This window comes from Amblyomma mixtum, chromosome 5 (assembly GCF_055824585.1).
Source record: "Amblyomma mixtum isolate Tamu chromosome 5, ASM5582458v1, whole genome shotgun sequence".
Taxonomy (NCBI): Eukaryota; Metazoa; Arthropoda; class Arachnida; order Ixodida; family Ixodidae; genus Amblyomma; species Amblyomma mixtum.
In genome coordinates, this window is record NC_143016.1 from 53,862,744 (window position 1) to 53,997,227 (window position 134,484).

General features: G+C 46.8%; 2 protein-coding genes across 2 annotated transcripts; both read right to left on the minus strand.

Moving 5' to 3' along the window:
* Window positions 1-7,176: 7,176 nt before the first annotated feature.
* LOC149342195 (clavesin-2-like) lies at window positions 7,177-65,503 on the minus strand. Its single transcript, XM_089542124.1, has 8 exons — window positions 64,772-65,503; window positions 24,371-24,657; window positions 18,028-18,187; window positions 16,507-16,568; window positions 14,315-14,512; window positions 10,019-10,125; window positions 9,837-9,936; window positions 7,177-7,514 (listed from the first exon to the last, which is right to left on the minus strand). The coding sequence occupies exons 2-8, from the start codon at window positions 24,624-24,626 to the stop codon at window positions 7,360-7,362; spliced, it is 1,038 nt and encodes a 345-aa protein (XP_089398250.1). The 5' UTR covers window positions 24,627-24,657; window positions 64,772-65,503; the 3' UTR covers window positions 7,177-7,359.
* Window positions 65,504-113,915: 48,412 nt separating this feature from the next.
* LOC149342196 (adhesion G protein-coupled receptor E5-like) lies at window positions 113,916-132,497 on the minus strand. Its single transcript, XM_089546763.1, has 6 exons — window positions 132,397-132,497; window positions 122,377-122,443; window positions 120,109-120,197; window positions 115,686-115,818; window positions 115,059-115,160; window positions 113,916-114,205 (listed from the first exon to the last, which is right to left on the minus strand). The coding sequence occupies exons 1-6, from the start codon at window positions 132,495-132,497 to the stop codon at window positions 114,002-114,004; spliced, it is 696 nt and encodes a 231-aa protein (XP_089402889.1). The 3' UTR covers window positions 113,916-114,001.
* Between the last annotated feature and the right edge of the window lie 1,987 nt (window positions 132,498-134,484).

Genomic DNA, 134,484 nt, shown 5'->3' on the forward strand with positions numbered 1-134,484 from the left:
GCTAGATGTCTTGACATCTCGCCTCCCACCTCTGGGTCTAACCCTCTCGCCTACTAAGTCATGTTTCATTCGCATTGGAAACAAAGCCGGCTTACGGAAAGCAGTCCCTTTAAACTTTACAGTAGATAGTTCTCCGATTCCTCAGGTAGAAACTGTTCGTATTCTTGGCCTCCTCCTTCATACCTCTGGGACTGGCACCCCTTGGCTGACAGCCACACGTAAATCAGCTCACGCTACTATAGGTCTGATTCGTCGCATAGCTATGCGATCTGGTGGCGCACGTGCTCATATGGCCCGCCAGCTTGTGCGCTCTATCCTTCAGCCACACATAATATATCAGACACAATTTCAACGTCTCACCCGCAGACAGTGGGATTCCCTTGAAGCTATCAATCGTGAGGCTATGCGCGCAATAACATTTTTGCCTCGTTTGACACCCATACCCGTGCTTCAGGAGTTCGCCCAAATTAATACTCTCAGTGAACTCATCGACCAGCGGGTGGCAAACAGAGCTCGCAAACAGTCTCTACAACTTCATCGTTTAAAGACGCTCCCTCCGTGGTCGTATTGTCAGCTCACAGACAATCGCCCCACTGTTTCCCCGTCGGTATCAGCCGCGCATCTGCCTGAAGGGTGCATATTGTACACCGATGCGTCACATACTGCAGAGCGGGGAGTTACCGCTGTATATAGTCCCTCCCATCCGCATCTCAACTCTCGTGCGACGTACACCGCAGATACATGTACCCCCCTGGCAATGGAACTTCAAGCCATTTACAATGCCATTGCTTCCCTTCCGCTCGTTCCCACATTCAATGCAGTTCATATTTATACAGACTCCCTCACCGCCCTTAAACAGCTTAAGGCTGTTCGACGCACATTCCAGATTACACAATCAATTCACCTACTCTGCGCAAAATACCCATGTCCTGTACGCATACACTGGATTCGCGGTCATGCTCACGATCCACATAACATTCAAGCAGATGCTATGACTCACATTGACACATCAGACGACCCGCCACCTTCCCCTCTTTCCCCAGATCCGTTCCTGTCCCATGTCTCCGATTCACAAGCTCTGCGCCAGCGAACACGCGCTCTAATTCCTCCGTGTTCGCACCCTCTCCCCCGTAGTCTAACTCGGCAGGAGGAGGTATCAGTGCGCCGGATTCGGGCAGGGGCGGCCCTGACCCCATCTGTCCGTTATCGGTGGGGTGATAAATATCTGCCAGCAACTGACAGGTGCCCTCACTGCGGCGCTGCACCGGACATTTGTGATGTGCGGCACCTGTTGTGGACTTGCCCAGCGACGGCCCCTATTAGAAAACGGCTCCTCAGGGAGGTCGGCCTGTGGTGGAACCGCGACGGGGACTATGTGAAGTGGACTATGGACAATCACTTCACCAGCAGCCTATGCGAGTACCTCGCCGAAACTGGTCTACACTCCTTCTTTTAACTTTCTGTAACCTACATTCCACTCCCCCTTTTCTCAACTTATGCCTCAAGGCAGACTTCACGAATAAAAAAAAAAAAACTAGCCCAGATGTCTCTTCTTTTACACACCTCTACCTGAAAAAGTCCAGACTGCTTGGAAGCAGTGGCATCCACAGCTCAACCACTTGACTGGGGTAAATGTGCCCAGAAGTTAAGACGGAGATCCCAAAAAAAGGCAAGAGTATATGTATCAGCAGCGCGAACGCAAAACAGGAAGAAGGAGAAGATAGTACAGAGCGCTCCTTCTTCTTCCTGTTTTGTGTTCGTGCTGCTGATACATATGGATCGCAACCAACTAGCCCGGCAGATGGTGTTAATGGCAACAGTGACCTGGTTTACATTTTCCCGTATGCAAGCCTGAAGGCTAATGGTGCGCTTGCGCACTTTCGCACCTCAGGAGTCAGTGCACCTGCCTTGAGATCGGACTTATCAAAGTCACACTTGCCACCGGTTAAGAAGCTCACAGTTCCGAAGTTGGAGCTGATAGGAATGCAGGTAGGCACCAGATTGAAGGAATATTTGAGGCAATCGCTGAGCGTACCAACTGCCAAATGGTATCTCTGGATTGATTCCATAATTGTGCTACACCGGGTTCGCAGGTCAGCGCAACAGTGGAAATCCTAAGTGGCGCATCGGGGGCTGTAAATTCAAATAGCGGACGGATCTAAAACTCTGGATTCACGCACTGCCCTGGAGGAGAGAATCCTGCGTACTTTATGACTAGAAGAGTTGGTGAAAAAGCCATCAAGAAAAACGCGTTTGGTGGAATGGACCTTCTAGGCTGACTGAACCACCCATCGCCTGGCCAATACACGAAGATGGGGCTGAGGTGGCCGCGGCAGATCAAGAAAAACGAGCAGTACAAATACACAACGTGTCAATAGAGGAAACTTTTTTACCTCTGCAGCATCATAGCTCTCTCCCTATACTTGTTCAAGTTGTGGCATGGGTGCAGCGGTTCTTGCACAGTTCGGGAAACACAGATGGCAAAAAAGCTCTGAAGAAATGTCCCATATGCAACCGCTTCAACTGCTGTACTGCCACTGATCCTTTTGCTCCCTCAGATGCATATACCAAATGCCACAACGGAGTAGTGGGAGGCAGCGCTTTCCAGCGATCACTTGTAAGAACAACCTAGACTGATCGACCGGGCCTGTATCGCCACGGCAGCCGCAGGTGCCCTGAAATAGGGGCTCCACCCACCAAGCTTGCCAGGACCTCTGCTGAGCAACAAAAGTTTTTCATTCATTCCTTTACCTCGTGTAGAGTAACCCAGGCTCCGCCATTCAAAGTGACAGACATCGATTTCATCGGGCCTTCGAACACAAGGGATCAACGCAACAAGAGATAATACATCCTCATCTTGATGTGCAGTCCACTCAGAGCTGGTGACTGACATGTCTACTTCCAGTTTTCGTATCGTATACAAAATGTCCATTTCCAGAAGAGGAGTCTGTCGAATCATATTTTTGGACACCGCCAGGGCGTTTCAGAATGCTTCCAGAGATCTGAAAAGGCTGTGGACCGCGCTGCTTCGGAAAGAAATCCGGGGTTATTTCATGAACAACCAGATCACATGGAAGTTTACCATCGAGAGAGCCGCCTGGAGGAGCTGATTCTGGGACCGAATGGTTAGTTCAGTAAAAAGTTCTCCGAAGAAGGTTTTGGGCAACAGCTTCTTGAAATTGGAGGAGCTCACTATAATCTTAACATGAATCAATGTCGTCATCATATCAAGACCTCTAACCTTCGTTTCCACAGAAGCTGACAAAGCGGAGCCGCTCACTCCCCTGTTTCTTGTGGGTACCGCAGCGGTGGCCTAGTGGTCTGAGCATCCGCCTCCCATGCGGGATGTGTGGGGTTCGATCCCCAGTGCCGCCGGCTACCAGCCGGGGATAATGGGCACAAGCTTTATCCTGATCTGGTGTTCGGCTTATTTAGGGTGAATGCTTGGGAAATCCATCTCGAGTAGACGAAACAACCTTGTGCCATGGCGCTCTTTGGCCACAGATGCCCTTGCGCCATAAAGAAGATCTATCATCATCCATCATCATCCTGTTTCTCGTAGTAAAGCAATTAACGTCCCAGCCCCCTTGATGCAGCGTAGAGTCAGCGTCTAATCACCTGGTCAGCCAACTCATCCCTGGCGACATCGCCAAAGTTTGCCTAATCACTTCTGGCGTAGGCGGTAACGAAATCACCTCGCCAGTCTTCGGCCCGCGCATTTTGCTGTGCCAAGCTCGTCCAGTGCCCTGAAGAACGCAACTCTCGTGTTTGTTAGCCAGCATCATCAGCTAAGACAGTTGTGGAAAACAGGTGGAATGGTCGATGTGGTTGTCAGTCGAGGTGGACATATTAGTGCGTCTGCCTGGTGGAGCCTTCCTCAGAATACGGATCCAGTTGCTGTACCCCATGGAGAGTACCTACGGATGACCTGAAGCTCATTCCAGTGGGAGTATGAAGAAATTGTTCCTTCAGTAGGTTATTCTGATTTGTAATCTGGCAACCTCTGTAAGGCATACTTGCCTGACAACGAGCAACCTTAGGGCAACAACCAGTCGTTGTGTAACCCGAAAATCAGAAACGATGGTGTCGTTCGTGTATGCCAAGTTATCACACAGCCACCGCCATAGCTCAGTTGGCAGAGCACCGTGCGCGACATACGAAGGCCGTGGGTTCGGATCCTACTGGCGGCATGTGGCTGTTCTGTATTCTACGTTCTTGTGAATTATTTTTCAGTCATAAAGGGGTTACAATACTAATTTCCCAGTAATCAACAACTCAAATTTCAAAAAAGTTCTCCTGTGCTTTCCACGGTTTAGATGACTGTTGGCCTTCTTTATATGTGTGTCATAACGAGCCCCTCATTTTCCCAACCCTTGTCAGCTAACTTCCTGTGTACGTTTTTTACGGGAACTTTGAGTTGTCTTGTGTTTTTCATCGTAATATGCATTTATTTATGCATTCATATGCATTTTCCATATGAAGAGTTTTTTTTTTAATTAGCCAAATTGTCCTGAACGCAGACGGACAAAAACGCATAGGTTTGTTATCCGCGCAAAGAGTAGCGCTATCCTGTCTGTTATATTCTTTACATGTTATAGAGCAGCTCTACGCCACTATGTACTGAAAAATTAATGCAAATAATTTTGTCAGTACCAGCATGTGAATTTCGGATATGACTTTTTCGATGTGGAACTCCGAATTTGCCCTTCTCTTGTTCAGAAAACTTCTTTTCAGCAGTTGTTTTTGAGCCCTTTTATGAAAATTATGCTGAAATGATTATTCTGTAAAACACAGCAGAAAACCACTTAGAACATGCGTTGTATGCAATTAGGGGCCCTTCTCTGCTTCAACACAAGCAAGTGAATGGCAATAGCGCGCACCCTCGCGGGGTCACCCTCGGCGCTGTGGCCCAGTAAATTTTGACCATTTCGACGAGTTACGTGCACTGGAGAGGTTGCTTTGCCTGCAAACTACTCGAAAGAGCATGAATTTTGGTGCGCTGTAGCCAGAATTTGTTCCATGTTTCCGGAATTTTATAAACTGATATGGATAGTGCTTACGGTTGTCTACACGCCTCTCAGTAATTAAAAAGCTTGAAAGTTATAGTTAAAAAGTTAACCATTCAATATTAGTTAACCAACCAGCTAGTTAGCCCTTCTTAGCCGCATTTTGATGTACTGCACCGCTAACAATGCTATGCCCCAAAAAGCGCTCTTCTAACTAAAAAAGCCTGTTTTTAAAATTTGTGCAAAGTCTTAGGTGAGACACCGTGTTTATCTTTTTTGGTTTCTTATGAATCCAACATAAACAGTTATTAGGCCTTCTGAAAGTACTTTGTAGAGGGTCCACTGTGGTCTGAATGCACTTCGCAATGTAAGGCTGGGTTAGTCGTTGTAGCTTGAGTATTTAATTTCAGCGTATTAAAAATTAGACGCATGATATAGAATTAAGGAACACACACACACACCGGTACAAATGCTGGCTTGTATAAGATCCTCCATACTGATACAAGTCCGTATTTGTAGCAATGTTACAAATAAGATTTTTAGCTTTGTCAGTTCTAATAGCAGCAAATGCGGTCTTATGAATACATTCGTACCATAACCCTCCTTGTTGCTGAATGCCACATCTAATAGACATATGCGGTGGCTTATCTGTTTTGTTATTAGATAAACAATCAATCTGTATTTGACCTGTTATTCTCACATAAAATTCATTGGCCGTTGCGTAGGACGACATCCTGTATTACACGCGTATAAATGGAGATACTGGTCCTGCAGATGCAACCGATACAATCTTTTAATAAAGGTAATAGTCTACGAGGGGCAACGCGTGCAGCATATTATACAGGAACAGATGCAGGTTCTTTCAAACCAGCGATTATCGTAGTCTTAATTACCAGAGCATCAGTGGTAAACCTGTTCATTTGTAAAGGACGCCTAACGAATATGTAGTAAAGTTTATTTAGATCTAAGGGGTTATTGTTAGCTGATTGACAGGCGCCTTAGCCAGACGTATAGCTAAGATTGCGTGTAGTCGGAGGCGTCCGCCGCGCCCAAGATGCTGTTCTTCGGTGCCTTTTTTCATGCCAAGCTTCGCTACAAGAAATTTTCGCTGACCGGCAACTCACCACTAGCACATGCTGCTGCATCGTTCGTAAGCCCTATATGGACCTAATGAATGCTGCCGGTTTGAAGGCGGTAACGTAGAGGTTTTGTATGCTCTGCTTGAACTCGTGATGTCGGTGTTCGAAAAATACGTCAGTGAAAGCGCAGTCGAGAAGCAAAACTCTCTCAAGGTGTTGGTCCCGCAATGGCGCTCCCCTGTTAGAGGGTATGCAATAGCTAATAGTCGTCGATGACTAAGTAGGCTAATATATTTGAATTTTCTCAGGGCGAATGCCCAGGGGTTCCAGTGGGGCAAAGTCCTAGTGATCTCCAATTAGACAGGTGCGGCACCAGCCACGTCCGCCTTGTCCCTGAAGATATCCTAACCTCGTTTCCTCACGTGTCTGCCTGCCCCTGCCACCCACCAGCTACATAGTCCTTCCCTTACTGTCTACTCTGCTACCCCCTAAAAACCTTAGGGTATCTGTTATCCATAATTACATGTCCTACCGAAGTTCACTTCGTGACAATCTTTATTCTAGTCGAACACCATTACCAAGCGTTTGATTTTCAATCCACCCAACTCTCGTTTTGTCTATCTCAAACTCGCTGCATGTTCCTTAATCAGATTTCATGCTTCATTGCTCGCCTCCCAGTTTAGGCCCCTTAGGTGAGTAATGTACAATACAGCCTACTGTAAACGCTATTGTGTGGTGGGCATTCCCAGTGCAATTCAACTGCATAAATGCACATTCATGCTAAAAAAAAAGTAGAATGTGTGCGTCGAAAGGCTGCAGATGAGGCTTTTGTTCATGCCGGAGCTGTGTTACGAGCGGAACCGTGCAAGAGCACGTGCTTTTTTTTTTCTTCAGATTTCAGCAGTCGCATAATCCTACGCTAGTTTAATAGCTTGCATGCGGTACTTACCACTCTTCCTGTTCGTAGGGTTTGTTTGAAGCCGATGAAAGGCGTTGCCATCCAAGTCATACGGAGTGAAAAAAAGATATGTGCGTTTATTATTTGTAATTAACAAGGTGTATATATTTTTTCTTGCGTTGGTTGAGTGGCTGTCCCGCAGATGCGCGAGAGTATCGCTAAGACGTAACAAAAAAACAAAAAAATATAAAACAAAAAAGGGGGTGCGCATGAGAGTAACAAAAAAGCGTGGACGCGGGTCTCCACGTTTCTATAGCACAGGTGTGGCGTCGCAGCGAAGGTGTGGTCGGCGTCAAGTCAGTCCAGGGGGCGGCGATCAGTAGACCTCTAACCGCGTGATGCTGCGCCATAGCCTCATGAGGCCGTAGCCGTGGCGTTTCTCCTTCTTGGGCCGCTTGCTCTCGTCGACGCCCATCAGGTCGTGAGACATCAGCAGGTCCCGCTGCTCCTCGAGCGTCTTGATCCAGGCAGCTTGGGTGCAGAGCGGAGGGCAGCGTTAGCGTCACATTATACACCCTGTACAGGGCACTTATGGGGACGACTGTTGCGCTTACCTGGTAAAAGAACGGTCGTCAAAAACACGCAAAAATCACGCACCCTGTGTTCCGGAAATTAGGCTTCGTAACCGACCTATTTCGCTGTCACTGCCATCACCGGACATTTTTTGCGTGTCCATGGGTGTGTAGTTGAGTAATTGCATTAGAGTAGATGGAGCGCATTTTTGGAAAGCCTTATTTTGCTGTGTCGTCGAAATTTTCTTTGAAATAAGTTCGTCTCCTTTGGATACGAAGGCTGGGCGCAGTATATATGAAAAGAAAGTCAACAACCCATGCTTCTCATTTGTGAATTTATAACGACTGATGTGTGCCCATGCTCTCAATTTGTGAATTTATGACGACTGATATGTGTTGGGTATGGGAGTATGGCAATACTTAGCTTTTTGAAGAGGCCTTTTACTCTTGTCCAGACATTCATTCGTTTAAAAACGTTATGTTCCGATAATAAATTTCGGCATATGACTATGTTGGGCATACGTTAAAATATTCGTTCAACATCCTTGCGTTGGGTTTTAAAGACAGTGACAGCACTTGCGTACTGCCGTCAACCGTGTTGTTTTCGAAAAAAAAAAAATAATAAGCGAGAAACTAGCCTCTATCACGTCCTGGTAAAACAAAAACTCCCGTTTTCCTATGCTTTCTGCGTCGAGCAGTAAATATATGCCTCGGACATTTATGGTACGCTGCAATTCGCAGATTAAAATAAACTGCAAAACATGATCAATGAGCTAGACAGGCAGAGGAGAACGGTGGGTCTAAAAATTACTATGCAGAAAACTAAAGTAACTTTCAGCAGTCTCGGAAGTAAACAGCAGTTTACAGTTGGTAGCAAAGTCTTGGAAGTGGTAAGGGAATATGTCTACTTATGGCAGGCAGCGACCGCGGATCCGAATCACGAGCGCGAAATAAATAGAATAAGAATGGGGTAGAGCGCATTTGGGAGGTTCTCTCAGATCATGAATGGAAGTTTACTAATATCCCTCAAAAGAAAAGTATACAACAGCTGTATCTCAACGGTACTCACCTGTGGGGCAGAAACGTGGAGGACAACGAAGAGGGTTCAACTTAAGGACAACACAGAGAGCTATGCTAAGCAAAATGATAGGTGTAACGTTAAGAGATTTGAAGAGGGCTGAGTGGATCAGGGAACAAACGCGGGTTAATGATATTCTAGTTGAAATCAAGAGGAAGAAGTGGGATTGGGCAGGGCATGTAATGTGAAGGCAGGATAACCGCTGGTCATTAAGGGTAACTGACTGGATTCCAGGAGAAGGCAAGCGTAGCAGGGGGCGGCAGAAAGTTAGGTAAGCGGATGAGATTAAGAAATGTGTAGGGATACGGTGGCTGCAGCTGACAAAGGACAGGGTTGACTGGAGAGGCATCGGAGAGGCATTTTCCGTGCAGTGGTCGTAGTCAGGCTGATGATGATGATGGATATCCAGAGTAGTTCACATGTTTCTCAAGGGTGCGTTATAAGATATCAATTATAACCCAAACAATATTGCTGGTACGTTGTGCAGACATCTCAGTCAATATCTAAACGTCCAAAAGCCATCCTGGATGCAGACCTACATCACTAATCAGCATTACGTCATATCTCTGCTGTGGTTATTTTTTTTTCCTTTCTGTCCTCTGTGAGGGATTTCCGTGAGCAACTAGCTTATTAAGGCGAAAGCCTTCAATGGCTCATACTGTCGTACGTCCGTTAACAAAGCGTGTCCCACTCGTTTAACTCGGGAACTAAAAAAGATAGAAAGAAACCTATGGTTGCTTCTGATAAAAGAGGAAAGAATGAACCTAGAAGCCAAGATTGATGACTGTAGAGTAATTAGTTAATTAATTCTAGGCAAAAATGTTGGAATTGCGCCGAATTTGCGCGGAGGTCGATATAGCAAAGGGAACGGTGTGACGTCACATCCAAAGGAAGTCCTCAAGGCATAGTGAAAATGGTCACAGAATGGTCGGAAAAACGCCGGATTCGTGTCAAATTAGATGGAAAAATTTGTAATTAAGTGTAATTAACACTTAAGATTCCCGAAAGACGTATAATTTGGGTATCGATACAGCCACGGGAACAGTGTGACGTCACATCCCCCGGAAGTCGTCACGGCGTAGTGTTCTCAGCTTTCGTCTCTCCAACCTTTAGTTGCCAAAGTGTCCTCGCAATTTTTTTCTGCCATAGGTATCAGCGGTCGGCAGTTATGCCGGGTATACTAGTTTCGCACGAGTTTCGCACCTGCCATCTCCTTGATGGAGATGCTCCCGCCAAACTCCAGGGGCAGGATCTCCGGGTCTATGTGCTCGTGCAGGCTGGACACCTCGAAGTGGGCGAACATCTGGAAGAGAGCCGTGTGATGAGCTGGAACTGGGGGAGACTCCTCGGACACGAGTCGCAGCACACAGTTCTCTCTTCCTTACCCTGCTCTGCAGCTTCCGGCTGAACATGCTTAGCGCCAGCTCGTAGAGGGCCGAGATGTACCTCGGCACGTTCACCCAGTGGATGTTTTTGTGGCGCATGGGCCAGCCTTTCTGCGGGTGAGAAACGTTGGGAGGCAGCATAGCAGCTGTCGTCAGTCGTCACATACACTAAGTTCTTTGTTTGTTTCTAATTGCACCTGGTACAAATAGCGCTACCAGTTTCCGGTTGCTAGTATACCATTTTGGTTCGTGCGGTCCTAACATACTGCTCAGAGTGCGCACCATTGCATGACGAGGACTTAACTCGCGCGCTTTTTTGTTCGTCTTTCTATGATCGTTCTTTTAGCTTTAAACTCGTTCGAACGAACATTTCAATGCTTTCATTTATTTTTTCGCAATGTTAGCAGCCTCTACGACAGTAGACAGTAGACAGCGTTCCACATGATGGCTAGCCGTGAAGTGCGCTGGTTAACCACTACGCACCGTAGGGCTACCTGTAAATTCTGGGTATTTGTATTGTCATATCACATATGAGCGCGTGCAGTTGCAACCATCACTATAGTATGTCCAAATTTTTCCGCAGCCAGTACAACACCAGCTGGAGCACGAATTTCAGTTGAGCTCCGATTTAAGTAGTACATCGTGGCGACGATGTACAAATTAAGCCTCGACGCTAAGTTTGCTTCTTGATTGTTGAAATATATAGACTGCATCGGAACCACCTTGACAAGACAGTTTAAGTGGAATAGTATCCTTGCTGTATACATGTTTTTTCAAAAATGCTTACCATTGGGCTTGTTTTTTCCTTTTGTTGTCGAAATATACCCGGACGTCAGGCAGCACTACGGGATTTTATATTCATAAATTTAACACCCGAGTGACGTGATAGCCGAGTAGTTTAAAAAGCTGAGCTCATAGCCCGATGATTTGGGCTCCAACGGGTCTAGAACCGCACTCTCGTCACCAGCACTTACTGTAGCCGCTGTCATTCGAGGGCAAAATGATTACTTTTGCGGGTTCTGAGCTGCACGGATATCCTGGGTGTCGGTCCTTGAGCAGTGTGTAGTACTTACAACATTCTTTTCTTTTCATCCATCCTTCTTCAACTCCGTATCTAAAGAGATGTCGCTTCTGCAAAAAATCTGAAGGACGTGTTCCTTGTCGCAAACACTGCCATAAGGCCGAAACACATGCCGGTTCTTTCACCACTGGTGCGCAAAAAGATATTCTATGTTATCCACCACCGAAAGGGTTGTCTTATAGTCGTTAATTCAAGGTGTTAACGTAAGTGTACTAATCGCTTAAATGATAATATTAACCTGTCGTGATTCAGTCGTTTACCACTAACAGCAAGTTTCATGTTAAACAAAGGATGTGATGGCGAGTTGGAGGGTGATGCTAAAGGTTTAAAAAAGTAGTAGTTTTAGCGTTCGTCCGGAACGTCTTCAAAGCTTTTTACGGGCTGCTAAGACGCTTTGTGATAGAAAAAATGAAATTATGTAGGTGTAGTGCCCTTGCCTATTGACGTATTTTGTTAGTTGTCAGTTCTGTGTTTTTGTTGATATCTGTCGCTCGTATAGTGCAAACGCACTGAAGCAGTAAAACGAAACAGGAACTCTAAGGCTAACCCAAGTAGTTGACGGAACCCTCCCTTTGCTGTGTTGTTATCAACGCTTCACCACTCTTCCTGGCTTCTGTTGCACTTGTAAAAATGAAATGCCACTTTTAGTTGCTTTGTTCTTTGTGAAAGGCAAGAAAATTGCGTAATAATAGTGAAGAGAGAAAAACTTGTTCAGGGTGCAGTTGGTGCATTCTTCCTAGAACTTAAAATTGCGCGAACAAAGACGCGGACTTCACAACAAGGCACAAAGAACACAATATCCGCTGGCGCCAGTGTGTCTCTTTTTCTTTGTGCCTAATTCTTGTGTGGGTTACTTCAATCGCACCATTGAGAGCGTAGAAAATTAAAAAAAAAGGACAAAGCATGGCGGCTAATGGCTAGCCAAGCATAGGAAGCTTTCCACATGCTTCACCGGCCGTTCAATGCAGAGAAGAAAGCGTATGAAGGCAGGCAAATGAACGGCAGTGTCGACAGGAGGGTACCTGGGGTCGGTCTAATGTATATACAGTGCCTGAAATAGCCATGGTTGATCTTTCGGAACTACACCAGGTCGACAGATTTCATTGATTACTTTGTGTCGAACACGAGCACTTTTAGAAAGCATTGGACTGAATCTTGTTTCGTGAGAGGGCGAATATTTTATGAGAAAGAAAAAGTGATGAAGTATTTTTGACCGGAGATGCTCGTCCTCTTCTATTACTTAGCAGTGAAAAAGAACTTTGCCAGACGCTTGCTTTTTAGTGTACTGAAGGTATACGCTTAATAAGAAGTTGTTCAGCGTGTTTCAGACGATTTGTGAATTAATGAAATTGTTCACATTGTTCTCAAGACCTCAGTGTGTTTTGAACGCACGCAATGTTGATAAATTATGTGTAAAGTTCAGTTTTCTGTACTGTGGAGTTTCAAAAGTAGCGTTGGGTGTAAAACAAATGTGTTCTAACTTGTCGATATGTCAAGAATGAAAAGTACTTACGATTCCCTGAGGAGTATAATCCTAAAGAACGGCCAGTTTACTGAAAAGCCAAATGTAGAAATGTCCCGTCCACCATTTATTTTGTTGCCTCAAATAACTTAAGGCAGTTAGTTATAAAGGAGCTGTCCCCGAGTAGCTCCAAGAGAATATTAAATCCAGGAAACATGCAGCATATTTTTATTTCTAAGAACGGAACTAAACGTTCAGCTACGCAAGAATACCCTCATTCACAGAAAAGGGGCGTAATTAAAAACAAAAAAAAAACGGTACTTTCACGCTTCCCGCTCCTTCACATACGTGCGAAGAAGGAGCATTTTTAGTCACCAAACATCTAATATATAAATGAGTACTGCGTCAAGCGTTAATTTTAACTTCTTACGGATAAACAAACGCCCAAGTGAAGTTATTAGAAAGTCAAACTTCGCCTGTTTTGTTGTTGTGGTTAAATATAATCATCATTAGCTTGATACGGCCACTGCAGGATGAACGCCTCTCCTACACCTTTCCAATTAACCCTGTTTTGTGCCAGCCGCGGTCACTCTATCCCCGCAAACATCTTAATCTCATCCGCCCACTAAACGTTCTGCCGCTCCCTGCTAAACTTGCCTTCTCTTGTACAGTGGTGAGCAGCCTTGTCTAGAGCGCTCGGGCGGTGCACTTCCTTGCAAACAAATCCAGATTTTGTGGCAGCCTCTAGGGTCCAGCTGCAACGCTTGCACGGAAGTAGTGCCAGATAGCCTCGTAAACAAAGCAGGCACGAAAACTTTGCCCTGTAATGAGGGGCTGCTCTCTAATTTCGGTTTTTGTTACCAAGTGCGCACTGCTCAAGCGCTCTAGACAAGGCTGCTCACCACTGTAATTCAGTCTGTTACCTTTACGGCCGATTGTTACCTTAATCGTTACCTTAACAGCCTTCATATTATATGCCCTGCCTAAACCTGTTTATTCGCGATTGTTCGGTTGTTCTTCTTCTTACATTATGTGAGCACTACACTTTACGGACGCTTGGTAGCATCCACATTACTTTGTATCCTTCTGTGGTCTAACCGAATGAATTTAACACATGTGCGGATTTTTTTAATCGGCACGCGATACTAAAAATTTGCTTCGTACGCTCCAACTGGGCCCACCCGCGTGCGGAATGTGACGAACAGACTAGACATAGTAACCAATCGGATTTATAAAGGCTTCCTTATAGTTCGTGTAGTGGACGAAACATGGTTACAGTTGGTGGAATATTATGAACATAGCGAGATATCTTACAGAGGGGCATATGGAAGGAGTGGCGAAAAATCACTCATTGAGTGTTTCTTTTTCCCTGGTCACATTATTCGCGCCTCTCACAAATCCAAGTTCACTGTCCTGCTGTATGGTCCTTTTCATATGAAGTGCAGTATAATCAAATGAGTTAAATTCAGAATAAAACAGTTGCTTCGATGTGTTGTGTAATCGTCCCGCACCTAAGAATACTCCCCAGGCTATACGAAGCACCAGCACGTGAAGCTTTTCATGCCCAACCGTCAAGTTTGTGCAGCACATATTATAGGCCGCTGATACCTTAATTACTCGCATTACGTTTGATTCTCTCTGGGCGCCAACAAAATTATCCTAGGCCTCCTTGCACCAGAGGTTAATGCCTTCTTACACGATAACAGGCGCGAGTTCCCGAGCATGTGGTGAGGGCGACAAGCGAGGGCAGCACTTGCCTCTCCGTTGATCATGACTCGCTGGACGTCCCTAAGGTTGACGTGTGCCAAGTGACTTAGCCTGAATCCGCTCTCGTCAAGTATGTACGTGAGGCCGTTCTTCTGGTTCTCCTCGTCCTCGAGCAGGGCCTCGAAGCTCATGGAGAACGCTCGGTAGATGTCGATGGTCTTGTGGATGCGAGGCTCCAGGGCACCTGCGTCAGCCCCTCCCCTTCGTCAACGAGGGAGGCTTCGTCATTCCGTTTGCGCTGCCCAGCTACACGGTACAGGCAGCCGTAGTCAAGCTCTCTGCGCACGTTTAGCGAGAGTTTACAGTTCCCCAACCTCCGCCTTTCACAGGCGGAGGTATGCCTTTGCCTATTCGGGCACAGAGACCTAGAGCCTGCAAAATGGCTCTAGGTCTCTGTACCCGAACTCCAACAGAGTGTGTCCTCGCGTTGGGACTTTACAAGACGCTAGATGAATTAGTAGATGCGCATCTGGCGACACAGTACGATATGAATTCCTGCATACAACTCTACTGGTCATCCCATTTTTTCCACACCGCACATCACGTACGAATCGGATTTCACAGAAAAGGGTTCATTTTCCACACATATTCAAAGCAGGCTATCCATTCCTCCGATAACCAAGAACATGCATTCGGCTCATTGCATTGACCGGCGAGAAGCACGCGCCAAGGCTCTCCTAAAAAAAAAAAATACCAGGATCACGAACACACCCCACCCGTCGACGCCGCTGAATGCTCAGCAGTCAGCTGTTGCTAGGCCAGATGCGAATCCCACTGGGTCCCTTCTTGCATCCAAAACCGTTCGTATTAGCACCCCGGAAGAGGCAGAGGAATGTGCAATAGCCCCCCGATCACACTGCACACGTGCCGAGAAACAGGGACCGCACACAACGCTGCTCGAGGTCTCACGCACCCAGCGAGCAGGGCCGCTGGCCGAATATAACGCAGTATTTCCCTCGAAAGACCGGTTGGTTTCGTACCACGTCATCACAATGCGTTTATAACTCGAACGACTGCGGTTTCCACTGGATCACAAATCTCTCACGAAATCTAAAACAGTTCTTTGGCAGCAGCTTCAAACATTGTCTCTCCCTACGCCGTCCGTTATGCCTCCATGTTTCCCTGTAGCTATTAGCCTCGACTGCGCCCTCTGCGGTCAACGCGCCGATAAAGCCCATGTCATCCTATGGGCTCTTCCTAAACCAGAGCTGAAACTCAGCTGCAACTCAGCTCGAACCTGGCTGTACAACACCGATCCCCAGAGCGACGCACCCAGGTCATCACGAAGCAAGGTCTTTTGAGCACTTAGCGTCAACCTAAAGTTCAGTTTTTCTTCTTCTTCGGAACTAATAAAGGTTTTCCTCCTCTCTCTCCCTGCAAACCGCGCCACCGTGGTCATACAGACAAGTGTGCTGATAAATCATTATTTTCGCGCCTTGCAATTTTTCAGCTTATATTTTCTTTAGCGTTATGTACCACATAAGGACACTTTGTGTTGCGCTGAGGCAAGAACAAGGAATATCGGACGATTTGTTTTCTTCTCTGCGCTTGAAGAACTTGGGCATTGTACTTCGAGTAGCTATAAGTGAACCCTGAAATTTCTTTAACAATTCTTCTTTTGTTGTGGTGCATCGTGCATTGCATTAGACACTATTGTGTTACTGCTTCTTGGCACTTGTCGAGGGCAACAGTGATGCACACACAGTTCCCCTGGGTAGTCACTACAGCAACAGCGTTAATGGTTCCAGTTGAGTAAAATTTTCTAATATCCTTAAGCCATTTAACGATTGTGCAATTTTTTTTTTCCTCCACTGAGACGCCGTTTCGCTAAGTGCTGAAAATTTTCCGTATACATCGTGGCGTCATCACGTAAGACCCGACACGTATTCCCGCTGTGCGGCTTTCATATTAGATGAGCTGACAAATGCAACCCCTCATCTTTGAAAACTGCAACATGGAATTTAAACTGAACGTAAAAAGACGTTGTAATAGTTATGGGTGCTGAGCAGTTTGAGAAACGTGCTGTGCTGATGCTTGAGCGTGACGTTAAATGGCAGCATGGCGTTAAGCTTACTTTACGTAAACGTAATGTCATATGATACGTGTTTCTTGATCCTACGACCGCAACACTGAGAGAAAATGTTTTTTTTTTTTTCATTTGTGCAGAAGTAGACGTACCTGCTACGTTAAACACGACTGTGCGTCCCTGGCTGTCTTTCTTAAACAGTGGAAAGAAGTACCTGGAAAAAGAAAGAACCGAAAATTAATTCTGCGCTGTCAAAACATACATTGTCCCATTTTTTTTTCGCTGGATCCAGAACTACTCATTCAGTTCAGAATATTAAGAAATGACATGTTAGGAAAACCGCTTAACCAAGATGTATAGATGTTGACTTGTCGATTGGCCGGGCATATGGCTGACAACTTCGTGCACCCGACGAAACTCCTGTCGCTTTTAGAGAAGGCTGCGTTTTTTTGCCACCTGGCTACGCAGCACCGTGAGAGAATAAGAGTTTCTTATTTCAATGTCGGCTCGCAAAATTTAAGACCAAAAACTACGAATGCATTCAGCACCTCGCTAAGGTGCGCACTAAATACACCAAAGCCGCACAACGCTCACAGCTTGGCGCTTAAAAGAGCGACAGGAATTGCTACTGGATTGCGATCCCATCCCGTCGGCAGCGATAAGCTTATTCTGAAAGCAAGCATAATTTAGATCGCGTATGTCGACAACAGTGTACGTAATTCAATCTCCAATAATACTGTTATGCACCTAACAGCATTGCATGGTGGCAACCGTAAAAAAAAAATATGCGGTTCCTCACTTCTTGAAGGATCTTGAGATGCTCGTTTTGGCATTAGGAGACAGTGAAGAAAGCGGACTAGCACGTATCCGTCGGAATATTCTCCAACTCACAGGCGCTTCAAATCCTACAGGGGCAGACCACGCGCCTACATTATACTTACCAGGCGGCTGCTGCAATTCACTCGGAATCTTCAGCTCACTAAGAATAGGATGGATGAATACGTGGTAAGAGCGCGCGCATAAAACGAGGAGTCGCTGATTTTTATTATAAAAAAATAATTCATCTCAGCTCTTACAATTACTGCCTTGCAATTCACCCTGTTTTCAAAAGTTCATTTGTACTGCCCTTTGGTTATAGTGAATTTTCCTTCTACAGCTACTTCACATTCCTATCGTGCACTTCCGCCGCCAATCCACCATGCTTTTTTTCTATTGGATACTGCGGACACGTGAACGATAACTTCGTAAACTTTGAACGATGAAAGGTATCGGGCGATAATCTACACCTACTTACGATATCCGCATGCAACGCGGCTGTTGCGACCTTCTGCTGACAGCCCATACGCCCTCCGTCACAAGTTTACGGAAGGCTACTTTGGGGAAGAAATGTAATGTATTTGCATTCACGTCCATTCGTTGATATTTAATGGTGACCTGCGTAATTCGCACGCTCTGATTTTGGCGCCGGTGTACATTTATTCTGGCCTCCATGCAAAGAAGGCGATGAAGTTGTCTTTTTGTTTTTTTCGCTGATATTGCGTTCCACAAACTTTTGACTGCGGGTGTACGTTTCTGCGCCTATTGATGAAACACTGGATGCTTAGCGCTCACTAGTCCAAGGATTATGTGAGCTCTAGTAACTGCAGGCTAGTGCTAGCTTCTGAAGAACTCACCCCTTAGACAAGAGATCACGCAGCGACTCATCGTAGATGTCCGGGCACTTGAAGAAGATGGGATACTGTGTCCTGACGGTCAGGTACTTGTCAAGGGTCTCTTGGGCAGCGCTCATGCAGTACTTGCGAGCGCGCAAGAACCTGAGCAGGAATTTGTCATCTGCAATAGGCACCGAAAGAGAAAGAATCAAAATGAGCAGAATAGCCGAAGCAAGCCCAAAGAAGCAGCCAAAATGGCTTGGTTTCGTTTAAGGGGTTTGACGTCCCAAAGCTACCCAGGCTATGAGGGACGCTGTAGTGGAGGACTACGGGTAATTTCAACCACCTGGGGTCCTTTAATTAACGTGTGTTGACATCGCACAATACACGGGCCCCTAGTATTCGCCTCCATCGAAATGCGACCGCCACGGCCTGGATTGAGCCCGCGTTTTCTGATCAACAGCCGAGCACCATAGGCACCGAGCCACCTCGACGACTAGAAGCCAAATGGTACAGCGGAGCTAAAAAAAAATAATGATGTTTTACCAGAGTGAAGCCGTAAGTTTTAACACAATCGCTGTCTTTAGAAGAGTTCGCATGCGGCAAGAACAGACTTCATAAAACTATGCAACTCAAACACAGACGTCTCAAAACGTTCAAGAAATTCGGAACGGGCATGCAGTAACTAAATTTCAAAGTCTCTGAAAGCATGTTGTCCTTTAGTAGTGGTGTTACTGAAGGACACTATGGCATAGTCATCACAGCTCAACGCCCTGGGCAATACGGGCTGTTGTGTAGGGAAGCTTTGCTTTATTAGATTGCCTTGGGTTTCTAAGCTTTGTGCGCACAGAAATCCGTGCATTAGAACATACTCCAAAAGAAGAGACATCTTGGCTAATTGGTTCGGTGACATAATGAATAAAGAGCGCTAAAGACGAGGACGAAGAGCAAACAGGACGAGCGCTGACGCTATCTATGCGCCGCTACTGCGCATGCGCAACTGGCGAGCGCGGCGGCGGCACATCTGAGTCACCCGAGCAGCGGCGGCGGTGGCGCGCTAGCTGTGCGCCGTGTGACGTCACTGCTCCTCACGCATGCGAAGTATGGCCTTGCCTCAGCTCCTCTAAATGCGAAATGGCTCGGCGACTCGCGTAGTGTTGCTTTCGCAACAAAAAGACACCTTCGGCAAACCGCTCAAAACATTTTTACCTGATGCTGGCAGCGTAATACGCATTCACTTCAAACAGAAAAAAAGGATAGAGGCTCACTCGATTGCGTCAACCTAATGTGTTCAAGTAGTTCGTGATTGTGGACCTGCGTTCAAACGAACACAGGTTCACGATCCTGAACCTGTGTCCAAGTTATGCGTGATATACTCCCTATACCTGTGCCTGCAATACTAGATATTGTCAGTGCACTGCTATATCATTAAGGCATGGACCTCTCCAACGCTTTTAACCTACCATTACGTTTCAATAAGTTCTTTCTTGAACGGCACAAGGCCCACTGCTGGGAGCACTTGGAATCGCAGGGCAGTGGCGCATCGCTTAATCGTTGCACCACTGCGCCTGGAGGGGTATGACGACTCCCAGGGATGTATATGGCGGTAAATTAGAAAACGACCTTGTGTATATATGGGAATTAACCCATAACTCTATTGCGTCTTCCTCTAAGTATGAGCTTAAAGTGCGCCCTCTTTTTTTATTGTACCTTCTAAGTTTCTTTTCACTACTTGCAAAAAACTGTAGTTAGTTGCTTTCGGCCAAGACGTGGCACGTTATCATGCATTCGACGAATTCAGAAAAGCATCGAAAGGAAAAAGTTTTTCACGACCTACAGCCCACACCCTAGTTCCCGGGCAACATACCAGCATCTTTCATATGCCTCAAATTCGCGCTCTCTCGCGCGTCCGGGTGGTGAGAGGAACGGCCACTGCGTCATCGCAAATGTCCTACAGACTGAGGTAAACCAACAGTATTCACAGCATAGAAGTAACCAACATTACATGGCAGTCGTGGACAACAGAACGAACACGAACCCATGTTCGCCTTTATCTTTCAGTATGAAGAGGCGAATAAATGCTATTGGCTAAAATTGCCCCTCCAAATCCACGATAAGTAAGGCTTCCCTGCTGATTTGGAAGATTCTGTTGTTTCTTTACAGCGGCTTTTATAGGCCCAGAAAGAGTTCACCGAAAGCAGTCGATAGTTTCACTTTCCCACAGTGTCTACCACTGATCCCACTGTCCGAGCCCTATATGACATCTTGAAAGAAGTTATAGGGCTAGTCCCCAATCTTCCGTGTGACAAGGGTATTGAACTGAACTTCTGCGAGCTATGTGTCTGACGTGGTTCATGAGCGGTGGTCATTTTTACGCATCTAGTAGTACTGCACGGAACATTGTGTCGCCTTCTCTGTTTTTAGTGCGTAAAGAAGGAGCCGAATCCACCCACGCAATGAGGAAGCTTTGTATACGAGGTTGCCTCCAGGGCAATCCCGACGACGAGTACAACTAGTCGTGATTTCTATATTCGAGGCACGGGGTGGTGGCCAGTGAGCGGCCTTCGTCCGGTACAGAGGCTTCCTCCACCGTGACCCTCACATTTCACGCCGGCGCACACTTGACCCTGATGAGTACACAACTGACTGGCTGCCCTAGAAGCGAGTATGCGCGAGTGCAGCTTACGGTCCGCCACGGGCAGCACCAAAGAGCAGACTGGGGAAAAGGAAGGGTACGGCCGTTGTAAAAGGTCCGGTTATAGGCGGCACCTTGAAGCCGTGTAATTATGCGAGTCCATTGGGCGCCTTTCAGCTCGTTGCCGCTAAGATGAGGTGCGGCTTCAGGAGAGGCGAGGCCGTGAATCGCTGCAAAAAATAGCGACTCGATTTTGCTTTCTACGCACGCGACCGCGCACCTTGAACGCGAAGCTATACCGAAATAGGAATTACGATGTTTATTTATCAGCTCGGCTGTCTAGCGCAACCAGTGCTGTTGCGACCGAGAAGTCCATGTGGCCAAACATAGAAACATACGCTCTGTTCTTTCTTTTCGTGCGTGTGTGTGTATGTGTGTGTCGGTATCGTAGGACTGCGTACGCAATGGGAAGTTGGGAACTGAGAGGGGGCCGAAAAAATACAAACCTACAGCGCCAGGAGTATAATGAAACCAACATATGTAAAGAATCGTTACTTAGCTTTCTTGTTTATTATTGCTGGTGTAGCTAAGTGTTTGCTCTTTCTTTTCCCTTGATTGTGAGCAGCCTTGCAGTCATTTGTTCTCATTACTTGATGGTACTGCCGCAAGAGCATCAAGGACGGCAATTTCCAAGCTCAATACTCGTATGTGGCCCAAAAGGAAATTGTTGCTGCGTGTGACTGCGAATAAATTATAGTTAACCAGCTATGCGCAACCTAATCACATGCTTTAGATTGAAGGTGACAAAAAATATGAGGACAGAGGGGGGGGGGGGGGGGGGGGGGGGGGCTAAACGGATCATGTGGAGGAGAAACAAACAAGAACAAATGCTAAATGACGTATTTATAAGCTGTTATTATTAATTGCGGCCTACTGCCTTGTACTAACCTAGTTATGAATCGTTATAATGACTGTGACCATTGCCTAACTACAAGCGGGTTATGCTGTTGTCGCACACTGCATAACACTGCTGGCATCAAAATGCATTCACGTCTCAACGCGTGTTCATTTCCTCTGAGGAGCGCCGCGGCACAGTATGTGGGTCTTGGCGCACGTCTCGCCAACGCATGCAGTGAGCGTTTCACGCTTCGAGTTCGGAGATCTTCGTGCGGCGCAAACGAAAACAAAACCATTTCCCGTGCCACGTGACTGCCGGAAGTACGGCGGCAACTTCCGCGCCTGTGTAGCCTCTTTCCACAGAGGTTGAGAAAGTCCCCGACGGAAGAAAACCGGGTGGCGCCTTGGGCTTACCCCGCGAGCCGTAACGGAGTGACAGCTGCTCGAGCGGGGCTTGCTTGTGTTACAGCGGCACAGTTGTGCAACCAAAGATGCTGTGGCTGAAAGGTTAACGAGCGAGAGAAAAGGGACGAATGGGGTCAGAGTTGATGGCGCTTCATTTTAAACTGGAACGCAAGGATGCATATAGCCGGTGAAGACTACAGGAAATGACGTCATATAGCTGCACGCCGCGATTATCCTGTACACAAGAGCGTGTCGGAAAACGAGATACAAATAAAAGGAATGAAAAACGAAGGAAATATACTTAGACAAGAAGAAAAAGGTGGCATGGGCGAGAAAGAAATAACGAAGAAAGGAAAGGAAGAAAAAGACTGCAAATAAGGGAAGAAAAGCTATTACCGAACGTTTATACTGCTTATATAATGCAGCAATTCGAATTTGCAAGTTGAGAGGAAAGCATCATGTCAGGCTGCAACATTTAAATGTACGGAAGTGCGCGCGTTTTCTCTTCCGGCTAGCGCAGCAGCGGAAACGGATCAAAATTAGTTCCACTTGAAAGCAAGAGTGCAGCCTCCGAACGGCCTGCATAGCAGCCGGGGAAATCGGGGCAATGACCTCCGCTGGGAAGATGCTGCTGCTGCATTGCGAAACGCTTCGCGTGACGAACCGGCGGATGATCGTGAGGATGTGGACCATCTGAACCTGCAGACGCACGCAATGTTACTACTGGTACTATGCCCATCGCGTAACAAAATCGTTTCGCCTGAAGCGTGCTCTTTCGAAAGCCAACAACACTTCTAGCTTGAGCTACGCGGAAGTAGCCTTTCAGAATGGTGTAGACATCACCTATTTGAGAAAGAGTGCTGTCGTCTTGCTGCTACCGATTTCTCCTTCCACATGATCCCTGCCATGCTTCCTTGAACAAAAAAAAAACAAGAACACGATGAGGAAGCAAGCAGATTCTTTGACTGAATGTTGGCCGGCAATACGTGCGGCATATTATAGTGGAAGCTTTTGTGACTCTTCAGTGCAATGTCAAGTCTACTGGCTTCCTCTTGGAACATGACAGCAAGAAGCACAGCCTTCGTCAAAAGTGTCCGGCTCACAGGGTTCGTTGTTGAGCCGTATATTGGGATATACTTTCGGCGTCCCTTAAGATCCAGAGCTCCACGGAGGTGAAGAAAGGTGGTCTGCTCAACCTCAAGAGAGTTCGAGCTTCAGGGACGCCATAAGTGCCTTGCTACACGGCGTGATAGGGAATCCCTCTTTAGATCGTGCACAACTTTTCGGAAGAAAGGAATTCGACTTGTTCGATACCCTGACGTTCTCGTCATGGTGTTAGAATGCCATGGCTCTGGTTGCTCATAAAGAAGTAGGAACGCAGTAGGAATACCTGCCTTTACGTGAGACGCAGTGACAAGCTCGCATTGCTTAGGAGTTTTGTAGCGAAAGCTACATTGGCCACGAACTTGCGATTTCGCTGCGGCGGTGCTCCGAGGATGCACTGAGACCGACCTCGAGCCGTTGCCAGCAACCGCCGCAGCTGGCGCACGCCGCCGCTGGCCGCGCGCCTTGCCGCGGAGCCGCCACCGCCCTTTGGTATGACGTCACACCGCTTGCCTCGTCGTTGCGCACGCTTCGCCAGCTGTGTCGCATGCCTGATAACATGTCGGAGGATTGAAAAGGACACCTCGCGTGCGCCCCAACCACAGATGAGGCTGCTAAGCGGAAGTCTGCTAAGCGGAAGGAGGCCTGGAATCGACATCGGAATGAGTAAGAGGAAACGAATCGCCCAGAAAGCAGACGAACAGCGTGCCGAAAGACTGGCTAAACGCCGTGAATACGCCGCCGCGATACGGGCACGTTTAACGCCCGATGTCTCGACCGCTAGCAGCAGCGACAGCAGCCGGAGGAGAGGCCTGAGTCCTGCTGCATTGAAGACGGCCTGTGATGAACGATGGAATGCGACCAAGAGACTTCACATTAACCAAGGTTAACCAAGCTATGCCATAGCTTTCGCTACGTTTATCCTAGCATAGCCGAGCTAAGCGACTGCCAATTTTTTAAAGCAGAAATTCGGGCACTGTTTGACAACACTAATATCCCACGCTACCGCGTAGTAGTCCCATGCGTATGCTGGACTTGCCGTCCATGGGTCCGGGCAGATGTGTGTCCACGGCTGGACACACATCGTAACGGCGTTTTGACTCTGGCATTCGATCACTGTTGCTTCTCTTCACCATGATTAAGCATTTCTATTACACAGTCATCACTGTGGTGTTTATACTATCGGTGCCTTTCGGTATGCGAACAGCGTGAAAAATCTCCAACCGGAGGCGGTACACGTGTTGCATTCGTTCCGGGCTGGTCGTTGACGGTGTGTGTATGCTCGCGCACTCAGAGCTGGCACGCGTGTCGTTCACGTAGTACCTGTCCTGCAGTTGACGAAGTGCGGCTGCTGCAGTACCCACTCCCTCAGGGCCTCGATGGCCTTCATGCGGAGGTCGTCGTTCTCCTCCTCCTCTGGCTGCAGGAACTCCTTGATGGGGTCCGCGTACTCGTCCTCCAGGGCCAGCTGCTTGCGCATGCGCTCCTTCTCCTTCTCGAAGAACTTGAGCAGCTGCTTGTCCTTGGCCCGGCGGCGGGCCAAGTCCGCCGACTCGGCCGCGTTCACATTGTTGTGCATGCTGGCGGTGTTTCGGCGCTGGGCGCCGACCCTGCGTCAGGAAGAAATTGGCGAGCAAATGAATGCACAGGAGACAAGCAGAGTCACTGCGGAACCTTCCATTACATGTCTATTTATTTACCCACATGTCTATTTATTTACCATTACATGTCTATTTATTTACCCACAGCGCCAAGCGGCATTACAGTGGGGGAGGTTATACATAAGAAACAAACATAACATAAGCAGTGTCAGCCACGGAAACAAGTCTGAATTGCATCACAACAAAGAAAAACAAAAATAGATAAACATTTCACAGAACCACGAAACTGAAATGGTTATTATAAGGTAGAAAAGAAAACATCATTAGACATAATACAAGCAGTGTCTGAAGACAATTTGCTCCAATCGCGTATTGTTCTGAAAAAAAAAAAACAATTGAAATACATCAATTTTTGAGGCAATCTCCCGTACTTTGAAACTGTGGTCTACGCGGTCAGATATATAATGAGGTGCCAGCATATACTTCGCTCTTTCAATGCCAACAGAACAATGATAAATCGCGTGAAAAAACTTCAGTCGCAACTTAAGTCGACGGATTTCCAAATGCTCCCATTGCAGTCTTTCTTTCAAAGTCTCGGCAGAGATATCTTTTCTGTAAATCCCGAGTGTGGCGCTGGCTCGAGAAACCACATTGAGGAAAACACACTCATGCTATAGGCGGATACAATTCAACAACGAAGCGGCAGATTCTCTCAAAGAAGACCCTCCAGCCAATGGAGTCGACCGATTCTCCCCCTTGACCGATCCCTTTGAAGCTGCTAGCTTGAAACCGCAGGGCGTGGCAGATGAAAGGGAAACAGCAACGGCATAATCGGATTGACCGCGGCGTCATGAAGATCAGTCGACGCCATTCTCTGGAGTGCTTCCTTTGAGGGGCCCCTGCCGCTTCGTTCTTGAATGTATGCTGCGGTTGCCTACTGATATGTCAGGAAGATGCGTATGGTGAGGACCACCATAAGAAGCACTTGTAAGCATTTAATATGGCCTCATTAGCATACACTTCGGTTCTTGATCGACTACGCTGCTCACAGTTTGACCAGCCATCTGCGGAAGCAGAGTCGATGCTCACACTACGTTGTCCATGAATAGTCTGTCTTGCGTTTTGTTTAAGTACAGAAATCGCTATGAAAATCATCGCAGATTATTACAGCCAATATTAGCGTTCGTCACTCGGGAGTTCACAGCCAGTGCAGAAAGGAGGCGACACTACGATGGATGCGCACTGCGATGTGATCGGTGGGCCGGGAATAATGGAAGTGACTAGGCCAGTCGGATTCGTGTTGTGCTGTGTATTCTCGCAGCTGCCTGTATTGCGAAGCTTCTATTATATATTTCGTTATTTCGCTATTATATATTTTGCCTTCGCACCGTTTTTCGAGCCTTTCACGGTGGTTTATGACGCATTGCGTAAAGTGAACAAGACGAAAAAAGAAATGCTCCACAGTTGCGTGAACCTGTGCTGGAACGGAAAGAACAATGGTGAGAAAGCCAGTCTAATAAGGAAGAGGGCAGTGGCAGCGACGGCCATTAGTGTATTGTCAGCCGTTATCACCCCCTCTTTGATGCAGCCGCATAAAACGGCCCACCTTCCGCTTGCTCCGTTTTCCGTCGCTTTTCTCGGGGCCAGCAGACTCCTCGAACGCCCCCTAGCGTGCTGTGACCGACAGAAATAGTCGCTCGCCGAGATGTGGGGAACCTACGCGGAACCTGCTATCCGGGGCGTACACTACGCACGGCCACCGCGCCCCAGACCTTTCCTGCCTGAACCCTTGCCCGGTGAAAAGCCGGTGGTAATCACAAATGTTTTCCGAACCTGCTTGGCTCCTTTTCTTGCGAAATGGTCTTCACGCAGGTTCGGGGCACGCAAGTCGGCTTCTGTTGTGGACAATGCGTTATTTTCGTGTAGCGCAGTGCAAACTGCAGCGACTTAGGCTCTCTAGGTCAGTCCAGAGACCAAAGGGTTTCGTCTTTTGGCACTCAGTGGGTTAAAATAGCCTGTCCGCGATTAATCTCGAGAACAATGGCTGGTCAGGGCTGAGATTTTATGACTGCTCTTGAGGGCTTTTATAGGCTGCTCTTGAGAGCTAAATGCTTCCTCGAGATCTCCGCTAGTGTTTTGCGAGCGCGTAGAAGAACATGCAGAATTGCCGCGGCTCTGACGCTTTGTTAACGTATGCGGACACAACAGCCAAAGAAAAGGGATGTGGCCAAATACTTGTAATAAAAGTTATAAATAAATGTAGGCAGGCGGCCGCGTGCCGTAAAAGGTTTGTGTAAAGCGCCTCTAATAAAAACATGCATCCAAGGCATAGTGAAATTTGAACGCTCAGTATTTGGCTGCGCATATTATTGCACGCTGCGTGGAAAGGCGGCAATGAAATTAAACTTTTTTTTCGGCAATATTGCCTTTCACAAACTTTTCGTCTACTGGTTTACATAAGCACATTTCAACTGAGTAAAGACATTTTTTGCGTCGTAGCAGTGCGTTGTTGTTTTCCAGCGACAGCATTTGTAGCTTTAGATTAACCATACAGCCCCGCATTCTACCGTATAGAATCTACAGCGTCAGCCGTAAGACCTTAATTACTTAGTGAATTATTTTAATGTAACTCACTTAATGAACCTTAAATTAATGCCATCAAATTCAGTGGCCGCCATGTTCCGCGGTGGGCAGGTGGTAACTGGGGAGAGTGAAATCCCCCTTTTCACTTTTAGGAGAGGAGAGAGAGGGCAAGAACGAGGGGGAATTGAAAGGAGGGTGGCAAGCGACGTGTGGCCTATAGTAGGATACTACAAAAAAAATACAGCAGTTAACAGCGGGTTATAGTCCGCGGCGCCCTGCATTGCTTGGCTCATCCAGAACAGTAAACAAAAAAGTTTTTAATGTCTGACCTTATCAAACGAGACAGCGGCATAAAAATTCTTTAGTTTATAATTTCGCCTGGCGCTTAGTTTCTTTTTGTTTAATTAATGAAAAAAAAAATTTCAGCAACGGACTACTTTTTTTGTCCCGGAGGAATCGCGTGTGGCGGTCCTGAATGTGGGCGGAGCTTCCGTGCAGAGTTCGGTGTATCCGACATCAGTGGCTTGGGAAGTCAAGGCGAGAGCGGAGCAGTGCGCAACCGGAAGGTGGTTGCCACGGAAAGAGCCCAGGGGGTGGCTCCCGTGAAAAGAGGAGGTTATGACAAGGGTGGAAGAATGCTCAACCCGAGGGTTCAGCGGCAGAATGCAGGGCTGCGTGGCTAAACCAAACTATAATAGCTGTCTCTGATTCATGCGCTAAGTCGGCAAGCCTAGCTCTGCAATTTAAATGGTTTAAGTTGAAATCAAACTCAAATTAAACCAAAGGTTATTTCCCTCTAAGGAGTAAAGGGAGTGACCGGTAAAAACATGAAAACTATGCATTTTTTTTGCTTAACTACAATGGACTATTTTAATCTCGGTTATATGTGATATAATAAAGGTACCGTGAGGAGGTAACTCGCCGCGCTGTTTTTGTTGTGAAACTAAGTTTCTCGATATACTGAGAATGTGTGCACACTGCACAAGATTGCAGTGGAATCTTGGAGTGGAGCAAGATTGCTGTGGAGGGACGTGGCACGGCACTGACTGTGACCTGCGTAGAAGATCGTTAGTCAGACACACGTGTTGCCCTCTCTCTCTTTCCACCGCCCATTCACCGCGATCCTCTAGCGCGCGCAGTGCCTGCCACATCCGTGACGGCCACAGGGCCAGTGTTCCACTGGTCACGCGGTCGTGAATCGGGCCATCTGGCTGGCCTGGTCAGTTTTTCGCTTTGTTCGACCCTGATGACGCGGCCTGCCACGGTGCACTCACTACACGCACGCGCTCTTGCACCGACTCCAGGAAGCTAGCAAGTGATCCGCGCAGCGCCCGCTGGTGCAAGAAGAGGCAACGCGGGTCTCCCCCTTTCGTGCCGCCATTGCTCTCGGGCCGCTGGAGCTCCTCTTGCATGCGCTCAGCGACCTGCTTTCTCGGACGTCTATGCGTTGGCGCGTTTTTTTTTTTTAATCGGGTTCGTGCTCAGCATCCTTCCGCTCTCGACAGCCGGACAGCTTTTCACTTTTCATCGCGCGCACCGCGGAGCGCTGTCGTAGCATTTTTTTGTTTGTTTTTGCGCGGTTTGTCACACTGTGTCCCCCTGCGTGGCGTCGGTCGGTTCGCGGATGCGTGCACGGGGTCAATGCGCGGAGGAGATGGGGAGAGTAATATTGACGGCCGTGTTTTCTTGCCTATTGAAAATGACGTGTGCATGACGAACTGGACTCTGTAAACGCTGCTGACATCAGATACGTAATGCTGTTCATAAAGTGGGCCACAAAAACCTGCATTGACCTCTCTGCCTCTAGCGTGGCTAAGCGTACAGATAATCACGGGTGCGCACTTAGACACACACGCAAAATGAACGCGCATTAGGCAGGCCTTGCTTCTTCAGCGGTCGAAGCTGAAGTTTTTTCAGTGAGAGTGCCATGAATACTCCCCGTCGAAGGTTTATAGAGGGCAACTTCGAAAAAAAAAATGATTTTTTTTTTTTTTTGCGTTCAAGGCATGCTGCTTGAGGTTCGTTGGCGTACTGTTCATTCGCCCAGACACAATTAGACTGCATGTATCCTTTTCAGGATGCACATAAAGACGGCGGTAGGATTAATTTTTTTTCTTAATAATTGACTTCCATTAACTTCTGACCGCGGGTGTACGAGCCAACCGGATGTTCATCGCCTTCCCCATGTACTTGATGCCTGTCATCTATGAGCCTTGGGTGTTGCATACTCAGTGGCACCTAGAATCCCGTCACGTGCTTTTTACACTGTCTGCGGGCGCCTGAACATTGATAGTGCGGCTCATGAACGTGTTTTTAACATAGTCTTGCCAGACAGTTTCACTTAGCGAAGGGTCGCGAGGGGTCTTCGGTACTTTTCACCTTCAGCTTTATAGGATGACAATTTTTAAGACCGCTATCTGACAGTCTTTATCAACAGTGACGTTCCTTTCCACTCACGGCATTCGCAAACATGATATCACTGTCTAGGCGGCCACTGGCCGACGGTTGCGTGCAAGAGAAACTGAAGCGACCTTTCTCTCTGAATCGTTACTCGCCCTTCGGTTACTTCCTTTTACTTACAGCGACAGTTTCCATTGAGTGGACATGATGTCGACACAACGAGGCGCTGATCGCTCCAAGGGCCAACACAAAAGACCTCCTCTTCCCTGATCGTGACCTAACTCAGAATTTTCCCGTTTCCAACAACAGCGTGTTCTATTATCCACACGGCAGATACATTGACCTGCATGCCGCCCAGCTGCGAACACGTGGCAAGCTCGTGCTCTCCTCCAGGGGAGCGCGCATTCCCGTCGTCGCGGCCGTACACGTGAAAGCGACCGTGCATAATCGTTAGTTACGGAGGGAGGCGAGCGCGCAGCTTTTGTCTTTCCCGGTAGTGGAACTTCCAGCGAGGTCTCTCTACGATGCGGACGCTCCATGACGGCGTTTCCGCGTGCTGCCTTAATGCCCGTTGCATTTTGCCACGTATACTGCTTGCTGCTCCCCCTGGTGTGCCGATCGAGTACTTCACGAACGCCGTGTGTACACCGTGACAAACACATCGCGGGCCACGCACTGAACGGGTGCAGTACAGGCTCAGCACAGCGGCGTACCGCCTCCTCCTGCGCCCAATACACTCTCTCTTCCTGCTGGTATGTGGAGGGACACTCGGCGAGGAAACGTCCGGGTGAAGCGGATTGGTGAAAGCGCTCGCTTCCCGTGTTGTCGCGAGTACTACATACTATGACGATTTTGTCGTTTCATTTCGCGCTAAATCTTCTTATTTTCGGCGGACACGGTCCCGTGCACGCGGGCTGCGCGTTCTCGTGTTTGATCATATTCTCGCGGCTATTTGCAGAGATACTCATTAGGAAATCAGCTCTGCGTGCGTGCATCCTCATCCAGGAAGCGTCGCACACCGCGCGCGTTTCTTTTTATATTTTCCCCTCGCCCAACGGTTGCGTCGTGTTTGCATGAGTGCACGCACGTCGGTTTGATGCGCGTACAAGTGATGCGTAGACGTGGCGCTTTTGAGGAAACGGCGTTACGTATACATGCGCGCCGCATGCCGGCACACGCTGTATAATATCTGCGCGTGATTCGGGACGCGTGGTGCGGTGGTGGTTGAAACGGTGTCTGACAGCGGAGTGCGTTTCGCTGCAGTGATTTCGCGGGTGTCACCACATGGCCCCAGGTGCTCAGTTCGCGAGCACGCGGGATCGCAGTAAGTTTCACAACGCTGAGCATAGCAAGTGCTGGGTACTGAACGAACACAAAAATCGGGCTGATGTCACCTTCCCCTCTTCTTCAGCCGTGAAGCTTTTCTGAATTTATGCTGGGCGCTTACATAAAGGTTGTGTCGGTGCCCATGGACACGCGATTGCAGACAGACCTCACTTTGCATTTTTTGCTCTTTTTTTTTTTTGAAGGATAAATATCGTGAGCATTAGTTGAGTTGCAGCGCTCATGTGGCAGGCCATTTTAAATATCTAAGAATTTGATACACGTTTATACCGGTAATGAAATGTCGAATATTGCCCAATTCAGCGTTTTTCCTCCCTTTCCACTAATAATGCATGCGTTTCGTGCGCCCCTTACGGTGATCGATACCTTCCGATACAGCGGGCCTGAAGTCCATAGATGGATCCACAATACATGGGTTTCATCTCTACATTTTAGACAATACATTACTGGCAGTTACCAGCGCAACGCACCATGCCACCGGCAAAGCGAATTCAGGCGAACCTACACATCGTCCCTTCAAAGCGCACTGGTCACGGATAATGCTGCTAAAATACGTCTTATGGTCAAGCGGCCGAAAGCAAAACATGTTCTGTTCTCGGCGAAACTTGAAAGCATTTCGGCGCAGTGTAACCACGACTTTGTTCCTGCAAACATTAATAACATTTTCCCAAGCTTTTCGCACGCTGGCTTAATGTACGCCTAGCAAGCAGTTTACCTAAATGGTATACCGCTGGGTGGGACAAGCAGGGTTTAGCGGCTTGCTTGCCACATTCATGTAGACGTCTGGAAACAGCAGCTTCAAAAAGTGCTGAAGCGAGATGAATAGTGCTGGGCACACAATATTTTTTCTTAAAAACTTAAATATGGTACTGTTAATACCCCGGACCGAATTTTTTAAAGCAGTAGTCCTTTCTACAAAATTCCCCCAATCATGTAGTAATCTGAGCGGTGACCTTTAGCACAAAGCATTGTTCTCTTCTTTCATTGACCGGGTGGCTGGTAAAGAATAAGGAATCTTGAATTATATGTGCCAGAAATTTCAGCCAAATAACTGTAGGCCGGCTCAAGAAACCCCTAAAAAAATATTTGTGTGAAGGCAGCTTTGAATAGAGTTCAGTGATAGGGCTCAAAGTTAGACGTTGAAGTAATCGTCATCAGCCTGACTAAGCCCACTGCAGGACAAATGCCCCTCCGATGTCTCTCCAATTAACCCTGTACTTTGCCTGCAGCCACCGTATCCCCGCAAACTTCTTAATATCATCCGCCCACCTAACTTTCTGCCGCCCCCGGCCTGCTACGCTTGTCTTGTCTTACAATCCACTCCGTTATACCCGTAAGGACCAGCGGTTATCTTGCCTTCGCATTACATGCCCTGCCCAAGCCCATTTCTCTCTCTTGATTTCGACTAAGATCTCATTAACCCATGTTTGATCCCTGACCCACTCTGCTCTCTTTCTGTCTCTTAACGTTACACCTATCATGTTTTTTCCCATATCCTGCTCTGAGTATTACGCGCCCGGCGGATCAACGCGGCTGCCGTAACGGTATCGCGCTCAAAATAATGTCCAGCACCGAAAATTCAATATTTAACGCTTCACTTCACATTATGCAAGTTTCTATTTTAACCATTTATCTTTTATTTTTTTTTCGTATAAAATTTAACCAACTAGCGTTTACTAATACCTTGATATTCAACTAGCAATATTAATAATTATTATGTCAGCTATTAATATTTGGTATCATTAATCGCGAATACTAAAACCATTAAATTAGAGAATGAAAATAGATCTGGGTGTATTACGTTACGCATGTGCAAAAGTTAGCGCCCCGTAATCACGAATAATTAAAGAGTGTATGTCATTGTGCTTGCTTGTCCACTGTCTAGGTGGGGGGATGGCCGCGTGGTGTGTAGCTCTCGCAGAAACGCATGCCTCACGAAAAACGGTTGTAGTGCTCGGCCGTGGTTTCAGAAACTTCGGTTTACCAGCCGTACCCTGCGTGGCATTCACAGTTGTAAGATGGTACAATGCAGTTTCTGCCAGTTTTCTCGTCAAAAGGCAGAATTAATTGCCAAGGTCGTTAATTTTAGCAGTCGTACTGAATAAAAGGCTTCCTCCCATTTTAGAGCTCTCTTGATGTCCCCAAAGCCATAGATAAAACCTCCAGTTGGAGCTGACAATGAATCCAATTCTAATATTGCTGCGGATACTAAATGTGATGTGTAGTGGGCATGCTGAGAGATGCCAAGCTCGTGCCAGCCGCGTTTCAGCTCCTTCTCCCGGCCTATTACAGCACTTGTTTTCTACCCTGCTCTTCGTCTGGCTTCCAGACTGACCAATTTCTCTCTCTCCTACTCTCTTCTCTTCCTTTTAATTCTTTCTACAAGGTGAGGGGGAAAGTGAGGTGACTGGAGGAATGGAAGAAGGTGCTGGTGGTAACCGAATGGAGTGGGGGACCTTTTCAGTGTAACGATGACGGCCTTGTGAGCGTTCACTGGGTACTTATGTGTTCGATGTTATTTATTTATTTATTTATTTATTTATTTATTTATTTATTTATTTATTTATTTATTTATTTATTTATTACAGTACCCACAGCGCCGTGAGGCATTACAGTGGGGGGGGGGGGGGAGATGACTCAAACACAGTCGAAAAAGCAGGAAATGCAGATAAAAAGAAGACAGGCAAGCAACTGAATTTACAATCAAACAAGCAGACAGGTAACAATTTTACAATCATTGAAGAAACAAGGGCTTAATTAAAATGCATATTTCGCAGTGAGGAAAAAAAAAAACATCAGTGGAGGTAATGGTAGCAATATCATGTGGGAGTTTATTCCATTCTCGAATTGTTTGGGGGAAGAAGGACATTTTGAAGAAGTTCGTTTTACACCTGATCTCTTTAATTTTAAAGGCATGATCAAGACGCGGTGAGACATAATCGGGATGTCGCAAATAATGCTCCCTGTTAATACCAGTCTTATTGTGAAAGACACTGTGGAGAAATTTTAGTCTAAGAAGTTTCCTTCGCTGCTGGAGTGATTCCCATCCAAGGTCATTCTTTGCAGCGGAGACGCTAAAATTTCTAGAGTAGTTGGCATTAACAAATCGCACGGCCAAGTTCTGGATCCTTTCAATCTTGTGAATATCTACCAGCAGCCAAGGGTCCCAGACACAACAAGCATATTCAAGTACTGGTCTAATGTTAGTTTTATACAGGAGCTCTTTGGCATTAGGCGGTAAATTCTTCGCATTTCTGCGAAAAAAAACCCAGCGCTCTGGAAGCCTTACTAGTAATGTAATCTATATGGTCCCACCGGGATAAATTTGCAGTAAAGAAAATACCAAGATATTTATGTTTCAACACTTTTGACAATGTTTCCGCGTTAATACTGTATGAAAAGTCATGAGATTTATTTTCCTGTAAAACACATGTACACAGATTTTTTCACGTTAATATCCATGCGCCAAGTATTGCACCAGTTAGTAATCAAGGAAAAATCATTCTGTAGGGCACTGCAATCGTTGGAAGTATGGATGACCCTGTATAGAACGCAGTCGTCTGCAAACAGACGCATTTTTGAAGAAATACCACAACATATGTCATTCATATAGATTAAAAATAGGAGTGGCCCCAGAACCGACCCCTGAGGTACACCAGACGATACGTCTGCCTGATCAGACTGCGCTCCATTTAACACTACTATCTGACGTCTCAAATGTAAATATTCTTTAATCCAGGCAATAACTGAACAATTTATGTTGTACCACGATAGTTTTTCAAGCAGTAAAGAATGGGGGACTAAGTCGAAGGCTTTTCTGAAATCCAAATATAAACAGTCAATAGTGAATCCGTCGTCCAAGGCACCAGCCAGATCATATGTAAATTCGCTCAATTGCGTGACACAAGAAAATCCACTACGGAAACCATGTTGCTGAGGGGATAGTAACGAAAAAGCGTTCAAATGATTTATTATGTTAGTAAAGAAGATATGCTCAAGCACCTTACAGCTAATACTCGTTAGCGAGATTGGACGGTAATTTGAAACGATACTGCCGGGCCCCGACTTGTGCACGGGCACGACGTGAGCAAATTTCCAGTCATCTGGCAAAGCACTTTCTTGAAGCGATTTTGTGAAAATAACAAACAAGTATTTTGATACCGGGCCTGCGCACGAAGAAAGTAATGCAGCCGGTAAGCCGTCTGGCCCCGTGGCTTTTGAAGCATTCAATTTTTCTAACAATGTTTGAATTCCTCGCAAATAAAAATCAATGTCTTCCATGCGTTCTGCGCCCACATCGGTTGTCTGCGCGTTATATAGTCATGGCTGCTAAGGCGACCAGCAAACACAGAGCTAAAGTACTCGTCGAAAAGTTTTGCTTTTACATGGTCGATATGGATCAAATTGCCGTTATCTTCGAGCGGTGGAACTGATACTGCATCTTTGGCGTTCAATTTGATAAGTTGCCAAAGTTGCTTTGGGCGCCTCTGCATCTTTGAAGGAAAAGACTCAAAGAAGTTATCTTTTTCTATTTTCAAGACACGTTTCATGTCCTTAGTTATTAGCTTCAGTTTTTGGCTCAAGCTGAACGAAGGCGATTTCTTATACGCAGCATAAGTAGTCGCCCTTTTTCTGGCGATCCTGCGCACCTCCCGATTACACCAAGGCTTTGATCTGGTTAAGCCGTTAAGGTGCTGTGTACACAAGACTATGCACATAGCGGACTTCCAGCTTTTTCCGAGAGTGCCGCATTTAGTAGTGATTTCGTCGTTTCAGGCGAATTTATAGCACCCTTTATTTCGCGAATAAGTGCTCTTTAATGTCGAGCGCAGTAAATATTACCTGACAGAACAGTGAGCTTGGTAGAACGTCCTCCGCATTTTCGTTCACATAGGTGTCGCCACCAATAAAAATATTAGTTCTTTCTTATTTCTAGCGCCATGTACGTCTTTGAAACAGAAGGTTATTGAACGATTCCTCGAGCGCTGTGTACTAGAAGACGCAGTGTAGCGCGCGGTCAGGGTTACTCATTGGGCGCTTCTCCCCGCCATTGGCGAACGAAGCGGCGGCGATGCAGTCGCTCACTTTTGAACACGTGTCTATGGTGTTGCTGAGTTCGTCTGCAAATATAATTAGTAACTTGCGTAGCTCCGCGTGCCTGGTGCACAAGACGACAAAGTACTTCTTTTAGGTTACACTGCCAGTGGACCGACACTGATTCAGGCCACTAAATACGAGCACTCCAAAACGCGAAAACTGATCTACCCGTTTCTAGCGGCGCGGCGGTCGAGGACTCTTGAATGCGGGTCGCTACTGGTAATGCCGCTCGGCACACGCGGAGATCCCCGACCGTTACACTGTCTAATGATGTTCACTCCACGACTGGTGTTTATTTCCTTTAGCGTACCGATGTTACAGCTTCCATTCTGACATTTTACACGAATTTTTGCACACGCTTATAAATATCAGCCGTTGTTGTTTTGCGTTTGGAAAATGACTAACTACATTCTTGAGGACTGAATGGACAGATTAAGCAAACAAATAACTGTTTTGAACCGAAATGGCCACCGGCGCCTGAACGGGTTAACACTCTATTGTGGAAGACGCGATCGATACAGCTGCTTCCTTTAGGCTGCAGGTGGTTAATGGGGCATAACCGATCGTCTACCATATGATGGTTTTTTGAGTAGGTTTTGGGAGCCACATTTATGGGGATGAATTTGGAAGCTTCCTTATATCCTTACGAAAGACGACGTACGACGCCGCTGAAGCCAGGAATGGGAAGCGAAACGCAAAGGGCGCCCGTGTGCTGTGCGATGTCAGTGCACAGTCAAAGATCTCACATTCTGGGCAGGAGTCGAGCCCCCTCTACGGGCCTTGGAGCGCCTGCTCTCCTTCCGTGATATTATCTCGTACTACCGGGACAAACGAAGGGAATATGCACCGCCAGCTACATCCCTCACCATAGTGCAGGCTGCACATTGGCGACAACTGCAAACCCGGACTGCCCCATACCCAATACTGCTGCATACCCGATACCCAGACAATTCCCGTCATCATGCAAACTTTGCGGCAAACCAGGATACTTTTTACACACCCTCCTCACATGCCCCACCTTCCGTCATCCCCCGTCACCAACCGTGGCGAAGTCTTACTGGAGTCACTTCTGACCCGCTCGTCCGCTGAACACCAGCGCCGGATCATCTCCAGCGCTCACAGAAGGATCGCGCTCCAGGGGCTATCCTTCGCGTTGTCAGGGTGCCTCCTCACATTGAGGGGGCATCCAAGTGCCATGTAGGGGGCGTCGCCCCCCCCCCCCCCCCCCCCCGATTTACATAATTTGCAATAAACGTTTTCACCACCACCGCCTCCAGGTGGTAGAAATTATTCTCGAGCCCTCCACTGCGGCACCCCTTCCTTTATTCTCTCAGTTCCTCCTTTATCGCTTCCCTTACGGCGAGGTTCAGGTGTCCACTGATGTATGTGAGACAGATACTGCGCCATTTTCTTTACCAGCAAACCAATTTTCAACCAATTTCAACAACACTGTAAATAATAATAATAAAAAAGAAACTATGGGAGAAGGAACACATGCACAATTAGAAGACAGCATAAGGACGACTCTTCTTGTGCCGTCCTTGTGTTGTCCTTTTCTAATGCACAATTTGTTTTTCCCACAGTTTGTTTTTTGTCTAATAAATGGGCACCAAAACGCCCAGCCACGCTTCTTGAAAGCTAAATTCAGCCTAGAAAAACAGCGATATATGCCACCAACGCATGCAGGAGCGTGTCCTAAGATCACTCTAGACAGCTGTGCGTATGTCTATGTGCGTGAAGCAGGCCGCTTTCCTCAATTCATACGCCGGTCCCGCCCCGCTCGTCTACATGACCCCGCTGTTACCTACCGGGGGTGGCCAAATAATCGGCCCGCGCTAAACGTACACAAAACCGGTGATCGCTGCGAGCGCGCGCGAATATGGAAAGGCGCACTGTACTGTTCCCGCACCTCACGTATCCCCGATATAAGCGCATGCGCGGAAGCGGAACCCGCAATTATCGGCACTCATTGCTGCCGTGCATAGGCTGTCTGTGGTCAGTGCATGAAGAGCCGCATCAAAAGGAGGCACCATGCGAAAGTCGGCAACGACTTTCGCTGGCCGCGGAAGCACCCCTCCACCCCCTTCCTCTCGACCGCATGCAGCTAGCTGTCTCTATACAACAGCTATAGGAGCACGAACGAGCTACATACCCATTCATTTTCTCGCGATGCCTCGGCTACTATAAATAAATGCGTGAGCGTTTCCACGGCGTTTACGCCAAGACTTGTGTTCGTTCCCCAAATGGGCGCATTTCACGCACCCCTCGCTCGCCATCTATAGCCTCGCTGCCTTCCCCTCCCCCCTCTACCTCTTTTTGTTTCTCACTCTCTCTTTTGTTATTTTCTTCAGTTTTATTTTCTCTCTCTCTCTCTCGCAGAAGAGCAACGAAGTCTCGCGGATATAGCTGAAAAAAAAAAAGTGAACGAAAAGTCGGCAGGGAAAACGGAGCCTGCTTGGCTGCGCTGCTATTTCCATCCGCTGGGCTCACTCCTTTGCCCCGCTCCGCGTGCTGCCCAGCACGTACGTACCGCCACCGGACACACAATGCATAGTGCGCAAGTCGTGCCGAGAGCAGTCTAAGAGGAGGGAAGGAAGGTGAGAGGGGGCTGGTGTCGTTTGGCCGGCCGATCCGCTTGTCTTTGGCGGCCGCTGCTTTTTGTCTCTGCCTTACTTTCGACGGACCAGCGGTAGTCTCTCGGAAGAGGGGGGCCGCACGGCCTAGCGAGGCTCCTTCGGAAGGAAGTGATGAGGAAGGAAGGAAGGAAGGAAGCGGGGTGTACGGAGGCGGCAGCGAAAAGGGCGGCGCAGACGGCGGCGACGACCGGGAAGTGAGCGTCCCGCTAGGCTGCGGTGGCGGCAGCAGCACGCAAGCGCTTGACCGCGCACTGTTGCAACCTGCGCCCGTGCGCTCGCCCTAATGATAATAATGCGGAAGCGATGGAAAGGAGCCCCACCGAAATGTTTCGGATTCCTTGCCGCTGACGAGAAGGGACCATGCGGCACGGGATGGCTGGATGACGTGGGTGACGTGCTGGCACGGTCTGTTGCTATGCGTCGATGGTGGTCTATGAAAGAACCTGTTTTGTTTGAGGATGTCGTAAGAAGCGCCGGTTGTGCGGCACGGGAAGTTCGTCGCCTTACTGCCAAGAGAACAGTCATGTGTATCGATCGTTCTGTCAGCTGCACATGCATGTCATCACTAGCCTGCATGGAGACTTCACCGCATCAGCCCCTTCTGAATCAACGTTACGCGACCACACGGTGGTTCCAGCACCTCCTTATTTTCCTCACGGCGCAGCAGCCGCGCGACCAGCGAGAAAGCAAGTGAAACGGATGTTGCGTCACGTGATCAAGTGGTATAGCCGACACGATATAGAGTGAGGGCCAGCCGAGCGTCGCTTTGTATGGGAGGAAGGATTAGTTGAACTCGGACACCGCTGAGACTCGACAGGGGGATGAGGGAAGAGTGGAGACCCTACAGCCGCCGATATAAAAACGCAAATAGAAGAGCCACGAAGTAGTTGGACAGTTCGATTGAGTTCGACAGAGTTCCGGCAGCGAATTCACTGAGCGAGTTCAAGCAGGGAACTCCCGCAGAGGGTCCCCGACGAGAAACCGGTCAGGAGGCCACGAAACGCAAAGGAGACCACGGGTAGAGAAGGACCACGTAGTCGAAGCCCCACGGGACGGCCGGTCATCCGGTAGACCCCAGTCTTGATCCGGCGACGAACTCTTCACGCCGAGGTACAAGCCACAATGACGTTCTACAGATCCCAACAAACTATGGCAGGCTTCAAAAACATTACCACCACCCTGTGTTTGGAACCTTGCTGTCAGAACTGTCCTGGGGTATTTCCACAATTAACTGTTCTCGTTCACTGCTGGAGAAGTGGGCTCAGTGAAGACGTTGAGCATTTCATTTGCAGCTCCAGCACAGCACCCAAGACTGAGCAAAGGCTACATCAAAACACTATATCGTCAACCCGACAAATGTTTTTGCACCATGCGTCTACTCTAAGTCTGCTCTACTCCATGGAGTAGAGCAGCCTTAGCGAAGACACAAGATTTTTGATGGACACATAGACTTATAAGCACTCTGGTTTGTTCCTGTTCGTGTATGTGTGTGCACGTTACCTTTTTATGCGGGTGAGTATCACTCCATCTTCATCGTCCCGTTATGAAAAATCCTGCTAAGTACACTACGCCATTCTAACGTCGGCAGCGATCATTAAACAGCGTTTCCTCATCCTGTTCGTACAGACTACCTTTTCAGCCCAGAAAAGAATGCTGGGTAGTCCCTGCGTGCTTATCACAGTGAATAGGAGGAGGGCATAGGGCACTTTCCGCGCACCGAGCTACGTGCGTTGAGCCAATTGGCCTCTGTATTTGGTGTGATGACAATGCGAACCAAGTCTATTAATAAAGATTATTGTGCACAAAACCAAACTTAATGTTCAGCGGTCTCGGAAGCAAACAGGAGTTTACAACTGGTAGCGAGGTGTTAGAAGTGGTAAGGGAATGTGTCCACTTAGGGCAGATAGTGACCGCAGATCCGGATCACGAGACTGAAATAACTAGAAGAATAAGAATGGGATGGAGCGCATATGGCAGGTTCTTTCAGATCATGAATGGCAGTTTACCAATATCTCTCAAGAGAAGAGTATATAACAGCTCTATCTTATCGGCACTCATCTATAGGGCACAAACGTGGAGGCTAACGAAAATGTTTTAAGTTAAGGACCGCGCAGCGAGCTATGGAAAGAAAAATGATAGATGTAACGTTATTAGACAGGAAGAGGGCACGAGGGGTCAGGGATCAAGCACGGGTTACTGACATTCTAGTAGAAATCAAGTGGAAGAAATGGGCTTGGGCAGGACATTTAACGCGATGACAAGAAAACCGATGGGCCTTAAGGGTAACAGACTTGATAACAAGAGAAGGAATGCTTGGCGGGAGGTGGAAGAAATTTAGATGGGCGGATGAGGCTAAGAAATTTGCGGGAATAGGGTGGCCGCAACTGTCACAGAACAGGGTTAATTGGAGATATTTGGGTGATGTCTTTGCGCTGTAGTCAGGGTGACGATGAGAACGCGCAGTACAGGGGCCTCTAGCATTTCGCCTCCATCGAAATGCGACGCCGCGGTTGGAGCGGACCCGCGTCTTTCGGGTAAAAAGCCGAGCACCACAACCACTTAGCCACCGCGCCTCGTGTGTAATTATGCAAATTCTGCGGAGTGTTCTATGTCATAATTGTTACAGATGACCATGACAAGTTCAATACACATGTTAGAAATAAAGCGGAAATAGTCATTTATACCTTACGGCTGTAACTATTTGCTGTAATTGTATTTATTTTTATTTATATCTATGCATTTATTTTGCGGCCCTCGTCGACTTTAGAAATCTACAACCTGGCCCTCTGGCCGAAAAAGTTTGGAGATCCCTTTGCTAGACGGTCTGTCTGTGACGCTAGCAAACCACATTTCAGGACGCATTATGTTAATCGCGACGCCTTCTCCTAAGTTCCCCCGAAACTTTGTCACATCGTCTGGGTGTTTATCGCTCTCAGAAGTCCAAGCTTCCAAAGAACTATGCGAATATAATTGCTTCTTTTTCTAATGCAAGAACGTTAAGCATAATATCACTTTTCTTTAAATTGAATGTGACTTGTTAGTGACTGAGGCACCAGTCATTGATATAATTTGGATGTAGAGAATAGTTAGGGACCATTTATGTGGCCCTTTAATGATTCTGTGCCTATGAACACCCATACTCTCCCATTTTTCTTTCTCTTTCCATCCCATCATCTTTCCGGCCGCCTCCTGTGCAAGGTAGCGAACTTCGAGTAAGTTGTGCTAACTTTAAAGGTAATGTTCCAAAGCGCTAAAGAAGGACGAACACACCGAGAGATTAGATATAGGTGTACATATATACATAGACACAGATGGACAATATACACAGACAGACACAAGAGATAGATAGACAAGAATAAAAACCAACCAACTAGCCCAGCGACTGGTTTCAGTGAGCTAGCTTCCTTAACTTCGTTCGCCTCGTTAATATGAGAATGAGAAAAGTAGCGCTTTGGTGGATGACCGCAAGCATTCGCTCATTTTTCACGTCGTAACACTATCGCGAGGTTATAAGTGAGGTTACGGTGTGAGATTTGGGTGTCAGGGGTATCGCCAGAGAGACAGAGATGAGGAAAGGAGAGACGTTAACCACAAGAAAGCAGCGGCTTGCTGCCCTATAGTGTGGGTAAGGAAGGGGGACATGCGAAAGGGAAACGTTAAAGAGAGGAATTAAGTGCGGATGAAAGGCACAAATAAGCACGCCTGAAGTTCAGTGACTGAGCGTTTCAGCGTTTCGCCGCCCTGCGTTTCGCCGCTGCGGCCAGCTAGACACTGAACCTTCGGCACAGCATTAAGTAGAGGAACGCCATGGGCGGTGACAAATTTCGAAAAGTATTGCACAGAATTTTGATTACGTAGGTGTACAGAAGGTTGTCGACTGAAACCCAGATACAAGCTTCCCGCATGTAAGTACATATCGTTGCGGACTGCTACCCAGTCAGTGCACACGTAAGACAAAAACATTAAACTCTGTTTCGCGACGAGAAGTTCTTGACCGAACTTCAAGCCTGACTGCGTGCCAACGAGGAAAATTACTAAAAGAAGACAAAAACATTTGTCCTTGTTGGCACCTTTTAGGTTCCATGAAGCCACAAATAGCTAGCTAGCAGTGATCAACTTTAGAAGACAGGTCTACAACTTTTTTTTCTTCATTGTTATATATGCAATGAATTACAATTTGAGCTATACAGCGATGGAAGTGTTATGCAGCGTAAAGCAGCACTGATTGCTGTTATCATACCGGTCAAGGTGCCACGATGGGCACACGAGTGTCATCTCTCCGCAAGCACTACGGCCGAGGCAAAGCCATGCGCCGCCCTCGGCTTGCATTAGCATACGCAAATGCTGCGATCCATACGGCATCACAGATGAGAGAACCCTTTCCTAATTATCTGCACTGCATCGCTGGCGAGAAAGTCGATTGTTCAGTAATGACGGCATAAGTGCGAGCATTTCCTGTGCGTAAATAATAGAGAAACAGGCACAAGAGGAAGCGGCTACAAAGCATCCCAACTAGAGGAAAGCACTCGAGACGAGGAGGCTGCTCGAAAAAACGCTCACGCTCCCATTCGCATTGGTGTCAGGAAAAACAAGGGGCACCGACGCGCTGGCCACGGACGGCCGGAGTTACGGCACGTCTTACGTGCCGGGCCGATAACGCAGCCGCCACGGCGCGTCACCTTTTCACGGACACCTAGACACGAAGCTCACGTGTTTGCCTAAAGGCGAGGCGGCGAATTCGCCGCGGGGAACGGAAGGAAAAGTGCGGGAAGTGGTCAGTTTTGCCTCGGTGATTGTTTGTCTTTCCGTCAGGTCCACGCTATGCATAGCTCAGTCACGCCGTCCGCGGCACGGCCTTTACCTCGATTATTTTTAACTCGATCAAATTTTTGTTCTTAGTAAAAGTCGGTTCTACGGTTCTTCCTCACTATTCTGATATTTGTTGGGCAGCAGAAGTGCATTTATTGCAGAGAAAATCGGGTCTAAAAATGAAACATTTTTGTTTTACCCCGCCGCTCTATTCAAACTCGTGACGTCAAGACCGAAAAAAATTCCGTGATCCCCGATTGGAAGTGAATGGTGGTTCACCCTATAGTATCACCGATCCGTGGTCTAAACTGCCTTGACTTCACCATATTTCGCATTAAAAAACTATCGATGGTTATGATATTTGTGTTCCAAACTTTGACCTTATTTTCATTATAAAAGCTCCATTTCCAATAAAGGTAGCCTGTTTGTCTTCTGATACCATAGTCTACCTATGCATACTAGCTTTTTGTTCTGCAGTTAAATCGGGAAATTTGGATGTGAGGTGGGGGGCTATTGTTTAGATAGCTTAAGCTTGAGACTTGTCTACCATTTTCGTCCGACAGAGAGCTTGATGAAGGCCATCGCAGATATGATTTCCATGTATGTCGACGTGGAACTAAAAACCTGGGATGTCATACCCCTAACGTATCCTTCGCCTACTGCACCGCAGTTTGGGAGACCACACAGATGACGCCTTTTCGGCTCGTCCTTGGCAGGGAGGCAAAGACCGCGCTCGACGCCCTGTTCTTAAAAGTCACTGAAGAAGAGAACTTCGACGTTTGCGCCTACCTTCAGCGTGCAGAAGCCCGACGGCTTGCGCGACTACGGGTCGAAAACCACCAGCTCCCTGTCGCCCGACAACCTATCCGACGACGGGACGCCGAGTACAAGAAAAGTGACAGAGTCTGGAGATTGACACCAGTCCGCCGCCGAGGAATTATAGAGATGAAATGTCGGAACGTTCTTTTGGACCTTACAAAATACTTCGACGAATGCGTGAACTGAACTACGAAGTCTACACAGGCATATTTTAGCGCAAAAGACGGGACGGCAGGAAGAAAGGACGAACACCCTTCTCCTGTCGTCCCGTCTTTTGAGCTAAAATATGCCTATGAAGTATGAACACCAACTAGCCCAACATTTAACCCTTTTAAACTACGAAGTCGTTCCCGATGGAGCGACAGCATCGCAGCGGTGTCGCGCACGTCCATCAGTGATGCATGTCGTGCGCCTGAAACCCTCATACGCGACTACTGTTTGCATTTCCAGCTTGTATTTTGATTATTTTATTAGGCTCACTTATTTACTGTAATGTTTGCATTTTCGGCATTTTTTGTTATCTTTAGTTTTCTTTTTAAGCTTCGAATAGACTTGTATTTAAGAAGGGAGTAAAGGCGTGAAGCTTTGTAATGTTTGTTTATGCGCAAAGCCGCCAGCACGCAGCTTCATTGCTTTGTTTTTGGCGCGGGATGCGGCCAGGTTTATCAGAAATGACCGTGACCACAAGCAACTGCTTCTGTGGTATTCGAGGTTGTACTGTCCGATTGTACTCGCACGGACTGGAACCACCTTCCCGCCTCCGTCGTGTCCATCACTGCACCCGACGCCTTCAAGACTGCTGTATATAATCATCGTTAATCTGCCTATAGGTTTGGTTTGGTTTATGGGGTTTAACGTCCCATAGCGACTGAGGCTATGAGAGACGCCGTAGTGAAGGGCTCCGGATAATTTCGACCCCCTGGGGTTCTTTAACGTGCACTGACATCGCACAGTACACGGGCCTCTAGAATTTCTCCTCCAAAGAAATTCCAGCCGCCGCGGCCGGGATCGAACCCGCGTCTTTCGGGTCAGCAGCCGAGCACCATAGCCACTGAGCCGCCGCGGCGGCTTAATCTGCCTATAGACTGCACATGTATTTTTTTTTTGTAAATCACCCACTCCTTTTAGTAACGCCAATCGGTCCTGAGTCTAATTAAATGAAATGAAATATGAACGTGAGAAAACTTCGTAATAATGTAACCGAGCCCAAGGGGACATAAGTACCAGTCCCTACGGACGTCAGCTGATTAGTGGTTTTTAGTTTTACCGGTGCAAATAAAGGTCAAAATATGCAGAATCAACACTTAAGGCATGAGAAATATCGAGAACACAACCCAAGTAGGTGTTTTGAGGTTTTTCGCAGATTTAAATAAAACAGGAACAAAAACTTGGGGACGCTCAGACTGGGGGTTCAGATCCTGCTGGCGCTTTCTTCAGTTCATTCTCCGAATATGCTGGTACCGCCCATTCCTAAGCGTGCACTGAGGCAGCTACACGTTGTTTTGTATGCCTTCTTTGGTGCTGCCAGCTCGCTTATTTTGTGAGGGCTGATAACTGGTTTGTTTGCGCCCAAAATTTTATTGCATCGTCATCAAGGCCGAGGCTAAATTTTCCTGCCCTCAATATTAAGGTAGAATGGGAGACACGTACCGGCATATTAATGGATTGTCCCGTTGGACGGGCGGGCGATCGTTGCATGATCACGCAATATAGGGCGGGCAAACTGCACGGCGGTGGGCAGTTCAGATCTTTCGTAGCCAATTATTCCGTTGGCCCCGCCTGCTCCCATGCGAGCACTTAGCGCGGTCGTGGTGCTGCAGTACTTGGGCATACTTCCGGTGTGCTCTGTCATTCTTTTTTTGTATTTATTTAAGAGCGGTATGTTCGGAATGATATATATTACATGGCCCGCCGGTGGCCGTTTCGAGCACGAGGAGAAACCGGTCCTGTTTTCCGCATTTGTTGCGCAGCACGAAACACTATATGCGGTAAGCGTGGAGGTAAACAGGAATTGCGTGGTGTCGTGAGCGGCGCGCACGCGAACCACTGCAGGAATGTGTGCACTTAACTGGGTGCTTTGTGCGCGCAGTTGTGTGCGCTTTTGAACTGATAATTCATGTTTCGAGCTGCGCCCCGGCGTAAACTTAATACGTAGGAACACCGCAAGGTGGAGTTGGTCAAAGCGGACGGTGGTAGTGAACAGCAATAGCGGGGTACTGCAAAACAAAAGCAGTGAGAAAGGTCACAAGTCGGTCATGCGAGCGTATGATATACCAGAATAACACAGCATTGTTTTTAAATAACTCTTGCCTTATAGCAGGAAGGCGCTGTTTTGCTTATAGCGGTGGCGTACTGTAGGGGCGATGTGGGGGGGGGGGGGGGGGGGGGGTTCAGTAAACATGACTGCTTTTGAGACCCCGACGAATAAACGCGGCAGAATGTAATTAACGAGGAAAATTTAGGATACAAATGCACTAATTTATTTTTTTCTTGAATACGGATTTGTAGTTATGCCAGCTGTTATATGCAGGGCCGATTGTCGGTGTCAATACATTCTTGAAACAAAAGATTCGGATTCTCATTACTGGAAAAACTAAAGTGGTAATATTAAAGACAGCAGAGCAGCATTTACAGGCAATAAGAGGGGGATTTATCGGTAGTCAAAAAATTTTTTGTTCTGACTACTAGCTTTGGAGGAAGAAGCTCACATAACATGCCTCAAAAAGGGCGATATGGCTTAGTGTGAAATATATTAAGCGCGAAATATTACATCGTCTATGTCCCATATCTCTTAGTGCCGAGGAAAACGGTAGTCCTGCCCTACTACTAGGCTCAAAACGTCTAAGGAAGCTACGGATAATCTGTAATATACCTATTTATAAGGCGCAGAGTTGCCGAGCTCTAGCAACATAACAATTGTTTACTGACATTTCGACAGGGGACCAGTCTTCTTCAGAGACTGGTCCCCAGTGGAACCGTCATTAAACAATTTTTATATTTTTAAGCGCGTGTCAGTCTACTTTGTATGTATAGAACTTCTGGTTCATAGTGCCTTCCTCGCAAAAAATTTCGCTTGCAGTTTCGATTCGAATTCCTTGGCATTGTCCTGTGCAGACCATGATCTTATGACCACGATATTATTTTTTACTTAAGACGGCACACTCATCTGCGCAAAAGAAGCGGAGGCAGTACTGTGAGTAAAATAGGCAGGAAAAACTGGTTCACTAATGAAACCGGCTATAGACCTCTTCACATTTGCCTTTTTGGGCGCAGCCATATTTACACGGGGCTGTGCCAGCAGCGTTCTGATTGGCGGATTTCGTACAGCATGTGCTGGCGCATGCGCAGCACAGTCCAACGCGCTCACGCACTCAGTCAAGCTGCAAACAGTGAAAAGTTCTATAAACTGGGGGAAAAAGGTTTGATTTCGTTTATTGAGGTTTTACGTCTCAAAGCAACTCAAGCTCTGAGGGACGCCGCAGCGAAGGGCTCCGAAAATTTCGACCACCTGGGGTTCTCGAACGTACACTGACATCGCACAGTACACGGGCCTCTGGAATTTCGCCTCCATCAAAATTCGACCGCCGCGGCCGCGATCGAACGCGCGTCTTTCCGGTCACCATCCGAGCGCCATAACCACTGAGCCACCGGGGCGGCCCCGGTCGAAAAAGGACGAGGTCAAAGAAATACGTTCACGGCTCGCAGAGTTTTCTGCTGAAATGAACAGTGGTTCCAGCGACATGATTGTCGCTGTATAGAAAATGCGTTTTCCGCGAATGGTGGGCTGATGAAAGGAAAAAAAAAAAATAGCCGAAGGGATAAAACAAACTTGTCAGAAGCATCTGTGGACGGCGGTAAGAATGAACACTGCGAGCTACGAAGACGTGAGTGCGTGGTCTGCTCACATACGCCTTTGCCGCGCACAGGTCACCGACAGTGTTTGGCGAGCACCCCCGCACTGGCGCGATCGGGGTCGACAGGGAGAAGATCCTTCCGCGTGGGCGACTCAACGCGGATAGCTGCCTTCAGCGTTTCTCGGCCGTTGCATCCACGTGCTTGCGAAGAAAACGAGCGAGCTTTCATGTCTCGTTAAGCGGCAAGCGATGCCCTTTGTGTGATTGTGGGCAGGAATGACTTGCAACAAACAATGCAAAAAGAAAAGGACATGGCAGAGACAGGTGGGGGGTCTCTCTCTTATGTCAGTGTCTTCTTTGCGCAGTTTTTTTTTTTCTCTTAAATATATGCTCCCTGCTACACCATGTCTTCCTGCTACACAGCGCAATAAGCCGGTCGCGTGCTGTAGGCGGCATGCATTCCAAGTCACAAGACGGAGTGGCTGTAATAATGCCTGTATCATTTCGGCCATTCTGAAGCCTTGTCTTGAATTTTTTAACTCACCTCAAACTGCCTTTGATCGAGGAGGCTTAAATTAATTCCACACCTTGAAAATTATCGGGCCTTTCATACGTTGATATCCGAAGACAAATATCTGCGACTTCTGCTTGTTATTACGTTTTTATGTAGTTTATGATCGTCCCCTTGAACCCTTTGTTACCGTCCACGTATCCATCAACTGTAAGATTCCTGCCGCGTCTTTTGTTTTAACTGCTCATAACCTCTCATCCCGCTCACACGTACTCAGATGCGCACACAGCGACCTAGAGGGTTGTCCGAGAGGCGCTTCCTGCTCGATGGCAATGAAAGTTGCACGAGTCGTGAGGCAAATTATCACGGAAACGCGTGCCCAACGGGAGTCATATACTGCTGCAGTGTGGACGCAGAGTTCCTAAATTCTTACCTTACCTAAGACTTCCACGCACGGCACCAGAATACAGTATGGTACCCGGCTCGCATATCGAAAACTTCCGCCACCTGCAGCAATACCACAGCGCCAGGAAATTGCCTCTGAGTAGCGAAATCGCATCAACCTAGATGGCGCCAGCCACGCGAACATCGAAACACCCTATAGGAGCAACGAACCAATAGGCAAATTCAGACTCCGGACACAGGGACTAAAATGCAAGGTGTAAGACAAGAATGCATTTCTGCATTGCCATATCTCTCGTGTTCACTGCACTGCAGCTAGGGTTTTTGGTTATGATGACATACGAGACCGAAGGCGCTTACTGTACAGAAAGTGTCACATGCCGCTACCTGTGTAAACAGTACAAAGGAGAAGTTGCAATGACGCCCATTAATGACGTCGTTAGCGCAAGTGCAACGATCTCAGTCATTCAGTTGGAATAAATCAACACCGGAAATCATCAACCGCTGCATGTTATGCAATCTGCTTACATTACTTTCGAGCTTTCGACAGACACAACAACAACAAAGCAACCTTGAGCGACGCAACGGAGCATACAACGTGAAAGCAAAGGCCTTCGTTTGTTTCAAAATCCCTTAGCTACTTACGGAAGCTCGTCAGTGTGGGCGGAACAGCGTCATTAGAAAGAACTGCGTGCGCACGCGCCGCTTCATTACGCCCCGTACCCGCTTTACGCTCGCCTTGAACTGAATGCGCTTCGGACGCACCGACAGTTGCACTTGGCGCTGAATACGCTCAATACAAACAAACCGCGCTTCCACTCCCACTCCCGCCCAAACAAAAAAGCCTGAGTAATCGGCGGCGGCGGCGTCTTTAGACCTTGACACACAAGCGCTGCTAAGATGCGATTACCTCGACTATGCGGGTTATGTAACGCACGACGGACATTGACTTCTCCGCATTCGCCAACCTTGCCCTATTGCCGAGGATCGGAAGGAGTTGTCGCGACAATTTCTTATCTTGTCTCGCTACTTTCACCTTGCGTCATTAAGTGCAGGCGTACGTACACCTTGTCTCGCCGTCGGTGCGCGTAGAAGTTGTGCGGCCGTGACACGAACGAATGCTCGCTTGCGAGCTCATCGCTAATGGAAGGATTCATTCTTAATACGCCCTTTATGCGCGCCACGCCAGAGGGTATACCGCTTGTCTCGAGTTACAACGTGGGCGGTGTTGTTTGCGATCGTAATTTACGTTGCGGAGGCTCTTTCCTGGCGGCGGTCAGACATTAGGACTAGTGGGAAAGAAGTACTGAGCAGCGACAGAAAAATAATATTAAGAAGATCTTAAGGGCGGTGTTTTAGCCTAAGCAGAACGTAGAGTTGCGCCGGAGATTACAAGCATATTTATCCTTGATTGTTCTATAGCTAGCCAGGTGAAAAACGCACGTATAGCGGTCGGCATTAAGGACATTTGCATGGCTCCCCTACCATCACATTCAAAGTTCAAGCTTTCCGTTTGTTGTGTCATGGAGAGACGCTCTTACCCTCGTGAATCCAAGCAGGAGCTTAGTAGGAAGTGAGTGCTCGTTGTTTGAGAGCAACCCATTCTTGTCGTTTTGGGTCAGATGCGTTGAGGTACAGCCCTCCGGTGGGCAGCGAGAGACACTCAACCGAGAAACAGCGCACAGCTTACTCCTCTCGGGTGATAGCGTAGCAACGCAGAGGTACACAGAGCGGCACTCAGGTTCCCGCAGTAGAGACGCAACACATCACGCGTCTGAAACACAACCCAGACAACGCCGGCACGCGCTCACCGATGTGCACGTCTTCGTCCAGTTGGACACTCGCTCAGCACCTCAGCATCTTTGCAGCCCGTCTAACCACTGCTGCCCAGCTCGGCCGACGCATGCCGCAGGAATGCGCGCTCGTCTTCCTAGCCCGCAATATCCTCGCTCTGCCTACGGCCTGGCGCCTGTGCATCGTGATTCGCGAAGGCAGGGTGTCACGCCGCCGAGAAAATGACGCTTTTAGCGTGAGACGGATGTTACTTTCAGTGCTACGCATTCTGTCGCAGTCGTCGACACGTACGGCACCCTGGCCCACGTGCCATTGCAAGTGAACGAAGCAGTGTAGGAAACCTCACTTTTCGCTTTTCACCAGAGGGCACAGGATATGAGTAGCAGCTTTACAGCTTCCCGGCACCCTCCCCGGCTCCCCGCTTCCAAAAAAAGAAATTAAAATGAAGAGTAAAATAAGTGCAGTGGGGTGGCTGCCGTACACACTAACTACGGACGTCTCCTGAATGTGGACCTTATATCACATACACAAAGATGAGACTTTCCAATTGACCAGCAAAGGAACATAGCATTGCCACATACTCATTAGCCAGCATGTTGTCACGTGATCCCGACCCTGTCATGTAGGTCAGTTCCCTCTTTCGACATACCGTTCCCTCTTTCGACATACAGTACCACGACGGGGAATCTCCGCAACGCCTGTCTGATAGAACTGTTGGAAAATTGCAGCAGGCAATTTCGCAAATAAGAACCTGCACATTATTGAGTTACGTATACGCTCAAGAGGAGACCACGAATGCAGGGCTGGTTAGAGAGGTGGCTATGTGACAAAAAAAAAAAAAACAACGACGTAACAATACATTACGAAAGAAGGTGTTTGAAATGTCATTTTATTAGTCCTTATTAGTCTAAATGTCGTTTATTAGTCTAAATGTCGTTTATTTCCCTGTACCACGCTGTCTAATCCTCTTATCTGAGTTTTTCAGGTCCACCCAGCACCAACCCCCCGTCGGAGCCCCTTCAAAGCCTTTGTTCATTACGCACCCCCGGGATATAAGTTTTTCCACTATTGCAGCTTAACGAATCAAAATTCACCTCCCTCCCCTTCCTGACACGCATCCCCTCTCACACCACTTTTCTTCCCCACCCCCGGGGCCTTCCTCCTCGGAGCGAAGGCCCTATTTAATCCCTGCCAATGATGAACGCTTTGCCCAGACGAAGACAAGTCCCCTTGTCGAACCGTTGGCTCAAGCAACCTGAGGTTTTCCCCTCCCTTGTTCATTTTGTGATCGCCAAGGACCACCTACCACACCCTTTCTCTACCATGGACTCCCGTTTATTAGTTAAGTGAGCCGTTAGTTGCCAGAGAGGTGAAGGATTAGCCACCGCCAGGATCGTTTTCAACGCTGTCAGTGAGGGGAAATAACGCTTCAAAAGATTTGAAAGTAAATGATAGAACTTCGCTCACGGCATCTTGAAGTTTTTGAAACGGGATCTATTTATTAATTTCGCAATTTCTTGCAGTGGAGTAGAGGCTAAGAGAGGGGCAATTTCTTCGGCTTCCCAGGCTATGATGACAATGGCTCGGAACTGTGCAGAAATAACACGCTTCTGGAAGTTTCTGGAAGTTGTCGCCCCTCTCTGGTAACTTCCACTCCACCGCTGACAGTTGTAGAATGGAGCACGGACAGTCAGGCCGGAATGAAACGCGAACAGAGCACGTCAAGAAAACAAAATATTTTACCTGCCTACTTTCAACTGTAGTCTACAACTAGCCTGATTCATGTGTCTGGGTAAAGGGCCTACTGAAATGCATAATCGAAAATAGGTTGTAAAAGAATATCTCGCTGCAAAGCAGAAATGTATGACATATGCGTGTTCGCGTTTCATTCCGGCCTGACTGTACATTCGTTACCACGAAGGCTTGTGTGTTGTGGAGGCACATTTGCAGCAAGTGGCAGCGGAATGCCCTGGGCGGCTAAAAAATCCGCATTCATACGCAAAAAACTAAAGCTAAACGTTCCCAGCGGAACGTTTAGTACATAGCGGTGGTGCCGAACAGCTTTCTAAGGTATGCAAAGCCTCTCTAGTGCTTGTGCGACGAATTGAGCTCGCATGTTCTCACCTGACGCCCTTACTTTTTACTCTAATCCTCTCTTTTCCTCCTTCCCGTTGTCATCCCTCTTTCTCTTTCCCCACTCCAGAGTAGCCAACCATAACACTCTCCTGGTAAACCACCTTGATTTTCCTCTTTCTCTCTACCTCTCTACAGCCTCATAAAAATGGTCTGTAGACTGTTTATAGCCTTCTTATCGGCTCTGTTGCCTTCGTAGAGATATTTTATTTTGCCTATTCATAGTCTATAGACAAAAGTGTGCTAAAAGTGTATGGACATGAACTTATAAATTCTTCTTAAACTTTTTATAGAGTTTTAATAGACTAGTCTATATGACCTGTCTATAGAAAGTATGGACCTTATAGATAAAAATCTGTTGACAGTCTGTCCAAAGAAAGTTCAGCAAAGAGCAACGACAACCGCGAACGCAACAGCGTTCGACGTCTTTCCGTCTTGCCCTCTGTGCTCTCTCTTCGGCATCATGCGATCTTCGTACGGCGCAGTATCTTTTTCCCGTTCGGCTCGATTCACAGAATTTTTCCTCCGGCAAAGAGGGGAATGACTGTTGTCGCTGTTGATCTTAATGACACATCACGCGGCCCCGCTAGATCAGATGAGGTCCTCATGCTAACGACTTTTTTTTTTCTTCTTAGCGATCATTAGAGCTAACCTTCGCATTGCAGTGCCACAGGTGCCGCACACTGACTTCAGCCGGAGCCCTTTTTTCCGAAGTACAGCTGCCGTTTTTGCGCTAGTGCGATGCCTTGTACCACCCGTATTTCTTGACGCCTGTCTCAGTGTACGTTTCCCCAGAAGCGTAGCTTTTTCCAGAAGCGTACCTTCCTCCTGGTTCAGACTTTACTGCAGTCTTGAGACTGGACATCTTGTGCACATGTCGACCTGCCACGCTAGGTTTACTGTTGTCGTCCCTTCTCGGTAAGAATCTCGCGTAAGTGTCTTTGCAGTTGGAACACGGACGCGCAGTCGCGTGACATTGACAAAGGTATGTAACCTACTTGACCTAAAAGCAACCTCAAAGGGAGGGCATAGATGTAGCTCATCGCCTTTGCTGCTAATAAATACGCTTGTGTTTGCCTCACTGCCGCTTGTACAAGGCACAGGTAATGCGCCTTTAAGAGTATGCACCTAGAAGCTAACGAATAAGAGAAGCCTCCCTACCGAACTGCAGCAGGTAAGACAGCGCCATGTTCAGGGTACGGGTGTGTATATCCGCAGTCTGAACGAGGCGACGCTGCAGGTTCAATTACACAACAGGGGCGACCTTCCTGTTCGGCTTCTCCCTGGTTTCCCCCTTCATTGCGCAATATTTCGCAATACCGTCAGCCACGCTCGAGCGTTTCCACCACACACACCAAATAGATAATACGCTTTGTTTAGCAGGCAGGAAAGGAAAAAGTGCTGCTTGTACACGTGCCCCACGCATCGGATCTTATCGCCACCACCGCAACAGCCGTTGCCATGAATGTGTTCTTCGCCAGCTGTAGCGCTTTCTTTCCTCTCGATCCTGTAGCAGGAAGCGACCGTCTATAGGCGGCAGGAGCAGGCTCGGGGCTACCAGCCAAAAACGCCTTTATCGACCCCCTCCCCTCACGGAACGGGTCTATCCTGCCTACGTGCCGAGGCTATGCCGAGGCCCATAAGCGTGAACGCTTGCTTCGCCCGGCTTTCTTTCTGCGCGCAAGAGAAATCCCCCCGTGTCCGGAAATGGTGGGCTTCCGACTTCCGCGAGCGACATTGGATTCAAGCCCAACCGCTTTTATATAACAGTGGCGCCCGTTTCCTGTTTATACGCTCACCCTTTTCTCTTCTTTCGTGTACGCTCCTCAGGAGGGAATGACACTCTCTCTACATCTTTGTTTCCTTACCGTGTTCGTTCTCTCCGGATGCTTTCTTACCTTTTTTTACTGCTGGTCATTGTAGAAGTTTTACACGGGTGCTGGCGAAAAAACAAAATGATCGTCCTTCTGCGATTCTAGCCGTACCTATATAATGGCGCCTTGGGACCGCATTGTTCTGCTACAGAAGGCCGCCCTCGCGTTCCGACGTCTTATTGACACCTACTGTCTTACGGTCCGCCGCGCTGCCTTGCGGAAAGCGACGAGGCAGAAGATTCTTGTGATAACGGCACCTAGTGACGCAGGACTGAAGGCTTGGCGGCGTTTTCTGTAATATTACAGATATGATCGTTCAAATGGCCTCGAGCTGGAACAAAGCTGGGGGCTGTACGCTTGCGAGTGTGCCAATAGATGACGCCGCCGCTCACTCAAATGGTAAGGCGTTTGCGGCTGATGTCCTGTTCCTTAGCAGAGCGCCAATACTGTGTGTTGGCGCTACATCTCATCATCATACGGCCTTGGTAAAACACAGTACCTCAACAGAACGTAGCAAATGACGCAGCTGCACTTCTTTATTCGAGGTACATGTTTTGCCCTCTGCTACATGTGGCATTGCAGCCAAGGCGACGTGCTGGAGACCACAATGTCTCGGGTTCATCACCCATATATACGCCACCACTGCAGCTGGATTTTGATGACAACGGGATGCAAAAACGTCGTTGATTCGACAGTTTGGATATGGCTAGGTTTATGGGGGTTTAACGTCCCAAAGCGACTCAGGCTATGAGGGACGCCGTAGTGAAGGGTTCCGGAAATTTCGACCACCTGGGGTTATTTACCGTGCACTGCCATTGCACAGTACACGGGCCTCTAGAATTTCGCCTCCATCGAAATGCGACCGCCGCATATTTTTTGGTTTGGAGGAGTGTTTAATCCGTGAATCCAAATCTGTCCACGACGGCGTCCCTCTACTGCAGTTTTCTGATCACCATTTCAAAATGAAGTTATTGGCCCACATTGTACACAGTTGTGTGAACAGCGAGAATGTAGGAGAAGCCAACGTGTTTAAAAATTCTCGATGAACCCGGAAACATCGCAACTTGCGAACCCTAACCACAAAGGAACCAGCTTCGACGTGCTTATGTTTTCACTGCGTAATCCTGACAGCTGGAGTTAAAGCCGCAGGAAAAGCTGGAACACTTCGTCCACGTTCGCAGAGAAACGCCGCGGTGGCTTTCCACGCGTTCAGCGCACTTCTCACAAGGAAGAAGGAAAAGCAAGTGCCCGGAGCGCGCCAGAGCGTACGTACGGGCCACCACTCTGTCCGCTTCCTGGGGAAAGCGGCGGCGGGAGTGGAAATTATCGCTGACCGCTTCCTATTACGCCGTCGCTCTCGGCAACCGCTGTCTCTCTGCCTCTCTCACTGCTCCCCCTCCCTCTTTGTTGCCTTCTCCGCGGTACGTGTTACTTCATCTCTCCGCTCGTTTCGTGAGCGTGCGCCTTTAGTTATTGTCCTTTCCCGATTTCTGCGCCCTCTGCTCCCGTTATCGGCGCGTTTTTCATTGATAGATTACGCAACACCGTGGGCAGGAACACTTTCCTCACGAAAGAAAGGTGAAGAAGAAAAAAGATACGAAAAGAGTATTCGAAAAAAAAGGAATCTATCGACTTCAGCGCTTTGTGAATGGCGTCAAGATTTTTTTTTTTTTTTTTTTGGGGGGGGGGGGGGGGGGGGCAGATTCACGAGCCATCATCGTAGTCTTTACACTGGGTGTTTCATTTAATTAACTCCAGATTTGCTCTGAAGGGAGTAAATAATTAAACGTTCTGTAGAGCATGTTAAGTTGCTGCACGAATAATAACTACTAAAATGTACATGAACAAGATACCCGCCTGGCCAAAAAACCCGCCAAAAGCAGTGATCTGCAGTAAGGTGGAAAGCTGGGCTAGCTCAATTGGATTCGTGACCTTAGTAACCCGAAGGACGAGCATGACAGGAAGCGCTCGTGTCGTGTCGTATTTCTTACTGTCGTTATATAACAGTAATTAAATCCACCCAAAAATCATCCAAAAGATTAGGAGTAATTACATCCATCCAAATAAGTAGCATCCACCCAAGCATCCATTCATTAACTTCCACCCTAAGCATTGTACGAACTTTCTTCCAACGTCCTCGTCCTTCGTGTTACTACCATTGTTAGCACTGATCTGCATATAATACGGCATTCTCGCAAACAGGAAATATGAATTGAATAACATGACGCACCCGGTACATACGCGCTGTTTGTCCCGGAGCCATTGTCAGCCGGGCTGGCTCTCTGGCTTGTATTTCTTCAGACTCATATAGCAGCAAGCGTAAGGAGCGGGCAGCCTTTCTGAAGGCTTCGCCGGACACGCGTGTGTAATAATATCGGGACTCCGACGGTTGCGTTACTATTTTCTGTCGTCCGCGTTCACTTGTGCGCAGAAGCATTTCCGCGGCCTCGCATCGAGGTTGCCGTATATTTACTTTACGTAACGGTTACAATAAGGAACGGGCTGGCTTGGCGGAAGGGGCTTTGTTCCAACCAGCTGCACCACAGGGTTGCTCGAGACACACCGCTCTTCGACAGGAAGCCGGTGATCTGTAAGGAGCCGTCGCTAAAAATAGCCGCTTGAGAGTCGCCTGTACGCCTATCGTCTCTGCCTGCCTGCCGGCGACGTGAAGAAGTGCGCTGCACAAAGTGGCTTCTGGCAAAGAAGGGCGATTAAAAATTAATAAACAAAAGCGTTGCAGATGTGTTTGGGTTCCCGCTATGCAGGAGCCCGCTTTACTCTCTGCCGGAATATTTCGCTCATAACAGCAGATGAGGTTCACTCAGTGAGTCATCAACCGTCGTCTTCAAATGCATGTCAATTTAACTTTCGCTGGCGGTTTCAAACTGGTCATTTAAAGTGGATTAGGGCATTAATATTGTCTTCAAGTTTCTGGTGCGTATCTGAATTTATTTCTTCCGTTTGAAGTGCCCTCAGCTCATACCGTTTCTTCTTTTTATTTGTTGTGAAGGGTCTTGGGGGGAGGGGGGCGGAGGGGCTCTTATTATGAGGGAGGTCACGTGGTGCACTGGTCACGTATACCGCACCACGGTATACCGCAGCGCATATATGCAACACGATCTGTCCGGCTTACACAGCGCAGTGCAGCAACCCTTTCATTTCCGCGTTTTTCGGCAGGGGTCGTGCGTGGCGCTCTGAGGCACTAAGGAGTGTCTGTAGCTGCAAGTCTACCGCGAGCCATCACTATATTTAACTTTCGCGCAGGTGGCGCTAATGCGTGGGCACACGTGGCATTGTTTCAGAAGGAAGGAGAGGGGAGGGAGGCAGTCTGACAGTCTTCTGTGCATAGGCGCGCTGCTCAGATGAGAAAAGCACACGCCGCCCGGGTGTGCATGCGCGCTTGCATATGTGTGCTCACGGAGGCCTCTTTACGGTGGGGGTCTATATCTGTCCACCTCAACGACGTGTCTCCGCCTCCTCGTCACTCCTTCTCTTCTTTTTACTCCCTCTCAAGTTCACTGCTTTCATTTTGCTTTGTCTTGTCTTTCTATAGCCGTAGCCCCAGCGGGGGAGTGTTGCGGTCCTTCTTCTTTACAGCGTTCAATAACGACGGCGCGTCGCCTACAGCAGCAACCCGTCTCGTTTTCGCCGCTGAGTGCCTCTCTCGCGGATCCTCCTTGGCCGCCTCGCCTTTCGCAGCAACTGGGTCACACGGCTCCGAGGGGGGGTTCAGAGGCCGCCACAGTGGATGTCGAAAGCAGGCTTGGTCTTCTGGCCGACATGGATGAGGGAGAAACGGATCCTGTCGTCCGCTAGAGTGCGCAGATCCTGCAGTTCATCTTCCTCTTCCCTCCTCCCCTTCCCTCGCCCGGCTATTCTTCGCTATCTTCATTTGTTCTTCGAGGAAAGTGGTCGTTTCTACGGATGACGAAGCTTTTCTGACAGCAGGAACAACGATACGTCATCGGAGAGGTTGGCCCTGCCAGTGTAGTTTTCGCGAGGGCTGCTCGTTTCATGGCCCACGTCGTGATGATTGCAGCGCCTTTTTGTGGACTGAGGGAGCTAAAAATCGCTGCACCTGGTGGGGTGCCCCTGGGTACTGCATTGTACGATGCCTTGTCCTTATAAATGGCAGTGATGCGGGACCGAGTGAAATTCTTTTTTTAAGAACAGTGGTCGATACTGCGAATAGTAAGATTCAGTGCGGGCGAGACCGAACAAGTAGCTATGGAGCTCGTGTTCACGTTGATTGCATGTACGTCTCCTTAGCCCCCGTTGCTGCGACAGCTACAAGCACAGGCTACTGTTCTTTCCGAAACAGACTACTGCAGCATTTCAGGGTGTAAACCGTCCGGGAAATCAGTGATATTTGTTGTCGTCAAGGAAGAGGAATTGACGGGAGTATAGCTGTCGGTTCGACAGAATTGGGAGCTACTACGATGGGACCTAATCGCTTAACGCTGGTCGATCCCGATTAGTAAGTATGGTACACAATTCGCATCTTCCCTCTGTGTACTAGGGGGATGAAAGGGCAGGGAAGATTTATGGGGAGGGTGGTGGAAGGAAAACGAAGGGGAGGGTGGTGGTGGTGGTGGTGAAAAACTTTAATATTCTAAGAGAGCTTGAGGGTTAAAAAACCCTGCTGCATGGTCGGTATCCTTAGTCCGGGACACCGCACGACGAGGCCCCGTCTCGCGCCCGCTTGACCAGAGCCCTTTGGGACTCCAGCGTGGAGCAGTTGAGGAGGGCAGTCTCCCATGCCTCTCGGGTGGGGATGGGGGAAGGGGGAAGGTGAGGATTCTGAGTACATGCCCACACCATGTGAAATATATCGCAGATCTCTCCACAGTGCGGGCAGCGCCCATCTGTGTTCGGATCGAAGTGTTTTGCTATGGCAGGACAGAGAAGGGTTCCTGTCTGCAGGCGCCGAGGGCGGGCTCCGAGAGCGAAAAATTTCCTGCGGGAAAACCCCGAAAAATTCCATTTTTTTTTTTAGGAAGAAAGTCCATGAAAAGCCTTGCGAAAATAGGACCTCCCACTCGCCCCGACCGCACGCTCAAAGAGCCGCCCCTAAATTCTCCCCTGTGAGAATAAGATTATGGGTGAAAACAATGGTCGAGATTAGACGGCAGAGTGGCTGTCGAAGGATAACAGAAATGCCGAATTTTATCATCGATCAATGTTACGTTTTCGCACCTTCCTTTTATTTTATAATTCAAATGCGAAGGTTTCGAAAGTTTTTCAGATATTTTCATTGGAGCGCTCCAGACCGCGCTGTTTCCCACTCATTCACTTAAGTCGTTAATTCACCGAAGTTCTGGATTCTCTGTTTAAACCTCCTAATGAGCTGCAAACAGTATGACTGAATTCTATACTCTTAACAAAAAGACTCCCACGTAACGTGGCCCAAGGATTCAAAAAGTGCTGCGTGTTGCGGCAGTGAAACTAAAGCAATATAGTTTGGGGTCGTTAAGAGCAAGCATGAGCATATTTTGTTATATGCCGGTAGTTATGAGTGACAATTATTCCATAAAATGTTTAAATCAGTAGAAACACACAAAAAGCGCCGTTTAAAAGAAAGTTGTATGCATACAAACAGATGTCCGTCGCAGCGGCTCAGTGACTGCGATGTTTTGCTACTTTGCACGACTTAGCTGGTTCGAATAAGGCCACGACAACCACATATGTCGATGGAAGTGAAGCGCAATAACGCCTGTGCACCTAGCTTTTCGGGCATGTTAGATAGCCGAAATGATAAAAACTGCTTGGTACACAAGGACATCGATTAAACTGATTCGAAACGAACATTAATGGGGCTAACGAACTGACGGCCTGCTTTACACATTGTTGTTTCTTTGTCGATTCATTTGTGGATTGTTTCTAAGATCCGCATCTTCTTTTAACTCAGGCTTTTTGCGCAACTTATTCTCTAGATTAACAAGAGGTACAGGATGCCCCTCTAATTTAAGCGACCAGCGGCTCTCTGCGTCGGACACATTCCTGTTACTGGCACTGGTTCTCGTTAAGTCACTGAATCGCGTAACATTGGACACGCCCTAATATATCTTATCCGTGGAATGAGAATTCAGGCCGTCAAGCTTGTAAATATTTGTCTCTTATAATTTAGTGGCCCCGCGCAATGCGCCAGGACGGGTGGAGAAAGAGCGCCTCAGGAACAGGCTAGATCATTTGGACTAGAGAGGGTGTGGGAATAAAAAACGTACACGAGCTTTCGCGGAGTTAGCGCCGAGACGTGCATGCAGGCAGGGCAGAAGAAGCATTACGACGATATTTCTTTTTTTTTTCTTTAGCGCCAAGGAAAAGAAAAGAAGGCGGAGCCTTTTCCTGGTCGCTGGGAAGCTTTTTGTGCGTTTCCTGGGCCTCCATTCCGGCCGCCTGTGAGGTCGATTACCAGCTTTCACCATCGTTGGGCACCTAAAAATAACTTTAGCGGCGAAGTCCCTGCCGAAAAACAAACAACAAAAGAAAAAGGAGCTTCGCAAAAGGAGCGATCTTGCTGGAAAACCCCCCATAGTTCCCTTTCTGCCATGTGACAATGTTCTCACTGTGCGGTATTGGAAGGGACCGACTTTATAGCTTTTGCGACGTCTGAACTAACTTTACGCGGAAGGCGGCCGCTGAATACGAAGTCGGCAGCGCAAGTATCCGCAGCGCCGACTCTCAAGCGCAGGAGTCCAACGTGTACATAATGGGCTTGCCTAGATCTTTCTTTTGAGTTGATCACTTATTATTGCCCGTTCGATTAGTATTCCTTGCTTGCTACAATTTGTATCATGTGTGTTCATGGATGACTTCTCTCAATTGTCCTTTCTTTTCAGTGTGTTGTTAAGCCAATAATCACATGTCCCATAAGCGACGCTGGTTCGCTGCCGTCGTAATTCATTCACTTTTTGGCGCAACAGTTTTTCAAGACGTTGCGTTATGTATTAAGTCTGTAAAAGGAGGTGGGGGGTTTTCAATGGCAGCAACATACTTTTGGACGCAACGGCTACTATCGGCACGGATACTAAACCCTATAGTGTCATCTAGTTCGCAATGTCCGCATCATGTAATCTTCTGAAAGTTATAAACAAAGAAAAAACACCCCTCCCCCACCACCCAAATAAAGAGTGTTTGGGGGGGGGGGGGGGGTGAACAACTCTCACATGTGACATGTTATCTGTAATTCTTGACCGAAAGCTTTGGGCAGGCGTAATAAGAATAACGAACACTCATAACGGCTACAGAAAATTTTTCTGCGTTTTTTTTTGTGTTCTCAATCGGTACTTTCTCTGTGCAGCTTCTTGTCGTAGCATGCCCACTACTTGACATAATTAAGGGAGTAATTAATCACGTCATAAGGTGCCCTTATCGCAGCAGAGGCTTCTACAATATCGTCTCGCGTTATTTTCTGTATGTGTTATCCAAATTTTCCTCCAAAAGTCCAAAAGATCCAAAAGTTTTGTCGCAGCTACTGCTCCCTGTCTTGAGCGTTCAACTTCAGTGATCACATGTTAGACGAAATTGAACTGAAGATTGTTCGTACCCACACCATGAGCACTTATAGTCCCTGTTCATAGTTGCGTTGAGATAATTTCGACCTTAATATTGGCAGTATCCAGTCAAGCCACATTAACGGCGTTTACTTTCTCGAACGTAAGAGACGATCCTTCGCCGCACTGCAGGACATACATGACAAACATATTCTTGCATTGTTCAATCGCTGTAAAGAACATAATTATTACACGGAGACAGAACATGGAATGGTTCGTAGCTTATTTTGTACGAAATGTAAATAGTAGTATTCGGATCTGACTTGTTAACATTTCGCAAGTGAAAGACAGGAATGCACTTTGGACTCACTCCGTGGAGACAAGAAGTAGAACGCCATCCCCACCAGTGGAACGCCTAATCTGGTGCAGTGGGTAACCGGGTAACTTTGTAACGTGTACATACACAGCAAGGTTTAAGTCAGTGCGAGATATTTATTGCTTTTGTTTCCCCTAACAAAATGGCACATGGGAGGTGAAATAAAATGATACTTTTAAGGAAAATAGAGGTTGCTATATGTGTTAGTTTTCTCAGTTACGTAACGGTGTCTCCTACTGACCTAGATGTTCTTGAAGGCAGAAGACAACCCTATAGGCCTTGCTGGACCTTGCTGAAGACACTGTGATCTGGGTTGCTCAGTGTTGAAGCTGACCCTCTTAATAAAGTTAACTTGGTAAGAGAAAGGAATTTGCATGGCTGCTTTGTGGTAGCTTGCGTATCTCCATGTGATGTTGACACACCTGGCGCTTGAAACACATTTTGAAAGAGAGTTTGGGCTGCGTGTCGCAACATTTATTTATTAAAAGAAAGAAAAGATTAGCAAAATAGGTCTCATAATTAGCGTCATTTGCAGTACCTCTCCCGCTCTCTTAAAATCGGCAGCAATTAGTCATCTGCTCGGGGCCATCTGCTTAGCTGCTTGGAGGCAGTTGTATGCAGGTCGATGTTCCTGATGCCATGCCTCATCGACCACAAAATGGGAATAGATATAATGCTCATTCTTATTTCATATTGTTACTGTGGTAAGAACGCTATAACCCCAGAGTTAAAAAAAAGAATACATTTCTATCATATCTTTGTATTCTTCAAATATGTCTTCTGACTTGCTTTCCGCTCACAACATGATCCTTCTGCCTTTTCGCTCAACAGGTTTTGTCGCCAACGCCAGGAATCGAGTGTTTCGCACAACGTGAAGCAGCAGAGCTGTTCACACATACCGGACGCCGAAATCCGCTTATAAGGCCTTGTGTCCCAAAAGCAAATAAAAGCACACGCCGACGGGTTAGGCTATCGCATCAATATGTCGCCAATTTGAGCTGGCCAACGTGACCTGGAATTTTCACGACGTTGCCGAAATATTTGTCGACAAATGTGCGCCTTGCTCGCAGGCGGCACATTCAGTAGTTTCCGAAAGGTGGTCGTAAAAGACTGTCGGATGCGAATTAGTAATAAAAAAGAAAGCACTATAGTCAAAGAGGCCTAATCAGGTAGCAGTTTGCCACTGAGTCGCCCTAGGTTCCTAGAAAGCACTACTCTGCTTAGAGTGACGAGGAGTGGAACCGCCCAGGTGGGAACTTTTTCCACATACACTGGGCTCTAATTGGTACTGCTTCGTGTACGCCCCATGGCAACAGCTCTTCACGCTGGCTCAAGAGGCTCGCAGTGTTCATTGACCTGCTTCAAACCTGCTTCAAACATCCTTCCGCGCTGCTGTAGCCGTCCCCACGCATATTATTGTTTTGCCCTCGGTAACTGAAAAATCGCGTCCTCCACAACACGCAGAACTTCCGCAATAAAATTGTGATTCTGATGGCCAGAATGACTTCGCTTATGAACGTCGAGAAAAACTATAACATAGGCAGAAAAAATCAGAAGTTTCGGTTACGCTGGCAACCTGAAGAAGGCTGTCTAATCTTTTTGCTGTCACATGAGAGCAGCCGCAGCAGAAAACTCGGACTCCTTGAGTTATTCCGCACATATTGATTTCTTTGCTGCGCTCTTGCTCTTCCAGTTATGGTAGGAGCAAGCAGCGATCATCTCGTTGGAACTTCTGCTTTTAAGTATTTACATAGAGATGTGGCTAAAACGTTTGGGGCAGTAGACATGGTGCGGAAGGTGCGAAGTGGTAACCAAGCAACGAAATAACGAACTGAGGTGAAACATTCCCTCTAATTTCTTTTTCATTTTGCTTTGGGCCATGCGAAAGCCGTCATAGCGTCCCTTGCTCCAAGTTATTCGAGAAATGTCAAATCTACTTTCGCAGCTTCGGATTCAGCATGAACAAGTAACCTGGAAGACAGTCGTAGGTTCACTTACCTCTTATTCCTTCAAAGCAGGGCGGGACTTTCGAGCAGAGGGTCTCTTCCCCAAAGGACGTTGGTCGGTATCAGTGGAAATCCAGAAGTTGTCACTGTTTGCACGCAGAGGTCTGACGACGAAGGCACCCAAGAGGCACTTGCTTCCAAAACAGACGCGTGGAGATCCAACCCGTGTTTCAGCACGAAAGTCTCTTTGATTGCACTACGACGACGACCACGTCTGGTTCTCACGAAACGACTGCCGTACCGCCTCTTACCGAACTGTTTTTGAGACAAAAAACACAAGGATTCTATACAGGATTTGTGGACTGTTTTTTCTACGTGGTTTTCAACGCGGAAAAGATTGAAGAAGTCGGCACGAACAGGAACGCTGGCTGTGCGAGCAGCGAGCGCCGTGTGCTCTTGACCGTCGCCGGGTGATAGCAGAGCTCGCGCGCAGGACGACGGAAGCGGGCGGCGAAGACCGGCGCGGCGCAATCCGCGCGATGAGGAGCGGGGAGGCAGGTGGGCGGCGGGCAGCGAGACGTCGGAACTTCCGCCGAGAGCGGCGGCTGCGTAGCGTGCTGAAGGGGACGCGGGCGACGACGATCTTCCGATCCGGGCCCGACTGGAAAGGTTGTGCACCGCGTGTCCCGGAAAAAAGGGGGCCGAAAAATCACTCTCCTCGTTGACCCAGATCAGAATCCCCCCCGCCACCTCCGCCACCAGCAGCGCTCACCGGCACGCCTCTCTTCGCCCTCGTCGACCCTTTCCCTTTCGCTGCTGCGGTCGCCTGCCTACTCGCCACAGCACCCTTTCCTGACGTCATCATTACGGGTGTGTTCGGCTGAGCTGCCACGATATGCCTGCCAGGCGCTTGGTCACGTGCTGTGGATTTTGCTGCAGTGCTGGGGAAGAGCTCGATAGCGTGGCCAGGCTCGCGCTTAGGTCGGAAGAGGAGGACACCGATGACCCGGAGAACGCAACGCCAGCGGTAACGTTCGGAGACCTCGCAGGTTGAGAAAGGTGCCGATAGACTCACGCTTGTAAGGAGGGAGATGCGCGAGCGGAAGTCGGCTGACGCGTGCTCTGACTGTTTAGACTTTTAAAACTGACGCAGCACTTTAGACGCATGCAAAGTACGTGAAAGAGGTGAGTAGCTGGCCCACGGCAGGAACAGAACTGGACTGGCTGTAAGAGCGCGTGATACGTTAATAAAAAAAAAAACGCAGAGAGAGGTTAAAGGGGCTGCCGTGGGATCGGACGGTGAGAGCAGACTTCATGGTACAGAAAATTTTATTGTTGTTTCCGCGCGGTTCTCTATCTCAGTGTTTTTTTTTTTTTGCTTTCCTAATCGCAATGTGTAACAACAACTGAATGGCTGCGTAACTGACAATAGTCGTTGTAGTGGCGTTTGATGGCAAATAAGGTGAATGGCTATGACTACCATAACTGCCCTACCTCGATTAACACTCAAACACGGCCAATAAACCCTTGTCAAACCTCCGTCGCGGGTATGGGCCAGTTCTACAGATGTCAACAACTACCGTTTCTCTGAGCGGTTGGCGCACGAACTATTATATGGTTCAGCGAAGAAGATAGTAGAAAGATAAGGCGTCAGGATCCAATAGATCAGGCAAACAAATGACAAGGAGAATGACCATATGAGAATGATCACAGAGGTTGTAGCGGCAGAAAGTAAGCTATATAGGACATGCCGTTGAGGGTGTGACAGTACGCTCTAGCGCGCACTGCGGCAGCCATAACGATATTTGGAGCGTTTTAACTGAACATACAATGTAAGCGTCGTTAATCGGCATTGTGCGGGCAGGCGCGCTGCCTGTAAGCACATTGCGAGGTGGGACTTCCGAGTCCATGCCTGCATAATCCGCTGAATTTCCTACGTCACTACTCTAAACAACTGTTCTTTGCATGGCAAATATGTTCCTCAGTCTCGCGCAACTCGTGTCGAGAACTTAATCCCTGCAAAGGTTGCATCTATGCCCGCAAACAAGGTGTCGTCATTCTCTGAGTTGCACAGGGCAACCTTCGTGAGGACACAGTCTCCCGGGACCGGACCAGTCCCGTGGCAATCCGGTAAGCGAGCTTGCGCCCGTCACGGGGTGTCACGAGAGTCACGCTCAAGAAGAGTCTTGAATGCTTGCGAAAAGCAAAGTGAGCCTCGGCAACACCGCGCGGAACGGGCACGGTCACAAAAATCGTCCTTGTCACGTTCCGGGAAAGAGGGACAGAAAAAAATCAAACAAACGAAAGGTTACCAGTGCAGGCCTGGACTCTGGTGGCTATATTCCCTGCCCTGAATTTTTTTTTGCTAACTCACATTGTGTGTGTGTGTGTTGTGTGTGTGTGTGTGTGTGTGTGTGTGTGTGTGTGTGTGTGTGTGTGTGTGTGTGTGTGTGTGTGTGTGTGTGTGTGTGTGTGTGTGTGTGTGTGTGTGTGTGTGTGTGTGTGTGTGTGTGTGTGTGTGTGTGTGTGTGTGTGTGTGTGTGTGTGTGTGTGTGTGTGTGTGTGTGTGTGTGTGTGTGTGTGTGTGTGTGTGTGTGTGTGTGTGTGTGTGTGTGTGTGTGTGTGTGTGTGTGTGTGTGTGTGTGTGTGTGTGTGTGTGTGTGTGTGTGTGTGTGTGTGTGTGTGTGTGTGTGTGTGTGTGTGTGTGTGTGTGTGTGTGTGTGTGTGTGTGTGTGTGTGTGTGTGTGTGTGTGTGTGTGTGTGTGTGTGTGTGTGTGTGTGTGTGTGTGTGTGTGTGTGTGTGTGTGTGTGTGTGTGTGTGTGTGTGTGTGTGTGTGTGTGTGTGTGTGTGTGTGTGTGTGTGTGTGTGTGTGTGTGTGTGTGTGTGTGTGTGTGTGTGTGTGTGTGTGTGTGTGTGTGTGTGTGTGTGCGCGCGCGTGCGTGCATGTGTGAGCGTGCGCCACGAAGTGTTTAAAATCGAGAAGCAATGACCGTTCGCTTAACTACACAGATTTTTCTTTTACGTACACGCAGAACGAAACTTTCAAGCCTGGTGTCATGTGCCACGTCGGCGAACGAAATTTGCGCGGTACGAGTGAACGCGGCCTCCGAAAGTAGTGGGAGCTTATGCACTTAAGAAAGAGTGAGAGAGGAGCATAACTCAGTTTACAGGACTTGTACGCAGATTTCCTAGGAATTGCGTCCGTTTCCCCCGGAAACATTTGTAAGGTACGTAAACAGCATTTCAAACAGCGTACCAACGACCTGAAACGTGCCATCAGACCTTACTGTCAAAAGTTGCCCGACAACGTCCCGTTCGCATTACGTCCAAATTATAGGAGAGAACTGGAGCACTCTCATGAGCTGCCACTTCTGACCACAATATGTCACAAGCTCTGAAGCCGTGAATAATCGTTCATGGTCAACCCAACCGGTTCTTGCGTGAGTAGGCCATCTCTGGATGTGGGATGGCCTAGCTGAGCGCTGTTCGAGAATGCTGAACTGGGCGAGTTGGAGTGGATGCGTGTTTGGTAAATACAGGGCGAAAAAAAGACAAGGACGAAAAGGAGGAATAAACACTCAACCGCTGTCATCGTCTTTTTTTGCAGTGTGCTGCCAACACGTTTGCCTGAGCGCTGTTGACTGAATGTTGCTCACGAACATTCAGTGAAGCTTAGATATTTTACGTGGAGCAAGTTCGGACAAGCCCTTTCAATGTCGGCCACGCTCTTGCAAATTCTCGCATAGTACAGTTCAACCTCGTTATAACGAAGTTGAAGGGACCCGGCGATTGCTTCGTTATAGCCGTGTCTTCGTTATAGCCCATCCTGACCATGCTTCCAATGGGGAATCGTCATTCCTTAGTTATATGCATTGTTTTGTTATAAGCCGTTGTGTTATAACGAGGTTCGAATGTAGTTAATTCACTCCTGCTCTTGAAACTTCGTAACCTTCTCATATTCTCGCTCTATTTACATTTTAGTGTCAAGCTTCTCGAAGCGAACTTCAGTTCAGGCTGTTTGTCAGTTACGGAAAGCTTTCATGAATGACCCGTGACCGTACACTCCAAGTAAAAATTTCTTGGTGGCGATACCTAGTGGTACCTGCATGAGTGGACTGCCCAGACCCAGTGCTGTTATTTTTCTGGTAGCTACACGCCTGTCGCTCCGTTCGCCATTCGAAGGTACAGTTGAATTTCACCGAGGACTGAGTACTGGTTGATGCAAAGCATAGTCCTTAAGGCCCTTTGCTGTCCGCATCATTTCTACGGTGCCTCCTGCCATTCTGGTTGCAGCCGAGGTACGTTATCATTATTCGAGGCAGAGATGAATGGCTGAACATACTTCGACTTTTCGATTACTTCCCATGTGTCCTGCATCCTGAGACAGTGCCCACTCCAAGACGCGCTTTGGTCCAATCCACATAAATCTTATGACCACGCATCTGTCGCATATCCGTCATTTGGAATCTGGATTTCAAGAAGACCTGAGCAGTGTTGTCTTTGGGCAGGAGGTGAGGGCTGAAGTTTATTGCTTAGGCTATGCTACGAAACCGACTGCACGCATTGTAGATCCGAGAAAGCCGTAATGCAGCGGCTGTGAAAGCGAAGGATAAAGGAAGGGTAAAAGAGAGAGCAAAAATGGGCGGGAATAACCTCATTATTGCAAATAAAAAAAAGATACTACTACAATAACCTAAATTATATTGGCGAGCAGAAGTTTGTGAGCTGTCCTGACCTTTCCTGTTGCCATCCGTTCATTCATTCACCTTTCCTTGTCGCAACAAACAGTGAGGTGGGCCACACTCTTTTGGGGCAACTTGGCCAAAGATAGCCCTCCCGATGAGTGATGAGTCATCGGCCCAAGCGGTGGAACGTTTCCGAGCGCACCAGGAAGGTGAAACGCCCGACCTGGTTCGAGGGCACTTTCTCGACACATAGCTCGCGATTCCCTCGCTCAGGGCGACCTTAACTCCCAGGTAGTGCGCGCCGCGGTAAACACTAAAGTTGTTTGGCCGAAAAATTCGAGTACGTGCTTTCACAAAACACGTTCGGTCAATTCGCCAGCCAAGCTGTGGCAGTAATACCGACGGGACAAAGCGTTACTGAATGGCGGGCTCGGAGCCAGCCGAAAAAAAAAAAGAAAACACCTATGTTTTCTGTTTCCGGTACGATGCCGTCGAGAACACGATGAATGGCTCTCTTTTAACGCGGATCGGTTTGATTGTTCTTTTTTTCTTGAAATACCTGGCTTAAATGCCCACTATTGCACCCTTTTGCGTTCCTTTCCCCCTTCCCACCACATTTTTTTTTCCATTACACTTGCGTAGAGGAAGTGATAAGCCTCGAAAGGTCAGCTCAAGGAAGCACTTCCTTCGGATTTTTTCCGATGCACCCCTTCCAACTCGGCGCAACTAACTTATCAATTTACATACTTTCGAAAGACAGTCTGTTGGAAATGAACTAATAGGGTACTGAAGGGCGCAAACGTAAACTGGCGTGTAGCTTATAACTGTAAATTATTGTTTGTAATTATGATGCAATAATGTTTGTAAAATGGCGATGTACATATTGCGCATACCCAACAATTCTGGACAAAAGCATTTTTGAAGGGGAAAGAGTTTATGAACGCATTTTTTTATATTGTAAGATGGGTACTGGGATGGTTAGAGGTACTGGGCGCCGGCGGTAGACACAGAGACACAGGCCTCGTAGACACAGAGGTCGAGCACCACGAGCACACACCCAAAGCGATGGCAATGCCGCTCAACACAACGGTCAGAAGTTCGTCGTCGTCTTCGCTTGAACAGGAACTTCTTCGTCGTTACAACTGCCCCCCGGGGAGGAGAGGAGCCATCCTGGCGACTTACGGCGTAGGTGGGATGGCCGGGTCATAATACGGCTTTAGGCGCTGCACGTGAACAGTCTCGCGTCCGCGCCGGCGAAGATCAGGAGACGGCATCAGCGGTTCCACCACGTAATTAACAGGCGAGGTGCGTTCCACAACTCGGTAGGGGCCGTGAAACTTTGAAAGAAGTTTCGAGGAGAGGCCCGGAGTACTGGATGGAATCCAGAGCCACACGAGGCTACCAGAAGAAAATTGCGGGGACGTGTGATGGCTGTCGTGGCGGGATTTCCGACGGTATTGGGCCTCAGTTGTGAGAGAACGGGCGATTTGGCGACACTCTTCTGCGTGTCGTGCAGCTTGCGAAATAGGAGTACACTCAGATGCGTCAGGCTGGTATGGGAGAATGGTATCGAGTGGAGCAGAAGGATGACGGCCGTAAAGAAGATAGAACGGGGAGAAGCCCGTAGTCGACTGCGTTGCGGTGTTGTAGGCGTACGTCACATACGGAAGGACGAGATCCCAATTGGAATGGTCTGATGAGACGTATATAGAGAGCATATCGCCGAGGGTACGGTTAAATCTTTCTGTAAGGCCGTTAGTTTGCGGGTGATATGCAGAGCTTGTTCGGTGAATGATGTTGCACTGGCGGAGCAAGGCTTTGACAACTTCCGATAAGAAAACGCGGCCTCTGTCACTCAGCAGTTCGCGCGGTGCGCCGTGGCGAAGAATGAACCGTCGCAAAATGAAGGAGGCTACGTCAGACGCTGAGGCGGATGGTAGGGCGGCGGTTTCTGCATACCTCGTCAAGTGGTCAACGGCGACGATAGCCCAACGGTTACCGGCTGCAGTGTAGGGAAGAGGCCATACAAATCAATGCCTACACGGTCGAATGGGCGCGGTGGGCAAGGTAGCGGCTCCAACTCGCCTGCAGAACGGTGAGCAGGGGGCTTGCGACGTTAGCAGGGCAGGCATGAGCGGATGTGCTTAAGGATGAAGTTATACATTCCGCGCCAGTAGTAACGCAGCCGGATCCAATTGTATGTTTTGAAGACTCCTGCGTGTCCGCATTGTGGGTCAGCGTGGAAATAGTCACAGACTTGCGAGCGGAGATGGCGAGGAACAACTAATAACCACTTGCGACCATCTGCGCTGTAGTTGCGGCGGTAAATGAGATTGTCACGAATGGCGAAGTGAGGAGCTTGGCGACGGAGAGCGCGTGATGGAGAAGCCGCCGTAGGGTTAGAGAGGAAATCAAGCAGAGACGCAATCCAAGGGTCCATGCGCTGCGCTGAAGGCATGTCGGCGATGTGAAGCAACGGAGGGGAGTCTTCGAGTGTTGAGAGGCCGGCGAGCTCAACCGGAAGGGGGCAGCGAGAAAGGGCGTCGGCATCTTGGTGCTTGCGTCCGGTGCGATAAACTACGCGGGCATCGTATTCCTGCATACGAAGAGCCCATCTTGCGAGGCGGCCGGAGGGGTCTTTCAGGGAGGATAACCAGCAAAGCCCATGGTGGTCCGTCACGACGTCAAATGGACGACCATAGAGATAAGGGCGGACGACCATAGAGATAAGGGCGGACGACCATAGAGATAAGAGATATATTGTAAGATGGGTACTGGGATGGTTAGAGGTACTGGGCGCCGGCGGTAGACACAGAGACACAGGCCTCGTAGACACAGAGGTCGAGCACCACGAGCACACACCCAAAGCGATGGCAATGCCGCTCAACACAACGGTCAGAAGTTCCTCGTCGTCTTCGCTTGAACAGGAACTTCTTCGTCGTTACAATATATATTGTAAGATTTCACTATAACAATCAATATATCCGCAGATCTCCCGTCGACAGGCTTGCATTTTTTTCGCTACTAATGTGTTTGCCATCGTCAAAAGCGTTCCCCGCTGGTTTTATATGGCAGTCTAAATTGTTCGATACGATCAATGGAAAAAAAATTGAAAGAAACATTTTGCTACACTTCGGAGGAATGGACTATTGCCTTGAATATTTCCATAACAGTGCCTTACAATTTTCCAGTATACAATTTCTTTTTTCCGAGAGTGCTCGACATGTGTCTAGTACGTATACATAGCGTGTTAACAATAACTATTAAAGGGTAAGTTATTGCCGCAGGATGCGACAGTTGAGTAACGGGCTGGTTACAAAATGGCACATGATTATTAAGCTCGACGACTAGGCTGAACATAGTATGCCTGTCTGTGATCTTGCATCTTTCTTTTCTTTCTTTCTTTATTCGAGACAGTTTCGTATAGTTGCCTCAGGTGGCATAACGAAAGGTGCGAAAAAGCCTGACATGGCTATACCACCCTGGCAGCGCTCGCAGCAAACGCATTCTCAGATATATTGTTTCACACCATTCAGACACAATACAATACATGATGAAAAAGACAGCTACAAAAATCAGTGGCTATTTACGGTGTCTAATCTTCAGGACGGGAGTCAATAGAGCGACGGTGGAATATACCAGCCAGCAAGAAAGACAAACAAACAATTCGACATGAATAACAATTTTTACAGTCAAACATACATCTTGTACTCAGTGAGCATTAATTAAATACACAGTGCAGCATATTGACGTCAGAATGTAGGCACAGGCAGTTATTTCTAAGCCTGAATTTCAGAAAGACCCCATCACCTTCCCCAAGAACCACATGCAGAGAGAAATACTGCCCTGACTTGATGCTTAAATTGTGGTAGGGGAAATAAATTCTGAAGGAAACTCAATATGGTCGAGGGTTCGTTCAGGAGTTCTGGTATTAGGGATGTTAGCCTTTTTAAGTGATAACTTGTTCCTGATCGGGACAAAACAATTACATTTTGTCGTAGTTCGTATGGAGTCAGCTTAACAAGATATTTTTCTTGAAGCTGTGCTCTGTTTATTCTGTGTTACTACTATTCTGTGTTACTACTGTGTCTATTCTGTGTTACTGTTGTGTTACTTATTACTATAGACTCGACCGAATCGGCCATTTTCGCTCTGATTGGTCAGATATCTCCTGGCCCGGATGATGTGAGTAGCAAGCTCTACGAGCCATTTTCGCTTTGCCCAGCATCTGCCTTGCGGGAAGTTTTGAATGCTGGTTAGGATGTGGGCCTTCCGTCTCCCACTTTCTGTAGTGGGCACGAAATACGAATTCCGAAGAGCACATATACAAACCGATTGAGGACTGTCGAACGGTGTCTTCTGATATTTCCTAGTGTAATGTGCATTACAAGACATTTGCGTGGGTCCTTTCTTCCTGTCTGCAACTCAGGTTTACGCATGGAATATTACAGGTATGATATACATGAAACTGTATAGTACAGAAAGAGGTCCCAAAGTAGAAACTGTTTGTAAGTGTAAGTACGGAATGCGTAAAAGCATGTCAGATGATTAATACCTTTCAATAAGTTTGTTGAGATACAGAAAGACATGACTGTTGGCAGTTTTGTGGTAACAAATGATTTTTTCTGCTGTTTTGTAGTATTTTTCTCTGTACTTTTGTTTTTTCCTGTGTACTTTTTCTGTAGTAACTACACAAAATGCTGTTGCTACTACACGTTTTTGGTAAAAATAGAGAAAATCTATTGCGACGTCAGAAAATCAATATCAGCAACAAAATTGCATTTCAAAGAAATTTATTAATGAGAACACTAATGGATACAAGCATAGAGGCGAAAATCAGAACACAAGCAAAAGTCAGCACACATAACATACAGGGCTCAAGGAAATAGCAATTCCTGATAATTAGCAAACACGCATCTTCCTCAACCTTGTATAGAATAACTGTTCTTACAGGGATGCTTTGATGAGTATAGTTAGTAGTTTCGAAGAGAAATAAAGTGGAATGTTTGTCGTAATTAGTTTTTATTTTCGGACGCAGGCATTTTTGGTGTTCGTTTTACTAACATAAGACAGACAGGATTAATCGGGATCAAGAGTCAAGCAGGATCACGTCATATCCCACCTGGCTATGACTTGGAGTATTGGTCATTTTCTCTTTGCTTTTGCTTCAGGTAATGTGCGCACATGGTGCCTGAAAAAATTTGCCGCAACTTATTGTAAAGCGTAATCCATCACGTATTCTAATTGTTGCAGTGAATGAATGTACAAATTTGTTTGTTGCCGACCTGATTTCATATACTAGTGAAGCATTCAATGAATTAATGCATAAAGCCGCCACTTCATGCAATGCCCATTCCGTTCCCCCAGCTGCGACCTCGGTCCTTTCGGATGTTGAGGTAGATAGGTACTGGTACACTGTAGCCACCACCATGACTACGACTCTTGACACAGTTTACAGTGTTGCGCAGAAAGAAATGGACAAAGTAGATTTATTTTACTACGCGTGTTCCACTTGCTCATCTGCATGCGCACGTGTCGTCACGTTGTTGATTACTAACAGTCATTATCTCCATCAGGTAGCAAGAGCAAGCAATACGCGTGAGATCGCGCGACGACACAGGTATACGTGTACGCCCAGGCAGCACGGCGCGCTCCCATGCCCCGCTGTCGTCATCAGAGGAGGCCAGGCCTTGACTCAGATACGAAGTGCGCTGTGCAGCAACGGTTTGCGTCACTGTCCGGCCGGAGCGAAATGCCGCTCAAGCACCGCTCATTGTGAGGGGTCGGCGTATTCCTTAATCGCACGCTACGGCGGGTCTTAAGGGGATAACAGCTACACGTCCTTTGTCTCTGGTAAAATTCAATCAAGAAAGGCCGAAAGGTGTTGCGCAATGCATTTTATAGGTCGCTGACTGCGGAAGGCACCGCGTGCAGTCGCGATGTTTGGTGCCAAAGTGATGTTTTCTTTTTGCGAGATGGAGGCGTTACAATTGTCGGGTGAATGCCAGACTGGTATGATCACTGAGCTTTTCTTGCGAAAACTGCGGGGCGAGACGGTAGATATATGACGCAAGAATAGAAAGAGATTGAAATAAACATACAAGCGTTGCTTGCAATGCTGTCAACATGCTGCAAGCTCGTCGGGAGGATATAGTCGTACCTAGAGAAGTCTAGACCAGGGGTTCTCAAACTTTTTTGCTTGGAGGAACCCCAAAAGCCTTCAGTAAGTTCCAGGGAACCCCCCGCCCCCGCTTTTACTTACCAGCAATGTTGTCGAGTGCATTTTTGCAAAGGGAAAGTTGCAGAGGTTAAATGTTTATTGCACAGATTAATACAAATACTGATGTGATGGGTGGTACTGCTTCCCGTTTAAGAGCAAGTCAAAGCGTGGCTCAGTAGCACTCAGAGCCAGTCTCATATCAGCTGCCGGGTCAGGGCCGGGGAGGGTTCTCGCGGAACACAAGCAGACAGCCCGCGGAACCCAGTTTGAGAACCCCTGGTCTAGACCATGCTTTGCCCGCTCTAGACACACACAGAGAAGCCGCCGCGGTCGGGATTGGCTGCTTACTAGAAAGGCACGGGTTCGATCCCGGCCATGGCGGTAACATATCGATGAAGGCGGAATGCTAGACACCTCTGTGTTGTGCGTTGATAGTGCATGATAAAGAACCCCAGGAGGTCGAAATTTTCCGGAGCCCTCCACTACGGCGACCCTCATAGCATTAATCGCTTTGGTAAGTTAAACCCGTAAAACCAGACCCACATAAAAATGCACTTTACTGTAGGTTTACCTGAAAACAGGCCTGTCAGGCTGCTTCAGATGAGAGTTAAAGCTGGGGAAGAGCGCACGTGCCACAGTTTTCTGCTTCCTGAGAAATGGCTGGCATTGGAATGCGGCTACCATGAACCCACTTGTACCAACCGGCCTCCCATTGAAGACCTTATTGCATCTGTGATAAGAAGCCAATCATCACATTTCTACTGCACATGCGCGCGATGTTTATATGCCAAGGTTGCTGCACTAAAAAAAGTCAATAAAGGCGTTCTTTTTGCTGTTGAAGTGTTTGTCGCAGCATGTTCTGCTTGTATGTTTTAGAGGTTCCTGGGCATTTTTTTGCGGCGTAAGGAGAAATTCTGGACACTCCTTCTAGTTCACTTCTAATTCATATTACATAAACAACAGAAAAACTTCCAGTGGAGCATAATGCTCGGCTTTGAAATGCACTTTTGCTAGACAAAGGTGTTTGTCAACCCAGAATCACCTTGTTTTCGTACCTTTTTAGCTTATCACTTTCCTTGCAACGTGATCTCCCTTGTAAGAAAGACAATAATTATTTCTGGCTTAGCGAAACTGCTACCTAACGCCGTTTCATGTGTCCATTTGCGACGAACACCTATACATCATGTCATACTAAGTGTGGCATACAGCGTAATATACATATTCGCACGTGTGCAATATAACATGACTGCAAAATATAGTTCGCGAAAAAGAAAACTGGCTATTATGAAAGATTCTCACATATTTCACCATACTTCACCGGAGCTCTATTTGATTCAGACACGTCACCCGACGGGTTCACATGCAGTACGCGTGATCAAGATGGCTGACTTCCGGGCTAAATTCTTAAAAAGCTGTCCGTTGCCAGCAATTGCATGCGGAAGTTTTTTTTTTTTGTTTATTGCGAAGCAGTGCTGTGGTGGCGGCTATTTACCCTGATAAGGTTCCTCGCTCACTACCTCTATAAAATACAAAAAAAAATTTGGCCTTGCCGTAGTGGCTGTTAAGATCCAAGCTAGCTTGCCCAAAGATGCCTCAGCCCCGTTCGCAGATCGAGGGTTTGACTGCGAGGAGCACATTATGCAGTGCTTTCGCTGAAGGTCACTGTCACATCACTGTTCCGCTGACCTGTGACAAGGCAGCGAGATCGCTGGGCCGCAGAAGAACGGAGAAAACTGACCGTGCCTTTTTCTACGGCCACGGCGACAGCGGCTGACCCGGCCGGGTTGCGCGGCACCGCTCGCGCGTTACAACAGAGGCCAAACAACAAAGCCGTCTTTTTTCACGCACGCTACGTGCTTACACGGGCACTCACTTTTTTGACGGGTCCTGCTCCAGACCTACTTGCCAGGTGAATCGCTTCTAAACTGTGCAACGGGAACAGGAAGCCGGAACTGAGTCAGCGCTTCCGGAAGCGTGTCGAGTCTGGGATGGCTGAACGGAGCTTCCTTCCATTTCGAGCGAGAGACGCCGGCATTGCGTGGCCGGCTGAATTGAAAAGGACCCGGTTAGCTCATGCGTCCGAACAGCGAGACTCGGAAAGTGATGACGTGCCGCAGGGCACGGAATGTTGAGTAGGACCATTTGCTCCGAGTGCCGACTGGCAGCGTCAGAAAAAAAGAAAAATAGCTGGGAAAGAAAAAGAGTGATGGGAAGAGCGGGGGAGGGGGAGCAAACTTGTTAAAAATAAACTTTTCAACTCATGTTTATTCTCTATGCATAGAGTTTAATGCCCAAAGCATTCAGCCCACCTTTACCTGCGTCAGCGGCTCTTGTTGTCTGTTTACCCAGGAATTTAAAGAAAGTTGAAAATCTGTGAACCTACTGTGTGCATTAGAATTCAGAGGGCAAAGGGAATGGGAAAAGAAAAAATAGAGCACGCGGCAAGCAAAATGTTACCGAGAAACTTTTGAAAGCAATTTTGGTTGAAACATGCGCTCTGAACATTCGCTCTAAAGCTCGGGTCACAGGGGACTAAGCACACCATACCTTCATTTTCGTCTGTAGTTCTTGCCCATGAATCCAGGAGTTACGGCGAAAGTGGCGTGAAGTCGCAGTAAAACTCACGCGCAATGATTTGTTCATTGTAGTGTCGGGAACATTCACAAAAATGGGCGAACGACATCAGCTGTCTCACGTTCGTCTGCGCAAGTTGCAGTGTCTACCTAGAGAATTAATTCGATGAGAGAAATTAGGCGAAGATGTTGAAGAAGTCGTACTAGACGTTCCAGATGAGTAGTATATGGTAATTTTAAATTTGTATCCACATTGAACAAAAGTACCGATTGATAACCGGTTTTTTTTAGGTGTGTGGCGCTCGTGATTTCCTGAGCCAATTTTCGGAGGTAGGGTTTGCATCTCTTTCGATTCTCCACTAAGAGTTGCTAAATCCATCCAGGAGATAAATTGGAGAACACTGCTGGTACATGACTTCAACAGCTCTGTTTTCGTGAACCGATTCTGCAATCCTGTCCGTTCGCTCATTTCCAGATGCAATGGCATGGCGTGGTATTCAGTCGAAAACAATTTCTTTCTGCCCTTATGGGTCCCTAAAAGAGGATCGGTGATTTGCATAACACGAGCAGTTATTTCCGCAAAAATGCAACACATGCGTCACAGTGTTGCAAAGGTAGAGGAAACCGGAAGCGAGATCATACTAGGACAGCGCATGGGGATTTGGCGACGTGGAGCAGAAGCAAACGCCTCTCTGGCGCCTGTTCGCACGGCTGTAGCGTCGCGATCGCATTCCAGGCGTGCTTTACGCTTTCGACTTTCCGGTTTCAACCGAAGAACGTTGGTAAATTCCAAACTCTCACAGGAAAATAATTCTGGAATCGTTTTGTGGCGAAAAACAGCGGTATGTAGGTCGTTTTACTCCCCCCCCCAAAAAAAAAATTATTGTCGACTATTTCTTTTGCGGGAGCCATGTAGTACCTCCTGCTGTAGAAAAGCACCGCTTAAGTAGGTACCGCCTAAGAAGCTGCACTATAAAAGCGAAAAGTAAAAATCTTATATCGACGTCATAATAGTGTATTACGGCACCCAAACATAGGTAAAAAAGTAACAGGAAACAAATAGAAATCAGGTACAATATTATAAAGAAAAGTACCTTCTTCCCTGTGTATAGCTTTGTAGGTCGCGGCTATAATCCTGCTGTGGTCTTATGTGTGCAGTTTTGTGACTGTTCTATTAATACATATGTTGTGGTTTGGAACTCTTTCTGTCAACATGCGAAACGTCAGTTGTACAGGTTGAGGCTACTTTTTAACCTCATTTAATAAAACCGTTCTTTGAACGCCATGCTTAAAAAGGAGGCACGAACAATAGGATACGCTTATCCTCGATGCCATCTTTCGCTATATTTTGTGCATCGGCATTAGGTATAGTTTGTCTAAAATGAATGTATCGGAGTATCGGTATCGGAAATGCACTGTATCGCGTATTTTAACAAATTTCGGCACTTAAAGAAAGTAAAATGTGCCGAAATATTTTGGAGCTTCTTTGAGTCAGACTTTGGGCCGGTGGCACTTAAAAAACAGAACAATTAGACAAAGACAATGCCAATGTCGTTGGCCCGGTCAGTCTTCTTTCTTCCTACGTTCGTTGTTTGACAGATAGAGGACTAATATGTTGCGCTTCTGCACTCTCTGTGACTGAGGGGCCGAGGGGACAGGCCCACCAAGTAATACCTCTTCCCCGCTATTTCTAGTTGAGGACATTTTCAACAGAAATGGAAGTCTTTCGCCTTCATGCCCAAGGCTAACAAAACATTTGCTGCTTATTTTGTAAGCACGATGAAGGTCATGCAGTCCTTCACAAGCGAGCCAATGAAATCATCAGCGCCGGTCAGCGTTAAATGCATCGGCTGTCGCGTCTCTTTCATTTGGAGGGGTAGCGCTACAACAAGACGCAGTTCTCAAAAGGCGCTCACCTCGAGGATCCTCGAGCCAAAGAAGCTACGCTATGTTAATAAGAGGCACATTCATAAAATATCATGACAACGTTGACGTTGTTGCCTCTGAAGCGACCACAACAACAACAACAACAACAACGTGTGCTCCTATATAAAGATACTTTTTTTTTTCCTTCGCCTAAAGCACGGCGCATCGCGGAGCTCTTTCGGACTGGCGGTTTGTGGAAATACTGCTACTACCGTTAAGTAAAAAAAGATTTAAATAACATACATTAGCAGGAGTCCATGGTAGAGAGAGGGTGTGGTAGATGGTCCTTGGCGATCACAAAATGAACAAGGGAGGGGAAAACCTCAGGTTGCTTGAGCCAACGTTTCGACAAGGGGACTTGTCTTCGTCTGGGCGGTGGAATATACATTAGCAGGGTATATTCTTCGAAATGAAAACTTTTAACCCTTTTATTCTTTCTTTTTCTTCCTCTAGCCTTTAAATAAAGAAGTTCAAGTCCTATATCCCTCAAGAAAAAGTATATAACACCTGTGTCTTACAGGTGCTCACCCATGGGGCTCAAAAGTGGAGGCTAAGGAAAATGATTCAACTTAAATTGAGCACAACGCAGCGTGTGATCGAAAGGAAAATGATCGGTGTGACGTTAAGGGACAGGAAGAGGGCAGAGTAGGTCAGAGAACAAAAGTGGGTTATTGACATCCTAGTCGAGATCAAGAATAAGAAATGGGCTTGGGCCGGGCATATGATACGAATACAAGATAACTGCTGGTCCTTAAGGGTAACGGAGTGGATGCCAACAGAAGGCAAGCGTAGCAGGGGGTGGCAGAAAGTTAGGTGGGCGGATGAGATTAAGAGGTTTGCTGGGATACGGTGGCTGTAGCTGGCACTAGATAGGGTTAATTGGAAAGACATGGGATAGGTTTTTGTCCTGCAGTGGGCGTAGCCAGGCTAATGATGATAATGTTCAGGTTCAAACTTCTCTTAAATATAGGAATGGGGAAATAACTCTTCGGTTTTCCAAAGCGCACGGAGTTTGCACCTTTTAGCGCAGGACTAAGGCGGAGGCAACTGGTAAATACTGTAGTAACAAACGAAGAAGACCAGGAACAGCTTAAAGTTTATTCCTTTGTCGTGAAGTGCTTAAAAACTGGTTTACATGAGGAAGATTAGTTTGAAAAAATAATTAAAAAACGATTTTGCTATGCTGCTTATGGAAGTGATCGCTTCAAAGTCACCATGGCATCATTCCAATGCTTATGTTTGAGCGAAACCAACTGCACCGCCAGTGGAGCTCAAAGATATCCGTGTGGCCGGATTCGGTTGAACCCTTTCAAATAAAGGAATCTGCATCAAATACAGTGAAAATTCCAGAAACCACCGAGAAATTTCTTAACTTGGCAAATCATATCACCAGCTTTATCACCAGCTTTTTTACTATTGGCGATTTCAGTATCGAAGTATCTACAATACAGTATCGATACAGGACGATAAGCATTGAGTATCTTATCAGAAATGAATTTCAGTTCGTTTGTCTTGTATCGGTATCGAAGACACAGTTTTTTAGTGCTTCAGTTACCGGTATCGAAAATGCTTTTCAAAAGTATCGTGCTCAGCGCTGCCTTGAAGCGAATTACTAATTTTTTCATTCGCTAATTTTGCACCGAATCACGAGGAACAAGGATCCCTACTGTATAGTCTAACCCTGCGAACACGATAATTGAAACTAAACATAGCTCTGTGCTCACCTGTTCGTGTCTACAACATATAAAAAAAGATCTTAAATAGAGCATTCAACAGAAATTGTGCAGTGTTTAATGACTGCAAATCCTCCGGGTTGAGAACGATTAATTACTGCAGGTATAAGGAACTAGGGGTCACTCAAGCCGATAATTTGTCGTTTTTGCCTTGGCCCCATTGATTTGCTTGCAAATGGGCCCAAATAAATGACATTAAAGGAAGTAATTGGATATCACAGTTTTAAGACGAATTATATGACACCAACGCTTCAGCAGCGGTTGCAACGGCCGCATGGAATTATTTATACATAAATAAATGGCTTTCAAGCCATTCTTATTTGGAGTTACACAAGAACATCTGAGAGCATTTCTGCACACTTGGATAAAACTGGAAATGTTTAAGCTTGATTGCGGTAATCAAACTAAGACCGTTACATAAAATTGTTGGGAACTTCCTTTTACTCGCCAGTTTCAGATGCGATTTTTTTTCTACATTACTCGCAGCGCAGTTGAAGTGAGGTGCTCAAGCATTGCGTGCATACTTCCTGGATGGAAATTACGAATGCAATGCAGTGGGTTTGTTCTGTCTTTGTTTTTTTTTTCAAAATTTCATTTTACCTTAAAGAAAACAAGGCAGGTGCTATACGCCGCTGTCGTCCCGCGTATTGTTATTGAGCTATAAGAGCATGACCGATGTTGAAACACTCTGCTCTCTACTTTCGACTGCCACATCTGCGCTTCTGCGTCTTCGCCGTGCACAAAACCCGGTCCGCAAGGTTTAATCTACCGCTAATTCAGCCTTTTGTACTTCAGGGAAACAAAACGGCTGGAGAATGAAGTTCACGTCCCGCGGCACCTGAAGACCTAATACCTGAGGCAGCCACATGTGCTGAAGTGTCGCAACACAGCACGATCCAGTTCGTGCGCTCGTGAATTTCTTAACCAGTAAGTCGTTCCGCGCGGATGAAGATGGCGCAACCATCTATATAGTCGACCCGTACGTCTACGCCGCGAGATGCCTCACACCGAGTCGATCAGAAGCCGCTTAGACGACGGGGACGCAAGTAGATCACGGGCTCCAGTTCAACGGCATCGACTCTGGGTTTGCGGGGCAATTCGCCGGTGCCCGAGGCGTCTGTGGCGGGCGGCCCCCTTTCCTTTCCGCCGCTGCTCCACATCGGAAGTGAACGGCGCGGCATTGCTTGTGCGGCGACCGAACCCGGCGGGTGAGAAACGAGTCCCCCGGACTCGCACACGCACAGCGAGCGGTCAGCGCACGCGGTTGGTACGTCGGCGCCGCCGACGGAACTTGTTCCGCCGTCCCGTGCTCGTGTGAAGGCCGTTCGCTGGCGTCGAGTACAAAGAACCACTGACCCCGTTCAACGACCGCGCAACGGAAGTGTGCCACAGGCTCGCTGGCTTCTGCTGCTGCTGTGGCGACTGCTCGTTTCACAACGTTCGCCGGCGCCTTGCGTGGGGTTCGCGGTGTGGGACAGGATATGAAACTAAGCGACAAAAAACAAGAGATATACCTGCCCCTCCTTCTAACTCCCTCTCCCTCCTTGGTAACGAGGAAAAGTGCTTCCGAGGCGATGGCAGCTCGTCGGTCGAATCCTCTGGCCTTGAGTTTAGCGCGCGTGCTTCAGCGACGGGTGTCCGCCTCGGTTGCGGCAGAACGGCGCGTGCTGTCGGTGTGTGTTCAGCGGCCCACCTCGGTTGCGCCAGCGGTTTGGCGCTTTGAAGGCGACGAACCCTTTCGGATTCAGGCCGCTGTATGGCGGTCGAGCGGCCCCGTGGGTTCGCTCTCTCGAGCCGAATTAACGGTGTTGAGAAAATCGAGCAGATAGAAGAGGAGTGGCTTTTGTTTTGAAACGCATGCAAACGGGCTGACCCAGCTGCGAATGCTCCTGAAAGCTTTGCTCGCTTTCGCCATGATAGTGGCGGGGATATCCGTGAAGAAGAAAAATATGGGAAGAAAGAGAGCCGTTTCGTGTTGTCTTGTTGCCCTGACAACAAGTAGGGCGTGAATAAAGTCGTAACAATGGTAGAAAGAGCACGCCGTGAACAACTGGGGTGCCAGGGCATGAACCCACACTCTAAACAGGAATACTACTATATGGGAGTAAAAATGAAGTAAACTGCCTTCTACCGCACACCATTTTATAAAAGGAATTCCATTAGAGGAGCACTTACTCCCTTTTTATTTCCTTCTGTTTTAATTAAAACTCTAATCTGGGCGAGTTGGTTCATAGCTTGAAAGGGGTACGTACTTGAAATGCGTTTTTTTACCCTGTTGACCGGGTGTTTTTAGTGTTGTGTTTTGCCTTTTTTTGACAATGTTTTTACTACGATGATTTGTTTTTACGCTTTGGCATGCCTTTGGTTTTGGTTTTGACACTGCTTTGCTACGATATTTTTAATGTCACCTTTCCTCATTTTTCACCTCATGATTCATCTTTCCTTCTTGATAGCAGTGCCGGGGGTTGTTGGAACTTTGGATGTAATCAGGCAGAACCTGTGGTGGCGGTATGCTGACGTCAAATGCGCATTCGACGGTTTTTATCGCTGTGTTTGACCTCTAGAGTATAAATGTGTAGCTCTCTATGAAATGAACTAGTTGGAAGTTGCGCATTGTACATATCGTTTGTGTTTTCTTGTTTTCGGCCCGTCTTTCGCGCAAGTACGTACCCCTTTCAAGCTTTCTGTTTTGAGTGCGGGCGTCGAAGCGAGTTTTAGCCCACAAGGGAGGCCTGAATGGCGCCACTAGCCTGCTGATCATATTTGATTCAATGGCTTGAGATTTTGAGTCGTTGGTTACGGGTGCGAAGTTTTGCAGTGCTTACGTCGCTTAGTTTTCGATGTCGTGCATTTGGCTTTCGAATCGAAATGGCTGCGTTTGACATTTTTGGGGGCAGATAGGATCACAAGGAACTGTCCAAAAAAAGATGTTTCGTGTTTACCTGGCGTACTGGCGGTCCGTTTTTTGCCATAAGTGGTAAGTAGCTTTATACCGCTGCCTGTATAGAAGTCTCCTAGCCAGTTTTACGGCATTCGTTGCCCCGTTGACGTAGATGCTTTATGAATGCAGCCATGGTTCGATTACGTGGGTAGGCATGGACTCACTTGCACAACAATAGATCGATGCTTAATGTTACTCTAGTGGTTATGCAACACGCCTGAGACATTCTCTTTCCGTAAAACCTTTATCCACAAGAACGAAATGCTACAAATATTCCTATTTTCCGAGAACCATTACCGAATGGAACAACCTTGCTGGTCATATAGTCGAAGAGAATAATTTGTCCCATTTTGAGGAGATGCTGCAACAAGTGAAGAAATTTTGAATGTTCGGTTGATGAGTAATTTGTTTAGATTTACTGAATTATATGCTTGGCTCTATGACTGCAGTATATATATTCTGAGGTTGTGAATTTGATACAGTACAGTGTGATGTACTAATTTCGTTGCTGTGACGCCTTGTCTGCTGTATTTCCTTTTCATTGTCCTTGGGTATTACACAAATCATGTACCCACCTGCGATGGTCTTGTAGTTCAAGACCGCAGTATTTATAAATAAAATAAAATAAAATAAAATAAATGTTTAAAATTAGTAGAGAGAAATTAGTTGAAAAAAGCGTGCCCTCTTACCAGCCATATAAGAAACCTACCAATTTAAACAACAGCATGCTCCCTGGCATGCATGCTATGAGCATATAACCTAACCGAGCTGGGGATCTTTATGGGACGGGGCTCTTTCTCTCTCTATTTATATAATTTCTCATTTATATTCGCTATCCTTTCTGCGGATTTTCACGAAAATTAACTGTCACATAGATCTGTCACGTAGTTACAGCACAGTGAGCAGCGTGGAAAAAGTGACATTAATCGCAGTCGACGAAAGCTGATCCGTGACTTGTTTCCATGGCCAATAAATTTCATTCTTTACGGAGCGTGGCTACAATTTTCCTAACGCATAAAAATTTTCCTCTTCTTATTAGCCGCGTCAGCGTGTCTCGTGCTCTGCCGAAATTCATCCCATTCAAGCACTTTAGATTCTCGAAAGGCAAGAACCTACGGTAGCTCCTGGCTTCCCTTGACGACGCTGGGCAGGGGAATAGTGTCTGAGAGGCTCACGCCCTCTCCTTTACTTGTTCCGCAAGATATGAGTGAAAGCTCGTCACACGGCGGCCTCGCGAACATGCGCGTTGCTCGCCTATCGCCGAACACGGCTTCGAGTTGGCTTCGAGGCCCCAGAACGCAGTGCGCTGGATAGAAGGGAAGTATATGGCTCACTCCTCACAGTACTAGCGGCCGTGTGCGCTGAGATCCGGGATCGCCCTTATGAGGACGTCCTCGAGCAGTGCGCGGTGACACGAAGAGACGCCTCCTACGCCGGAAGAGCGCGTGAAGTACTGTTCCGTGTGGTCAGAACTGCGGACGCCTCGGTTGCATCTAAAGGAGTTGGCTTGCCGACAGAACCCCGGAACAGTTCGCCTTGGCGCCGGAAAAAGCACGTGCGATATCTTCCGCGTGATTAGAACTTCGAGCGCTTCGCGTGCGTCTAGGCTGGCAGACCAGCCTGCTTGTCGACAGTGCGCGGAAGACTTGGGCTTGTTCCGAGTCCGCTGACGAGAACGGAGAATGGCGCTCCCAGCTCGCGGACGCGCGCAGTCGGCGTCGCGACGACTCGGCGTTCCATGCACCCGCTGCCGGAAAACAGCGGCTCCGCCGGCACAGCGAATTTTGTCGCCAGTTCGTGCGGCAGCGACAACGGCGACGACAGGGAAAGGCTGAGCTCAATGCGGATCCCGAAATAGCGGCTGCCGCCGCCGAGCTAAGCTATTCGCTGACCTCGATATTGATATCGGCGCGCGATCCTCGCGGCGTAAGGAGCCAAGGTGGACAGTTACCGAACGGACCGCCGCCTGCCCGGCAGAGGGGCCCCGGAGTTATGAAACACGCACGCACGCACGCACATAAAAGTGCATCGCGGTTGTCTCGCTTCCGTACTTAGGACCGGTTGCCTTTGTGAAACGACCGGGCGGTGACCGAAGAAGAAAGAACGATAAGGACGATCGCTTGTATCTATATGATGTCTAAACACGCAAATGACGCATGAATGGCTGACGCTTCTTCGGGGAGCGCGTGTTTCTTTCTTGTACCTTCTTTTTGAGACCGAGCGTTTCGGCGTAGATGCAGATAACGCAGTGGAAAAGTTTTTGCCACTCGAGTGTTAATCGTGAAACGGCCACCACGTAATGGCAGTTTCTTCTGGAAGGTACCGTAAGGGTATATAACTAGTTTGGAAGAAGCTGCTTTTTGGTCAAATGTTTAGGGGAATCCCCCAAGGTGGAGTAGATTTGTAATAAGGGAGTAATTACTCATTGACATCCACCCGATCGCAGCCTTACGGCCACAAAGGAAAGCTATACAGCTTTCTCAGAAACTTCGTAGTTAAGAAAAATTCGTCCTGGTCCGGGGATCGAACCCGGCACACCGCTTCACCGGAGCAGTCGCTCTACCAATTGAGCTAACCGGGACGGCAATCTTATGGTAGGGCGAGAGCGAATTGATCAATAACTCGAAGTGGGAACAGTGTTGGTCAGTGTTGGTATAGCTTTCCTTTGTGGCCGTAAGGCTGCGCTCGGGTGGATGTCAATGAGTAATTGCTCCCTTAATACAAGCTGCTTTTTCCGCCTTTCGCATTGCTTCTCGTCCTTTAAAACGCGACCACATCCTCCGTAGTTAAGATACCGAGCTCAATTTTTTTCAGGAAATTGTTTGTGAACGCAACGTTTTCGTATATCGCAAGATTCCTATTTAATTATCAAATGTCTGCAGATCTCCTCTCGGCAGGTTTGTATTTTTTTGCTACTAACGAGCTCGCAATTGTCAAAAACGTTCCTCACTGGTTTTCTGTGAGAGTCATATCTACTGATGCGAACGATGGAAAAACTTTAAACAAAAGTTTTGCAACGCATCGGGAGAATGGAGTGTTACCTTCAATATGTCCAATAAACTACCTTGCAACATTCCGCACTTGATTCACGAATATAAATGATAGCCAAGGATCCTGGACATGTTTTCTTTCTTCGGAGTGTACGCAACTATGGTGAGGAGCTCAATTAAATAATTAAGATGTATTCTCAGAATGTTGTCATATAAAATTAGTTAAAGCACAAATTTGCCTCTTCCCCAAACAGAATTTGTGAACGCGTTGGTGTCGACCAAACTTTGACACTCGTATTTCTTTTTTTCCGACCATCCTCAACGTCGTCTCTCATAGGTCAAGTGCTGCTTCCTGACCTATAAACCTCCTACCGCGTGCCTGTCATCTGTTACTTACGGTATATTTCTTTTGTACAGAGTTGTGGTTCCAGAAATGACAACCCAAGTGCAGTAATTATCCAGATCTGAACGCAGGCACTTGACGTTAGAAATCTCGAAATGTGGGCGCAACTCAAGATAGCTACGCACCACACTGTTTATTACTTACCCTCCTCTTCTATCAACCACGGTCCAGCAAGGATTGTCACAGTTGTACCTGACCATTTTGTGTTCCACTGTCTCTATTTGCCATTTATTCGACGTCGTAATCAGGAGCGATAAGTGAAAATTCGGCATGAAGTACAACGCGTGACGTTTTCTTCTCTTTTGCTTTTGGAAGGGTTCAGGAGAAGGGCTTCCGGGATGCGGGTTAGTGCCGCGCAGCGCTTAAAAAAGCAAGCAACGCACGAATAAGTTTTATAACGAATCGGTCTTGTCGTGTTAACCCATATAACGAAGTCGTCCTTAAGTCAGTGCTGGATCGTATCGACACACACGCTATCTTATGGCATGCCTCTTAATAAGGGCTTATGTAGCTCTGCGCGCTATACATACACCTCACTTCTGTCTTGCCATTTGCTCACATCCCACAGCTGCTGACATGTTTACGAACATAATAAAATATTTCCTTGATATGCGCTGCTTTTACCCGGTCGGCATGGGAGGGCACAGCAAAAGCATCTAAAAAAGAAATGGACCACGGTAAAGTATCTTCTTTCATGACGCATTCTGGATAATAAAAAAAAACTGTTTTTGATTAACACATCGGTGTGTGGTAAATGGTTTGGTTTGGTTTATGGGGTTTAACGTCCCAAAGCGACTAAGGCTATGAGAGACGCCGTAGTGGAGGGCTCCGGAAATTTCGACCACCTGGGGTTCTTTAACGTGCACTGACATCGCACAGTACACGGGCCTCTAGAATTTCTCCTCCAAAGAAATTCCAGCCGCCGCGGCCGGGATCGAACCCGCGCCTTTTGGGTCAGCAGCCGAGCACCATAACCGCTGAGCCACCGCGGTGGCCGGGTGGTAAATGTCATGCCAGTGCAGAAAATGAGGAAAATATGATGTAGCAAGGGGCGTAAGGGAGCGAGCGACAGAAGGCAATGAGCTCTTTTTCAATCGTCCACCGCATGTTATGCGGGTGTCTTTATTTCAACAAATATGTTATTTTACAACGAAAGCTTTATACGTGATGTTCTCCGTGCGTCTCACTGAAACCAGCATAACTGAGGTACAGCCTGTACTTCAGTCAGAAGGCGCAGAAACGAAAAAGTAGAGCAAGAAGATCATGCAGCAGCCGCCCTCGCTGAATAATAGACTTGAGCCTAACTTAGACCAGTTCTTCTTTTTTTTTTAATGCTCTTGCTTCCCCAGGCAAACTCACAAGATTCCCAGGTAATGCCATAAACACATCGCAGCGAAACTCTTGCACAAAGGTGGCTTGTTTACTTTAGCGAGGAAAAGGAAAAGTACTTAAAATTTAATATTAAGCCACATCTAATTCTGCTGAAGGGATCTGGAAACGTAAAACTGTTGTTAGCTGACTGTAAATGTGAGTAATCGTGGAGACCAAGTCTGTGCTGATTTGTTTATTTATGGCGGTAAGGCATAAGCATGCTGATAACATTAAGCTCTTAATCCGCGTGCAATGAAGCAGGATGTTCTTGAAGGAAAACTGCACTCGCCGGATACCTCGTACATTCTCTACCGTACTGACATGCTTCCGGAGCGTGTGAACTGACCGGCATGCATTGGAGCGCTTTTTTTCTTCTAGGAGTGACCTGTGAACTTCCGTGTCATCGTGTGTAACAGGTCGCTGACACCATTACTTCGCACTTGCCTTATATAGCATGTACTAATTTCTTCCTTGCTCGTTATTGTCCGCGCAATAATGCGATGGTATGCGCTCCTTTCCTATGCGGTCACATGTTACGCGGGGTGAAAATTCACAATGGCCGTACGGGCTTCGTCGTATACCGCGGCATGATTGCAGTATCGTGCCCCTCTAAAGTCATGCGGCGTTGCTCTATAAAAGAAGGAAGTCGCTTCTAATGCTAGGGTGGAGACCCCTGATAATCGCTGTCACTCAAACAGCACCTTTCTTTTCGTGTCTTGTGCTCGCAGGAAGCCTATGGAGCAGAGAGAAGGTTTTAATGATAGCTAGATCTATCAGCCTGTAGACATTAGCATAGCTTGCCTTGGGTGCGAAGGGCGTGAGGGTCGTGAGGGGCGTAAAATGCAGTTGTTACAGGGAACATGGTGTGGGCAATGACGGCGTGTTGTCATCGAAATAATTAGTAGTTAAGCCTTTATAAAATTTGCCTACTCTTGCGAGTTGTGCGCTCCTGATTAGCTGTAACGTGTTGACTTGCAGCAGTGCTCTTGCCAGCTTTTCTCTGTAGGCAAGCCCGGGAACAGTGATCCAATGCTCGCATGACTTAGAACATTCAGGCACGGCTGGACGTCACCGCATCACTACGTGGCTGACGTTTAGGGCGCTCTATGCAAGTCCTGCAGGTGATGTATAACTTCAAATGCGAAAAATAGAATCACATCACACACAGAAGAAGCAGGAAGCTTCGAAATTTACGTTACGTCCGCTAGCCAATAATGTCACTCTGTTCCTTGAAGTGAATGCAAAATATTTCAGATAAGAAAGTCAGGAAACAACGCGTGCTGGATGCAAGTTAACTAACTTTGGGAAATCAATCTTCTTCTGCAGTGATCGTGTGGCTGTCTCTAATTCATTTATTCCATTTGCTGGCGTATCTTTTGGTGAAATATTGAAATATGCATTCATAGATTTACGGGCATAGGGAAAGTTGCGTTCTTTATATATATTCTAGTGAAAACGAGCATTCGTTCTGTTGTTGACATTTATTCTATTTTCACAATACCAGCTCATCAATAAACGTCGTTATTTTTGCATTCTCATGATATGGTAAAAGAAACGAACAGATAAAAACTCCCAACTTCTGAGAGTCCCTGGTGACAAATAAGAGACTTGTACTTATCGCTCGAGCGCCTTTTTGCTTGCACATTCAACCTATTGTCTGCTCTTATTTACAATAATTGGTAGACTTCCTTCTCGTATTGTGTGTTCAGGAACTGCACGTTGAATGCTTCAGTGTAGCCGCTTAGCCGCTAGGCTATACTGTCGAACCCACTTATAACGAACCTGACAGCCGCTTGGACTGTTTCACTGTATCCGAAGTTCGTAGTAAGTGAACTTGCCTTATTAGAGCCAACAAGTACAAAGTGAGACAAACGTGGCATTGATTTCTTTGAGAAGTCCGTTATGGAAGTTCATTTCCTCAGGCTGACCCTATCAAGCAGCTTACTGAGCTCTCAAGCGTGGTCATGTGCTCCTGACCGAGGCATTTGCTGCGGACGAGCCAGTTTATAGGGACGCTATGATACCAATAGAGACTGGGGTGTTCTCAGCAACTGGTGGTAGGTCGGCATCCTCATCTTCGATCCTCTATATTGATTTCCCGGCGAAGCTACCACAGCGTATATGCCAGCAGAACCTCCCCAAGCAGCACAACTAATCGGCCCAAGAATGGAACCGTATTGACAATGCCGCTCCTACAAAGGACCAGAGTTGAACCATCCATTTCAAGTATTGGACCGACGCTGCTTGCGCGCTGTCTGCACGTGGCAACGCAGATCCGACTGGACAGGCAGCGCTCGTCACGTGACCAGGTGGACCAGCAAGGCATACCCCGTGACTGGTAGTCAGACTTATGAAATTACCCTCACTGGTTGATCACCGGTCGTACTCAGTAGTTGCGCTTTCAATGCTGCCCCTGTCTCGCGCTTACCCCGCTTCTGCTTCTACTTTATAGGCTTTCCAAGCCGGCGCGCTCGCACGCACCGATTGATCTTGTAGCCTGACAAAGAGCGCTTGGCCAGCGGTTAACGGCAGTTTGAATGCCAGTTTTTCGATTTTCGATGGAGGCGATTTTCTAGAGGCCCGTGTACTGTGCGATGTCAGTGCACGTTAAAGAACTCCAGGTGGCCGAAATTTCCGGAGCACTTCACTACAGCATCTCTCATAGCCTGAGTCGCTTTGGGACGTTAAACCCCATAAACCAAACCAATCCATTTTTTCGATTGTTTTTCGGGTGGTCGACACTTTTTTTGTGTGTGTGTGAGATCATGGAACCTTATATGCGTTCTTGAATTAAATATTGAGGGAAGGAAATTCCGCAGTGCCTGTCTCACATATCTCGGTGGACACCTGAACCGCGCCGTAAGGGAAGCAAGGAGAGTGGGAGTAAAAGAAGAAAGAGAGAAAGAGGTGCCGTAGTCGAGGTCTCCGGAACAATTTCGACCACCTGGGGATCTTTAACGTGCGCTGACGTCGCGCAGCCCACTGGTGCCTATTGCGCTCCGCTTACGTCGAAACGCGGCCGCCGCGGTCGGGTTCAAAGCCGGGTACTCCGGCTCAGTAGACGCCCGCATTCACCACTGAGCCACTGCGGCGGGCATTCTTCGGCCTTCACGTTTATGGGAAGCGCGCATTTTTCAACTGGGGGCTCTTGTTTATGGCATGCCTTCGTTCGTTATAACCAAGTAGTATGACCACAGTTGTTCGTTCTATCTGAGATTCGGTTCCATAGCCCTAATATATATTTTGGTGGTAGCTCCACCTTCGTTCGTAGTAAGTGAGCGTTCGTTATGACTGCGGCCGTTATAGAGTAAGTAGGCTCAAGTGGCCAGGTTTTTCAAGGCTCTGAAAACGCCTGTTCCGTCAAAAGCTATTTCCGTACTCTGAGTGAGTTCACGCGTAGTATATCCTTTCCTGGTAACAAAACGAAACACGTATTTGTCTTTGCAACGTGTCGTCGCTCGCGAGCTTTTCGTGTTGCCCATACAGCGAGGCACCTAAGTTCGTATCGGATTTCTCAGCGCTCTGAGGAACGAATACGGCCATTTTGAGCGCACGACTTTCTCACGCTGCCTCCACCACGTTTCTCATGCTCATTCTTTTCCTTCGAGAAGGGGAAAAAAAGCATAATCTCACGGTTCTAATCAACACGTCGGATTCCTAAGGCCGCTTTTCTTGGCTACCTTTTTAAGGAAAGGACATAGAGAATAGAAGATCAAGCTAAGCTTTCACGACTGCTTTTTGCCGAGTGAAACTAAATCTGATCACATGCACTGAGTTGCATGGTCCGGCCTTGCGGCAGCGCTTTTCGCTTCGGTGGCAGTCTGTGCTGAGCCGTAAGGAAGTACCGCATATATAGCGCGACACAGCACATGACGATAGCTGCCTCTCTCTCGAGTTGTGGAACCGAGCCACGCATTTATATACTCGCGAAGCGAACGCAACCTGCTGTAAACTCTTGTCTTTTCTCATACGTCTTTACGGAGTCTCTTGAAACTCATTTCTTACCTCCAAAATGAATTTCGGGCTCAGTAGCTAATTGCTGTTCTGGAAGCTTTCCGTCCTTTTTGCTACGTGGTGGGAACAAAGCCGACGAAGTTTCGCCTCCGCAACAGCAGAGCGGCCTGAAGGTAACCGCATTGTTTTTGCTGGGCAGCCTCTCTTCACTATACCGCCGTCAAGGAAACACGGTTCGGTGCTTGCGCAAAGATTCTATATATAGTGTGCACCGCAACGCACGTTGCCGTCTAGCCGGCCCTTGCACGTTTCGACCCCTTTTGTTCGCTTTTTTTTTTTTGATAAACCAGCAGCTGGCTCTTACCGCTCGCGACCCAAAGTCGTGAAGCTTTTGCGGGGCCCGGCTACGAATCGGGCTGCACGGGGCGCCTGTGTGCAGCCTGGTCGGGCTCACTGCTTTCGCCTCCTTAATTAACACTGACTGCGAGGAAGATGTGAAGAAAAACGTCGGCCGTGACGGTCTCATGAAGGAGAGCGTTCATTCCCGCTGCGTATATGTAGTCCAGCAAAGTGGTTCAAGAACAGTGCCTTTAGTGCATATGAACGTGAACAGTGCTAGCTAGTGGTGGTTATGGTAGTGTTTGTGTACAGGCTGGTTACAGTGGTTCTGCTGGCAATGACCCAGACTGCCGACAGAACCACTGTAAGGCTTATAGAACCTAGAGGAAGTGCATTTTGAAGTGCCTTTTAATGCGAAAGTATTTCTAGGCTATGTCGGCAGGGTCGTATCACCAAAACGTGCCCGCCGCAGTTGTGACGTGCTCAGAAGAGCTACGTAGTATAAAACGAGTGGTAGTAATCGAAAGAGGAGGATGTGAGGATGCTGCGAAAAGAATATTATGTTGATAGGATTATTTGTTAATTAATTAGAGCCAAAAATGTCGAAAAAGCTTCGAAATAGCGCGGGCGTCTTATAGTGAGTGGATGGGAAAACAACCATGGACGGCAAAATAGTGCAAACATAGGCAAAGGAGTGAAGATAAAGTTTGAAATGAATTGAAATGTATTTGATTTTGGTATTTGAAATGTATTTGAAGTAACCCTGTCTGGTCCAGCTGTGCTGGTTTAGAGTTTTCAGGAGATGTCACCTACTATAGCTGATGGCTGATTATTCAAAAGAGAAATAGAAGAGAGAAATAGAACGATGATTTATTTATTGAAAAGGCAAGGGAAGTTCGGTTGAGCCCACGTGGTCAAACAGGCTAATATGCTCTGCGGGAGAGGGTAGGAGTTAAAGCATAAATGAAGAGTGATGACTAAGGCTGATAGCCGAGGTAAGTATATACGCGAACACACCGCAGCTGTATACCTTAAAGGCCGAGAGCTGATTACAATGTCCTGTGGGAACTGTAGCCCAACTCTCATTTCCTGACTTGCACAATGCGGTTCAGGCGAACTTGGGAAGTTGTGAAGTTCTGTATATGTTAAAAATTTGGTAAGGCATGGCGCAGACAATGCTTTTTTAGCTCATCTGTCAGCTGGCACAATCTGTATTGATGGGGGCGTACGAAAAGTGTTCATAGCATGGAATGAACAATGCACCAAGACCAACTTTCTGCGTAGAAATTTGCTTTACGGGACTTTGTACGGTCTAGCATTTTGAACTTTATTTCAAGGTCAAGCACGTGCCAGGCGCCGCTTCTCATGGCCCCGCAAAGACAAATACAGGTAGTTTGTTGCACTCCCCATGGTCGAAGGTTTCGTGTCTGGTTTAATCAATCGAAGGCATACTTCAGCGCGGTTAAGGACACCGTTGCACTCCCCATGGTCAAAGGTTTCGTATCTGGTTTAATCAATGGCAGGCGGTTAAGGGCGGTTAAGAAAGGACACCGTTGCCTCGGCGTTTTCAAGTTCTCTGCTAGTCAAGGCCGCACTGCTCTGACACTCTCGGGCAGCGGTACTGGCGAAAAATTTGATGTCCGTTTCCCTGTGGACGACTAAGAAGCTCCGCTCTGTCTATAGAGCTAAGAAATATTGCAACCGCTTTGTTGTCAGTGATTTAGAACACTGTTTTGGAATGGTGGAAAATCGTTTGCATACAGTGGGGCTTAGTTCACGTGCAATGAATGGACTTCTAATGATACTAGTTCCACAGCTGCTGGTGTCTATACATGGGTCAATTTAAACAGATGCCGCGAACTATGAAAGCCGCTATTGGGGCAGAGGATGTGGTGGAAAACTCGGCACACACATTTGAACTCGATTGTGACGTGCTTGAACCCAGGCGTAAAATATGCGGCTTCTCAGTGTCCGGTGCTTTAAGTGGCTCCACGGTCTAGGTATTACGCATGGCTTGTCTAGCTTTGCTGGACATTATAAACTAGCGTCATCTGTTGGCCGCCAGTGGCCAACACCGCGTAAATAAATGGAAATATTTTATATTTGTAATTTTGAGCAAACTAGAGAGTCCAGAGAGATTCTGCACTAACAGAGTGATTATACGGCCGACACATCCTTGTAGCTGCCAATTATGACCTACGAAATTGTTCTTGCGTTCATACGAACAGTTTCCAACGGCCACAGAAAATCAATGGGATGTACGGAGCGTTTAAATTTCCAGCAGTGATTTTGAGATGCAGCGCCACGGGGCACATAGTGGCAGCCGTGCAAACTAGAAGGGTTCGTCCCAATTTCCTGGGTTTGAGGTACAATAGAGGTGGCGGTAGCAGCAACGCCTGGAGATAAAAATAGTCGCGATGACGCTTGAGAAGCAGCACTCAGGGTAAGCACCTGGAAACAACAAAAGAGTGATGTACTATCACGATAGGAAGAAACGTGAACAACGCGGCGCCTACGGGCACCGCTGTTCGAATTTTTTTTTATGGCGCTTTTACCTGGGTGGTAAGAAAAAGACGTCAGAGTCGTCCTAGAATGCGTCACGGGCAACTCTAGCACATTTTTGCTACCACCGAAGTAAAAGCGTGTTTAAAAGAAATGCGAACAGTGGAGCACATAAGCTGCACTCTCTTCGCGTTTCTTTCCATCGTGATAGTACATGCTGAATCAACAGCCAAATAATGGTAGGCCGGTAGAACATGTACGCATCAGTTGGAAAAGCACGGACTTCTGCGAATTTACGGATAGTTGACGCACGACGCGGAAGGCGCAGGCCTGCACACAAAACTTTTGCTTGAATGCTCTGCAGTATGCGAAGGATAGGAGAGGGGCGAATTTTAGGTAACAGGGGTGTGTACTACAGTGTAAGGAGTCCAGAAAGCGCTTCTTGTACACCGACATATTGTCTACGAGATAGTACATGGGCCGGGACCTCACGCAGAAACAGGCGAGATCTGACAGGCGAGAACACCTCTCCGTCCTACCATGCGCCACAGGTCATAGATTTTAGGGCGTGACATAGACTATATATTTGTGCCTGAAAGCAATTAAAGTTTATAATAGTATTATAGCCGTGACGACGATGACTCCAGGAGCTGGGATGAAGACGAGGACATACAAGCGCATGTCGGTTTTGGTGGGCTAGTGTTTTCCATCTAGCGGTTGCCTGCCTCTGTGTGCCTGAGTCCCTAATTGTAATGTTTCGGACGTTACAATATGATCCTGATCCTGATCGGTGCTGTTAGACGATCTCCACAGCGTTCATTTATGCAATGAAATGCTCTCAGCAAAAAGCAAGGTAAGTGCCGAAGAAAGGACATTGACGCCCTGCATAATTTCGGAATATCGCTTCAAACTCTTTTTCTGGAACTATACGCCCATACGGTGAAGCTCGCTGTCGTCAACAGTACGTGGGGCCAAGTTTAGTAGATGACCTGTCTAACCACTGCATCGCTCCCGATGTTCCCGGTGTTTACTGCGGGAACTACTACCTCAGCAGCGCACGTAAATATCTTACGCAACCGGTCCAAGGAACACAAACGCCCATCACGGAAAAAGGGAAGCTCCGATCAGCGTCGGGCCCTCCTACTATCGCGGCCCGCAATCTGTTCCTTTCTCGCTTCTAACACAAGACACATAAAAGGTTCGCGAGGCGCTTCGCTGTGTGCGACCTACTCCGAGTTATTTTCGTTTAATCGAGCTCTATACGCCTTCCGGACGCTGTGATGTCACGTATTACGTCGACGGTTCGCGCTATCCAGAACCAGGGGAAAGGTCCTGGCTGGCGTTTTCCCGGACTGAACTGCAGGATTCGGCGGGCTAGCGGAGCGGCGCGCGCCGAAATTAATCGCTTTCCCAAAACATTCTGCCTGTTTCTGAGCTGCACGGTTGCACGGCTTTAACGAAGGGTGCGGCAAGTTTGTTGTGCGTGTCTGCTAGTAGCTCAGCCTGAGTGCAGATCGCCTGCGCTAAAAGCCCGACCAGCGCGGCCATATGCTGAGTTTCCTCGAAGCTATTTTGCAGGCGGTGCATAGGCGATCGCTTCGAAGCCTGCGGAATGAGGTGGCTGCCCGCCGCCCTTCTCTCTCTGTCTCCTTCGAGTCTCCTCCTCGCAGCCCCATCGTCTACACCTGGCCGCACCTCCGCGTCCTTTCCCCGGCTGTTCCCGTGACCCAGCCGTCGGAAGACTCAATCTCGCGCGACGGACTGGCCCACTCTGCCATTGCCGATGCTCTCGTATGTAGGCAGCGCGCCTATCGGCCGACAGACAACGTGCACCTCGGTGCCGATGCAGCGGCACCCGCTCCTTGCAGGTCTACGCCGTCGTTGCCCACACGAGGCTGCCGTCACCTTTTCCCCTTGCCCTCGGCGTCCCTCCGCCTGCATGCGTAGTAGCAGTGTATTACGTGTCACGCGCTGGTTTGGTTTGGAGGGCCAACGCAGGGCAGCTGGCACGTCCGGCATTTAAATGTGAGCGATGTAGGTAGCGATACCTCAGGTTAGCCGAGGCCCTCCTCGACGACTGGCTTCGGAAAGCACACTTTCGATCGTGTCGAGTGCGCTTTCTCGGAGGATCCGTCGACGCTTGAAGGGCTGCAATTAAAGGGAACATTACAAGAATAGAAAGCTTTAGTATAGGGTGGGCGCAAATAGGGTGATCCTATCCGCATGCGCTTAGCGTTAGGGAAACGGGTTCACGTTCTTTGTCTCTAAAGGAGGGTCTCTTTCTCGCCATGACGGCGGGAAAGAGCTTTCAGAACAAGTAAGTTAATATATATGCTGTATTTTTTCATGGTGTAAATAAAACGACACGTAAACTGTTGTAGTTACCAATTACTATTTAAGAAATGTTAGAAATGATGCAATTATATTTTTATGATGCGGACATGTTCATCCGATCCAAGACTATCCACCCGGTCCTGTCTCCATGGCGACCAAGCAACGCTTAATACCTAAGCCTAGCAGCAGTCAAATCTGGTAGAAATTTCACGATTAGAGCCGTTTTGTCACTCGAATTTGGTGGTGTGGGCATGTTCAGACAAATAAAAAGCTTCGTTCACCATTCGTTTGCCGTTAACGCTAGCTGCAATGTACCGACAACGACGAGTAGGTGATGAGGCGAGCGGCCCTCGCTTCGCCGGACGCCGCCATTATGCCCGACCCTATCGACGTTTTGGTGCCCCGCTATTTCGCCAGTTTTGGGTTACGGTCGCCTGCTTACCCAAAAACCCAAGGGGCGTTAGCATTCTGCGCATGCGCACTTGGGTCCCGCTATTCCCCTCCTCCTAACCGATTGGGTGATCCTAGTCTAAATCTCTAATGTGACTAAGGTTGAATATATAAATATATTTGGACGATGCCGCTAGAACTCGCAGCTGATAGCCATGTACATCTTTCTGCTGAGTAATTCTATAGCAAGGAAAGAAATGAGCTTTGCCAGTGACTTTGACATGCTGCTTCTGAAAGACATGTAAACAGCCATTTTGAATGTTTTGTGCTTTCCAAGTAACTAAATGGAAAAAAACAATGACCTTATTCTATTCGTACCGCTGACCATGACTGTAAGAAAGAGATCCCAACATATAGGTAGAGTAAAAGAAGAAATTCATCTACCTGATGCAATGGTTTTTGTTCCGCGAGGCTCGGTGATGGCTTGCAGGAATCATTGCGCGTAAAAGACGCGGCGTCAAAGAAAGTACGAAGGACAAAGATCGCGGACTAGTATATAGTGATTTTTGTGATCCCGTCCCCGCCTCCCGCCCCCACACATGTACCGCCCTATAAGAGCCCCATGAAACTGATGAAAAGTTATGTTTTCTGAAGAAAGGATAGCAGTCTGAGAGTGTAACAGTGTAAAGGCGCCAATTTAACATATTTGAACAATTTCACAGAGGCAAGCAATATAAAACATGCAGACGAGGCATCCCATTAATACAGGCGTTCAAAGACGCATGGGCTATTGGCACAGCAAATTTGCCTCCAAGTCATACCTGTAGAAAGGAAAATTTTATTCTCTGCTTTATTCCACTGGCCTTCAGGGGGACAGGACGGATACCTTGTCCAGTTCTCACGCTTATCTCGCTGATATGCGTGTGGGAATCGGCTACACATAGAGCTAGCAATTAACTCTCCACTCACTGGGAAAGCGAAAGGGAAATACCAGTGAATGCAAGAATAAATGACATTCTTTCACATGCGAGACGTTCCACAGCTGGCCAGCTCCACCCAGCGCTACTCATATGTGGACTGTAGATCAGCCTCCTTCTCCCGCGTAAAGTAGCCCGGTTGTGCGCTGCACTTCCAGCGGGGACCACTCTACAGCACATTCAGTGGTCCGATTTCTGCGCCGAAGGAACCGGAACCCGCGTTTCGGGTCAGTCGCGCGAGAGATTGCATACCGGAGATAGTCCGACCGGATCTGTAACTACGGTCTCCGCCCCAGGCGGTTCGTGCACCCACCCCGAATTGATACCACCAGATATCTCAAAGGACCCCGTCGGAATCTCGAAAACATTCGCGCGCTTAACAACGCAAACGAATACGCGCTTAAAGTGTAGCGGACGGGGGGAAAGCAAGACGAAAGTAATTTTTCAGCTTTCATTGACTGAGTACATTAAGTCGAAGACAACTAACCTCGGCTTTACCTTCGATACCCGTCATGGATCCCGGCTGTTGCGTTTTGTTTCGCGTTTTCCTTTTTTTTTTTTTGGCGCAACACCAGCGTGATATACATTCACTCACCGTGACTTCAATGAGACAACTATCAGAGCTGGACGAGTGTGGTTACATGAAATGCAGAGGAGGCTTTTCCAGAAGAAAAATATTTGTGTGTGATTAATATCGGTAATGGGTGGCTTTAAATATCCACAGCGGTAAACTGCGATGTCCCCTTGAACTCGAGGAAAGCAGAACACCGCAAAATAGAATTAAGAGCCCGTGCCGGCCTAAAACTTGGCTACAAGTCTGGGCCAGTTGATTGTTCATAATATGGGTAGTCACAGCGCGAACCCAAGAACCGGTCACACACAGCTCTGACTATCAACTCATAAGTTTATTAGAGACGTCGTCGATTTATACGATAATCACTGCATAACAAAAACAAATCATGATTGGGAGAGCATACAAGAAGGTCACGACATGACATGAAAGCGAGAGGTTTGCGATCTATCTGGATATCAGGACACAACCGAGATAAAAGAAGCCTACTATATTGCGAAGCACCATTATCCATGCCATGCATCAATTAACAGTCATTCAGTTTTTTTTTTAACAAAGGTATTGAATACCTACCAAATAGATTATAAATACCCTGCTTTCATGTCAACTGGTGACCTTCCTGTACGTTCTCCCCACCATTATTTGGTCTTGTCATGCAGTGATTGCTCTGTGAATTAAGGCCGATTTGAATAAACTCACCAGTTGATAGTTAGCGCAGTGTGTGTGTGGTTCCTGGGTTAGTACTGTCCTTTCCGCACTGTGACTACGTGCACTGTGAAACGGCCAAATGATAAACTAAAGAAGAAGATATCGCATAATATGTCCCACACTGTTCAATACACTTTCGAATACACTGATCGAATGCTTCCAACGCCTACTTTAATCGTGCTCCACCTTTCCTGACAGCTGTTGAGTGGGGACGAATTTTTCTGCTTAATTAAATATAAAATGATACCTTTAGCCCGTTTCTTCGAAGTAGAAGAGCGGAAAAAGAAAAAAGCAGCAGTGCTAAGCTTGCTGCTTAGTGCATTATTCAGCGAGAGCTGTTAAATTGCACGATTTGCAATCCAAGTCGCCCAAGTGGGTCATCGACGGCCCATGTACCGCCAAGGCCGCCTCCTGCAGCTGTCGCTTACTCCGTTCACGTTCATAATCACTCTTCATCTGCCAGCGATGCTCGGTCTGTATTCGGCATCGATCGGCTTCCTGCTCGGCAACGCCCACGAAGAGTAGAGTGAGCAAGAAAAAAGAAATAAAAATAAAATTTCTCAGCTCACAGCGCGTGAGCACGACAGGCTGGCAACGTCCACGTAAAGTAGCGTGGGCAAAAAAAAATATTAAAAATAATATTGCTCAGCCCGCATCGCCTATGGCACAACGGGCGTGGTAACAACGTCCACAGCAGGACCTTGCCTGCGACGACAATAGTCTTCTCGCTATTGAACGCGGCGGAGTGCGAGAGCTGCTTCCTCTTGTCGCCAATCAGCCGTTGCAATGAAGCGGCAGCTGACGTCACGCCAGCTGCTGCGCGCTTACTTCGCACTCCGTCTTGGCACTGAATCCTCATGTTGCCTCCCATTGGCACTTCATGCGCTCTCACTTTTGCGCAGCCCTCCGGGCGGTTACCCGCCGTGTGCATACCCTCCCTGTAGTTACTGTTGTCACCAACTGTCGCGCCGGAACACGCTGAAGCTTCGCTCGGAGAGGGCTCCGTATAACAGTTCTCGCTGCAAAATACACCGGGAACAGCGCCTTACATGACTGGCCGAATGCAGATGTAGGCGAGATGCAGCATGCGCGCTGCGAGAACAGGGACCGGGAACAGTTCATGAACTGTATCGTCCGGCACTCTGCATGTAGCACGGTCGAAGGGAATAACCACTTGGAAACAAAAAAAAAAGTGCTACAACAAAAGAACGTCCCCTTGGGGCCACCGTAAATGGCATGCGAGCCCCCACGCGATGAAAGATATGAAGCATATCTAGGGTGAACCCGATGAGTCCACAGTCTAAGCTTCACTGGGGCTGCGATACGCCTACGATGCTTTTAGCCTGATTCTGTCAAATTCGAAAGCATCACAGAGAACCTAAGGGAGCACAGAGAGCTGAATGAAGTGCTTAACTGCGTGCTAAGCGCGCCTTCCGAGCGGAAAATCGCAGCTTAGCGCTCTAAACGCCCCACTTTCGGTCCAATGCCACTGCCCGAGTGCTATAATAGAACGACACACCGCTGCGCTGCGAACCTGCCGACGACCCTCTTTATTTTTATTTTTCATCCCTCTATAGCCTGGCCGCATCAGAACTGTTGCGAAACTGGAGCGTACACGGTTGCATTAAAGTACGGAACGGGTTACGATATCTCTGTGGCTCATCTGTTTTGTTGTGCTAGCGTAGGGGACACCCCCACTTTCTCTGTCGATGTGTATTTATAGGCTTGGACGCTCGCCTTCTCCTCGGGTGAACAAAACCACTTATGGGGCAAGGCTAAACACGTTTACTTGTGCTTAACTTGCAATTTCTTTCTTTCCGGAGTCATTCCTTCGTGGAATAGCAGTGAGGAGGGCTTACGAGCCGACGACCTGCTGCCGGCGGCCATTGCGGCTGATGATCGTAGTGCTGAGTGTTTTTGCACTTCGATTTGGACTTACCTTTTTTTTTCCGGGTAACATATGATAACCTCGTACCGGCGGGGTGAGTGCGTTCACTTGACTGTTTAGTGACGTTTCTGTACTGGCCGCGGCTCACGCGGGCGCAGAAACGTTGCGGTTTGCTTATCTCCAAAAAGCGTTGAAGTGGCGTGGCTTCAGACCGCTCGAGCGCTTTTTTAGGTCGACCTCAAAGCCGGTGATCGAAAGAAATGAAGATTCGAAAAAGCGCAGCAAAGGTGGGTTTGTGGTGTTTGTAAAGATTGGACAATAAATTTTCAAATCCGGTGGCACCGTTGCGCAGGTTCTCCTTCATTTTTCATATTCTAGGACAGCGTGCGTCGCTGTGCTCTCGCAGGTTAGTGTCTGGCTTCCTGTTTCGCCCACGCTGCACTGGAGATCCAGTGCAGGTGCGTAAGAGCTGCTCGTGTCATAAGCAAGAAAGACACGTGGATGCCATTCAAACTAAGATTTTAATGCCTGGTTATTAGCGAGAAGCGCCAACAAAACCGAAACGAGCAGAGTTTGAGCACAAGCACTAAATTGGAACAAACCAGTCCTGGTTTCAAGGAGAAATAAAGGATTGGGCACTTGTCGGCAGTAAAAAGAGCCTAGAAATGCGCTCGAGCGATCTGAAGCCACGCCACTTTAACGCTTTTTGGAGATAAGCAAACCGCAACGTATTTTTCTGCCCCCGCGGGAGCCGCGGCCAGTACAGAAATGTCGCGGACAGTCAAGTGAGCGCACTCACCCCGCCGGCTAGATACAAGCGAAATAACAAGGTGAGTAGTCAAATCGAGCTGCACGCCTGCTATCGTCAGCCCCCGCAAACATACCGAGTTATTATCTCGGCAAAAGTGCTCAACACTTCGCAGCGCTGGCGTCAGTCCAAGCCGCTCGCAGCCACGCTTTCCGTCATTCGTGTTATGCGTGCTGACGGCTGCACATCCTAAGTGGCCCTGTTTTCTGGGATTTAAAGAAAGCCCGCGAAATGTATTTAAAAAAAAAAAAACACGTGACCGAGCTCATGCCCTACCATATTCCAGCGCTCTCAGCCATATTTTGAATGAACGAAACATGCGCACTGACCGTGCCAAAGTGAGCGGTCGCCACTTAGATCGACGAGCTGCAAAATGATAACAATAAAAAGAAAACGGCTTCACGACTTTCCCTTCCTTTTTTGTTTTGTTTATGCGATGGCTCAAAAGAATCTCAGCCTGAATTGGCTGTCGATGGCTTACTTACAACTTATCGCAGATCATGGCGCTTTCCATGTTTAGGAAAAATGCGCCGACGCACTTTCAAGTCTACGCTGAGAGCTGCGTAGGCCGCTCATTTCGAGGCGGGGAGTGCGGACGTTTAGTTCACTCAGGCCGCGTTTGGCAGCGCTACAATACGGTAGCGCAAGAGCCCAATCACGTGATTTTCTTTTTTTTATATATTTCGCGGGCTCTCTTTAAATGCTGGACAAAAGGAGCACGTAGAAGACACGTTGATAAAAAAAACTGCATCGCTAGTTTCGTAACCCCCTTTACAAGTTAACGAAACGCATGTGAAACTAAAGTGAATATTAAAAGTTTTGTATGATTAATCTAAGCTAATGAACTACTTAAGCGGAATTTTGAAAATTTTCTCAGGAGTGCCAAACGACGCGAAACAATATGTATTCGGTTCAACCAGCTCCGGTGCGCCACATTTTTTAAGGCGAAAGCCGTCAATGGCTCATACTGCCGTCTGTTAACAGAGCGTGGCACACGCGTTAAACTCAGAAACTAAAAAATATATAAGAAAACCAATGGTTGCTTCAGATAGAGGAGGAAAAAATGAACCTGGAAGCCAAGTTTGATGACTGTAGATTAATTAGTTAATTAATTATAGGCAAAAATGTCGAAAGTGCGTCGAAATAGCGCGGACGTCGATATAGCCACGGGAACGGTGTGACGTCACATCCACCAGAAGTCCTCACGACATAGTAAAAATTGTCGCAGAATGGTATGAAAAACGTCGTATTTGTGTCAAATTAGATGGAAAATGTTCAATTAAGCGTAATTAACACTTAAGATCCCCAAAAGATGTATAATTTTGGTATCGATTAGCCGCGGGAACAGTGGGACGTCACATCCACCGGAAGTCGTCACGGCCTAATGTCCTCGGCTTTCGCCTCTCAACACTTTAGTTAGCAAAGTGTCCTCGCAATTTTTTAAGCCTTGGTTCAAGTTACGTGAAACACCGCTGTACAACAGAATTTGAAATTGTTGAGCTTACCATGTGTGCTCTGAGAAATTGTGAAGCCATGTTAGGCACTTGCTCTCTTGTCACACTGGTATATTTATTAAAATTTCAAGCAGCGAAACTGGTACAGGGAATGTCATTTGGATTTTTTCGTTGTTAAGAAACAATGTCATTAATAAATGATTGGAATTACATTTGCCGATGAAAAGTATAATGAACCTTGAACACAATAAGTGTGAATAGTTTGGGGTTGTAAGGAGATTTCAAGGCCTCTGTACTGTAAAATAAAATCAAAAATTATATTTGGGAGCAAATGTTCAGGAATATACCTATATCCATCATGAGTCAAGACACCAGAGAGGTCAGCAGTAGAAAACGATAAATGTAAACAATGTGGTCGACATGAATGAGCACAGCGAGGCCATATAGCCGAGGATAGGCATTCATGAAGTGAAATGATTTGATTGACAATCAGAGCTGCAGCCATTTTCAAAGTGCCAAAAGTCAGATGGGTGTAACTACTCCGTCCTACCTGCCAGGCCAAGAGGAACTAATATAGGCAAGTAAAACTGCGGTTTTAGAGATATCGAGGGTGATTGTTTGTTACTGCATGCAGTACATATAAGGTTTTATTACCTGACAGGTCCGATATAAGCCTTAAGAAATAACTTTCGAATTTGATGGGCGACTGGTTATGTTCAGATGAGAAGAAGTACTATGCATATGTAGCCGCAGGCTGCTGACATCTTGAGGGCAACATAATTCATTGCGAACATAATAAATTTTCCAGCATGAAAACAGCATTACATTCAACTGGATACCGTTATTGCTTTAACATCATGATTTTTTTGAAATGCTGCTGAAACATGTAACCGCTTTTTATGCTGCTACTCTGCAATCTTTTTTAAAGCAGCTGTCAGAGTGCTATTCTTGTATGCACGCCAAACTGATTGGTGCCTCTGCTTCCATCATTATGAAAGAATATGCTTCCTTTATCTCTGTCACCTTATACTTGAACATATGTGCGCTTATCTTGACATTTCAATCCAGGAACTCAAGATAGAAGCTACCTTTTGATGATCAACTACACATCACTGTGTAAACAGGCAGTAAGAGATGCCTCACCTGATATTATATCCAGCAGGTGTTTTCACAACCTTTATTGTAATTATTCGCTTATTTCATTACAGAACACGAAGGTATTGATCCAATTCGCTCACTTGTATGTGTGGCATGCACAACCAAAATTATACAGATATAAAGGCTCTTTATGCTACGAACAAATAATTTGTTGACCTTCTTTGTCTAGTATACTTGTTTTTCAGAAAATTCAGTCATTTTAACCTGCATTGTGGTGAAGTAAATATATAACTGCTCAAAATAAAACAATGCTGACCTATAAATGGTTGTGTTTATGCACTGTGTTCATCGAATATATGGCGGGCAGCCAACCAAAATTTGCTACCTTTGTCTATCTCATATATTTTTTACCCCTGCACTGTGAATTGGAAGTAAATGCATCAGCTGACTTCACCCACATGCTAGTTACCACAAAGTGCGAAATGTAAACATGGCCTGTTCATTGCATTAAACAAGATCTCGTTTTTCGTTTGTTGCTAATGTAATAAGCTTCTTCTAGCTGCCATTTTTTTTTTCTCTGGACTTCTATGGCATACCACTTTTCCCGGGCTGTGTGACTGGTACTCTCGTTTTGATGATCTCATAGATTGTGGCTAGTAAACTCTCACTGGAAATCCAGAATTACTCTTGGGAAACCTGCACAGCAAAGCACATGCTTAAGCATAGTGAGGAGTAACTGTTGAGGAAAAAAGATGGCAGGGGAAACGAGCGTTTACTACCTGTCTTGCAATCTAACGAAGGTTAACAAACGATGAGCAGTAAAGGATTCATTTCTAGCTCTCCACATACTCAATGATACTAAACAATTTGTGCACATTAGGCAATAGAAAAAAAAGGAGCCAAGGAGTTGCAAAAGATAGAAAGCCTGTCTTATTCTCTGCATTTAGCAGGAACCGCTGTTTTGTGGCCAACCGTATCCGGTACAAGTCAGGCAGTGCCTTGATGATAGCTAGGGGTTATCATCAGACAGAGCTAGACAGAGAGGCGGCCCCATGCAAGGAGTATTAAAGGCAGAACTTAGTGAGGCCTGTTTGTGCCTGTACTCTGCTATTTCATGTAAAAAGCTGCTTTCTTTTTAATGTAATCTTTATTGCACGCGTGACGTGCAATAAATACATAGAAAGTAAAATTATATCCATGCTCTCAATTCAATTTGTTGGTTAATGCATGTACGCGGTAACTGAGGTGGAAGAAATTTTACTTTCTATGTATTGACTGCACGTTTTTCAATTTAAATTGAATTGAATTGAAAAACGTGCAGTAAATATATAGAAAGTAAAATTACATTCCTGTTCTCCTGTTACATTCTTACATCCCTGTTGCTGGCATGCCAGTAGCTGCTGGCGTCATCTACACTAACCTTCTGCGTAAGTTGTAAGATGAAGTGTGTTTTTGAACGCACATATTGTGATCCTGTATGATTTCTTACACTGTAAACAAAAATATACCCAAAAGTGAGTAAAAATGGTGGCGGCCACCCTTTTTACTCCATTTGTGAAAACATTTACTCCATGAGTAGGGAGTAAAAAGGTAGACTGTCCTCCATTTTACTCCCATGAGGGAATAAGGGAGTAAAAATGAGGATTTACCAGCATTTACTCCAGTCTAGAAAGGTATTTAATTGTGGCGAATACTCCATCAGTGCCGAAATGGAGTAAAAAAACACCATTTTCTGCAATCCGCCCCGCCGCCTAGCGTCTCGTCTGCTTCTGATCAGTTGTCGGATAATGGAGGTGAGGGACGACCGCTTGGTTACCATCGTCGCTGGATCTCTGCTGACTTCTGCTCCTTCACGGGGGCCTGCCGCGGTACAAGATATCGACTTGTCGCCGTTTTCCGCTGCAGTACGTTACATAACTGAATTGCTCCTCTGAAGCCTCCAGTGCTCTAACGATACCTGACTTTCCTTTGTTTGTGTCGCCACCCCGTTACAGCCCCCACTTAGGCCTAATTCTCACAGGCTTTTTACAGTGTGGTTCTCGCAATGTGTTGCAGCAGATTATGTGTTTTATGAACATGGAACTGTGATAGAACATAGTGTCAACGCTGAGCTCTTGACTGAGCTCATGAGGCCACATTTTTCCTCAGCCATTTTTAAAATCCAAGCCTTAATGAAGTGAATATGAAAGCAAACACTGCCATTCCAAATTACCATCAGGTGTATTTTCATCTTTTCTGCCGTGGTTTTGGGTCAAATACAGCGTGGTGCATGACCGTGAAAACTACCCAGCGTGTCCTTTTCAGTTTTGAACTACTGATTATAATATTACATCCCTTTATCTACGAACATGGCCAACCAAACGAGCTCGTACAGCAAAAGGAGACAAGCAGGCGTCTCCTGCCGCGTACGGCGCCGCTGGGCTAGCAGACGGCGGAAAGAATGCGTGACACGGAGTCACATTAGGGCAGCGCAGTTTCCCAAGTTGGGTTGCCGGCGGCCCGCAGAGCTACTGCCTGTTTCCGCCGCTGTCACTGCTGTAAGAATGAGCCTGAATGAGGATAAATAAACATGACGCCATTTTTGGGCTCCATCTCTGTCGGTAGTAAAAAAATTACTCCCTTTTCACTCCAAAATAACTTCCTTTATACTCCAAAATAACTCCCTTATATAAGGGGGTAAATAAAAAACACCATACATATGGAGTAAAAAAAACCTCCTTTTGGGTGTGCGTTAGAGGACAAGCCATTTACTCCCTTCTGGGTGTTTTTTTGCTAACAGTGTACGAGCTTTACTGCATAGCAGTGGTTGTGTTGCATGTTTGAAGGTGTTTGTCCCTGTGACACTGGACACTGACGGACAGATATCTACTACTGAGTTGAAGCCACTGTAGTTATAAGGCAGCCACTTAAGTCTGGTTTTAGCTGTCTTGTGCACATTATATGTTTGAGATCATTCTGCAGCGGTATGGTAGAAACGTCACACTAAGCACAAGGAATTATTTGAGAGGTACACTTCTGCAGCATGCTTACACTGCTGCAGTTTTGTTGCATTCACGCTCTGACACACTTTGTAAGTCTCAGCTGTAGTATGAATCCCATAGAACACTACCCATTTATACCTACAGGAAATAAGTTTCTCCCGGTGTTTTTTCATGAAGGGCGGTGTTAACATTGAAGCAGTGTAAAAGATCCAAATAACTGCGTCGGTTAATGCGAGATCTGAAAAAAAAATCCTCGTCTGGAAATGCCGAAAAATCGTTCTAAATCAAATCATGGCTGAACTCTTCATTCCTATTCATTACGATTAACACACAATAGGAGCCCTAGGTACACACTGGAAAGCACATTCAGAATTTCTATGGTATTTTAAAAGATGAGATGGTACGTATGCCCCGAGGATGGTTGATGACGTTATATCTTGAATGTACTAGTCACTGGGGAATTTTAAACGAGGCCTCTTTCAGCGTTGCTTTTTTTTTTTCGAAAGACAAACCGGCGTTTCGGGAGCACTACCATTGCCAAGTAAATCTCTTGTTATGCGCGCAGTTTCTGTGTGTCTCGGATTGGACATGTTAGAACATCCCAATTAAAGAGAACGAAGAGCAGGGTCATAATTCCGTTTGAGGTGATTTTTCTGGTATTTTAAAAGAATTTCTTTCAGTTCAGTCATGGGCAGGCGTAGTTAATTATCTTGTACTGTTTTATTACTGTCACTACATAGCATGCAGAAATAATGGAATAAATATGGTTTCGATTGAACTGTACAGTCGTTGACTTCCAATTGCATTTATGCCTTGATTGAGTTCTAGGAGCCTCACAAGGTGTGTCAGAGCCTTAAAGCAGCAGAACTGCAGAAGTTCAAATGTTACCCCATATTTTCCTGTAAGTATTTTGTTTCTTGATTACATCTCAATTATGATTTCATGGATAGCTAGAGCTACATTTGCTCGAATAGTAGCGGAAGCATCTCACAGAAACGGCACTTCACTTGAAAATACCTGCAGTGCCGTTCTACTTAAAGGGACTGAGCGGAAAACTCATGAAAGCCTTACCGAAAAGAACAGGATACCATCGTTTCATGCGAATGGTGAGGAAGCGTAGCCTTCGGGATCCGGGCAGGCATTTTAATTGCGAACTTGGCCAGTGATGGTGGCACCTGTACTTCGTTTTCGTATTTTCTAGCTTATAGGAGATCCGGGTTCAATGAGTGTGGTCCCTTTGTAATTAAAACGCGTAATCAATCGACACAGGCCAACGCCTGTTTGTCCACAATGTCTCTAAAAATACCCGCGAGGGAGCTCCAGATAGAAATATGCGAAGCTACGTTGTAGCTTCCAGTTTGGAAAGTGCTGTTCCACATATTTCCAATGTATGTGAAGCACAGTTGCACTTATGTAGGTGGAACTTTTTGGAATAGAGTTGCAAGCCGACTTACTGTTTCTCTCGAAGACGAGACAGACTAGAAATTTGATTATTATAGGGATTCAGTGATGCTGAGTGTGACTTTGGGAAAGGAGAGGCCGCAGTGGAAGGAATATGAAGGCATTGATCAATATGTCAAGAGAAAACTTCCTGTCTGCGAACGCTTTCGCAACTCATGCAAAGTAGAATGCGCATGTGCTAGTTCCGCATTGTCTGCTACTCGCCGAACACATCAATTCTATTTGGTTTAAGTGCCCGTTGCAAACTCGAGTGAAAGTTGACTAGCGCTTACGCGTCCTTACCCTGAGGTAACCAAGCTCTTCGCTTTCCTTTTTTGGGCACAATCCCAAGTAGCACCGAACATTCAAATAATGATATAAAACTGTTGTGTAACTTTGCAGCAATGCTGCATATTACATTGGAATGTTGTGTTAATCTTGAAAATCTACAAATAACGTCACATGTATTGCGTGCTTTACATTAGTTTAACGTTCAAATTAAAGATTATGCTAATGCCATGCTCCAAATGCGGTTTTAATATGGAAATACTAAATACAAAACAACATCACGAATATTGATGTTATAGTAATGTTGAATCACAACCGCGAAATAGCACTGCCAATTTTTCAACCATTACATATCCGAACGTTTCGACTGCTTGTACAATGATGTTGTTCAAGTAGCAGAATTTTTCAACTGAATAACTGAGACGATGTATGCCATAAATTGCATGCATAGCCGAGAATTTTTATTACAAAACAGCGAGTTACTAATCCTACACTTATCTCTTATTGGCGCTCTTACGGCTGGCTCTATAAGCTTGAGGCAAAGCTATCTGTTATAAGGTGAATGTAGGGAGTTGCAAGCATTAGTTGATGTATGTTGTAGTACGTATCGCCCTCGCTGCTCCATGCTTCAAAAATCTTTGAAGTTTTCCCGGGCCACAGCTGGCGCGTCTAGTATTGCAACTCTACTCTACCGTTTTAGCGAATATGGCACATACGTTGTTGAAATGGTTAATTAAGATTAGGGAAATCCTATTCCAGAATTTATTTGTAACGTCCGAAAACGGTAGAAAAACAGAAGATTAGTAACAATGTGTGAATGTTTGATCAAAACAAAAACGCATCATTGTTGTAACATTTCGGTGTTCCCTGAGGAATGAAAACTGCGGCACACACCTGCTATTGAAACACTGAGCCGTAAAATCATGGTGTACAAACTCGTCTGTAGCACTCTTTTCCATGTTATGTCATCGCATAAACGTCTAAGCACGTGAACGTATTATAGTTAACGACAAGTCCAAGGGTAAACATATTTCAAGCGTGAATCGCCTTTTCGAACAGTCCCATTGGCGCAGCTAAACCAAAGCGGCCTGCAGTAATATATTGTGCCTATCACAAGTGACTCTCCCTCATAAACATTTGAACCAGCCTACTTCCGTGCTTCTTAATTTTTTTCTTGGTGAAAATATTCTGTAAATTTTCTACCTACTGATAGCGGCGAGGAATGACAATTCTATATAAGTTATAACCCATATTTCTTGGAAAGTACGTACAGTAAAGCTACAACGTAATTAAGTATAGAACACGACTTCCCCAACGCAGACACTAAGGGATGTTGTTGTTCCAGTCGAATGTTCGGTACGAAGTACACGGCCTACTATTCGAAAACGGCGCGCCTTGGAATCGAAAGCAGGACCTGAGCACGAAGCGCCATCTCTGAATGCTCCCGTGACACTGTCTCAAGGAGCGGAGCGACTCTACTGGGAGCAGTTTGTTAAGCGCACAGTGAACCTAGTCGCCACTCTAGATAAAACTACATATTTGCACTTATTGGTTTCATCTTTCTTGTTTATGGCTCAATCAACAGACACTCTTTGCTTAGGGTTTTGTTGACCAATAGAAGACAACTGATAAGGAGATGCAAATTCTTCCCATTGGGACGTTTTCGTTGCCGCTTGCATCTTTATTGGCTAAGGATATTCAGAGCAGTTTGTTTCAAATAATAAAGCCGAATTGTTTGAAGCTCGTCAGTTCAAGGTTCTGATTGCAGCTCAGGTTAGACCGTAAAGGATATATCCTTTTCCCATGAACTCCACAGGACGCGAGCCCCATTGAAGGTGTAACGAAAACGGCGCGACGAACGGGGACAAAATTAATACACACAGGACACAGGACAGGACCAGCGACATTACCAGGACATTACATCTTCAATCATAAACCAACTATCCAAAGTAAGTTTTACTCGCGAACTCCATACAAGGTACAGAGGTGGTGAGAATTTTCCGCTCAAGCTTCCGACCTCACAGCTATGCGAATGCCTGAGACAGTATGTCCTGCGCTTAATCTGCCATCTAATTACTGGGCAAACGAAGCAATATTGACACTGCTGAGCACGGCGTAAATCTGCAGGATTTTTCTGCTCAAAGTAAGAAGTCTGTGTACTAATCAAGACGTGGATGATGACGAAACAAAAACTAAACAATGGTATTTGCATGCCCTCCCGTTCGAACATGAAGAAAACGATTTTGCTTTTATTTTCTTCACAGTTGTGTTTGTGGCGCAGCTTTTACTTGAAATGTTTGCCTGAGTTTACATTTTATTCGTGAAATACAGCAGGCACTTATGTCGTCTCCAATATCTCGTTCTAAACTCCATCGTGATCCCATCAAAGGCGCAGCAAGGTCAGAGGGAGTTCCTTTCTTAGATCCCTTTTCTATCATTTCACCTTGATCGCCGGAAAAGCTTTAGACCTAATGCAGGCAGCGCACTATTTGCCTGTTCTCACATGCTGCCTCAAACACCGGAAATATGTTTCCTCACAGTCAGCATCCCCGAAAATAATTATTGGCTATGCCAGTTAACCGCACTTCACCTGTTTATGCTCTTTCACACAGACCCGCAAACGCAGCAGAAAGCATGTTTATTTGGCGAGAAGCTGGGAACGGTTGCAGCCGCCGACCTGAGTGCGTCTTGCCGGAGCAGTTCGCGATCAGTAAGCGCCGTGCGCGTTCCCCAGACAGCTGCTTATGGTGCTCGTAAACTTCCCAGCCATCGGGTCGTGAACTGCGGCTTCTCCGGAGGCGAACGATGCGCTGCCGCGTTTGCCGAAAATCGTTGCGATCACCCGGCTGTCGGACGTCACCGTGGACGAATTGCATCGTTCTTCGCCGTTGCTGTTTCGCCGCCATTGTGCCTGCGGGCAGAGAGAGACGGAGGCGTGCACACGTCATAGTAGGAGCAGCAGCAAACTAAGCCTTCTCAGCTCAAACTTGACCTTCAAGATGAAAGTTGCACTTTCACAGGAAGTAGTACATAAATGGAAAGAACAGCAGCCCTTGACCGTGCAGCATTCTCTGGAAGAACACAGCGCGCTCAATCCGCATTTTTTTTTTCAAGCTATTTAGTGACTTGAGAAACACGGAGTTAATGTTTTTGAACATGTTTTTTTTTATGGTGACTCTTGTATTCTTTACAATTTTGTTGCATAGAAATTAAGAAACACCCAAGACAGACTTACGTAGTCTTCAGTCATGTGATCTTTCTTGGGGCTCAGTAGATACCGAAGCAAGTTATTTGTTTTTTGCGAAGATTCACAGGAGGTAAGAGATCGACAAACGACTACCGTCGCTTCGGGGAAACCCGCCAACGCAACCGGGTCTTCCTAAAACTTGTGTTTCTTGAAAATTCTTAGCGCAGAAGACGAAGTACGACAGGACTGGTCAGGGCCAGCTCTTGTCTTGTTTCACCTGTTCTTGTCTCACCTTGTATTCACCTACTCTTTGAATTTTTCATAATGCATTCCACTGCTTTCCGTGCGCCTACACCTTGATTAGTTTGAACCCATGGGCTTGAAACTTCATAACTTTCGAGCCCACGGAATAGGCTGTGCTCGGTCTAATTTTGTTTTCAGGCCTCTCTGTTTTTCTTGATGAGGCGTGCAGCGTGCAGTCTATCGGTAATTAACACTAAAGTACTTTGCAGTGTGCACGAACTATCAGAAGAAATGCTAAAAGAGAGAGAGAGAGAGAGAGTAGGAAAAGACTTACTGGAATGCATCGGTCAAAAAGCTGGCTTGACTTGAGCTTCCTCAGCGCCACTCGCCTGACGCTCCGGTTCAGGGCGCAGTGGAACAAAAATAACGCGCACCCCTGAAATAGTGCCACTAGTTACAAATGCTTCGAAGTGAACTGGGCAAAAAATATAAATGCATGCAATAGCCGACACGGCTCAAAGCGAATGCACTGTCAGGAGTTTTCTGGAACTGTCATGGGGCGTCGGAAAATTACCGCGACCATCGACGAGGACAGATGCTGCGATTTTTCTACTCAGCATGCCAGTCAGGCAGACACACGACAAGAGAGTATTTCTTTCTGTTCTGCTGTCCCGCCTCGAATCCTGCCTAAGCAGCCACTTTATGCAAATATAGTTCTCTATTTCTCCGTCGTACCCTACCATGACGGCGACACAAATGATTACGCCACTTCGCCGTTCTCGGAAGTAAAGCCCTCGCGCTTGCGTCTGACTGGTAAGTAGCACAGTAGCTCGGTACAGTCCCAACTCGCTTGCGATGTGACGGAGCTGCCGTAATAAAGTGGTACATGCAGCTGGTAGGGCATATGGATAACGAAGCGGTTGCGTCTCAGCATGCTTCCTCTGACCGTCTATAGACTTGCCTGTGACGCGTTCAGGATGCAGAAAGCGTACGCGGCGACCACGGATGCCGGCCTGCTGTCCAGAATGAGAAATCCTGGCAGCCACGTGAGTCCCAGAAGGGGCAGCATTATCACCGTCGTCCTGATCCAACGCCTGCGAGGAAGAGGAGCAAGAGAAGCCCGTGCGATAACGTGTAGAACATGTAAAACATTTATACGCTGCCTACTTTTATGACCCAGGTTAAACAGTTTTATTGGCCTACATCACGAGATAGTGCAGGCTTGTTTTACACGAAAAAGGTGAAATAGAGCTGCTGCTTTTTTGTCTTTAACGTCCGACCAGCCGAGAATAGCAGTGTAAGCGCCTTCTCAATAATATACAAGGAGTTTACTGAACAGCCACTTCAATGCCACTTCACTGTTCATGAGAAGGTGGAACGACATCACTGGCGCCTATATGTCAAACCTCAGAATAAAAAGCTACCTATGCTGCTGCGAAGAGCTACTCCTGCATGTTTGCTTCCATTCGACCACGTGCACTAGGAAATCAACAAATGTTTAGGCTCCGCATTTACAGTGTAGGCTCTGGAAGACGCCGTAGCTCGGAATGTTTCGCCATTCCTTCGACCACCTCACGTTCCTCAGCGCATGCCCGAACCTCCAAATCGAAACTAAGACCTAAATAGGCGTTAAAGTATTTCGTCTCTATCGAAAGGCGACCACTACATTAAAGATCCGTGATTTTCAGCGTTTCTAGGCAAGTGCATGCCATTTTGTGCAGTGCTTTACTACCTTGGTTTTCAGAGGAATAGTTTCTGTATTAAATGATAACAAAACTGTTGGAATTAGTCGCAGCTTTGTCGAATGAAAGAAAATAAACAAAATTCCTCAAAAAACTTTTCGCATGACTGGAAATGGCGGTGAAACCTGTCCTCACGTTAGCCCGGCCGTATTTGCTTAGCGCCTGCACTAGACATATGCTATTGATGTTGGAATGAAAAGACAGTTAAGTATGCTTAGCACTACCTCAGCACTAGTTGCTTGAAGAGCAGGACATTGTAGCTACCACCACTGCTGATTCATCACGTAGGCGGTTATCGCATTATCGCAGAAGCAAGCCCGTACAGGTGATTAACGAGCTCAACAAACATGCACGACAACAGCTCACTCGGAAAAGTGGGGCTCGCGAAGTGCTCTGTTTTGCAGCCAGGGAGCCGACTACGACCCTTCGTGCCCCTTGAGCAAACGGTCAGAGATCAGTTCTTACGAAGGCCAGTGAACGGCGCTATGGTAAGGGCGTATTCAAACTATAACGACCTCCAGTTTTGTGCATTTGTCGGCCAGCATGGGCTTAGGAGGAGTCACTGGGAAGTGATTTCGAGTGCAAGCAAAGCACGCGGACAATAGAAAGATATGGACGCGTCTAAACGGCCAACGCCACCCGTCCTTTCTATTTGTACGTCTGGACAGCTCGCTAGGGAAAACAGAGAATAAAGGCCGTCCGATCCCGCCGTAAACGAAAAAAACCCGCGTCGACCTCAGGCCGATAAGAGGGGCTGGCGACGAATGTTGACGCGCGCCTCGTGTGGGCGCTGTTTGGACCTCCACGGTAGTGCTGTGCAGGAACGACGATAAGTCGTTCTTCTCTGCGACAAGCCGCCTACGCTGGTGGTTTTCTCGAAGGAGCTGCGTTTTTTATCTCCTCTATTTCTCTCTCAGCCTCTCTTATCGACCTTCACTATGTGTGAACGCATGCAACAGATGTCATCGCGGTACATGTGGTCTTTAGAACTCAGCGCCACAGCGGCCTCGTTTATGGGAAGCGTAAAAAAATGATGTGCATTCCCGGGACGATAAAGGAAGGCCGTGAAGTTCCAGTCTGCAACTCGTGTGAACTTGGGCGTCCAAGGAAAGCAGGTGCGACGAATGCCTGAAAGTTTCTGCTATAAGAGTCACAAGCGACACTTTACGGCTCACAGAGTAAACGAGGTAATTGAATTGCGTAAAGCTCGCCGACGAGAGGTGCACTTGCGGGGGCCTACGGAAGCGTCTCGGAATGTCGGCGATTTCCGTGAGGTGGTGTAATACGAGCAACACTGCATTCAAGAGACTGTTTTTCGATACGCATGAGCCAACTGCGTGATAAGAAAATATCGCGCTAATAAACAGTCTTTTTTGTTACTCTTGCGACATTTTCCTTACCAGACTTTGTGCGTAAAGAGAGTTCTTTCCTTAGATTTTGGCTCTAAAGCTCGTTCAATAAATGTCTTTAATTTCTTTAGACGTGGTCAAGTTGCGCGAAAAGAATACGCACAAGGCAACATACCGGACGTCTTGTGTGTATTCTATTCGTACAACTTTACCATGCTCGAAGAATTGCACCAACCAGCCCGACAACATTTTCTACTTGTCTGCAATCTCCAAGCTCCTTACTTCACTTTCGGTAATGAATTTTGCTCCTTATCTTGCAACAAAATATCAGAGCGCATGCGGGACGTCTTGTGTGCGTTATTTTTGTGCAACTTTACGATGTTCGAAGAATTTCACCACTAGCCCAACAGCATTTTCTATTCGTCTGTAATTTCCAAGCTCCTTGCGTCACTTGCGGTAATGAATGTTGCTCTTTGTCCTGCAACGAAATATCAGAGCGCAGGCGTTTTTCCGTCTGCTTCATCGAAATGGAGCCGCCTCCAGAGGAATCGAACTCGCGAGCCAAATGCCATCGACACTACACTATATCGCTACCTTTGGGTGCATGCTAATAGGACCCGAGATAAAAAGGATCACCCTTAAAGGTTGCCCATTCGCACAGTGTTATTCTTGCCCTGGATCTAACCACTAAGAGGGGCACCACTTTGCTTTCCAATGAGTCATATTTCTGGCACCCTTCGACCCAAAACGTCCATCGCCAACGATCGCAATCAGTCGGGATTGTTAGGAGTTTCATGGAAATTTTCCTCGCGCTGTAAAACAGTGCCAATGAATTTGAAACGCGAATTTGTCATCTTTCTGCAAGAATGGGATTATCTTTGACCCCATTTTGCGGTTCTCGTGTAAGCATACGTCTTTTCTGGGGTACTGTAAGGCCTGCCAAGCCCAATCGCTGAAGGTGATCGTTCTCGTGGTTTTAACGTCTCGTCTATACCGCATGAAGGGCGAACGCTGAATGTACTGAAGCACTTAATTCTGTTTTTCTTTTATCTGAAGCTGAATAAATGTCGGATCGCAAAACAAACTTCCGACTCGTCGTTGACGTCGCGAGCGTTGCATAACTGATAAAAGAGACGTTATCAAGTCACCAGAAAAATGCACTGACAAGCAACGACGATTTCCATTCTGAGGGTCGAAGGATACGTTAAAGGCCAATTTCTTACAATTTTTTTAGACTGTCTATAGGTCCATAGACTTTTATCTATAAAGCGTGGTATACTGCTGTTTGGACTTCGACTTTCTCGACATCCTATGCCTTTATAAAAAAAAATTTAGTCTATATACTGTGCATAAACTTTTGTCTATAAAGTCTATAAACTTTCTATAGACATATCTTAGACACTAGTTTATAGACAATACAAATCTTATAGACAGTTTATAGACAATCTATAGACTTATGGCCATACTCTTTCAGTAGATTTTTGTCTGTAGATAGTCTATATACTATGAATAGACAAAAGAAAGCCCCGCCACGGTGGCCCAGTGGTTACGGCGTTCGGCTGCTAACCCGAAAGACGTTGGTTCGATCCCGGCCACGGCAACCGAATTTCGATGAAGGCGAAATTCTTGAGGCCCGTGTACTGTGCGATGTCAGTGCACGTTAAAGAACCCCAGGTGGTCGAAATCTTTGGAGCCCTTCACTACGGCTTCCCTCATAGCCTGAGTTGCTTTGGGACGTTAAACCCAATCATAGTGATAGCCATAGACAAAAGTAAATATGTAGAGGAAGGCAATAAAGCCAGCAATAAGTCTCTTGATAGTCGATAGACATTTTTTATAAGGGTAGTCTAGTCATAGGCAATACAAACCTAAAGACAGTCTATAGATTATGGCATACATTTTAATACTTTTTTCTATATGCAGTCTGTAGACTATGAATAGACAAAAGGAAATATCTATAGGAAGACAATAGTCTATAAGAATTATATAGAAAATATATAGACCATTAATATAAGAAATCTTCTTTCACTGTGTTTAGTTTCCTTTTTTTTCTTCCCAGTCTGTAGACAAGAAAGCTTGGACACGTGCCTTTGCCTGAGCAGATAAACAGTGCCGAAAGAAGAGACGGCTCGCCTTCAAGCTTTGGCATAAAGAAGCATTCCATCCAGACAAGCGGAGTGCGCATATTCACCGCCGCCTCCGTCGCCTGGCATCCATGCATGCAGCGGGAACTTTGCATCAGCGTGCTTAGGAAATGTTTATCTTTCGCTGGGCGGAGGTGAGATTCGCTTGCCTTGCAGTCTCGAGTCGAACACCCGACGTTGTCTGCTTGGAGAGCCGGCACGTGGTGCGAATGGTGAACACCAGCACGGCGAAGTTTGCCTGCGCACGTCGAACGGCAACAAGATTGAGAGGCACTGCGGCCTGCTTGTTTGTCCGTGTGTGGTGGCGCAGAGACTGTCGAAACGGAAAAGTTCAGTGAAATTTCGGCGAAATTTCGACACGCGTAGCTGAGGAGGAAAACCCAAGCAGCGGGGAGAACAGTTTTCTTCAATATTCGTTTGCAGTGGTAACGATGGTGTTATATTCGGAAAACAATTTTGTAGCAGCAGCATGAGGTCCGGTTTGTAGAACGTGCCCATCTTTTAGATTCAGTGTTCGTGCAGGGTACCCGAGTATGCTGATAAGGGAGGCACCGTCTCTTGAACATAGTGTACGGTTCGGAGGCTGGCACCGTATTCTTAACGAGGGGGCTGGCCGTATGATACGCTGTATTCTTGTTTTTTTTTTTAAGAGAGACAGATTAAAGATCTTTCTTTTTATACTAACAGCAGCAATTTTGGGACATCGTGTAAAACAGCAAGTTCGCTGAGCTCCAGGGAGCCTCCTTAACTAAAACTGTCTCACGCGTTTTGCTCTGAAGCGCCGTAAAACCACTCACATCAAAATTGCTGTGGTTGCTAGCAATGGCAGTTGCTGAGATATAATTGCACATTTTGCCACTCAACGCTACAGAAAATGAGGACGTTAGTCTTTTTAATAGGGTCGCCTCCACTGAAGAGGAAGAAAAATAAAGCCAAGCAAAAATGAGAGAAGAGAAAAAGGGTACACATTTCTTCCGTTTCGATCCCTATCTTCGATAAAAATGCTTGCAAAACGGTGCTTCACGTTACATTAGCACTTATTAACACTTCAGGCTTAATAAAGAGTATGATGTGTCTGCTGTTGATTTAATTAAATAACTACTGACTAAAATGAAAATATGCACAACAACAAATTAAAAAAAGATAAACTACACGTAAATAAAATAAGGGGGACACTTAAGCTCCTCCTTTATGGTATGAAGCGGCAGTGTTAATGATATCTGACACTTTCTTAATTAGTACCTCTTTCTAATAACATGCACTCATTAGCTAGCATCAGTAGGCACACCAGACCACATGATACACTACAAGACACAAAAGGTTTCCCTTTAACCATGTCGAAGGAACGTTATCCAATGGCAAATCGGTAGCTGTCTAACTAGTAACCCAAGCGTGATGGGAGCGATTTGCAAATAATTATTACAATTTTCATCTAAGCCTAATTAATTTACTTTACATCCTTACATGTCGTGTTGACATTTGAGTCAAATTACGACCTCGTAAACATATTTTAGCTGAATTTTTGCGCTGTGCTGAGTTTTATGGCACAAAGGCAACTAAGGCCACCATGCGCCAAAGGGAATTTTAATATGTTTGCTTGGTAAAGATATTAAAGTTTTAGTCATTTTCATTCCATAGCTCAACGCGTGACGTCAGGAACCTCTCGACAAATCGGAGTTTTCTCGACATCCCATTGACTACGCCAACGCCAACAACTACGGTGATTTCTTTGCTGAACGGGAGCTTAACACTGTCGCGTAATAGCACTCTTCGACCGGCCTAGACAACTCCCGCACAAGACGTGCAATCTTCAGCACATCGTTGTTGAGGAAGGTCCCAAATTTGAGGTCTTCAATAAACTCAGAAAATTTCCTTAAGATATCAAAGCCTTAAGTTTGGGATGAAGTTTGTTCAAAAGGCATAGACCAAAGGCCTACTCATGCGCTAAATTTAAGACCAGTAGCGCTCAATACGCTGGTGATAAACCTGCGCAGGTTTTCATATTAAGTGAGCTACATGCGCGTAATACGATAAATTATGGGAACTCCGTTGTCTATGCGTCTATGTATAGATCAGGTTTTGAATCTGAGTATACTGACATATGAAGAGTGGTAAATGCTAGGGTGAAGCAAGTACACTGGCAAACGTGACCGACGGAGGAAAGCACCGCTGAACGCTGACCGTCCAGCATCCAGATCAAATATCCTGTGAGAATGAAAAAAAGGAAAGGCCAAACGGCGCGCCGTTAGGAATTACATACCGTTTTTGAGGGGCGCTCTAGTGCAAAGAACGACAACACTTCAAACTTACATTTAATATATTCCATAAGAGTAGCATTCTCCAGGATACTGAGAGCCCGATACTTGGATCATCAAAGGAAAAACAATGAAAAAAAAAGAACACGTGTCATTGCTCACCGTGAGAACAACTGCCACTGGCCCAGCGTAGCTCCATATCACTCCGGACTTCCTCGAGAGCCAGCAGCTGGGCAAACAAGGGTTAGCAAACACCACAGGTGGTTTTTCCAGACATGTGCGTGTCACTGGAGCTCCGAAGCGAATAGGAATGATCAGTACAACTACAATTCCTTTACTGAAATGTAGTTAGCCCTTCTTCTACCTGACGCGAACACCGATAAAAGCGCCTAGTCGCTATGATAAAAAGATAGGGTAATTCAAAGCCGATAATGACTGCAGTTTGAATCAACAGTCAGCCGTTTTCTTCTCTCTGAAAGAAAGTTTTCTGTTAATAAATAAAACCGTCTGACAACACTGCGTGAAGGCGCCCCAGAAATGTGTCGCTGTATACAATACTTTTAGGGGTGCGCATACAGCACTGTTTCAAAACCGAATCGAATACGAATCGTGTAGCTTGCAGCCGAAATGAATGGGAAGCGAATGTTCATAGAGCCGAATCAAACACGAAGCACAGTATTTTTATGAATATTCCCTACTTCTGCGATTATTCGTACGAAATGAATAATCTTGATAAACAGAGAAGAGGTAAAGGTGGCGCTGCGGTACGGTACTATAACTGATGGAGGTATAGCTATAGCTGTCAAAACACGGAACGCGAATATCCACTTGAAGGCACGTAACATGAAGTCAGTTTTTTAGCCTATGATCGTCATGTTATGCGTGCAGGAAAATTATCTTTTGCTTTTGGTGAGGATAGTGAATAACCAGCGCCACATATCAGCAGATATAAGGGGATGTAACTACGCATGAGCCATGGCCTCCGAGATCGGATATTAACATGATTTGCTGAACCTGCCTCAGCCCTACCGCGGCACCTAAGCTCGGAGGACATGTATGAGCATTATGAATGCCGCAACCCTTCATTGCGTGCAGCTCAATCGCGCCGGCATGCTTTGCGGTGTCGGGGTTCTGAACGGATCACGACACGGAGCGCCGGTTTTTGTTCGGCTCCCTCAAGAGGATAGAGGTGCCACACGGGTACCTGCATGACATTGTTTACCAGCTTGGCAATAGGACAATTTTTTCACGAAAGTGAACTTGACTTCAAAAATGACAGCTAGTGGCAGTTGGTCTCATGTGGGTGTTTGTGTGCTTGGCTGGATCACAGGACTGTGTCACAAAACTCTTTTCAAATTAGTTTTAAAAGGTCGCTACAATAAAGTAATTCGCGGCAGATTTAACGCAAGGCTAATCCCATCGGTAGACAACAAAAGCCTCAACCTCCACCCTACTTTTGAAACAGCCCTCGAAGAAAACTACAGCTTGCCGTTTTCGAAAATTCAGCCAATTATTTGAAAAGTATCCGAAAACTTGGGGGCTCATTCGACTTGTTTTGGTTAATTTTGACAACACACTTTTTGATTGTTTTGACGAATCGAATAGCAGGATATTCGATTAGCTGTTGGAAGAATTAGAATCATGGCGCACCTCAAATTATTTTGTCAAACGTTCCACTGTCTTTGTCACACTCAGCCCTTGCCGTTATTTCTTTTTACCGTTGCCACGAAAAAACTAGTCCGGTCATTTTGCCGAAATTCTTTAACATAAATATGAAGATACTACCCTCAGTTTCCCTGAAGTCAACCTTTCGTTGACTCCAGATCACGTGATGGCCGAGTGATTATTGCAGCTTTATTGCGACTAAGCTGTCATTCTTTGGTTATCGTTGTCCGCAGCGGAACAGGCAAGATAATAAAAGAACATTGTTAAGGCAACAATGGATCAGCCAGAATCGTCATTCGTCCGACCTTAGCCGTACGTCTGCGCATCGATAGCTGCGCAGCATTTCGGGTCATCGAATTCGAGGAGAACATCGTCATTATCCTTGCATACCATGACGAGCCATGACCAAGCCCTGACGAGGCTTAATTAAGTGCATGCTTATATTGATAATCACCCTTAGGATGAGGAAATTATCAGTGCTGATGCGCTGATTGCAGCTCGGGACATGCAATGTTACTGTTTCGCATGAAACGCTTCTGTGCTCCCGTTGTGAGCGGTCCCCACAGTGTCCCAAAGTCATACACATTCTCGCAAAGTCTCGCATCATCGGGACGTTGACCCCTGGGAGGAAATCGGTGTTTCACTGACAAAGCTGGGAGAGGAGCGTCGACTGATCAGCTCCCAAGACCAGTGACTGCTAGATCGAGCCAAACTGCTGTTCACACTGCTTTCCTTGATATATATATATATATATATATATATATATATATATATATATATATATATATTGTGATGAAAAAGATGACCCGCAGCAGACCTCTGCGGCTAGTTGAAGACGAGGAGGTCGAGGCAGAGTCAGCGGAGCAGCGTCTGGACGGCTGCGCTCAGTGACCACGTTCACCAGGTCCTCCAAATAAACCCCCTTGTTACAATATATATATATATATATATATATATATATATATATATATATATATATATATATATATATATATATATATATATATATATATATATATATATATATATACCGGTAGCACTGCCGAGCGGCGGCGTTCTGGTTGTTGCCCTAATCACGATCGTGGCGTGCTACAGGCTATTGGTGAAGACTGTACCCCGCCCCCATTTGCTCTGACGACGTTGCCAAAAGGTGGAGGAGCTAACTGGAGGTAGCAGGATTTAGGGAAGGCGTGGGTTTCGCTCTGAAATACGACGAATGGGCTTAAGTCGATTTTGTACCCCCAGTCAAGCAACAAAACAACAACTTCGCAGCGGACACCGGTCGCAGCTTTCGTTCTGGCGGTACATGCGCACTTGCATTTTTGGACGCCTGTTGTTGCTTAAAGGCACACAAAGGGCTAATAGAAGTTAGCTTGTTTGTATGGGGTGCTGCATTCTTATCACAAAGAGGGCATTCTCACCGAAAAAGGAGCTTTTATAAGCTATAAAAATAAACAAAATAAAATATAGGGGCCACCATCACCGGTCGAATTGGCAGGTAAACTGCGTGCATCGACAGCGAATTTTTCGCGCGGACCCCAGAGGCTATATACGCTAAGCGCCATTGAGTTCAAAACGGTGCAATCGATGTCTTTTAGGTATGGAAACGAGTTTGGATGGTTTGGCAGGAACATTTTTGAATCCAATTTTCTCGCCGATAAATGCGTATTTTGCTGCCGCATAAACGCTAACATAGTCAGAAAGAGTCATAGAACTAGTTTCTACTTGGAAGGATGATTTGATGAAGCTGTCCTTAGCTTCGCTTCAAGGCCATCGGGAAGAACTCTAAATGGAAGCCAAGCCAGAGTATGATAGTCTAGTAGCAAACGCTGTTGAGAGCGCTGAATGTGCTCCGCCCCCTCAGTGGTTAGGATATCGGAACCACTGAGAGCAGTGTCATGAGCCACTGTGCATTATAAGGCCTCTGACACAGTTGCTGCATGCGTTGCTGGGAGCTGCGAGGACGGTGGCCATGCCTCAAGAAACTCCACCTAAGAGGCCAGAACTTTATCGCTTTCAGTGTGCGGCAAGATGGCAATAGTAATTATGCCACAGAAAAGCGAGCTACTCGGTGACTAGTATTAGAACGCCTCTTGGTACCGCGAAAAGACAAGGGACGAGGAAGAAGTTCCGCGCTCTGTCTTGTTGGCTTCCTCCTCGTCCCTTGTATTTTTGCATAGTCTCAAGAGTTAAGAAGATAGCCTGTTCTGCGCGGCTCTGTGTGGGCGTGTTTTGGGTGCAGAGGTAGAGGAAGAGGTGGAAACGAATTTAGGGAGGGTTCTATTGGAAATGAATTTCTCGGAGATTTGTGAGCAAGACGTGAAAGCAAACACTTATTGGCGGGGTGATGTGCCAAAACTGAAAAAAAAAAATGAGGCAGCATATCGTCATTATGAGCTCACTCTCGTGTACTGCTGGACAAAGTCCTGTCTAACTGATCTCCAATCAACCCTGTCCTGAGCCAGCTGTGGCCACCCCATCCCAGCAAGCTTCCCGATTTCATGTAACCGCCTGATTTTCTGCCTTCTTTTGCCTTCTTTACCCAGCTTTCTCCCTTCTTTCACAATCCATTCGTTTATCATAAGAGATCATCAATAGTTTGTTCTCCCCATTACATGCTTAATCTATGCCCATTTTCTGTTCTTGATATCAACTAAGATATCGTTAACTCCTTTTTTTTTACTTGACCCACTCAGCTCTCATTTTGTTAGTGGCCTACACCTCCATAATTTTTTTTTTACATGGCTTTTTACGTCGTCCTCAATTTAATCTGAAGAATTTTCGTTATTCTTCATATTTCTACCATGCAGGTCAGTACTGACGAGATACAACTCATATTTACTTTTCTCTTAAACATATTGGCCGCTTGCCTGTATCGGACTCAGAATGAGGCATATTTCCTTATTTACTTTTTTTTGGAATTTAATAAACGTGCTCCTCATTTACCATGTTAGTCACACGGAAGAAAAGTTGTAAATCGTGTTATTTCAATACCAACCGGGAGGTCATTTCAAGTGTTTTTGCCGTTTTGCACTGTTCTATCTAGGTAAGCTCCTCGTATAGGGGAACCCGTGGAATACATCCGGCTTTTAAAGTTGGGGTAGTACATGGTACTGGTTAGCACGTAAACGTTTGTTGGGCAACTTGGTGCGTGTTGAATTCAACGCGAAGGGTTTCGCAAGAGAGGCGATCACGGGCTGAGACAGAACTTGCGCCAGTCCGCTCGTGTCTTGTGATTGTCTCCTTTCGCAACCCTTCCAGTTGAAACTCTGTCACAAACGTGCGTTTCTGAGAGCCAGGCTCGCATCGCAGCTGGAGGAGATACAAATAAGCGAGCCTGCTGACCAGCGCCAGCCACATGCCCGCACCAGGACTGCTGCGATTAGACTCAAGCCGGAGTAATTACGCTTTGCACGAAGGCGCTGACTCGATGCTCCATCAGTGAAGTTCACACGATTTGCGCGGAGCTGGCTGCGCTACGTCTCACACGGCGCCCTTGGGCTGAGGCTGGTGATAGATAAGTGATAACATATCGTGACGGGCAAGTGATTTCAGACAGCAAACATTTATTGATGAGTCTTCTGAGAGCTTACTTTGACGTGAAGGTATATTTTTAACTCTAATATTTGATAATCTGTTGTTTTCATTGATAACAGTCTACTCGAAAGGTATCGAAGCTTGCAGTTCTTGTTTCTCTTCTTCCGCACCATAATTAGTCGCAGCGACTCCTAGGCACGTATTTGGCTATTTTTTCGTACTTGTAAGCGTAATATGCAATGAAATGAGTGCGATGCTAGGCACGTTCGTAGGAGTAAGTCAGCTTTGTGTTCTGGCTTTTGAAAGCCCTCGTTTGTAAAAAATGCAATGCCAGTTCCTCCAGTGCCACTTTTTTGGTGTTTTTTTGTGCTAATAATCTTACTGCTTCTTTTTTTTAGGTGGAAAGCGGAGAGGAATAAGCAACGTCAGCCACCGCCCGCATCCTGTCCTTTAGTTCACTGAGTTATAAGCACAAGCACTTCAGTGCAGATAGCCTGACAACGTCGTACACATGCCTGTCTTACTTCGCATTTGAAATATTACTTTAACCTGCGCTGGTGTCGTGCGACGGCGGCTAGTATCGGAGCTTTTCTTTCAACACTCCGTAAAGTTCAACCGCCTGTGCGAGACGTCAGGCTGATAACTAAGGTTGTAAGGTGCCGACTGGCGTAAACTGATAACGTCGGCACTACATCGCTCATCTTCACAGTAAGGTTCTTGTCCTGCGCGATCGTCATTCGTTGCGTGCTGCCCTGTTATAAAGCGAAATCTCCGTCTGCAGTCAGTTATCGAACCTTTCATCGTTTCTTGAATTTGAAGTGCGCTTGAGCCGCGCATCAATGCTGCTTCGAAAAACACGGCGTGGCCTCCAAAGCTTCTCTATTTCTTAGTATCGGGCGCGACTTAACAGCTTTCAATCTTCCAGTCATTCTGTTCAATCAAGAAGCGGATGCCGAGAAAAGAACCGGAGCTTTACTGAGCGCACCGTTTCAGTCATTTTGAAGGTCTATTAGTAGACCCCTTAGCATTTATCCTTCACATTCCATGCATTTTCTCATAGCTTGGTAGCGGGTGGCACCTATTTATCACTGTCATGCAGCCCAGGAAGGCTTCTAAACGACGTAAGTCCGCAGTGAGTGTGTCTACTACATTCCTCACTGGCCTCACGGGAAAAATAACTTCGAAGTATGATTTTTGGTGCCCTGCACATAAGGGAGGTCAAAAATTGGTTTCTTAGCAGCTTATGTTTAAGGAGCGATAATTTCGCTGAAATAAGGACGTATCCTTTCATAACTATTTCTGAGTACCATAAGTCTCTATTTATGAGCTAATTATTCGAACCCCAGTAAATATGATGTTTCAGGCGTATTCGGCTGAGCGTCGAATGTCAAAATGAAGACTGCTTTCATTAGGATGTCTATTTGAGAGATGCTGGTATTTCTGGAATAACACTGCAAAGTCTCGCCCAGTTACACAGCGAAAGTTCTGCAGTCGATAAAAATATATGAACGGAGAAAGAAAATTGAGACTACTCTGGAGGTGGCTAAACACAGCACCCTGAAACGGCACAAAACAAAATAAGGGTGGAACCATAAGTCCCGATAAAGTTTCTCTTCGGAACACAGACACACATATATAAATGTACAAATATGTCGTAGGGTAAGCTCTTTCTATTCTGCGTAACGCGATTGAGCGAAGGCAATCTGCGTACGGCCAGTTTAAGGTCAGCACACATTTCTGACGAAAAGCCGCTTATAATATTCCATCTACCACAAAATCTGGTCGGATAGAGGCAATATTTTAATTCAACAACTTTTCTGATAACAAGCCTTACAATGGTGTATGCAAATATTCTTTTGTGACGAGGCCTTACGTCTGTGTTGTCATTATGCGTGCCACAGCGCGATTTCCACATGAACCACTCAAGGAGGATGTCGTCACGGACGTCGTTCTTACTTTTGATCCAGTTTCTAAAATCACTATGCAGCGAGCAGTGTGGATCTTGCCGCGTTCGAATAAGACGTAGAGAAGTCCGTATTGGCCGGTTGAGGCGTTTCGCACATTGGCTCTCGGAAATCAGTATCAAGGAATTAAAAAATTCACCTGCTTAAATCAAGAAATTAAGCAGGAAAGCCACTACTACTACTACTTACTACTACTACTACTACTACTACTACTACTACTACTACTACTACTACTTACGACTACTTACTACTATTACTACTACTTACTACTACTGCTTACTACCACTACTACTACTAATACTACTACTACTACTACTACTATTACTACTACTACTACTTACTACTACTACTTTCTACTACTACTACTACTAGAACTACTACTACTACTTCCTACTACTGCTCTACTTACTACTACTTACTACTGCTACTACTACTACTACTACTACTTACTACTACTTACTACTACTACTACTTACTACTTCTACTTACTACTACTACTACTACTACTACTAGAACTACTACTACTACTAGAACTACTACTACTTACTACTACTACTACTACTTACTACTACTTACTACTACTACTACTACTACTACTTACTACTAATTACTACTACTACTACTACTAGAACTACTACTACTTACTACATTTGACCAACTCTGTTCCCACTTCGAGTTATTGATCGATTCGCTCTCGCGCTACCATAAGCTTGCCGTCCCGGTTAGCTCAATTGGTAGAGCGACTGCTCCGGTGAAGCGGTGGTCCCGGATTCGATCCCCAGACCAGGACGAATTTTTCTTTAACTGCGAAGTTTCTGAGAAAGCTGTATAGCTTTCCTTTGTAGCCGTATGGCTGCGCTTGGGTGGATGTCAATGAGTAATTCCTCCCTTATTACTACTACTGCTACTACTACTTACTGCTACTACTTACTACTACTACGACTACCACTACTTACTACTACTACTTACTACTACTATTAATTACTACTACTGCTTACTACTACTACTACTACTACTACTACTAATATTAATTACTACTACTTACTACTACTGCTTACTACTACTACTGCTACTACTTACTACTACGTACTACTACTACTACTACTACTACTGCTACTACTAACAAAAATGGCAGCGCTGTAGACGAAGAAGCCAGTCAAAGGTATTTCTTCCCCTCAGTTGATGATTTTGTCGAAGAAGAGAGGCTGTCAAATTCTTCAAACAGATATTTTTCAGGTGTTCGACGGTGTACGGCAGTGAAGCATAAGCCCATTTACTGATGCCGAGTTTTCGAGATTCGTGGCCATCACTACGAGTTTAGTACATCGTGTTCTGAGCCCTGAGTTGTTCTGTTTCCTAAAGGATGACTACTATCAGGGTAGGCTTTAATTAATGAGTTTCTTTATTAAGTATCTTGCACGTTACTAGAAACGAGGCTTGATTGCGTGCCGCGTTGTGCAGAAATAAAGGAGGAGACGTTTTAAAATTTCGTTCCGCAATCAAACGGCTTCTTTTCACGCAAATTTTGGAGAATATATTGAATGTGTTTCCAGTACTTGGGTAATCGTGCATTTATGAAGGCGTCCACGTCTTTCGTTAGGCCGTTGCGATGGGTCGAAGGGCTTACGCATGGTATCAGCAAGTCTATTACTGGTGGCAGCAAAATGCATTTTCTTAATTTCCTTATTTATTTTTGTTATTGCTTGAGTAAGCAAGCGCTAGTGTGAAATTGATTAGTAACAAAATCTTTGCCTGATGTAATCGGCTTGGGGATCGGTTCCCATATCAGTTAGCCGTTAAGGAATCATTGCAAATGGAATAGAGTTTGAAATTGTTCTAGCTGGTTATTTTGATGGTGTTGTCTGGTTGCGCTTTTGAAAAACCTCAACACAAAACGGAAAGCTGATGCGCAATCTTATTCAGTGCAGTTTCCAGCTTGTGTCGAAGTTTTTCAAAAGCACAACTGTGAAAAACCTTTCAAGAGGCGTTTTTCGCCTCTTGGACGCGTACGCCAGGGCAATAAAAGTCTCTCTGCATCTCGGTGATGAAAGAGGCACTTGGCGCAACTCTGCCCATTTTTCTGTTGCTAAAATTATATACTTTGGCATTTTGTGCCCATGTTAATGTTAGTGCTGCAACAAGAGACGCATTGATTGCTGAACGAAGTAGAATTTAATACAGAGTATTTTTTTTTTCTATCCCTTTAGATTCCAACTCATGATGTTGCGAGTTTCTAGAAAGGACCCCATGAACACCGTCTCGAAGTAAATACCGGTGTCGCCTAGCTTCAGGAATCCGCGCTATAAAAACTGTCATTTGACGCAAGCAGTTTTCTGGGGAAAATAGCGTGGATTTACCGATTCTTATATTTAACCTCTTTGTTTAACTTTGTGGATTTAAAATCTGGGTTTTCAGGTAAAAAGGTAAAAAAGTATCTTTTTCATTAGAATGCAGCAGTATCTTAATACAGGCCAACTTTCAAATCGTCCTGAGCGTCCATTTAGGTCACTCTTTTCATGCTCAAATTATTTGATGCTCTTATCGGCTCAAGGTGAGAGGAATTGGGACACCTGTATCTCCTGTATACAGGTAGTCTCCGTGCCCTGCGGTAGTTTGGATGAAGGTTCTTGAGAAATGCATCTGGCGCTGTCAAGACTCTGAAGGTCCTTACGTTGTGCTAAAACTTGTTTCATTGCTTTCAGTCTGCCGTTTAAACCGCTTTGTTTCCGTTTTTTTCTCTCGACAGGATGATTCGGACGCTTATCACTGACGTCAATGCTCTAGCGGTTGTTCCAATGCGGTCGAAAAAATTCCGGTTTATGCAGAATTTGAGAGGCCGCCGCAGCCAGCTAGTTCGTTATTTTGCGATTGTAATAGCGCTTCCAAGTGCTGTTTCATGGTTTCTCGTGTAATTCGAGTACGTGAGCAGCAACGCAAAGGCTGCCTCAGCACTTGCTCAGCGCCGATACACCGCGCGCATGAAGACTACGAAGCACATGCCTGCTGTTGTACCTACTTCTGGCTTGTTCCATAGCCTTGCGGTCTTACTCCCGCTGTAACGAGGACCACCAGCAAGGGCACGCCTGTCCGGAGAAGTATGATGTCAGAGCAGTTCATGATGTTTAAGCAATCGAGAAAAGGCAATAGACACACGTTTCAGAGGCTGAACCACAAGAAGAAAAGCCGTATTTTGTTCCTCATTAAAGCCGCTTACAAGGAGCTTACAATTCTCGGGGCATTACAAAAAAGAGTGAGCTCTGATCGTTTAAGAATCACCGTCCTTGTAGATGTAGTTGTTAGCAAGGCTTTTTATTAGCAGAAAGGCATAACATGAATTCTTTCATAGGTGAAAACTTTTCGGGGCCTATAGCGCTGTTAGCTTTTTTCTAGGAAGTGTGTGCTCCTTCATACACTCTTTCGATGATTTCCGGAATTCGCCCAATTATGGTATTGCAAAAAAGTAGAGCTCGCCGCATGGCACCTTTTGTGAAAATCGCTGTCAGCCGAGTGCTTTACTTTCCCTTCATGCAGCCTGGTTGACTGACGGTTATCAGCTGTCGTGGGTCGTGATTGCGTGAGTGTCGCGACATGCCAATATCGCATCGCACATTTATTATATCTCTGAACAATATAAAACCGTCGCGATATAATCGTCACAAAAGGTGAAACGCGTTGCACAACGAGATAATAGAGTGCAGCATTGCTACACTATCATCAACTCTCTTCGTGAAAGGTACGTCTGGATTATTTCGGTAACATATGTTGTCCGCACTGCAGGAAACATAATTTTCGCTTAGTGTTCAACAGCTTGTCGCTCGGAACTCTTTGACGGCACAAGGGCATAGCTTCGCAATGCCTAGAGCCGTAGTCAGCGATCGCACCTGTGGACTAGCACGAAAGCCTACAATAAGAAATAGACACCTACTGCTGAAAATAGCTCGACGATACCTGCGCTCGGTGGACGTCGCGCGGTCTCCCACGACATCTCACCGAAATGAAAAATCCAGTCGTCACTCCTTCCCAAAAAAATAATTTAAACAGCAACTGTTCGATTAGATATCTGCCCGGTTTATTTAGAACGAACGAGTCCCTGCCTAGAAGGTGTTTTTCAGCATTGCTGCAACTTCGACGACACTTAAATGGTTGCCAAAAGGACAGAATATAGGGAACGATGGCATACGTCCTTTGTTTGTCGTACTTCCCTGTGTTCTGTCCTTGGCGACGTTGTTATGTTTACTTTGTACTGCGAAGTATCAACTCGGTCAGTATGCAACCCCGCATCATCGACAACGCTCAAGAAAGAGGTTACACGCATCTGCTTTTCTCGAGTGCCTTGCAAGGAGCGAACTCTTGCACAGTTGACATGCAACCGATGGGCTTACAAGAGTTGGAAATCGTCAGGTCATCTGTCCGTCTAGGGCTGATAAGCGCGTCCTCGCGTCCGTGTACCGTAAGTCTGAACGCACCAGTCGAGGTGGAAGCTAGGAGAATGTTCTAAGCGTTTGTTCTTTTAGCAAATCAATTCTCTTCAGGTGCTCTCGCCGTCGAAAGACATGGTGTTCCTTTAGAAACAACCTCTAATTGCTCTCATTAATGTTCACAGACCGCATTTGTCCCGTCCCTCAGAACTGCGGCAACAGAGGTGATTAGTGATGCTGAGCTAGAATTCTCTGCCTCTTGCATAGTGTGTCTGAATGCCCTCGTTTCTAATCACCCAATCCGGACGGGAGCCGTGCGATAAATTTCTTCATTTATACTCACTCGGAAACGACACAATAGCATGCACTCGTGAAACTGCGCAGGACGACAGTTGATAAACCGATGACCGCCTTATCGCAGTCAGTAGCAGGTAAGCAGGGCATTGCATTATTTTTCTTGCTGCTAACGACAGACCCTTCGAAAGAAGCTGCCACAGAAATGATATGTGGTTACTGGTGACACCTGCCGTTGAAAGCTGACGATCATGAGCGTGCGTCTTAGGCAGTGTTCAGTCTGCAACAAAAATTTAGGAGGTTTGGGTGACCGGGAAAAATATGAGGCAGGGCTGCCTCGCGGCCCAGTCCCCTTTTTCTGGCGCCAGTGAATGGAGCAAGCATGTCGCGTC

Excerpts from the sequence above, each read along its gene's own strand:
- LOC149342195 (XM_089542124.1), bottom strand. The coding sequence starts at position 24,626 with ATGCACAACAATGTGAACGCGGCCGAGTCGGCGGACTTGGCCCGCCGC. Across the intron at positions 16,569-18,027 it reads CGTGATCTCTTGTCTAAGGG|GTACTTCTTTCCACTGTTTA; the intron begins GTGAGTTCTTCA and ends TTCTTTTTCCAG. Across the intron at positions 7,515-9,836 it reads CTCCATCAAGGAGATGGCAG|CTGCCTGGATCAAGACGCTC; the intron begins GTGCGAAACTCG and ends TCTGCACCCAAG.
- LOC149342196 (XM_089546763.1), bottom strand. The coding sequence starts at position 132,497 with ATGAACTGCTCTGACATCATACTTCTCCGGACAGGCGTGCCCTTGCTG. Across the intron at positions 120,198-122,376 it reads CAGTGGCAGTTGTTCTCACG|GCAAACTTCGCCGTGCTGGT; the intron begins GTGAGCAATGAC and ends CGACGTGCGCAG. Across the intron at positions 115,819-120,108 it reads GTTCGACTCGAGACTGCAAG|GCGTTGGATCAGGACGACGG; the intron begins GCAAGCGAATCT and ends TCTTCCTCGCAG.